At 46.9% G+C, this 144,179-nt stretch overlaps 2 protein-coding genes and 1 long non-coding RNA gene across 4 annotated transcripts; all 3 read left to right on the top strand.

Moving 5' to 3' along the window:
- Window positions 1-27,412: 27,412 nt before the first annotated feature.
- LOC135901088 (cocaine esterase-like) lies at window positions 27,413-78,510 on the top strand. Its single transcript, XM_065430766.2, has 10 exons — window positions 27,413-28,153; window positions 58,513-58,653; window positions 58,994-59,138; window positions 60,243-60,428; window positions 64,719-64,912; window positions 65,842-66,007; window positions 66,757-66,950; window positions 72,124-72,280; window positions 73,456-73,585; window positions 74,700-78,510. Exons 1-10 carry the CDS (start codon window positions 27,785-27,787, stop codon window positions 75,091-75,093), a joined length of 2,076 nt encoding a protein of 691 aa, XP_065286838.1. The 5' UTR covers window positions 27,413-27,784; the 3' UTR covers window positions 75,094-78,510.
- A 20,952-nt stretch (window positions 78,511-99,462) lies between these two features.
- On the top strand, window positions 99,463-104,525 carry LOC135901087 (uncharacterized). Of its 2 annotated transcripts, none has more exons than XR_010564019.1 (3): window positions 99,463-99,822; window positions 100,584-100,697; window positions 103,070-104,525. It is a non-coding gene; the product is annotated as an uncharacterized lncRNA (long non-coding RNA). The 2 variants fall into 2 exon arrangements; XR_010564018.1 differs by having other exon boundaries at window positions 100,584-100,710.
- A 1,478-nt stretch (window positions 104,526-106,003) lies between these two features.
- LOC135901129 (neprilysin-1-like) lies at window positions 106,004-140,968 on the top strand. The gene is made up of 5 exons (XM_065430800.1): window positions 106,004-106,119; window positions 118,138-118,252; window positions 124,227-124,561; window positions 133,014-134,220; window positions 140,352-140,968. Exons 2-5 carry the CDS (start codon window positions 118,183-118,185, stop codon window positions 140,915-140,917), a joined length of 2,178 nt encoding a protein of 725 aa, XP_065286872.1. The 5' UTR covers window positions 106,004-106,119; window positions 118,138-118,182; the 3' UTR covers window positions 140,918-140,968.
- Window positions 140,969-144,179: the final 3,211 nt, after the last annotated feature.

The raw sequence follows: 144,179 nt of genomic DNA, 5'->3' as shown, positions 1-144,179 counted from the left end.
AGAAATGTGCGCATCCCATCCGAGGTTTGTAGCAATCGTGACACCTAAATATATTTTTGTTCGTTCACTTTTTGAAGCCTAGTGTCTTTAATGCTGTAATCATATTTGATAGCTTCTTTCTTTCGCGTTATCGTCACACATACTATTTTTGGGGGGTTAATCGACATTTGGTACATGTCGCACCAGTTTGAGAAATGGTTTAAGGAATCAGTTAGTACAAGGTGATCTGAATGACCGTTCATTTCTTTGTAAATAATGCAGTCATCGGCGAAGAGCCTAATGTTGCAAGAGATAGTGTCTGTGATATCCTTAATAAAAATAAGAAATAACAAAGGCACCAGAACAGAGCCTTGTGGTACTCCGGCGTTACAATGGAGTTACGATGGCCGTTTTTAATTCCGCCGGTATTGTAGCTGCATCTAGGAATCCATCAGGTATGACAATAAGAATACCAGATAGCGCGTTGAAGTTTCGTTGAAGCAAATATAGCGATATACCGTCCATATCAGCTGGCTTATGTCGCCCAAACCCAGCAACTATTCTTGCGAGTAAGTCAAACGTTATCGTCGGTAAGAACGCGGAAGCTGATATGATTTTTTCTTTTCCACATCGGCCAGCTGGCACCGTTGAGGTTGCTCCCGAAACGCGTGCGAAATGTTGGTTGAAGATTGTTACTGTCTGCGCAAGATCACCTGGGAAAGCGTCGGCTAGCTTTGAATTGGTAGTGTCTTTATCGCGTAAGTTGTTTATCAGTGACCACGTCTTTGCCGGGTATCCAACAGTTAATTGAAGCTGTTGAAAGTAGCGCGGTTTGGCGTCGTATAAGGGCGATGACTTCATTCCTTGCGATTGTGTAGCTAGCGCGAAGCTCAGCATTACTTGGATTTCGCTTAAGCCGTTTCCACTGCAAATCTCGGTAGGCGATTGCATTCATGATATCCACGGTAAGCTAGTTGTTATTTCTTCTCTGTTTGGTTATAACAATTCCAGTACAGGCTTCTTGAAAGCTGCGTATTTGCGAACAAAATTGTTCATAAATGAACACTGGCGCCCCGGAAACAATCAGTGAAGACCAATCGAACTTGTCAATCATCTCATCCAATTTGCGTTGATCAAAAAAGGCAACGCACGTTCTTCTATCTAATCTGTTTGCTTTCCAACCGTGAGGTGTGTGAAAAAGGTGCCTCAAACTAAAACGACAGACAGTGAAGTAGTGGTCTGCTAAGCGCTGCGTGATCACGCATGAATGCAGATCGTGATTAGGCGCCCGTACGGCGTTATGGTCTAAGCAAGAATGCGTTGCTCGGCCATTCGCAACTGCTTCACGTGTGACGGTGGTGACCCTGCTTTCGAGGCCAAAAGCAGAAAGGGCAGATAAATAATCCGACCTCTGGGTTTTGCCTGGGCATAATACATCAATATTTAAATCATCGCTGAGGCAAAGCACCTCCTCATAACCTAAACTCTTCAAAACAGTCTCTAATTATAGTATGAAGCAGCTGACAATGTTTGCAGGAGGCCGGTAGAGCGCTAACAAAGTAAGAGTGGTCTGAAAAAAGCTTACATTTAAACACGAGCACTCCGCATGAGCAAGATCTACATGAATGCATGATACTGTGTATTCTTTGTTCACAAATTCCACCCCCTCGACGATGCGAACGAGTCACAAATTCTGCACTGTAACCTATTACTACTACTACTACTACTGCTACTACTACAAATAATAATAATAATAATAATAATAATAATAATAATAATAATAATAATAATAATAATAATAATAATAATAATAATAATAATAATAATAATAAACTAAGTGGAACAATAGTGCATTTTTTACTACAAGTTTGTGCGTATCTCGATAACGGTGTTGTCCTCAGAATTTATTTCAAGTGGATGTGCCTTACATACAAACTCATCGGATGAAATTTGTAAATTGCAACATGCATCGTAAACTAACTAGCTAACAGCTTGCTTAGTGAGATTTTGTCAATTAGTCGATTATGGATTTAGATTTTTTGTGCAAAATTTCTCCTTTCTTTGAGTAATCCAATTCAAGAACTAGCATTGTGCTATGTCACGAGCAATTTAAAAATAAAATTGCATAATCTAAAAAGGCACCTGGTGTATTTATATACGATGTCAATTACAATATTCCACCCCGTCGAGCGTTTTATTTTCTTCTTTTTGATCGGTCATCAAAAGGGGCCCTAAACTGGCCTGGTGGAAACATGTATATACACTACGAAAACATGCAGATCATGCAGTCCTCTACGAAGAATATCTGCTAATAACCACCCCAGGTGCATACCATCGATGGTTATCTAAGTTGGGAGCCGTAGTATAGCCTTCATTGACATCTATGACATCTTCCAATATGCACCAGAACTCTCCGAAGTTATTCATCAGCACCCTATATAATTTCCAGACGTGACAATGAAGCGATTGCGAATTTCACAAGCCACATACGAACACGTTTAAGCGCCGCGGGGAGCGTTCACTTTTAACGAACAATTATTTTCGGGGACGACGCAAGAGCTTGCCGGAACGAAAGGACGCGACTAAAGGAAAACGTCTTCGCCGGCTTTCCAATCGAAAGCTGTCACTCGTCGTTTCACGCTTCATTCGCACCTATATGGTAACCGGTGCTCGCTGGCAATAATCGCATACTTCAGATAGGAAGAAGAGAGCGATGGAATAACCTAGCACGCATGCTGGGCACCAAATGCAGCAGCAGCAGCATGCGATGCCGCGCGAAGAATCGCTCCCGTCCCCGCCCTGCAGCCACAAGGGCGTGTCGGCGTGGCGCTCGCAGTTTGCCACCGGGTGACGCAAAAGCGCGGCGGACCTAGAAACCGCGGGCGAAGCCACTTTCCTGCTCACGACGGGCGCAAAAGACAACAGCGGGATTCACACATTCCCCTGACAGGAAGCGTACAGAGAAGCCACGGGCGGGAGATCGTTTTGTGCCCCGCACGAGACGTCGGCGCGCGTCGACGGGAGTTTATAGGCGCTGCGTGGGCGCTTCTCTCTCTCTCTCTCTCTCTTTTCCCAGCCTCCCTGCGTCGGCTCCGCGGGCTCGAGAAGCGCTCGAGGTTCGCGCAATGAATTACGTTTTGCGAAGCTTCGTTCCGACTCCTGGCTGACCTTCGCAGCGTCGCGGCGAGACTGAATGTACTGCTGTAGCGACGCCAGCGGCTGCCTCGGTTTTGTGGGGTGTTGGGACTCTCGTCACGACGCTACTATGGGACGGTCGCACCTCCGGTGACAGCGAACCGCGCCGCGGCTTCTAACGTTCTGCTATAAGTAATGCTAGAAACTCCGAGTCGAGTTTTCGAACGTCTCCCAATGTTCCACCAGAGTAAGGTGTTGATCTGGGCAAGTGATGCACGTGTCCCCGAGTAAGATATATGCTGCGCTGAAAGCTACCATGTATTCCAACTAAGACTTATTCCGTCATTGAACGCTGGTCCAACAAATGTACGCACGTGAATATTTGTAATATATATTTGGGAGGGGTATTTGGGAGGGGAGCCATTTGGGAGCCATTTGGGAGGGGTATAGACGATATTCTAATTGACATCAAGAGAAAAAAATGGAGCTGGACAGGTCGTGTAATGCGTCGGTCAGATAACCGTTGGACCATTAGGGTTGCAGAATGGGTACCAAGAGAAGGGAAACGCAGTCGAGGACGACAGAAGACTACGTCGAGCGATGAAATTAGGGAATTCGCGGGCGCTGGTTGGAATCGGTTGGCGCAGGACAGAGGTAATTGGAGATCGCAGGGAGAGGTCTTCGTCCTGCAGTGGGCATAAAATAGGCTGATGACGATGGTGGTGGTGGTGATGATGATGATGTAACACACACACACACACACACACACACACACATATATATATATATATATATATATATATATATATATATATATATATATATATATATATATATATATATATATATATATATATATATATATATATATATATATATATATATTACTGCTTGTTTAATTGAGGAACGGAATCACTGCCGTAACGACAAGAACATCTGCGAAAATCTATGCGCGACAGGAACCGGTCAGATCAACAAGGCTCATGGTTGTACCTTCTTTATTGTCAAGTGATTTGCTTTCCACCTACCGGACATCAGCTGAGCAGGAGAGTCCAAGAGAGAGAGAGAGAAGAATACAGGAAGGCAGGGATGTTAACCAGTCAATAGTCTGGTTGGCTACCCTACACTGGGGGAAGGGAGAAGGGGAAGAGAAAGAAGGGAGAGAGAAGGTGTAGGTACGTGTACGGACAGCACCAGTTAAAGTCGCTCGAGCAAACCAGAAGTTCTGAGAAAACACAAAAGTGCCTTCACTGCCTTCTGAGCCGATGATCGGTCGGGACGGTGCTCTAATATTGTCTGTTCACTCAGAGGACGATCGTCTAGTTTCCTCAATGTGTCGGACAAATTCTGTCTTTGGGCTTGAAATTGAGGACAATGGCACAATATGTGGTCAATGTTCTCCTCGCATGCGCAAACATCACATGTAGGACTATCAGCCATTCCAATTAGTGCTGAGTAGGCATTCGTGAAGGCCACTCCAAGCCATAACCGACACAGAAGAGACGCTTCACGCCGGTGTACACCGGCTGGAGGTCTGAGTTGAAGTGATGGGTTTAGTCGGTGCAGTCTTGTGCGCCTTGTATGTACGGTATTCCACTCTGCTAAGGAGATCGTGCGTGCCAGAATGCCAAGTTGCCTCGCGGCGTCGGTCCTTGAGAGCGGAATGGGGACGCAGCGGTCTTCTTGGTTTGACGATCGAGCTGCCTTATCGGCGTCATCATTACCAATGATACCGCAATGACCTGGTATCCACTGAAAAGAGATATCATGGCCTTTTTCGTTTAAGTGATGGACAAGTTCTGCGATTTCGCACGTGAGCTGATCGTGAGTTCCATGTCGGAGAAATGAATGTACACATTGCAAGGCCGGCCTTGAATCGCAGAAGACTGCCCATTTTCTAGGACTTTCAGTATTTATCACTTGAAGCGCGTCGCGGAGAGCCGCGAGCTCTGCAGCTGTAGACGTAGTGACATGGGAAGTCTTGAACCGCTTGGTTATTCTCATTGCTGGTATAACTACAGCGCCGCCGGAACTGGTTGATGTAGTTGATCCATCAGTGCAGACGTGTGTGCAGTCGCTGTATTTCTCGTACAAGAGAAGTAAAGTTAGTTGCCTGAGCGCTGATGATGGCAAGTCCGACCTTTTCTGAAGTCCTGGGACTGTAAGGTTCACTTGAGTACGGCGCATACACCATGGAGGAATAGAAGGCCTTGCCGCAGGTGTGTAACCTGACCTGAAAGAGGCACGGTGCGCGAAGACAGTCGCACTGAATGTCGTGTGGGGCCTATCTACTGGGAGACTTGCTAGGTGGTGGGTAGGGTTCCGGGCGAAGTGTCTTATGTGCACACGCATTGTTTCAATGCTAATGTGCGTTCTAATAGTGAAATCTTGAGCCACTGCAATTACTTCTGTCGTTGACGCACTCCGCGGTAGACCGAGACATATCTTGAGTGCTTGGGCTTGGATGCTTTGGATTATGTTCAGGTTCGTTCTGCAGGTGTTGGACATGACAGGTAGGCTGTATCGCAGAAATCCAAGAAAGAGGACCCTGTACAGTTGCAGCATAGAGTGTATTGGCACTCCCCAGGTCTTTCCTGCAAGGAACTTAAACATATGGCAAATTCCTGTCAGGCGTTTTTTCACATAATTCACATGAGGGGTCCAGGAGAGATTTTTGTCAAGGACCACCACTAAAAATCTGTGACTCGTGCTGTACGAGATCATGTGTCTGTCGACGGATATCACGTATGGAGACATTGGTTTCCTGGTAAATGCCACCGCTGCGCACTTCTCGTATGATATATGAAGTCCTTGTTCTCGAAGGTAGGATGATGTTAAAGTAGCCGACTTTTGAAGCCGCGCGCGAAGTTGCAGTCGCGTCACAGCCGACGTCCAAATGCAAATGTCGTCGGCATAGATGGAGAGCCTAACGGTGCCTGGCAGGATGTCGGTGAGTCCAATGAGTGTTAGACTGAAGAGCGTTGGGCTGAGTACTCCGCCCTGAGGCACCCCACGGTTACTGTAATGCTGGGAGGTCGGGCCATCCTCGGGAAGTACGAAAAAAGATCTCGTATGTAGATAGCTACTTATCCAATTATATACTTTGCCGCCAAGTCCTACCGCCTCTAACGCGTTCAAAATCGCTTCGTGCGTTACGTTATCGTACGCTCCTTTAACATCCAGAAACAGGGCAGCAGATAATCTTTTGCAGCACTTCTGGTGCTCGACGTACGTCACCAAGTCGATAACGTTGTCTATGGAAGAACGGCCCCGCCTGAAACCGGCCACTGCATCTGGGTATACCTGGTAATGTTCGAGGTACCATTCTAGCCGTGCTGGAACCATCCTCTCCATTAGTTTTCCGATGCAACTGGCAAGCGCAATTGGTCGGTATGATGCAATGTCTACAGGCGACTTGCCAGGCTTGAGCAGTGGAATTATGCGACTGGTCTTCCATTCTTGGGGAACCGTACCTGTCCGCCAGGAGCTGTTGAACAGGAGCAGGAGCACTGTTCGAGCCTCATTACCCAGATTACACAGGGCACGGTAGGTTATACCGTCGGGGCCTGGTGAAGATGAACGCTTGCACAAGGCCAGTGCAGCTTCGAGCTCGTCCATGGAGAAAGGACTATCCATGCGGGAGTCGCGTGTAATCGGTGAGTGGCGGAGCGTCGATGTTCCAGCGCAACTAGTTTCGCCAGCAATCCTCCTGCAGAAAGCTTCCGCTACGTCAATCTCGCTGCATTGTTGGTGAAGGGCCAAAGACTTAAAGGGGTGGCGCTGCTGAGGGGTTCCACGGAGACCACGAACAGTTCTCCATATGTGAGACAATGGTTTTCGTGGATCCAAAGATTCGCAGAATGATTTCCATCTTTGTGATGCAAGTTTGTCCATGCGACGCTGAATTTTCTTTTGAGTTCTTCTGGCCAACCTCAAGTCATTCACAGACTTCGTGCGCCTGTATCTTCGCTCTGCACGACGACGAATTGCACGAAGCTTCTCTAGCTCAATGTCGTATTCGGTGCGTGTGGACGTTCTCAGAAGTGAATGTTTCGCAGCCTCTAGGGCACCTTTTATGATGTCCTCTAGGCTAGTGGTCAAGTCATCACGACAGCCGTCTTCGACAATTGACTTGAACATTGGCCAGTCGATGCATTGTGTGACGGCGGCTAACCTGGAGTCGGTCAACCCTTCAACCCTAAGATAAGTGGGTAGGTGGTCACTTCCCCGCGTTTCAATATCCGGAAACCACCTGACCTTTCTAGTGAAGGAGCGTGAAACAAAGGTCAGGTCCAGGCAGCTACAGTAGGCAGTTCCACGTAGAAAGGTGGGGCTTCCATCATTTAACAAGCATAGTTCTTGTTCGGAGGCAAATGACACTAATCTTCTGCCTCTCGAGTTTATCTTAGAACTTCCCCAGAGATGGTGGTGGGCATTAAAATCTCCAGTAATCACCAAAGGCTGCGGAGTCGCTGTGGTGATTCGCCGTAACCTCTCGCAGTCCAACCGACTTGAGGGCGATATGTAGGCTCCAGTTAATGTGAAAGTGAGCTTGCCTTTCCTCACTGTCAGACAGCCGTATTGGTTTTCTTGGTCAGGCGACACTGGGTGATGGACATACGTAAGATCACGTCGCATGAATACGATGATCTTGCTGCATTCTCCGTGGGTGGCGGACATGAAACATTCATACCCGGGCAGTCTGATGTTATCTGATAGGGGCTCGCAGATGACGATGACTGGGAACTTATTCGTGAACACAAACTGTCGAAAGTCCGACATGCGTGACTTCAGTCCTCTGGCGTTCCACTGAAATGCTTGTACTTGCAGCTCTTGGTTAAAATCATGGCTCTCCAGAAGCCGTCGTTTCGTGACGAAGTCCGAAACGCGTCGATATTTCAGAGGAGAGTCCAAGGCGACCTCAATAAATATAGCCTTGATCTTGAGCAGCACACTGAGGTGAACTCCCGGTGCCGGCCACAATACGAAACCGCACGACTGCACGCGGCGCAAGTTGGGCTGGCGCATGCCGAAAGAGCCGCCGAGCGTGAGAACGGCAGGCACACTGCGGTGTTCCATGTCGGAATACTCGCCGTGAGGCTGCGGATGGTTGTTGGCGGGCGCGTGACGCAGGCGAGCCATGGCGGGTCACTGGGTGTTGCCGAACATTGCCTTACTAAGCTGCAAGGCAGAAGTTTTGTTAAGCCGGGCGTGATACATATCGCTCTGTCAGCTGAAATTTTAAGCTTTTCAGCTGACGCCCGTCTACCTATCTTGGCATATATAGATGGCGCTAGTGACCCAACACAATTGCATTGACATCTGAAAGAAGGAAAGAAAGTCCTAGTCCTAGTCCAAAAAAAAAAAAAAGTTGGAGCTTTACATCGTGAATAGAAGATTGGCGGTTTAGAAAACGAGAGCATAAATTTTTGTTGTTGGCCTGCGATCACTACAGCCTGCTCATTACTTCCTAGGCGACAGGTCGAGGTATTACTGATACCTTGAACAATATCAAGCTGCTACTGGATAACGTCCCTTTTTGCCGCAATACACCGCGGGACAGCAATTCTCTTGCCGCTGTCGTTTACAACGTGGACGCTTCCATCACTGACAGGTACGACTGGGCGTGGTAAATGCTGGTTGGATTGGGAGAGCCTATAGAGAGGGGCCGACAGTTGCCTTCACGCCAGCGCAGCTCACCGTCCAGCCAAACTATCCTCTATAACGTTGGAGACTATACATTACCAAAATCAACTTCGGCTTAGGTGAGGCAACAGGCTGAGTGGGCGCGCGCACGCAAAGCTTTCGCGCACGCTTTCGTAACGCTGTGCACATCGAGATTACAGATTCTCTTGTTACGCAGGTGACTGGGACACTAACGTGAATGTTAGACTTCCACTTAAATTGCTTTCGGGCTTCAGCTTCAGCGGAGACTCGAGGTCGAGGGCTTCGCGTGAGGCTCGGCACAGAGGCCGGAGCTTCGGCGCACGAGGCGTCAGCGAACACAGGAGGCACAGCTGGCAATGGCACTGTGCTGCAGGTGCAGCCAAGGTCGGTTTTTCTTTTTGCAGCCGCAAAAGGACACCAGCAGCGGTGTGCACTATTGGGCACTATCGCTGAGCTGGCAGCGAAGGCGTGGTTGTGTTTGTGTTGGCGCATTCCCGCGGCGCGCTTCCCATCCCTGCGTGGGCGGGAGACCGAACGACGCTCGCGCATCGTGGCTTCGACAAGAAAGGCTGCTGATGCACGACTCGCCACGCAGACCCATGCTATTGGCCTCGAGCTCCACCACTGGAAAAGCTGGCGCCACCGTCGGCGTGACGTGCTAGGAGGGATCACGTGGACATAGCGGCCGCGTCGGCTGCTTCGGGCGCGCCGAAGCGAGCTGAAAACGAGCTTAAATTCCCTCGTACGATGCGGTTTTCATTTAGTGGCGAAATTTTCCCGCTTCGAGTGTCTCCTTTACAACGCTTGAAAGCACTACAATAGGTAGTGGCTGCCTTTCAAGGCGCGCGACATGGTAGACTACTGCTCGGTGCCGCAGGGCCGGACGCACGTAACGGAGGCCGGTGTCAGCCTTATTCGCACGTAGCCGCAGGACAAGAAGCTGTGTGAAGCTTGGCTCGCGAAACATAAAACCGGCAAACAGTCATCGGCTACAACTCGGGTATGCAGCAAGCACAGACGCGAGGAAGATTTCTGCTACGGCGCCCGGTCTGCGATGTCCTGAAAACGTGCACTGAGACGCTCGCCCGAGTCCGCTGCCCGACTAATGTCATGACGGTTTGGTCTATGATATTGTCGATGCTATAGATACTGGCAAGTTGAGTGGAGTGGAAAGGCAGAAAAAAAGCCTGGCATATGGTCATGTTTGTGTTATGAATTAATGCATGCACTGGATTACAAAAAAAAAAAAAGAGCAGCGGGAAATTGCACGCTGAGAACACCGATAAACATACAGTGCGACGCAACTCGAGAAATAATATTGAAAGGTCAAAGAATTTAGAAGAAAAAAAAAGATTGAATCGTCGCGACGGCACATCACAGTCCCCGTAGGCGTCGAAGTCTCTACAATGAAGTTATCTTTGAACAGTTGTGATAGCACCCACGCAACAATGGTTGCTTGTATTCTGTCAAATGCTCATATTCTGCGGCCTAAAGCTCATGGCGCGGTGCGAAAACGCGCGCGCGGTGAAAGCGAAACAGTGCGCGGACAAGCATGCAGACGCGCAGTCAGTCGCGGCGAATCTGCGCGATCGCTGCATTGAGCTTCATTCTATTACGCTCCATTTAGTTATACAAACACTATAAGAACATATTTCACATAGTTTGCTCTCAGCGTTTACCTACCTTTCACGCAAGAAGCCGGTTCGGGAGACTCCATCACGGCGACCGCGCGCAGTGACGTTCACTGTACGTATTCGGTAAAGAGATAGCGGCTGTAAACGATTGTGTGCTTTCAGTTTGCCAAAGATTATTATTTAGACAGTAAGAAACTTCTCTCGTTTCGAAAGTACTTACAGAAATGTCCGGTAGAGCTCGCGCGTGGTGTTTTCAGTGAGCGCTGACAGCAAAACCTATGAGGAGCGCGCCACGTGATCCCTCATACTACGCCAGCGAGGCGCTCCCGATAGAGGGCGACTCCGTAACTCCTCGCCGCCAATATCTGTTTTCAAGCAAGGAGGGCGCGCCATCTGGGGCTCTCTGTGGTTCGAGAAGTCGTATTCAGTCTCAGTATTACGCGCGAAAATAGACAACTTTCGCTGAGTGTTGCTTAGCTTTTATATGCGGTACGCGTTCCGTTCACTTTTTTTTTTGCTTTGTTTATTGGGCTTGACGTATTTCCTGTGGTACCTACCATGCTGCTGGTGCCTTGTTGCTACATTTCCTGAGAAACGCAAGGCTTGGAGCCCGTCAAACTCTGTTACGGTTTCTATGTCGATGCTCCTACACTCTTCCGGGTGTAAAAGAAAGGTCATTCATTCATTCCCTAATTTGCGCGCTGAGGCGCTGGGAAAAAGTCAAATTGATGTCGCTCTTTCGATAAGCGCCTCGTAGCGCATCTACCAGAGACTCATTGTTGTGGCGCTCAGCTCAGTCGGCTCTTCATGCAGCAGAGCGGGGACAGCGTTCTCCCTTCCGCTGCCGGTATGAGTGTTGTGCGCTAGCACACTATAAGGTTCCGACTCAGTGGTCAGCTGTGTACAAAATGTGAGGATACACCAATCTGAGGGGAGCGGACTCAACGTCCAACTCTCTCATTTTTGACGAACAAAAGTATTATTATTATTATTATTATTATTATTATTATTATTATTATTATTATTTGTTTTGAAAACGTATACATTTAACAGGAAAGGGAAACAGAGGAGCAGGCTGGCAACTGCAAAGGAGGCAGGGGGCAGAATCGCAGGTTTTATTAAAAGCCGCGCCAGAGAACATTCGGCAAGCAGAAGGCAGCAAAAAGACCGCAACGCACATTAGCAACTGTAAGTTAGTTTCTTTTTTTTTCTTTTTCTTTTTTTAGTGAGGAATAAATAGTGCGTGTAGAAGAGAATCCGACGCATCCGGAGCCACATGTTAACGGATTCCATGTAGTTAATCTTATTCCATAACTGTCCCCTTATCGGCGTCTTGAGAGTCATAGCCCACTGTGGGAAGTTAAACCGCGCATAATTTGATGCCACTTTAACGAATATGTATATTCATCAACGACGGGACAATAGCTGTCTCACATTAGTAAGTAAATGGAAATCTATGACACATCTACAAGTATAACTAAAGTATAACTCAACCTCCATGACTTACCCCCTCCAAACTCGGCTGTCATGCACCTTCGACAATTTTAAATGTCTTGACGGAGACGATGCGATTTTGCGACGTCGAGTACCAGGCATGCAGCGACGGCTCTCTACGTGAAATCTTAGGTGCAAAAAAAAAGGTGAGTTCATCACGAAGAGAAGCCAAAACGTGTTATTTTCTGTCCTTTACATACGCGACTAATGACTAGGTCTTAGGAAACAGTATCGAACAGTAAAGTATCTCTTTTTGCATTGATAAAATCTCGCACGAAAATTTTCATTAAGATAAAGAATTATAAATTCGAATTGATAGGAACAGCTGCGAAAAGCCAAGAGGAGCGAAGCGGTGGAGAGGTACTTTGTGTACACGTTATGTGACCATGCACGTCTTAGTAGCGGCCTAATGGACGCTGCTTTCACCAAGAATACGCAATTCGTTTCTAGAACTGGTAGAGCCACTGACCGATAACGTCGGCGCAAATTCCGTCTGTACTGCGCCATGGATTGGGCGTCCAATAGCGATGGTCAACGGTGCCTTTCAATGCAGGATCCACGCAAACGGCACCTCGCCTCCCATAAGCTTCCCTCGCGCGCAAATGCCGATAAGTCTGAACAGTATGCATATCGGTTCTTCGAGGTTGTTTGTTCATGTCCGCTTGAGATCACTGGCAGGGTACACCATACGTATAGATGATTATTTCATTCGTTTCAAGTTTTGAATGCACCCTCTCATTCGTGCACTGCGTAATTAACGCAAATTTACTGTGCCCCACAGAGGCCGACTTAATGGAAGTTTACTCGGCGCGTATCATCTGCCTAAATCTCTCGTGCTTTTGTTAGCGTTCGCCCGCAGTCATGCTCTCGGGACGCTGTGCGGGTGATTCCGCAGAGCAAGACAGACATGAAGATGGGGGCAGAGCGTTCTCCGGACGAGGATGTCTGGGCGTTTACCATACACATATATATATATATGCGACTTTATGTGACAACATTTCAAGCATTATATAGTCGACAAGGTACCCTGCGGTGCCTCTTAACCACAGTTTCTTGTTTACAATTACTTTTTTCCCCCTCCTCTCGTCACTGCAAGCGCGTATGATCGAACTCGACGCCGAATTCGCAACGGCCACGATACTCCTTGCTGCGAGTCTTGCGTAACAGGTAGCACATTTTCTATACAGCCTTTTGCCGATTTAAGTACCTCGGAACGTTCCCTGTTTTGCCTTTCGGAAGCATCTGGCAGTGGTGTCGCTGTTGTTGTGCTGTAATGAAGTCGTGCGTGGAATATAGAAAGGAGTAATGATGCCGGGACTCCGTGAGGGACTCCGTAAATTATTACGGAATCCCTCACTACGGCGTGCCTCGTAATCAGATCGTGGTATTGGCACGTAAAAACCCATAATTTAATTGCTTTTAAGATCCTAATGTAATGCGATGGTATTACCCAGTGAGACCAGTAGGTAACGTACACCTTCAAAAAGCGCTTAGACTTAAAGTGGATGGAAGCTTTAACAGATCAGCAGTCAAAACGTTTAGAGCATTGGGGAGAAAGAAAGCAGGGAAGGCATCGGTAGAATCGGATCCGTTTCAGGTATAGGTAACGGTATAAGGTAGATATATTAATCAAGAGGGGAACTTAAGGGGCGATAGGCGAAAATCCTAGACGTAAAAGCATGCGCAGATTAGCTGATTAGCTCAAGCAGGCTTTAGTGTCTATTTGTAACCACCCCTTTACGAAGGGAATGCCAATAACTCACCATCATCATCATAGTGCTGGCGGCTCAACAGCACGAACACGCAGCAGCCAGCCCAAGTATTCACATCCTTATTACTGCTCTCAAGAAGAGCAGCGGCAGCGGCAGATAAAAAAAAAATTCCGGGGTTTTACAAGCGAAAACCACGATCTGATTATGGGCACGCCATAGTGAGGGACTACGGATCAATTTGACCACATGGGGTTATTTAACATGTACCTAAATCTAAGCACACGGATGTTTTCGTATTTCGCCCCGATCGAGATGCGGCCGCCGTGGCCAGGATTTCATCCCGCGCCCTCATGTTGAGCAGCGCAACGCCATAGCCACTACAATCTAGCGCGGCCGGTTGGCATGGGCGGTGGCTTCCAAAAAGAGATGTCGTCTCTAACGAGAGGCATCTCCGCTAGGTGGCATAAACGTACTCGTGGGCATATAGCCAGTGGCGTATCAACAGGGGGGGCCGGGGGGCCGTGGGCCCCGGGTGCAAGGGGCCAGTGGAGGGGGGGGGGGTGTCATATACGTCTGAAGGCACCCCTCTTTGCACCGGCTACACCCTGAAGGGGGGGGGGGGGAAGGGGTGACAAAAGACCTATGGGCCCCGGGTGCTAGACGACCTAGCTACGCCACTGCATATAACCCCTTTTCACGGCGATCCTATATGGACATCGCCGTGTTTGATAACGTGGTGACGTAGCCTTTGCTTGCCTCAGCTACCGCCGTTGCCTCCGTGTTTACAATGGATGTGCATGACGCCGGTGCGGCTCAGAAAAACTCTCGGCAGATATCGGTGACTCGATGGACGACACGAAGCTTTGGCCACGTCTTCAAAGGAGATGTAAGCGCTTTCGGAGCTCACTACGCCTTGTCCAAACGGCGCGAGCAACGTATACAGCGCTTGTACTAAAAGCGGGGCTAAAGATGTATTGCAAGCTTTCCAAACTTTCCGCTTATGAATAGAATTAAGATTAGTTTGTTTTGCTCTTCGTTCTTTATGTGGCTAACACTTTGAAGCAGCGGCTTGTCATGTTTCTGACTCAGTAACGTGCGTAATCGCTTGCGGCTGTGCTCAGTTGCGATAGATTAGATTTGTTATTTCAGAGAGAGAGAGAGAGAGGCACACACACACACACACACACACACACACACACACACACACACACACACACACACACACACACACACACACACACACACACACACACACACACACACACACACACACACACACACACACACACACACACACACACACACACACACGTATATATAAATATAGACAGGGATGTTAACCTGTCAGCAGTCCCGTTGGCTACCCTGCGCTGGGGCAAGGGGGTATAGGGGAATAGAAATAAGGAAGAGAAAGAGAGATGGGGGTAGAGAGACGTCCGCGAACAGCACCACAGAGTCAAAGGCCCTCGCACCAATTAAGCCAAAAGTTCTCAGAAAGCACAGAAGTACCTTTAGTGCCTTCTGAGCCGATGATCGGTTGGGACGGTGTTCTAGTATTGTCTGTTCACTCAGCAGACGATCATCTAATTTACTGAATGCGTTGGTCATAGATTGTATTTGTGCTTCAAACTGTGGACAGTGGCACAGTAGGTGGTAAGTGCTCTCCTCGCAGCCGCCGACACCGCATGCAGGACTATCAGCCATTCCAAGTAGTGCTGAATAAGCTTTCGCGAAGGCAACTCCCAGCCACAACCGACACAGAAAGGGCGATTCACGTAGGTGCAGTCCGGTCGGAGGTCTGAGTTGCAGTGAAGGGTTACGTCTGTGCAATCTGGTGCGCCTTGTATGTGCGGTATTCTATTCTGCTAAGGAGAGCGTGCGTGCATCGAAGTTGTCTCGTAGCGTCGGTCTTTGAGAGAGGAATGGAGACGCAGTGGCCTTCTTTGTTTGACGTCAGAGCTGCCTCCCAGCTCCCATCATTGGAGCAAAATATGTGCGATTTTTGACATACTCGGGAGCGTGGACGTTTACGACTTCGCAACTATATCCAACAAGATTCCAGACGAAATTTCAATTTCATTGCAGCCGGCGAAGGTGTATCGTCAACCTGCGCACGTAGTGGCGTCCCCGCAGCATGCGAGAGTGCAGCCGCCGACGAAAGCTTCAGCCGGATGAGATTACGGTTCGCGTCGCGAGCGGATTCCGAGTAAAGGACGCGCGGCACGCAGTCGCCGGGCTGATGGATACGTCTTTCTGCCAGCGGCGCTCGCCGAGACGAGCTCCGTGGTTGTTTCTCGACGCGGCGCAGGCCCCGGTGCGATCGGGGCAACGCATGCGGAACGGCGTGGCCAAGGGCGGCCGTGCGGACTCATCTGCAGGAGCGGCCGCCGCAGACCGCCCGCTGTCTCCGGGGGCCGCGCATTAAGAGTGACAACAGGCTCGAGGACGCCGTCGACTCAGCAGCGCGGGGTTACTTAACGCCCGCGACGTTTTGAGGTTGGGCGAAAGCACCGCCGAGCGATTGTCGCCCGCGCGCGTGCTATACCAGCGGCGTCGCGACAGCGCGCCTTCGTTAGTATTCACGCCCATAATTCACTCGAGGGGTGGCTTCTGTTTCGAAATTTTTAATGCGCCCCGGAGACAGTCGTCGCGAAGACGGGCCTCTTGTTCGCGCGAGTCTGGTTCCGCGCCCCGGTAGTCGGCGCGCGTCGCACGCGGTGTCCCGAGCATATACGCGGATGGAACCTCTGATGGTTCTGGCATCGGTGCGCTACGATTCTGAGAAGAGTAAAGGGCAGCCAAGGCCTGGCCACATCTTTAATCTGTTTGTTGCACAAATCGCTGAGAAGAGAGAGGGAAAGGTAGGATAGGCCCAGCGTACTCAACGCAGCTGACCGTGATGTCAGAAGCTTGCGCTACGGTTAACGTCACACAATTGAGCGAGAAGCTCGTGCTGCGGTCAATTGGTAAGCGGCGTCAGACAATATGCAGCTCCCTCTCTGATAGTATCTTTACGGGAACGGCGCCACAGAAAAAAAAATGATAGCAACCTGCCTTTATTTTCAGGAAATAGTGACGGGCATTTGCAAAGATTTGTCGTGAGGGGTTGCCTGACGATTTTCGGTGGAGATAGATAATTCTAATATTTGTTTGTTTAGCAGTACTGCCAATCTCACAATATATCATAGCAAGGAGAGCACACACAGAGTGCAAGAACAAAACACAGAGCGCAACATTTACAAGGTAAACGGTAAGAAAATCAAGGTGGATGCAACATAATGCGTGATGGTTGCAACTGTAGGAACGGAATTCACAAAGCTTTCGGTCATAACTGCTGTTCGCCCATTGCCCAGCTGCCTCCGATAGCATGTCCAAAATCACATTCCCCTGTAATCTGATCCAGCATGAACAATTTAGAAACTATTTTTGCGAACACGGTAAGTGATTATTATGACACCAGATGTGACTGAAAAGACAGAGAACGCTGAAAATTGCTAAGTGAGAAAAAAAAATGCGTGATCGCCGGAAATGCAATGCATGTTAACTGTCCTCGACCGACGCTAAGTTCTAAGAGAAAGTGTTGGCATAAATTAAGAGTCCAGAACGTTGCAGCCTTTGATACAAGAGGTAAATATGATTATTCTGTATTGCAGTAGTACTGATGATTGAGCTAGTTGGTACATAGTTAATTTTAATGCAATGGCACGAAGGAGCCGAAAACATGTGAAATGTACACTACATTTGTGGTGCACATTTGTGGTGTGGTGTACAAGATCTCATGTGTCTTCATGCACTGGTCTTTACTGCGCCATTGTATCAAGATTAATGATTATATAAAGCGAGTTGAGTTCTATGTGTACTGAAGAATATCCATGACGCGTTAGTCTGTTTTGCGTACAAAAGAGATAACTCTGAATGTGTCAATGTTCACCGTGAATTAAAAGGAACACGAATTTTAGTCATGCTGTAAAGTTAAGATGACTTTGTAATATGACTTTGTAGTTAGCACGATAGCTTTCTTCGGTAATTCAGTTCGTGAATCAGGCAGCTTCCGTTTCTTCAATATAATTCTTTATTGCCTTTCTATGCACCACCTGCAGTCTGGTTGTAAGTTGTTCAATGAAAGGAAACCAAACAGTATTGGCTTACTCCAACAATGGTGGAACAAAACATGTTTTAAGCTCGTATATTGTCCGGCAGCGCAAGACGAAGACGTCTTCTCAAGACAAGAGTTGCTTCAGGGCAGTTGAAGTATTGTTGTAAACACGATTTCGCCATCTGAGATCATGTGATAAGGTCAGGCCAAGATATTTATGCTTAAGTCAAAGTAAGTGTCTTCAATCATTGACAGTGTAAGGGAAGTCATAAGTGGTGGTCATGGGGGGTCTTGTGTATCACGAGTGATCATAAGCATTGTATGGCGCAAGGTGGGCCAAATATTAAAATAAGGTATGTAACCTGCGTGGTTATAAAACTATTACAGTCACTTTGTACAAATCAAAGCATTTTTCTATGTTGATAAATTATCCAATTACTCAAAGTCAGGCAACCTTGTAAACGTTCCCCTTTCGGCATATACACTCGTCATTGAAAAAATAGCATTCACTTGTTTTTTTTCTTTCTCCGCGCCACTTTTCGAGTACTAGCTCTTCTTCTGCGTTGTATAGAAAAAACCCGGAAGCGGATTTCCAACCCGTGGTTGTCGGCTCATGCATCGCCACCGCACCAGCCTAAAATGCGCTGCAAATGATCTCGCAAAAACTTTCGTTTGTACGAGCTTTTTGTTATTGGCTGCGCGCCTTCGCTGATACTTCTGATATCATGATTGGCTAGAGAAATGACCACTCTAGCGTACGCACTGTGATTGTGCTTTTTTTTTTATTAACCTTTGTCCGGTCCGGCATTGCAATACAAATTATACAGGGCGTTGGTTTACTGACGGCCGCTGCATTCCTGTTAGCCAGTGAGTGCTCCATATACGGTTGTCAACCATCGCGAATCTAGCGGGACAGTCCCGACTTTTCAGTAAATGTCCCGAGTCCTGATGTGACCCAGGCGGGACGGCCAAACGTCCCGAATTTTCCATTTTCTATCGAATAACAATAAACAAACCAGATTTCTTATTTATAATGCCCGACAGGTCGGTTACACTTACTTCTTTTTACAGCGAAGCTGTATACGCCTAGGCGAAACGCTCGTGGTCCGACCACAGAAACCCTTCTTTGGGGGTATGAGCCATTTCATTCGTCTTACGTGACGAACGGAAAAATTTCTCGTTGGGTAGGCATAAAAATGCTCACGCATTCAAAACCTATACATTTATCTACGTATTATTGCAGGGGAGGGACACAGCGGGGTTCAAAAATGTGTCCCCGTCTTTAATTAAATGAAATGTGCAGTCCCGGCGTGTCACTTAGTAACTAAAGTGCACAACCAAGTCCTAAACTCTGTGATTAACGGATTATGAAACCCAAATGCCTAACATAATTCTGAAAAGCTTCGATGAACCCGCTGGATTATATAATGCAGTGACCCGTACATTGCACCCCTCCATGATCGTGATTGCGCAAAGTTCAATGTGCGGCGCTCGAAATAAACACTGTGACAGACCCAAGCCAAACGTGTGCGTAACCTCATTAAAAACAGAAAGACGTAGCCAATAATTGAGAAAGAGTTTAATGAACCGTCAGAAATAACACAGCGATAAATTAACACCGGGACCGCACATTTCAACTTCGCTGGTTTACCATCTGTACGGGGTACATGGGTGTTGTTTTTTCATTTGTATTCTGTTGCATTGTCATAAGCATACAGACGGTTTCGTCTTTTGTCGTGGTTATAGGGCCTTACCCACTCACAGTAACTATTTCTGTATTGGTAGCCGTGTCACCCAGGCAACTAACTACCTGCTCCTTTCTTGGTGCATACCGCGACAAATTATGCAATAAAAAAAAAGTGCGCACGGAGAGACTGATGATTTCTGGCCCTCACAGGGTGTGGGGTCATCGCCAGCAACAACTACAACTGGCTAACTGCGGAAGAGCAGAAGCCCTTCCGTTGGCACCAACTGCGAGTCTTTATAGAGACCGTGAGGTGGCGAGCTGGATAATGGCTGCATATAGAGACATCGAGGCTGAACTTATTTCGCTACATCTTCAACTATGTTGCATTTAGAACGTGTTATATAGGTGTATTTAAGTACGTTGTATTTTAGGTGGAAGAAAACTACGAGGGATGCCATCTGTAGTTGAATACAAATAATAACAGATTGTTCTTACCATGCTTTCAAAGGCGTTATATGAGTTTATGTTTGAGAGAGGGATGGAAGACCAGCAGGTCATACAGGCTTGAAGTTCTCCGCGGTAGTATACGAGACCGCAAATCATTAAGTATAAAGGAGACGTCGCAGTGTGCATTACCCGGAACGCGGGCGGAATCCGTGTGCATATCACTCTGGATATCTTGTAAGCTTTTAAATCGCCTCCTAAACGCATCTTACAATGCCCCTCCCATGAATGAGTATCAGCGGAAAAGGATGGAAGAGTAGGCCACTGTTCTTCGCCGCTGCAGCCTAATAAATGTTTTTTTTTCTGATGGCTACATACAGCGTAGCGTTTAATAAAAACTAACGTTATTCCTTCAATAATCACTACGATTCAACCTTCTATGTTAAATATTACAAATTTACTCAAATCAGCTTAACGGCTGTGTAATGAGAGCATCCCTTCGTTCACGAGGTATTTCAGTAAGGAAATTTAAATTGGTCCCGAAAGCTTCCTATCAAGGCCTATTCACACTGGACAACAAGTTCGCCGACACTGACCAGAACCGTACGAGAGAGACGTGCAGCCAGCGGTCCTGCTGGGTTGGGTGACCAACAACTGATGGCAAACATGTCACCGACAACTTGTTGTGCTGCAATTGGACAACACTATGTCACAGCGAAAAAAAAAGAAAAAAAGAAAGAAAGAAAACTTATTGGGAACATGTTGGCGCTATTCGGAGACCGGAAGCCGGGATACCATTGTCCTCGCCAAGGCCTTTTTCACTCGCAAAGCATGAATGTCACAAGGGAGCTTCCTTCGTCTAGTCGAGCGTCCACCAATAATTTTCTCTGCCAAACTTCCTCATTAAAATATGAGGGCATCGCGGCCTTTAATGTACCTAAGCCTCACTGTCCGCGCCAATGGAACGCGTCGCCGTGTATTATTTGTGACGGTGAAGTTGGGGTTGGTGAAGCCAGAATGTAAAGTGTAAAATAAGGGCGCGGCAAAGCCGTCTATACGGGAGATGTAGGCGCAGGAAGCGCTCGTGGTATAGCAACGTGCTGCACAATCGATTAAAGCATGGAAGAACCACGCCGCGTCGTGTCTGTAGTTTCGGTTCATGGGTGCCGCCATTTCGGCCTGATGTACGATACACAAGCAATTTCTCAATTTCTGGCACTTGCGTTAACAGTCCTCGCAAATAAAATGAACTAAGATAAACCACTGAATGGTTTCATAGTATGAGCCAAGAGGTGCGCATGTAAAAATGGGACAAAAAAGTGAGGCTACACTTCCTGTTGGCAATATTTGACCAAACACGTGGAATACCATGTTGGTAAGTTGTTAACAGAAATGCTCCGCAGTGCAAGTAGACGCTCGAAAAAAAAAAACACACATCTTTTGGGGCTGAACGAAGGCAGTGATAGTAACAAATACAGCAAGGAAGGCTAATGTGCCAGTAGAGATTGCTTTCGTGGTTCACTTTCGCGTCCTTTTAAACATTCCTAATCGCTGAGAACACGTATACCACGTACAGTCTACTCAAAAGTTCGCGGAGCGAGCGATCTGAGAGAAAGCTGAATATTTCCTAGGTCGGGGCACCCATCCTGGCTTTCAGATTCACTACCTCTACAGTGTATGCACAACCAACATATAGCCTCGCGCTGTTTCACTGGCTGCAAGCTAAAGCTAGGCTGACGTTCGACTTTTGCGCCTGTTTCGTACACTGCAAACATTGTGCGTTAAGTGTACGTAATATGTACCCTCACACACGCTGATTCCGCTTGACAAGTGGTGACGGATATGGTATTCAAAGGTTAACTAAGGCAGCTAGCTGCAGGCGCGGTGCCTCGAGGTTTACGCAAGGACCTTTGGTACAACAATAGAACTTTCACTCGCCCGTATTTACTTGGCACGGATCGCAAAAGAGCTAACGATACACTCAAGTAGCATACGTGGGTGAAGAAACAGTTGGGTTTTCCTCCCGTTCGCACCTGCGCACGCACGGGTCCTTTCCGTCACCGTTTGCACCCCGTTAGAGAGAAACATGCTTACCTGAGCGCCGCAAACCGTTTGACTGCCAAGAAAAACTACAGATTTACGGCCGTGACGATCGGACCGAGAAAGACGACCTTCAGCAGCCTTCGCTGCTGAGGACAGCATGACCCCGAAGCAAGTGGAAAGGGCACTTCACAGCAAGCATAATCATTATTGTTCAGGAGAAAGTTAACAAATAAACGACATTAGGCGAACTGTTTTTACAAGCTTTAGGGCGAAATAAATATATTGCCCATCTATGATACTCTTGGGGCTTGCTGGTGGCTACGACATGGAACCACGCCCTGTTCAGAGCCACTGCCGATACCGAGAAGACAACAAAAAAAAAGAAAGAAAGAAGGAAAGCGATGCACTCGTGACTTTCAAACGGATTTCGCAGCTCTCCAAGGACTCTTCTCTCGCACGTAGAGAGCGGCGGTCGAGTGATCCCGTCCATTGAGTGATGACTACTACAGCTTTCTCTTTTTATTGTTAAAGTAATTCAAGTTCGAGGAACTAAAGCTGGTAATTATGGCAGCCTTTGCGGTCTGGGCGCTTTTACGGGCCACTCTGCATAATCAGCCTTTGGCACCCTCGCTTTGGGACGAGCTCCCGAGAAAGAAATACAATGTGCCCTGCAGCGAAGACAACGCCCGTAAGGAATAAGTGTATGCGAGCTCACTTCTCGGCGCAGTCGCGCCAAGCTAGGGGGAGTGTGCGGACGCATTTCCGACGCTCATCTGCAACCGTGGGGCTAACAACTCGCGCTAGACCTAGATACCGTCATCGGGAGAGAGGCATTAAAAGTTGCGAAGGCTTGGTGCTCGCTATATAATTGAAAAAAAAAAAAATCTAGGTGTATCTTCAGCTGCCTGAATAGGTGAACGGACAAGAGCTAATGTTAATGAAAATGTGTTATCAAAGCAAACAAAAGTAGAAATATGTTAATATGGAAATGTGTAAGCAGGTACACAAAATTTTAATTCCATAAAGCCACGCGGCAACAAATCTGACGGAATTGAAGCCGCTGGTAAAAATAAGAATTCTTGCTTACTCCGCGGGTCCCTTGCTCATTTGTCTCTGATTAGGCGCATATAAGCGCACATCGAATAGTGACATCATTTAATTACTTTTGTGTCACCGTACAAATGTCCATCACTCGTCTAACTTCGATGTTGTTACAGAAAGTAATATCTTCTCCTTCTCCTGCTTCCGTGGAAAGTCCGTGAAAAGTTTGTGCTGCTTACAGGCGCCATCTTCTCTTGTACCGAGAAATACATATGGCATTTGAGCGCAGTCCGTCGCTAGCCATAAAAGCCAAATATGTTAAAGTGAGGCGTTCTTTGTGAACACTCCCGGACTTACCAGACGATGGCTACCAGGTGCTGCCGCTGTCTTGCCGAACAGCTCGCACTTTAAAGAACCAAAGTTGGATTACATTAAAATTGGCCACAGTCGCGCGTATATACCTCTGTCATGCCTACGCCAACTGGATCTTTATGAGACTATCACCACACGTGTCCTATTGCGCAGCGCGAGTGCGTGAGAGCACATGTGCGCTCGCACTAGTTTCCTTAACGCCAAAGACGTGGGAATGAAATGGGCAAATTTACAGCATTTGATTAACCACTTCACGAAAGCGTCGCTTCGCATAGGTTCCAAGATGAGCGTTGGATGTACACGCCCGCACGCGTGTGTGTGCGTGTGTGTGTGCGTCATGACAGAAGCAAGGAACCGACGATGGCAACGGCGATAGCATGACGACTAACATCTTGTACATCGGCGAGGAAACCTTACAACTTGTTTCGTTACGAGTTGGGCCGATCCACTAGACGGTGTAGTCCAACACGGCGTCTCAATGAGGCTAGCAGCCGCGAAGAAAGAATGATATGCGGCGTGACGCACGCGAAAGACAGTGGTAAGATTGACCTGTCACTCGCGTGTTTCATTTCCCAGTCTGTAGCCGAATGAAAACTGGCGCGTGCGCGCGTGCTTTCGCTCGTGCTATGCGACACGCTGCATGCGCCAGGCGTGTGAAAGAGCCAGCTTGCGTCGGCACGAGAGAAGTGTGAGTACGATCGTGGAATAATATGGTTAGACCGTCGAGCTGTTCTGCTGGGCTGCCGTGATTCGATTCCACCATCCGACATTTGAATTTTTCTTTATTGAAGAGGCTAGAAACACTGCGACCCAGGAACATACCTATTTATCGCAAAGTGCCTGGAATGAGCGATATAATGTTTCGTATTAGTAATCAAACTTTCTTTATTGCTCTGCTTAGTTCGAGACACTACCGACAGTGTACGGACTGCCCTTTGCAAACGTCTTTGATTTCTTTACGGTTGGCGTGCGTTTCTCTCTCTCCCTGTCTCGTCTTTTATTTCGCCCTCGCAGTGGTGGGCGCCGTTCTCATTAACGTCCCTACTTCCCTTTTTTATATCCCTTCCTGCCATACATTTTCTTTATTCTCTCTCCCTAAAAAAGAAAAGAAAACAACAATAACAAAAACAAAAACAAAGAGCAGTCGGATAACGAAGCGCATGGTTGCGATGTGAAACGCAAGGAAGTTCGCGAAGCATCCAGGCGCTAATGTTTACAGCGCCTTCAGAATGCTGGAAAGTGGACGTAGCACGCGCACTGAGGAAATCTATGAAGTCTGCTGGCTTAGGTGATCTTTTATAGACTTGATGTGCTTTCCTGCGAGTAGTTAGCGCGCTCTCTCTCTCCCTTCTTTCTTTCCATCTGCCTTATTCCTATGTGTATAGTATAGGGTATCAAACCGGACGTGCATATGGGGACGTCCCCTGCCTTTCCTTTCACCCCCCTCCCTGTATTCGCATTACGCGTGCGATTCTCTAGCAATTGAGCTATCACGGCGCCGTTTTCCCATCCACTTTCTTACGCATTTATGTTTCCTACTGGAACCCTGGGAGTGTTAGCCAGCGCCACCACTCACAAACCTTGGCGGCAGATGTCCTTGACACCAATATGTCCTTGGTGTCAATGTGTGTTGGCTTCTTATGATATGCTTAATAAAAATCGGGCCCATCGGCCAACCCCTTTTCTTTTCGTTTATTACATAACGAGGGTCTCGAATCCGGCAACATTGATGTCTTTAGGTTAAGTTATCATTAAAGCTTGTATCTCCCGCTCTCTCCACTGCGTTTTGCCTAGCTTCTGAAGTTCACGGTGCATCTTAGAGTATGTTCTTTCAACGTCAAGGTACGCGTCGAGAAGACCCTTCCACCGGTGTTTTTGCTCCGTTATCCATCGAATAGCTCTGAGTAGTTCAAGGGCTTAATCTACAGCTGCATAACCGCTTGGAATAGGAATCATCTTGCATGTGAGGTCTTCGTTATTTTGAATAAATTAAACAATGTTTTCTACATCGCTTATCGTGTCTGATTGCGGAGTTATATGGAAACTGAGTAGCTTACCGGTTTGTTATTTTAGTACTTCACCAGGACGGTGAACTGTGTAAGCGACGATGTCGGGTAGGTATTGGGAAGTGGTCGCTTCCTTTTGTCTCCACATCTGCTCTCCACTCTGTGCCACTTGCGAGACCTCCCAAACATAACGTAATGTCCAAACAGCTGGAGTAATTGTGCCCATGCAAGAATGTTACGGAACCATCATTCAACAGACATAGACCACTCGTCTCGATAACCTGGCGCAGTATATTTCCACGGCGATCGCAGTGATTGCTTCCCCGCATAACTTTAGGAGCATTAAGATCGCTACATATGATAACAGTGGCCTTACATATGCGTAAAATCCGCATACGGGCAGGAAAGGAAACAATCGCGGATGGCTGCAAATATACACTTAGTACTGATCTGCTGGTGCTTCCGATTTTGATTTCAACTGTCACATATTCTGGAATATCTGGAGTAGACGCTCCCGACTTAACTGACGGCAGGCTCTTTACGCACACAAATAATCGCTCTTCAGAACAGCAGATCTAGATGATGCCTTAGCAACACAGTTCGGTAAGCGTGAGACTCCACCCACCCTCGCTTCCGCTAGGCACGTCACAGGGGGGAATGCATGCCGTGCCAACAGTTTCCGGAAATCTCGTTAGCATTACATTAAAGTGTGGCTGCATTTTGAAAGAAATTGTTCATTACGAGCTTTTGGCGACCCACAGACAGCGCTTTTAATCGCCAAATCGTCCATCGACAAGGTCGCTTTGATTTCAGGAAGAACATTCGCTTGCGGAAGTGCGGTAATTATAGAACTTAGGGCGGTGAAAAGCGTGGGAACAGGGGGTTTCTCAATGGAAAAAGCCGAACTCGCCTCGGCTCTTGCGGGTCTCGGACCTAGGGCAGTTGCTTGTCGAAAAATAGAGAGCGCGCTCACTACCATCCTAGTCTTGTACACATCGAGCAACACACTGAATTTCCTACTAAAATTTCCATAGGGAACTCTGCGGAGTAGCATTCAAGGCCTGAATCAAGGCAACTCTGAAAGTTTCTGTTAAATTGCCCGAGTCGTGTCATTTTCTGAAACAGACGACACCATGACATCGTCTGATGCACTTACGAGCGTTTCAATGTGGGAAGTAGTTGAAAGTTGACGAAGAGAAGATGCGCGACATACTGAACTTTATTCCTGGGTTGCTACTTTTTTTCACTTTTTCCCTTTTGTTTCCGGAATGCTTCAGATTATTTTATAGAGGATGAATTTAGCAAAAAAAGAAAAGGCATCCTAGACTGTGTGAAAAAATGTACCAAAAAGAAAAAAAGAAGAAGAAACGCTGCCAATCTTGCACAAGGCTTTTAATCAGGATTATATCGCATGACTAACGAAATGAAAAGCTAATTTAAGCCTTAATTATTGTCGCCCCTCAGATGTTTATTCACTCATGGACCACTGGGAGGACTAACGGTCGATTGTTTTCGCTCATTGCAGGAAGCCCAACAGCTTCTTAGAAAATCGTCGAGCTCAATGTGATGAGGTTTTTCCCGCGTAAACAGCTATAATCCAAATTTGTCGCAAATGTGAATTCCATGTTCGACGTTATTCGTGCCTCGTAGCAAATAATCTCGGTTGGTCACGCATTACGGCCTTTACTTGTATTTACACTCAGAGAGATTCTCGCCTGCTACGATTGGTAGCCCTGCGGGAAAGTATGCTTCAGCCGATGCGAATGTGCGCTTCTGCGTCGCATTTTGCATATTCATTATAACAGTTTTCGAATGCGGAAATAGCATTCCTCGAAGAGATCTCGACAACGCAGTGCGCACCGCCGCCGCAAATTTCACGCAACACCAACCGTCGCTGCAATCGTCGCTTGGCAGGCCTTGGCCTTCGACCGGTCTCAAGAACGGTCTTCTGAAGAGTACCCGGTCGCTTTTGTTCTGACAACTAAGCGTCCTGGCCGCAAAGACCGCGAGCATTAAAGCCCTTGACAAGAAAAAAGAAAACACTCGAGCAGATCACGCAAGAATGGCTTTGCCTCGTGAAGAGCGAGCGCCTTGGAGAGAAAAGAAAGGCGCTTGCTCGGCCGATCGAGCCCCCTCGCCCCGGTCGTGCAGTGGACTTCTGCGAAAGCGCAGCTTCGGCCGGCGGCTGTGACGCTCGCCGGCGGCGCGTCAGCGGCGTGTGTGCGAGCGTGGCAGCGGCGCACCACGAGGACGCGCTGGCGAAGGGTGTGGAGCCAGGCCAGCGTGACGCGAGGGGCGCGTCACGTGGCCCGGTTCCCCTTTCACCTTCCGCGGTGTATTCCCGGCTTCCCATCCGGCCCCATAACCAGAGAGCGAACAACGGCGGCCCCAAACGCGGCATCCCCGAGCCGACGCGCTTGCATGGACCGCACGACAGGCCGCCGCTGCCGGGCCAGCCGCCGATCGACGACCGCATGATGCTCGCGCCGGCTCTGCTGCCGCCGCTGCTGCTGCTGGCGCTGGCCGGCCGCGCGCAGCAGCAGCAGCAGCACTTCCCCAGGACCCGGTTCCAGCCCGTGCACCGGTACCCGCCGCTGCCCAACGGCATCAAGCTCAGCCCCGAGCTCATCAACCAGGCGCTCCAGCTGCCCCCCAATGGCCACCCCCAGGGTCCCGCTCAGCAGCAGCAACAGCAGAGCTTCAGGCCCCAGCGCATGGTGCAGCTGACGATACCGCAGGGCGTGCTGCGAGGCCGCGTCCTGCGCACGCCCTCCGGCCGGGGCCTGGTCGCCTTCCTCGGCGTCCCGTACGCTGCCGCGCCCCTGGGGCCGCTGCGCTTCAAGGTGAGCACCGCACCGTACAGCGCATGGCCGTACATGCTACCCGTACTGGAGCGCACAACGCGTGCTGTACGGGAAGCATTTACGGGGGCTTCGCACTGCACCCGCGGCGGGCTCACTTGAGCGCGTCCTCAGCATATAGCGCTGCGGCGACCAGTGACCTCGGGAGAGCGAGCGATCCAGCTGCACAACTGATAAACGGGGTGAGGCGAAATGGTATCGCCAGAAGTATGTGGCGACGCTCAAATGGCACGATTATCTAAATAATTTGTTCGCCTTTTTCATTTAACGATGCAACACTCGTATCACGAGAGCATATATCTAAGGATTAGACCGGCGCCCTGCACAATATTCTTTCCCCCGCAATTCTATACGAGATCTTCCTCTGAAGCAAGTGTAGAGAATATATTTATAAAGCACCAGCGTGCTGAGCCTATACAAATGAATACGGTATATAAACAGGGTTAAGGTGTAGTTGTGGTTTCTAATCTTGCAAAGATTCTCCTGTTTAGCGAAAGAGATGTCGCATCTCAGTGCGTCTGTCTAGATCGTTTTACCTCTGACAAGTTGATCTTTTAATCGAAATATTTATATGAAAGCGAATGCAACAACTTAACATTTGTCATCTGGGTTGTACGCTCTTCTAATTAAAAAAAAAAGGAATCTTCTTCAAGTGACTGGTTCCTACTGCCAGTGACAAACGCCTCGTGAATTACACGGAAGCATGCGTTTCATGCGTGACTTGCGCGTCTGCGGGTCCTATACAGACACGGCTGCAATCTTGAGGACAACTATGTGCCACTGTTTCATCTTGCGTATGTTTTGGTCTTTCCTTTTTTTTATTGCATGATGGTATAGAAGAGGGTGACACCGGCTACTCCCATGGTCGCATGGCAAGCAAAATGAAATCGACCGCATAAATGTACCGAAAAGCACTGAATACAGTCAAAGAGCATGAACAAAGGTTACGCACACCCAAGTTTAGGAAGCCACGGAAGATAGTACGAGAAAATGCACGAATATGCGCAGACATGTATAAAGATGCACAGTTTGAGAAATAAATAAAGATACCTGAAATTTTTTCGAGGACACGTACGCACAGACGTTAACAGTTTTGAAGACGAATGGACCAATGCAAGTACACGTAATAATAATATATGGGGTTTTACGTGCCAAAACCACTTTCTGATTATGAGGCACGCCTTAGTGGGGGACTCCGGAAATTTTGACCACCTGGTGTTCTTTAACGTGCACCTAAATCTAAGCACACGGGTGTTTTCGCATTTCGCCCCCATCGAAATGCGGCCGCCGTGGCCGGGATTCGATCCCGCGACCTCGTGATCAGCAGCCTAACACCATGGCCACTGAGCAACCACGGCGGGTGCAAGTACATGTAGTTACATAGCGTATCACGTTACTACATAGCAACAAATAACAAACTTAAACTACCACGATGCATATGCCATCGGTAATATTGAGGCTATTGTACTAGAGAACACAAAGATGTAATATGAGCCTAATATATCTGTATTTTCCCTCATATGTTGTGAAAAGGCCACATGATAATATAGCATGCTTTATTATTTTCTTTGTCGTCTCGATCGCATTGGAAGACACAAAGTTGTGTTGTTAGAAATGGTTGTTTGGTTTTGCATTAACGCGCGTCAATCAAGATCAATCAAAGAAGACTACATGTGCCAACGAAGGGCGTGGGGGAAGGCGTACTTTGTTCCCCTTTAAATACACGATAAATACAAGACGCTGGCGCCTGGAAGTGGAGCCGACTACTGCATCGTAGATAATATTAACACATACACGCATCCGCCTCGGTGGCTTATGTCAGGCTATGGTGTTGCGCTGCTGAGCACGAGGTCGCGGAATCAAATACCGGCCACGGCGGCCGCATTTCGATGAGGGCTAAACGCTAAAACGCCCGCGGTCCTGTGCATTGGAGGCACGTTAAAAATCCCCGGGTGGTCAAAATTAATCCTGAGTCCCCTACTACGGCGTGCCTCATAATTAAATCGTGGTTTTGGCACGTAAAACTCCATAATTCAATACATACAAGCAACAGAGGAACATGAATAGATTTTTATTATTAGAAGGCATATATTGCTTGTAAACGCAGCGTTCATTGGAGTTGAGTATACGAGTGATCCATAGCGTAAAACGTGCCCCAGATAAAAAAATATTAATAAATAAAAGGTCGCAGGAATAAGAAGAAGAAAAAAAATATTGACACAAGGTCAGGTTAAATAAATCACCCCATCGGCTCATGTAGAGAACGGTTCGAGTAAAAGAGGAGCAGGTGCACTTATCACCCAAATCGTATTCACGGCACTTGAAGAGTTAATGACTCATAGAAATATAGACAAGCAAGCAGTGCAGGATAAATACAGAATATACGCGTAGCTGAGTTTGTTATTTCGCGTCATTATACTCAGACTTCATTAGTGGAGGAGAAAAGTACAGGTACAAATACGTTACCGACAGTACAGTGGACGAACGCGACGTTCCATGCATGGCAGCAAATACGTTCTTAGGAAGATTGGCGGTGTCCGCTGTGGGAGCGAGCCAGCTACTGTCGCTGTGAATGAGTTCAAAGCCCGAAGTCTTCAAAGCTGCAAGCAGTGGCGTAGCTAGGTCGTCTGGCACCCGGGGCCCAGAGGTCTTCTGTCACCCCCCCCCCCCCCAGATGTAGCCGGCGGAAAGGGCGTCTTCAGGCGTATATGACACCCCCCCCCCCCACTGGCCTCTTGCACCCGGGGCCCACGGCCCCCCAGCCCCCCCTGTTGCTACGCCACTGGCTGCAAGTCTTCTTTGTTTCGCCCTCGTCAGAATGCCGCGGCGGGGAATCAAACCCGGGACCTTATGCCCAGTAGCACAACGCCAAAGCGGATATTAGCCCTTGTCACGTGCCAGTATGGCGCTCAGCGAACCCACGTGTTGAAACAAGTGGGCATGCCTTGCCGCACTCCAGACCTTATACATTAGCTTTCTTACATCTTTTGACACCTCGCGCATTGCAGACGCGCACTCGGTTTCGACAGGAGCGCTGCGAAACTGAGGCGAACTTGGAAGGAAAAATTGTGCTTACTTATAACCCTGAAGCAAGTCTGCCGTCAAGTTGTAGGCTGCGCAGCAAGCGAGCGCGAACCCGTCAAAGGAAAGCGAGCGGAAACACGGGCCAGACAGTGAGCCCTGCGAGTGAGGCAGTGAGCTCAACCAAGTGAGCCCTGCGTATCCGTCCGAATCACCCGTCGAGAAGGCATCTCTTCGAAGGTTGTCGCGCGGGCTTCGGAAACTAAGCTAAAACGACAGAAAGTTGCGCAACTCGTCACAGTGAACTTGGCTAAGCGATCCCGCGAGTGATGCGTTGCCGCGCGCATGGCTGCGCGGCTCGGCACCTGTGGCTGTGAATCAGGCTTACGGCGTTGCGCAAGCGCAGTCAACGGAGACGGTCGCTCTGCGGCGACTGCCACCTTCGCTGCCTTCACCGCGGCTGCCGAAAGGAGGCGCGACCTAGACCTTCGCGTACAGTTGGCCGGACACACCCCTGCTCGTATGAATAAGCGCTGACGCTTACAGAACCCACAGCCTTGTTACTCATGCAGGTTCGGGCTCTACGCGTATGTACACGCCAGAAGGTTTTTCGCATGTCTGAGTAGCGACGAACGCACCTCCTTTGTTTCCTGCGCTGCCCCTCGGCTTCTGTGCACACATTGAAGCACGCGCACCTGGCATGGCTGAGATGCACCACAGCGTATTCAGAAGTCAGCGGCCACGACGCAGAGAGCTTTAGTCACCATCATCGAGATGGTGACTAAAGGCAGTAATGTTTGCGGACGAGGAGGTGGCCTGACGACGATGACGATGGCGAAGCGGAAAGGGTGGACGGACGGATAACAGCAAACCCGGTTGCGCGCTTTTAATCTTTGTCGCAGTTAATGCTCGCGTACCCAGCTTTGAATGCTCGAAACGAACCCAGAGCCATGTACACTATACGGCGTCTCTCATAGCCTCTGTGATGCTTTCAGACACGCTAAACCCCATCAATCAATCGCTCAATCAATCAGCACTATTCCAATGCCTCTATGAGACGTTGAACCCGTTCACTTCATTCTTCCTCTCTTACATGTACGGTGCCACAGTATAATGAGCCACAAGAATAACGCGAACCGTGAGGCTCCGTTATACATACATGTAGTGCATGAATACCCAAGAACGTGAACGGAACGACCGCCGTCGCAGACGTTCACTTGTTGAACCAGCGAAGGTGGCGTGTGAAGAAATTGTAGGTGTCGCGGCTGTAGTTACGTTGTCTCATTTCACATTTAACCCTCATATTAATTTGTCAGCCAAATAAAACACACACACACACACACACACACACACACACACACACACACACACATACACATATATATATATATATATATATATATATATATATATATATATATATATATATATATATATATGTATATTTATATACATATATATATATATATATATATATATATATATATATATATATATATATATATATATATATATATATATATATATGGGTGTGTGTGTTTGTTTATTTACTTACTTATTTAGTAGTTTGGTTAGTCCTAATGTCAACCTTTTGGCAGGGTTAATACAGGATGGGTGTTTTGAAAATAGCATACACATAAACAACTTCCCATGTTGGAGAATAAATACTGCGGTGAGCACAAATACAAGAACGTGAAGCGCGTCATTAGGGAAAATATATCATATACAAGAATAGGAAAAACATAAATACGATACGCTTGCAAACTCATCGGTATACGTACAAACTAAAGTGTTCTTTACTAGTTCTAGAAAGTCATCTATTATATGCTGTTTTTCTATGAGCCGCTCAAGACCATTCAGTTCTCTAATGTATCTAGGGAAAAAAATAATAATAATATGTGTTGTTGTTGCATGAATATTCTTGAAGTGTGATATCATGCGTGTGACGTGTTTGTCTTGTTTTCTTAGTTTCAACGTATCCTGTGTGGGGTATCGTAAAACAGTTGCCCAGCAAAAACATTAATCTGTAAAAAAACTTTAGCCGATGATGTCTTGCTCGTTTTTGGAGTGTAGGTAATCCTGCACGAGATAATGATTCTACCGGGGAATGCAGACGTCGATAACGGTTAAGAAATAAATCCAACCGTTTTCCGCTGCAGGTTTTCAAGCGTGTCCATAGCACTGTTTCTGAATGGGAACCAGATTATATTAGCATATTCTAGAAGCGGTCTGCTCCGGAGCACCGCGAGTTGCACTTCGCTCCTCGAAGAGGCAGGACGTGTGTCGACTGAGCTCCTGAAAAACACTTTGCACTGTGGGGGGCGCGATTTAAATCGTGCATCCGGGACCTCAAAGTGGTGCGACGTAATGCTATACAGCGCATTTCTCTCGCATTTACCACCAAATCGCGACTAGATTTTTTTATACAAGGGTACTCAGTCATCGTTATCCAGGATCTAAAAAAAAAAAAATAAGGAAAAAAAAAACAAAACAAGCTAAAGAAACCGAATCGACGGGGAGAAAGCTTACGTGATGACGTTCGCAGTCACCACACAGAAGTCTGGATATCTTCTATATGCCGTCTAAGTGTCTAAGTGCATAATAAATTATTTAGCTACAATTAATTAACGATTTTGTTAAATGTTGGCTTTTGTAGCTGTTTAAGTGGGAAGGCTTTAGACCGCCGTCGAAAATACCCAATTAAGTTGTTTCCTGCGCAACATTCCCTTTACCACGGGCGTTTTTTCTTTTCTCTTTTTTTTCGCTTTTTCGCTGAAAGGAAACCGCGTGAGAGTGAGAAGTTTTCCCTATACGCTAAAGCGTCACGGCCGGCTGCCTTCAAGCGCGATGTGAGCAAATGAACTGGATCGCGTGCACGACCCGGTAAACCTTTCAATGCGGCAACGCATCGACGACGTTCGCGGCAGCGGCACTCTGGTCAACCACTTATCGATGAAGACGTTGTAAGTCGGAACAGTGCGCGCTCTTACGCGATACCACGCGCGATACCGACAAACGACCTCTGAGAGCGCAGCTATCACGCTTTTACGGTGAATATAGGAATGCGTCCGGTGTCGAAGACGGGTTCATTTACTTGAGCGCGATTCAGGGCATTGTCGTCGTGGTGCACGTGTCACGGCCTGCGTGTTGTTTGGAATCCAGTTGAGATACCACTTCGTTTTTAGTGCGTAACACCCAATTAGTTAATTAGCTAACATATTAATTGTTGTGTTAAACGTTAATACGCCTATAAGGAGCTGTAGGGAATGGTAAGAGACGTCAAAATTTGATGTTGCCAGCAAGGTATACACATGCCGTGTTTACTTTTTTTTCCGGCACAGAGAAAACCGGCGAAATATACGAGAAAAAAAGAAACACGGATGTGAGCATATATGCATCTATGCGCACTGCGCACGGAGTCGAAGCGCCACCAGAAACGGGAAAGCGCGCTGTTCATCTATTACTGGGTCGAGCGGCGAAGATAACAGCACGGACACGCTTTGCCTTGAGCGGCGACCTTTTAGAGCCAGAGATTAACGGCTTGGTCTCTTTTTTCTTTTTTTTTCTTACCCAGGGAACGAAATATTTACTTACATCGTGCTAATCGTACACACGTCTCTCTCTACGACCGGTTCGTCAATGACGGAGCAAAATTAACAACCGTACGGTATATCCCAGTAACACGTAGTGAATCAAAACGGCAAGTTGGGCCGTGCTCTCTGGTGCAACACGTAGTGAACTTTGTGATAGAGAACCATTTTATTGAGTGACATATTAAAATATATCTGTTGTAAATATATCATACCTTTTTCATATGACACATGTATCGCGGGTGCGCGGTCGCTGTAATCGAGTGGCCGGTCGGACGTATATGGTTGCAATTTAATCGTTATAGCCGTAGAGTCGGCTACTTCGATCGAGCGCATACGGAGCCTGTTCATCCACTGCAGGACGAAAGCCTCTCCCACCGATCCTAAATTACTCCGGCCGTCTTGCGCCAACTGACACCATTTTATGCCTCCAAATTTTCCAATTTCATCAGACCACCTATATATAGTTCTCCGAAGTCCTCGACTGCGCTTCCCTTCTCTTGGCACCCATTTTGTAACGCTATCATATACCATCGGTCATCAGCCATACTACGCATTACATGACCTGTTCAAATCCATTTATTCCTCTTAATCTCAACTATAGAATACCGACTAGCCCGGTCTGATCTCTAATGCACCCCGCTGTACGTATTCCTGTTTCTTTACGTTATGCCCATCATTTTTCGTTCAATCGCTCGTTGCGTGGTCCCCGACCACTTCTCAAACTTGTTCGTTAACCTAAAAGTTTCTGTCACATATGTTAGCATATACACGGGTAGAATTCAATGATTGAACACTTTTCCTTTCAAGGATAGCAATGAGCTGCCAGTCACAACTTGGTAATGTCTGCCGTATGTGATCCAACCTCCAGCGTATAGAGATATATCATTACCGACGACTTCCTCGCCCTATAGGATCTCAAGCGTTCTAAATAATTTCGGAGCCCAGCGTTCCAGACTCTCCTCCTGCGTTGTAAATAGGCACCTTATTTGCCGCAAGCATTGTGGTAGCTCTCGAGTTTCTTACCCACAAGAGTTCGCGCAGCAAAACTATACCTGGCCGCCATTGCAGGCATGCTTAATAGACAACTCGGCCATACCGGCGCTGTTTACCGCTATAGACAGACACTCTGGCCTTGATCAAAACAGAGAAAGAAAAAGAAGAAAAAAAAGTGATGGTGTTGCTCACTATGTCGAACTTCCGAGAAAAAATATCTTTCTTTCGTAAAGTTATCCTCGCCTAAAGAGCCCGAACGTCAGCAATCGTATATTTGATCAGATAACGGCCAGCACGACTCCATCAACGGTGCAACCGAGACGTTGGTCTCCCGTCAAGGCCGGAAATAATCGCTCACGGCGCTCGAGCGCATTTCTATGAATGAAAGGCGCGGTTCGCGTAAGCAACTCGAAAATACATAGCCACGAGGAAAGTATATATTTGGCGAGTGGCGTGCCAATCTGTCGGAGAAATCGATCGCAGGCCGGCGTTGTTGTTTTTTCAGTGAACGATGCGTATCTGGGGTTTTCCCACCTTTAGATTGTGGTATTCTGTTAAGCCTGTTGACCTTCGGTAGCGGCACTTAGATGGCTCAGAAATGCGTCAAGATCTTCCGCGTTCATTATAGAAAGGGCGCTTCTTATAGAACATCGTAATTAGGTGAATATATCCCTATCATTAAGTACACATTTGGTCTAATGCCTCGCGATTTTCCAGACCGTCTTTTTTTTTTCTTTTTGCTTGGGCGTTTCCACGCTGTTGTTTTCGAAGTCGACCCACGTTAAACATATAATAGTTGTTCCTTAATCAGGTGAAATTGGAGCGGCCGGAAGTAACAACAGTAGCTGTCTCTGGAGGGCGCAAACAATCAAATACTTCAGGAAGGGATACTCTACAGTAGATCACATCCATGCCATCAATCAGGTAATTGAAAAATCCGTAGAGTATAATCAGCCTCTATATATGGCTTTCACGGATTACAAAAATGCATTTGATTTAGTAGAGATACCAGTAGTTATAGAGGCATTACGTAATCAAGGAGTGCAGGACGCTTACGTAAATATCTTGGTAAATTCCTACAGAGTTTCCAAATTTACCTTAATTCTCCACAAGAAAAGTAGGAAGATACCTGTAAGGAAAGGGTTCAGATAAGGAGAGATCCAATGCTATTCACAACTTGCTTGGAAGAAGTATTACGCTATTAAACTGGGAAGCCTTAGGAGTGAAGATCCACGGCGAATATCTCAGCAACCTTCGATTTCAGATGAGATTGTCCTGTTCAGCAACACTGGGGACTAGTTACACCAAATGATTGTGGGACCTTAACAGCGAGCGTGTAAGAGTGGGGTTGAAGATTAATATACAGAACACAAAGAGAATGATCAATAGCCTGGCAAGACAACAAGAGTTCAGGATCGCCAATCAGCCTCTAGAGTCTGTGAAGGAGTACGTTCACCTAGGCCAAGTTCTCACAGGGAACCCTGATCATGAGAAGGAAATTTACAGAGGAACAGAAATAGGTTGAAGCGCACATGGCAGACACTGTCAGCTCCTGACTGGAAGCTTACCATTATCACTGAAAAGAAAGGTGTACAATCAGTGCATTTTACCGGTGCTGACATATGGGGCAGAGACTTGGAGCCTGACAAAGAAGCTTCAGAACAAGTTAAGGACCGCGAAAAGAGCGATGGAACGAAGAATGTTAGGCGTAACATTAAGAGACAGAAAGAGCGGTGCGGATCGGAGAGCAAACGGGGATAGCCGATATTCTAATTGACAGTAAGCTAGGTAGGTCATGTAATGCGTAAGTCAGATAACCGTTGGACCATTAGGGCTACAGAATGGGTGCCAAGAGAAGGGAAGCGCAGTTGAGGACGGCAGAAGACTATGCGGGGCGATGAAATTAGGGAATTGGCGAGCACTAGTTGTAATCGGTTGCCGCAGGACAGGGGTAATTGGAGATCGCAGGGAGAGGTCTTCGCCCTGCAGTGGGCATAAAATAGGCTGCTGCTGCTGCTGCGAAGATGATTATGATGATGATGATGATGATGAAAAGAAGCAACTGAAAATTTGTCTATGCAGAGACACGGACACATGTGTATCGTGGAGAGCATAGGATTCATTCTTATCGAAATGTCGGTACTTCGGCAGTTGTCATTAAGAATCCTCCAGGCTACGTCATCACATACTCTGAAATCAATTCTAAGCAAACGTATATATTGCAACGCTTTGTGTGGACGGGATGCTCTCGTTCAATTGATCAATTGATGTAGCAACTTTGTCGTGTTAAAGATTACGCCTAAGTGTTACAATACTAATACTAATATTAAAAAGAACTTTGGAACCTCCAAGAGATTTACTGTTGAGTGTACGCAGTCAAGTCGTTAATTAAGTTAGGATCGGACGTTTCCTATCCGGAAGCTAGATTATTCCTCGTTCCCGAAACTCCTGGTGCGTTGCGTTGAACAAGATGTTCACGGAGGTGAGCTGATCCGCAGACGAGCCGACAGTGGCGCGCGAACAAAACTGAATCTGGAAGATGGCAGAAGCTGGCGCGATAGGAGCGTCGGAAAGTGATTACACGTGGAGGAAAGTAATGACTTCCTAGCGGAGCGTGAGAGCTCGTCGTTCAAAAACGGCGTGAAACTGGCAGGCGGGAAAAGAAAAGGGGAAAACAAAAAAGAAAGAAAGTCGTGTATTGCGTGCGCCACGCGGAGCGAGCGGTTTGAAAGTCGGCCAGAAAAATGGAGAGTCGCATGCACCGTCGCCAAAGTCTCGCGGCGGGCGCTGGCACAGAACGGAGGGAAAGGGGGACGCGCGCCGCCGCGACAGCAGGCACGCGCGTATGGCGAGGCGGTCCGCCGCATGCGGAAACTGAACCCCGTTTCGGGCTTTTATTATTACCATTACTTTCTTTTTTCCGCGCCGCGTTTTTCTGTCGCTTCTCTAAAACAAACGGGCACCACTGCCGGGCGCGCATCCTCTCCTTAGAGCATCGGTTCCGCTTGGCGAGGTGACGATTTGACACCGTTTTCGCGCTGCATATGGCTCGGAACGACACGGCGAACACGCGCCCCAATGTTTGTGTGTCTCTGTGCGCGCCTGTATGTCGTCGGGGAGGACGTCGCCGATCCGAGCGCACACAAAGATGCGCGTTGTCCCCCGCCACACCTCTTGCACCCGGAGAGCCGAACGACCGAGGTCGTCCGCCTGCAGAGCCCTTTGGCCCCGATTGCGACGGCGGTTCGTCTGTCCCTGCGTATATACTGCTATACTATTTGTACGAACTGGGCGCGCGAATACGGACCTATATGTGTGCGTGTGTGTGCGCATATGCGCGCGCGGGAGGGCGCTTTGCAACACCAAGGCAAACATCCTTTTGTGCCGAGACCGCAAGCCGGTGCGCACGTTTTGCGGTCGTGCGTGCCTGTGCTGTACACTCGGGGAGAACGTCGCATGTCGCCAGCCGTCCAACTTTGCGGTGTCGTTCATCTGGGCGCGTCGAGTATCCGCCTCCAGTTGGCTTGCTTTTAGAACGGGACGCCCGAGAGGAGTGCCTGTAAACAAATAGACTTACCCACCTATAGCCTTCTTCTTTTTTTTTTGAAATCTCAATTAAAGAAAGAAAAACATTGTACTACTCTCTTGTGTGAATATATGGACCTTTTGTTGCGGTCATCAACCCGTAGAACGCTGCGCGGGCATGGTCACACTGCCACAGTACGCGTCCTTATCACACGGGTAGTACAACTATGATGGGTAATACCACAGCGCACTTCGATCAAGTACATAGCCTCGCGGAAGCCTCTCGCAACGACGAAGGCACGTTTAGCCTTGCTTAAAGACACTGGTCCCAATGAGACAATTTAGTTTGTTTGCTGTGTCTTGTGATGTGCTTTATATGCGTTGTGTATCTGGTGACGTGAATTGCGCATATAATTTCATTTTTCATCGTACCTATCTGAAGTAGTATGCTATAGGAGTGCCTCCAGGCAAGCCCCTCCATGATTCATCAAAGAGCTCTCTCTCTCTCTCTCTCTTTCATCTTATGAAGGCATGTATACCTGGCGTTGATTGTGGCTTGTGTAGCAGAGTGTCCAAATTGCGTGGTTATAACTCAAGGCAGAACAAACTGCATACTGTACAATGCTCTCGTACTCCTTCTCCTTACATGCTCGTTCGCACTGTCTTCTTTTCATCGTCATTCACTCTTCTACCGCAACGGTTTAAGTGTGACCATTGAGTGATCATATAAAGCCAACAGGCAATAAAGCCGAGGAAAGCATTAGAGTGTATAAGTGTGGTTTAAATTAAAATGTAGAAAATAATTAGGGGGGGGGGGGCAAAGCGACATAAAAATGGACGGCAAGATAACTTGTCGCCGTTGGGGACCGAACCCTCAACCTTCACATTACGCGGGTTTGGTCACCGCTATACGGGCTGGTCACCGCTACATTATAGTGTTTTTTGCTATGAAATTGGCATTCAGTGCTTCTTTGATAATTTTTAATGACTTGAAAAAGAAAAGAGAGGGCGAAAGATGTAGGCGAGTGAACTATGCGCCGGGTATCCCTTGTTTTATGAACGGAAATGTTATAGGCATTATACTTCTACACATCCCTTATGTCTATAGTTTGTGTAGATAAAAGAGTTTGGTGCAGTGAATGCATGCACAAGGACATTGCAGCGGAAGAGTCGAAATCCAGACAAAACACACCGAGGTCAATCTCAATCAAATCAACATTGTGAACAAAAACATTAAAACAATGTGTAATGACACTGCTACATGACATACGAAACGTCAGTAGAAGAAAAAAAAACTAATATGAACAAAATACTTTACTTACTTTTGTTGAAGAGGAACATACAGTGTATGTGGGCCAAGTAATGCCACTCTACAGTGCCAGCTGCTCTAAGGAAATTCTTAAACGCTAATAATGGCTCACTGTTGCATGACGCCTGTTAGCTGTGGGCTCACGAGCTTCCTCTAATTAACAGCCAATACCAACAATACCCAGCTACGCTTGCAGAGCCTCATCATTCGCCAAGATACAAAGCAATGACGCCTACCTTATTGCTTCGCGTAACTTGTCGCTCAGTACAGAGGCTGCCTTCGCGGCACAGAGGGTTGCAGGATTCGCGGTGGCCTGCCAATGCCGCTTTTGCTGAAGAGGAATTTGTCTCGACCCAAAGGGCATCCAGACGCAAGATGTCGCACATTACTCCCGCACTCTGAACAATTGCAATGAAGGCTGCATAATTCTACTGAAGATAACTGTATCGAGGGCAGTAGAGAAAGTGTGCTACTCGCAACCAAAGTCATCACACGCAGCTTTATTGACCACTCCGAAACAGAATTGGCAACATATTTCGTAAGAACATCGATCTTGCCATATAGTCGAGAAACAGGGTTGTCTCGAGTTTGGAGAATCCAGAAGGAATTCGAAGGCGCAGCGATGAGTCCAAGCGGAACAGCTGTGTTGAAAATTTGACGTGTCTCACACAGATAACGCGATGCCTTGTGCGAGCACGCGAAGTAATATATATCTGCATCTGACCTTCACAACGCGATCAATTCATGCGTGCTGTCTTCACGAGCGAACAAGACAGCGTCATCGGTGTGCTCGTCACCTGTGACGCCTCAGTGGCTTTGAAGTCACCTTAAAGTGACATGACATCCTTTCTTGGCCAAGATGTTAACAAAAACTCTCTGACCTCTAACACCAGTTGTTCGTGTGGTCCACGCCGCAGGGCTGATATTAAAGACTGCAACGCAGCCTTCGAATCGCATAAATAGGACCATTTTTGAGGTTGCTCTTGGCTGATAAGACGAAGTGCAGTACGAAGTTCCGCTGCCACCAATGTAGTCGCGGGGGCTCAGGAAACTGACGGTGATGGCTATTGCTGGGAAGTTGATGGCCCCCGCCGAATAGCTGAGAGTGGCTGGAACATCAGCATTAATATGAACATAGTCGTATATCTCTCGTACAAAATGATAAGAGATAACTGTTTAAGAGCAGATGACAGGTTAGACTTTTCTTATTCCTGGTATGACGAGGTGCATTTCTGGTTGAACCAGACGGAGTAATCGATGGTTTAGTTGTGCAGTGAAAGGCTGGTACAATAAGAAGATTTCATACTGAAAAAAGCTGTCAGTTTTTTTTCTGAAGCGAAGCGAGTTGTTAAGAACGGGCTGGGCAAGGTGTCCAATGTGCACTCTTAGCGCTTACACGGCAATTCGCCTTTGTATTGGATGGTCCCGAGCGATTGCGGTAGTTGCCGCAGTTGATACGCATTATGGCCGGCAAACCAAGACCAACTCTGAGAGCCCGGTATGTGTAATGCTCTAAGATTGGGCCTGGAAGTGTTGGCCAGTACGGGCAAAAAGCATCTCAGAAAGATCAGAGAATGTGCACTGCACAATTCCAATATATACTAAACTTCCGTAAGTTTTTCCGTCTAGAAACAGCAGGGAAATTGCCGTCGAGCGCGTTTTCATGTATTGTTATATGAGGTCTCTAGAAGACAGCTATATTAATGATAATTCCTAGACATCTGTAGTTCCTAGCATAAGAAATGACGTCTCTGTTTACAGAAAAAGCGTATAAGGTACCACTGGTTTGAAGGAACGCCACTAGTGCACATTGGTTTGATTGCTTTTTTACACTTTCACTGCCAAGGCAACCGATGTCGAAGTAGCATCCTTTTCAAGTATTGCACATATTTGAGGACATGTCTAGCGCGAAGTTAAAGTACCTATGTCGTCTGCGTACATTGATAGCTTGATTGCAGTTGATAGGCGTTCAGCAAAGCCACTGAATGTGAGGCTGAACAGGGTAAGGCTTAGTACTCTGCCCTGCGGAACGCCACGGCAGGTGTACAGCGTCGGGTGGGTGGGTCGTCGGTGCACGCCAAGAAGGAGATCAAAAAGAACTAGACATCCATCGATTGAATTGACCCTCAAGACCAGCCATTTCGAGAGCACCGATATTGCCCTCGTAAAATACGTTTTCATATGCCCCTTTGGCAGCTAGTAATACAACAACAGATAGACGATGACGTGATTTTGGATGCTGTACGCATGTATCGAGATCGACGTCATTGTCTATCGATGATAGGTCCCACCAAAGATCACGCATGGGGCTGCATACGGTCTAGGTAAACATTGTGATTTTCGACGTACCGCTCCATGTGGGCGAGGATCACCCTTCTTATTGCTTTTCCCACAACGCTAGCCAGCGCTGTTGGGCGGCACAAGGCGAGTTCGAATGGACACTTGCCAGGCTTCAGCAGCATGACCAGGGGACTCGACTTCCATTCTTCGGAACGACGAACGCTTGCAAAGAGCGACAGCCACCTCAATCTCCTTCAAATATAAGGAAGATTCATGCGGCAGTCATGAGCGACGATAATGTAACTATAGGCTGATAAGCCTGGAGAGTTTCCTAAGCCGGCGATCTTCGCACAGATGTGTGCAACATCAATATGCCATCGGCTCTAAGAAGTGCCAGTACTTTGAACGGGAAGGGCTATTCGGGAATGGCGCAGACCATGGCACGGTTTTCCATATGTGGGACCGTGGCTTTTGGGACTCTACTAACTGGCAAAACGATTTCCAACTTGAGATGTCACTCCAGTGATGCTACGTTGGATCTTCTTTCGCATTTGACCGGCTCTTCTAAGGCAAACGGTCGACTTTCTGCGCCCGCATACAGTCGTTCCACATGGCAGCGAAGCGCTCCAAGTCGCTCCAACTCAGTTTGGGGTGTCCAAGATGAACCCGTGAGCGCTCGCGCTACGTTTTATTGTTTCCCATAAACGGGAGGACGTGCCTTTTCGGGGAGCATCTTTCATGGTGAATTTAAAAGCAGTCTAGTCATTCCGTCGAAGCGAATTACTTGGACTTTGGCAAGAACCCAATACGCTATACGGGAATGTGATCACTCCCGTGAGTATTGATATCAGAAAACTAGCACATCTGGAGAATGAACGGGGGAAAAAAAGTTAAATTAAGCCGGATTCGTAAGTAAGTCACGTTACGTAGGAATGTCGGGCTACCGCCACTAATGAGCGAAACTGAGGCTGTGGTCACAGGCAAAGGATGTCAATTTTCGTCCTCTCGTATTTGTCCATACGCCTCCTCATGTTGAATGACGCGCATAAGATCATCGATGATGTCCCATGGAGCAGGACACACCGCCAATATGTTTGCTAATCTTTCTCAATAAAAGATGCTTGAAGCTTGTGATCATACTACAACCTACGAGTGTAAAATTAGCTTTTCGTTTTCTTTATTCATAACAGATAAGCAAACACACTTATTGACATTGTGAGGTGTAACTGCCCTGCGAAAATAAGTGAGTTCGCGATGAACCAGCACTGACTCTGCTGCAGGTACCTTTTGTTGTGGACACGACAGCTTCGTATACGCATAGCCAGAGTAGTTTCAATATGTTCTTCTAACAGATTACAATAAATAAGAATGCATGTGTAATTACTAATGGCGTAAGTCATAAAGGAGTGATCTTAATCCCCTTGCATTCCACTGCAAGATTGAGGCTGGTTTGACCTTTTCCCGAAAGGATGGGTTGTCGCTTGCTATGTCTTTATAGGAATTCTACGACTAAACCTTACTTTCAGTGCACTTCGATCAGGTGAGGTTTCCAGGTATGATATAAGCACTCGAACGATACCCATGAGGGAGCGTAGCATTGAACTAAATTGACGATCTGGTTTGGGCATTTCACTAGCGGTAAGATCAGACAGACTCCGGAGGGGAGATTATGTGGTCAGGTAATTTAGACAAGCTATCAGCTCGGAAACGCAGGTCAGTCATTTGTAGAAAGGATCCTGCCAGCTGTTTTCCTTGCAGGGTTAGGTCTTTTCTTCTTTTTTTCTTTTTCTTTTTTTTATATTAAAGATATAGTCACCACAGAGGGGACACACTTTGTTCGAGCAGCCGTATTTCAGGAGGACGCTGGATGTCAGCAACGCCAGCGCCGGTTAGTTTAGGCAAATTCTCTGTGGGAAAATTGGCCGTAACCGTTTGCCCGAGAAAGGCGGGCTCCTTCTTGATTCACGTGCAGATTTATAGGCGGCATCACGGCAACCGTTACAGTTGGAGCACTTTACAGCTGCAGCGTCGCAAGAGTCTGCCATGGGAGGCTCGGCGCATTTGAGACGTAGTGCCGAGTTGGAACAGATGGCCTTGACATCGACCACTTTCAGGCACAAACTGCACTGAAGCGGTTTTGGCACGAACGGCCGAACATTGTGTCAGAAGTGGCCCACTTACGTGACACATGCGTGATGACAGCACCCTCATTTGCTGGCTCGGTGAGGACAGGCAAGTTAAGGTTAGAATTGGCAACATTAATGTCGTAAATTACACCCGCTGTGGACCGGGAGGAAGGAGTGGACTCTGAGCTGAGGGGAAGTAGGTATATACTGGTTAAGTTACGGCGGCTGATAACTGCTGGCCACGAGGAGCATTTATGGAGCATGCTGGCCGCAAGTCATTCAAATTCACTGTGCTGATTGACGTACAGTTTATTTATGACCTTGTCATATTAATCTCAGAGTAAAAGCTTTAGGCATACGCGATGATAACGCATCGGAACGGAAGACGCCAACGAGTTCGTCAAGTTCGCCAAGTTCATCAGCACAAGAAACCTGACATGGAAAAATATCGCTCTTGCAGAGCTATATCTTTGCTTAGCTTTGCCTTTGACGGCTAAGTAGGCTCTAGCGCGCTTCTTAGCAGACATATTTCTCATGTTTCAATAAGTCAGTAAACAATAACAGCAACAGCTCTGCATCCACGTACCTGAATTGTCTTACGCGTTTAGAGGTTCTCGCCATTGTTCTTTTTTTTTTGGCACTGGACTATTCGTACATGGTGAGGCAAAGCGAGCGTTGAAGAATCTATCTCAGTCTGTGATTGCACAAGAAAAAATGCGAACGTAAAGCAAAGCGTTCCCCGATCTCGCTTTTAAAATGAGATCCCACATACACTCAATAGTTTCGGTACGTATGTATATACGATGCAATAACTACCGACAGTGCGCGGTGACGTAAGATTATGGTATTTGTACGTCATGGTAAAAATTGGCAGTAATGCCGAATGTATTTTTACGTTATTTGATGTTGCAGTTCAAGAAAGTTATTCGCGTGCTTTCACAAATAGCAATGGACACTCGCATTCAAAACGTGGTCCCAAGGTACTGCGCTCTAAGCGGACCTCCTCTGAGAAAATCTCGGGAGGAGTACGGTTGAATGGAAAAGGATGATGCAGCGAAGTTACGGCGGGGCAGATACTGCCTGCGAGCAGAGACATTATATTTGGCGTTTTACACAACTAAGGAGCAGAAACGCAGAAACACAAAGAGCAGAATGGGCAGAAACGCAGGACGAATGTCAAGTATCACTAAATTAAAGCAACAATTAATACATTAAAAACGAGAGTAACTATTTCCCAAATATGCAAATGGTAGGTGATAATTTTATGTGAGTGGCAACGGAACCGCGGAACGTCAAGGAAGCAAAAAAAAGGGGGGGGGGGGGAAGAAAAGAAAAGCTATAGTTTTGAAGGGTAATTCTGCTTTAGAAAATAAAGTCAGTCAGTCAGTCAGTCAAGAACCTTATTGAAGGAAAATATTTTCTTATGTAAACCCAGTTGAATTGTTATTAACGAGTGTTTCTCTAAAAAAGCTGAAGGCTTACGAATATAAACAGATTTGTATGCTGCGACCATGCTTGATTTATGTATTTTAGGAATGGATACAATCTGATTGTATGTGTACTCCAGTGCAATGAGCTTAAAGTAAGAATGCGGCTGGTGTGCTTTTGAATGCGCTGTAGCGGAACTATATAAATGAGCAGGGTATGTGTTACCTAAGAACGCAGTGCAGTATAGATACAGTGACTGTCAACAATGCAAGTAAATAAATATATATTACTCTCATCACAAGGACCCTCTCCATTGCTCTCTGCATCCCCCAAACCCGCCTCCCCCCTTTTTTTCCCCTCGTAAAATATGTTGCAGAAGCTGCCCTTTGCCTTAATGCCAACGCATTGCAGCTTTGTCGAGAGCGACGGGACAACTGCAGACAGAACTCGGAGGCACATTTCCCCCTCGAAACAATGCGCGCTGTGCGCCACGGCCACTACGCCGAACCCGAGGCGTATAAATGATGTCGCCATTGGAATCCGTCGGTGCGCGCATGTGTGCGATCTATGCGTGTTTTCACACACAAGGGTGCATGCGCGTGCAAGTGAGGGACGCCGGCTGTCCTTCGGCTCCCTGCGCAAGGTCTTCGCGCTGTTCACCTTTTCTGTTTGTAATATTTCTCCTGTATATCAGCAGTGGACTCTGCCGCCGAGCAGCCACGCGCACGCACGCACGAACAGCCGCGATGCATGAACAGCATGGAGGGGAAGAGTTCGGGGGGGGGGGGGGGGGGAGGGGAAAGCCGCCAGCCACGGACGGCCCGGCCGCATTTGAGGCAAAAGCTCGCGTTTTGGGGCCCACAAAGGCTTCCGGAAGACGAGCCAAGTCGAGGATGCCCGGCGCACACAACGGGGCGGATGCGCGGGGCCGACCGGCAGCGGGCGACAAAAGGGGACGCCGCTGATACCGCATGGGCGCGCCTGCAACCAGCGGCGAAACTTCGCTACACGCAGTGGCGCTGTGAGCACTGCGCCCGCGTGCATCACTGCTTCACCCGGGCTCGGTGCGGCAGCGGTACTCGATCGCGCCAACCGTGATCGTGCCTATATGACACAGACGGTCGTGTTGTATAGTACGCGGTCTCTCATTACAACCCTTCATGCCAGGTACCAACGACGAGCGCGCCTGTATATAGGCAGCATATTTTTTTTTTGTCCCAATAATGTTAGAATAACGTTTACTTATGTAGACACCTCGCAACGGCCAGAGGGAGCCATATACTATACGCTACAATTTGTCACCCCAGCGTCGCCGACTTCTGCCGCTAGGGATGCGAGGAAAATGAGACATTAAAAATGACGAACACCCACTTTCAATAGCTCGTTTGAATCTTACGCACCGAGCTTTGCCGACCTGAATCACAGTCACATTCGCGCTTGTAAACTTCAACGCAAGCATGACCAGTCCTGAAGGGGCATACACACTTGGATATTTTCAGATACCTCACACTCTTGCCTTGTGATGAGCGATCAGAGATGCCAAGGCGAATGTCTATCGCGTCCCTCCCATTTTGCGTCAACTGCTCGTTAGGCTGCGTGACGTGGCGCTGTAGTCAAATGAGGAACGCTTCAGCGCAAAGTGCCTATATCGCATATATGGCTTTAATCGAAAAGCGAATTACAGGAGAAAGCAGTGGCGAAATGTTACCCGGCCGCTCTTGTGTGTCTTCCTTCTTTTTTTTTTTAGATCTTGCACGTATGGCGATTTCAGTGCGTGGGTGTGAAGACAAGGCTTGATCAACGGGTTTTGCACTTTGGCTTATCTTGAGGTGTTGTCTGTACGCTAAGCGCTCATATGTTCGCGAAAGGCCTGCGGTGCGGCTTAAATGACAACTGATATGGTTGGGTAATGTAAAAGAACGATAAATAATACACCCTGCCGGTTTAGTCGACAACGACATCATTGACACTTTTGTTTAGCTGCTTGTTGCATTGTATAGAGGTTCAATGGGGTGCCATTGAGAACTCGAGTGCTCTGATCGGATCGTTGTCCTGAAGCCATCAAGCGCGAGGAACTTTCTTTCGGCATTGCAATCATAACTCACGCCTGCTATGTTTCAACACTATTAATCGTTCACAAAAGAAAAATGAACTACTTACGGTTAGCATAATGGCAGTTATAACAATAAAAAAACCCGCTCAGTTAATGTTTATCCCCCTACATGTCTCACTTGAACTTTCCCTATTGCGCAAATAGGCAGTTATGCGTGAATACAAGTTCGGGACTGGCAGTACCGCGTAGTTCCGCCTGTGAACGCAACTGTACGCATTACGCAAGCAACTAGCCAATTCCTTTTGTTCCTGCTGGCACTTCGAGCGACACAGTTGCGGTTACGGAAACACTTGAAAAATTGCGCTGCTACATGCGCACTTAGGCGTGACGCGTTGTTTGTCCTCCCCGGCGATCTCTCCGCACATGTGGCGCAACATGGGAGAGACCGCTCTCGCCACTGTCGCCCTCGCTATGCTATGCGTATTTCGGCCCACGCGCAAAGGATCATCTCCGAAGCAATTCCTGCCTGAGATGTCTCGAGAAGGAAAGAAGAGCAAGAAAGCGAAAGCGATATGCTAATTGCTTTTCTGTCAGCGCGGACGTCGTCGATCATTTGCAGAAGCCGTGTTTTCCGAACACGCGAGCCTATAGAGCGATTCGATTCAAGCGCCAGCTGAGCACCGATGCGGAATGGGTTGCACACTGTATACAGATGCGACTTGACTCGCAGTAACCACTGGCCAGGCAGCGCACGACGGGCGTCGAACATTCATGGTCGCGTTATTTGGGTAACGGCGAGGCGATTTTCATCGCTATAGCGATCAAGCCTGTGGGCATAGCTGTGATGTCTTTATCGATAGGATGCTCCATCATTTAGTGCAGATAAGGATTCGATTAACATTCGTCTTTTCAGGTAGCATGATGGTAAAGTTGTGGTTGCTGGCCAAGTCAAGGCGAAAAAACGGAGACGTTTCGGAGCCAGGTACGGGTTCCTTGGTAAAGCCAATACCACACCAAGGAACCGGTACAGGCTCCGAAACGTCTCAGTGTTTTTGCACCTTCACTTAGTCAGTGACCGCAGCTTATTGATCATTTAGTGTATGCGGTGAGCTCCATCGAAGAGGTGACCGTTAGTGAACTATGCGGTTGTCCTGAGACCATCGAACATTCCATCTGTGACTGTCCGCAGCTTTTCGAACAGAGACGCGCGCTCTCCGCCGTCCTCGATAAGTTACAAAGCCTTCCGCTCTTGGCCTCGACCGTCCCTACGCTGCACGGTCTTGCAGCCACCCTCTGTTAAATTTTTCCGTTTATTTTTTTAAGGGCGGCAGGCTTATGTAAAAGACCAAGACCACATGCCAGTGAAACTCCACTCTTTCCTTCTGTCATTACAATTTCATTACTGCGTTTCCTTTCCGTCTGTACAGCGTAGCAAACGAGATGAGTAATTCTCCCTACATTCCCGTTTGCTCCTTTCTCTCTGTCTCTCTTTCTGGGGTTTAGTTCTGGACAGAGCAATTCCACCTGCCGACACGGCTCTCGTGCTCTACCGACTTAGACGTTTCACAGCCCACATGTGCACTCATGTTCCTTTAAGAACACTTAGCATACAGTACCATTCCCTGTAGGGTCCATTCCAGGGATCGACTGTTCCAAAGCAGTTTGTAACAAACTGCTCTAAAAAGTACAACTTGCTTTAGCAAACCGGCTAGGCGTGTTCCTATTCAAAACTTCACCGTCACTATCTGTTTATACTTTCCTGTCTCTTATCCCGGAGGCCTGGTTCGTTGAGAATGTCCGTTTCTTTTAAATACAATAGACACTTTCTTTTTCTCCGTATGCACTTCCCTTTCCTGTGCGTGGGGCAGCCAACCGGGCGCGACCTTCGCTATCCTGGCTATACTTTTTCTTCTCTTTCTCTCTCTCTCCCTAACAGAAGTATTGAACAACGATAGCCCACATTTTGACGAAAACCTAGTGACAGTCCGCTGGGGCCCATGGGCTCACTATATCGTGCCTTACCTATCTGAAGTAAATGGCGTGTACGGCGCTGTTTCTTACGGCTTTCTTTTTTTTTCCTGCTGCGGGCGCGTGCGTCACGGACGACTTTGCACACCCTCATTTCTCAAAGTGACGTTTCTATAACTCGTATCTCTCACGAACTTGCGAGCGCACTGTGACGCGCTCGCGTACGCTGAATACGCCACGAGTTTTCTGTTAGATATTATACAAGGTGGACAGAGTAGGGCTACGCTAACATGAAATGCGTGGCCGATGGTAGGATCGAAGCCTCTTTTTTTGCCGTACAGCAGCCCAATGTTCAAATCATTAAGCCAAGATCACACGCAAGCGTCTTTCGTGCCAATGACGCTCTTTGAAACGTATGCTGCGTGCGCTGCACGTGCAAGTTTCTCACGATCTTCCCTCGTGACGGCTATAGTGCGCTGAGACGCTGTGTTAGACGGCGCTGCCTTCCGTATCGGCCCATATTTTTCATCAGAAAGATGCCTGCAAAGCGGGTGAAGTCCGTCTATATTTCTATCGCGTTAAAAAAAAATCGCACGCCACGTAACTGCAGGTCAAACCCTGATCTAATGGCAGGCTTCACCGCGCACGATTGGCTTATAACGCAAAAGTGCTACAACAATCAGTGAAGAGGCAGGCGGTTGCTGGAACTTTTCGAAAGACTGTGGCCATCATGAGCCAGCAGGTGGAATACAAGTCACTGTGTGCCGTGGTGGGTGCCTCAGCAACACCGCGCTTTGTGGTATACTGCGAAAGAGAGTCACCGCCTCAAGAACTGCCTCTACACTATATAAACACTATAAACCGACGGCGTCGCCCGGTTTCCGATTTGAAGCATGACCAAAAGGTGTTCGGTGGGCGAATGGGACTGACAGACACATGTGTTTCATCATTATTATCACCCTCATCATCATAAATTGACGAAAAAATGTGCCGCTGCTGCGGTGAATGCGAGTTTCGCCTTCCGTGTCACAAGAACTGTATTGTCGTAGTCAATGAAATTGGCTTTACCACTGCATATTTCATGTCACCATGTCATAATGGTTCGAGGAAAAAATAATAAACTAGCTCACACGCGCTGCGTGCAGTAGTTATCATCTTTCTTTTTCTTTTCTTGCATTGCAAAAATAAAAAAAAAATAATACACGCTTCAGCGTTCACTGGGGCAATCGTTAAATGCGTAGCTGGAGCACAAGTCAGTGCCACTCCTTTTCGCATACGCGGTGAATGGCAGAAGTCTGGAAGCAAATGACGGGCGGCCCCCTTACGTTGACGGCCGTGAATTACCTCCGCATGCAATTTCACTCGGACAGCAAGCGTTTTCTTGGTATTTATTTTCTATGTCTTTGCTGGGAAACAGCGGTGGTGCGTCAGCTGCTAAAGATTCTTGGATGCGGGCCAGGTTAGCGCAGATGGGATGAGTATTGGTGTTCAGTTCAGCTGTCGTTCAGATTACCTATCTGATTCGTAGGAAACACGCCAAGAACACGCAATTTGCAGTGTGACATGAGTGGATCTATCTGTGCAGCATAGCGGCGACGCAGTGGTCAGCAACTGCGTATACAACCCGCTGCGGTAGATTGGCATTCTCTATCTTTCGAAGACCCCTCGTACATTATATCGCCGCTCGCCTTCAACCCCGGTCGAAATGAAGTCGGAAGCGATCGCGTACAATACTCATATGAAGTAACGTGCATGCCAAACTGCATGGACTATTGTATTTATAATTGTATCCTCGCCGTCAGCTTACGATAGAATTGACACTAATTTCATCGAGACCATGGTGTCGTCGCAGACGATGAAAAAGCAACCGTGGATTGCGTTTCGAATACTGTGAGATCACGTGATGATCAAAGATGCGGCATCAACATGGTAACTCACGAGTCAATGTTGCACCCTAACTTCTTTGTCTCGGCAAAGAAAAGTAGTTTTTATCCGAAAAAAAAAACAACAACATGAAAAGATGGTTACTTTACTCTTGTACATGGAGATGCCCTCGTTGCTATCTAACCGGTGTAAATAAAAAAAAAATTCGTTTCTTAACGTACTAGCCGAACTGAAAAACCTTTATGTATCTGCTGCGGAGCACAACGCGGCGTGTTCAACGACCGCGTTTTATTGCAAAAGCGCTGGTGCGCCATGATTTTCACGTCCGATAACAGAGAGAGAAAGAGAGAGAGAGAGAGAGAGAGAGAGAGAGAGAGAGAGAGAGAGAGAGAGAGAGAGAGGCATTTATTCTGATAAGGAAGCTGAGAGGTCCGCCTGAATCAATGTTCTGACCTGATACTAAAACGTAAAAAGAGCGAGAGAGAATGCCATATGGCCAATATATTGTGCCTCTCTTATTTTTATTGACACGATAGAAGGAGGTGTTAGCGTAATAATACGGCGCCGGCTACTCCTTGGCTCTTGATCAGGTGTTACAATTACATGTATAACTTTGGGTATATTTGCACGTAGTTTTGCAAGTAGAGCTGAAGAACAGTCAATGGTACACAAAACGACGTTATCACATAGCAGCCAAAACAACACCACGACATTACAAAGAGACTCTCAAAGCAACCTTGCGAACAACAATATCACATAACACGGCGACATTAGAAAGAAACACTCAAAGCAATGGGACTGTGCCGATACTTCCAGTGGATTGCGAACTGGGCCTTTTTGATAACCTTAAGTTTTCTGGGAGCAAGAAAAGTGCTAAGACAATGAGACAAGAAGCTAAATGACAATGAAGCCAAGCAAAGCATTCGGAAAATGTCGCCGTAGCACAGTTGGTAGTGCAATGCACGCGCATTGAGGAGAGCATGGGTTCGGCTCCCACCGGTGGCACGCTATCTTTTCGTCCCTTTTCTTTATTATTTTCTACATTTCAATATCAACCACACCTAATTTCCCCGATGCTTTACTTGGCTTCAGTGTCTGTAAGCTTTATGTAGTCATGATGAAAATTCCAGCCCCTCGGTTGCCCTTCTTGACTCTCGTTTGAATATATTAAAATTAAATTATGGGCTTTTACGAGCCAAAATCGCTTTCTGATTACCAGGCACGCCGTAGTGGAGGACTCCGGAAATTTCGACCACCTGGCGTTCTTTAATGTGCACCTAAATCTAAGCACCATGGGTGTTTTCGCATTTCGCCCCCATCGAAATGTGGTCGCCGTGGCCGGGATTCGATCCCGCGACCTCGTGCTCAGCAGCCCGTGTAACACCATAGCCACTGAGCAACCACGGCGGGTGTTTGAAGGTGTGTGTGTGTGTGTTTGTGTGTTTGTGCGTGCGTGTGTGTGTGTGTGTGCGTGCGTGCGTGTGTGTGTGTGTGGTTGCGTGCGTGCGTGCGTGCGTGCGTGTGTGTGTCAACGAGAAAAAATGAAACCGAAGGTCCCACAGGTTGAATACGAACCCACGTCTTCGCATTACGTATATACAGGAAGAAAAACGTCAACAGAATAGGCAAGCAGCTACACACCAGACATACAACCTGGCGACCGCGTTCTAGTGCGAAAAGGAACTGGGACTTCCAATGACAAGCTTTATGGACGATTTCATGTAATCATGACTGCCTCGCAGCGTGGTATGCTGAAGGTCATCCGGTACTTGGGACTCTCCGGGTTAAACACAGTGCACTTCCATCAGCAACGTCTTCAAATATTACACCACGAGGCCTGAAGAGTTAAGTGGGAAAGTGAAGCAGTCTGCTAGAGCGGCGACAGAGAAGACAACGAAGAGAGGTCAGGGGAGGACACATGTCCGGGAATTTTCAACATTGATCCTTTGGCAATCTGTTGAACTTCACCGCATCACACCAGTGTAACGCAATGTGCAGCATTTTCAAAAGCTTACATTTGAAAACAGCGGCAGAGTTTCAACAAGTTTCAAATAACGTCGAGAGGGTACTATCTTTCAATAACATACGCATTTACGGCACTTCCTGCTGCTTTATATGTTTTGTCCTGACTAAAAGACTGCTTCCGAGAGTGCCTTGTGATCGTCCCCGTCTCCTTTTCTTGTCCGTCGCGTTCTCTACGCCGGTTGCGTCTGCCATTGAGTTACGCTGGCGTGTTGCGGTCAAGTTCAACACATTTCCGAAGGGGCAATGTCCAGAATTCCTGGGTATGAGAGGAAGATGACGGACGGGCTCTCTTAAGCTTGTGATTAAATGGGACCACACCCGTCTCGCTATAGATATGATATTTCAGTGAATCACTTTAGTAACGCTACAGTCATCATCGTCGTCGTCGTCGTCGTCGTCGTCGTCGTCGTCGTCGTCGTCGTCGTCATCATCATCATCATCATCATCATCATCATTCGTCCCTCGAAAAAAAAAAGAGAAAAATTGAAGGATAGAAAAGGTGGAGAGGTCGGCCTGAGCAGCTTGTCTCTGGCCTACTCTTCCAAAACGGGGTAAATTGTTTGGGAGAGACAAGAAAAGGAAGAGGGAGAAATGAGGTGGCCATGCAAAACGACAGCGACTGTTAGAAATCAGGGAACCTATAACGAAAAAAATATTCCAATATGTGTTTATTCCAATCTCCTGACGTCAAATTTGCGTAACCGCCGACGCAAGCATCGAGCGGTGACCCGCAGGGTTGTCTGAACAGACCAACCTAACGCTGTCCTCGTTCATAGGAGGTAACTTTTGCTTGGTTGAAAAACGAATAACATTGCCTACACTGAGCGGCTTGTATTTCTTTCTCTCTCTCTCTCTCTCTCCTGTATTATCTAATTGGCTGAAAACGGCGAGGAGCACGCTCAAGTGGAGAGGGATTCGATGGGGCCGAGCCAGTGCATTTATTATCGATAACGGGATGAAGAGCGTGGTGCCGGTGTCTGAGATTGGTCCGCTTTCCCTTACTTGGCTTGCGGTGGCTGGTCGAAAATCGCGGCGGCATGCAACGGAAGGTTAAGAATGACGTTAAAATTGATCCTCAGCAAAGAAGAGTTGGCAGAACGAAGTCGTAAACATGCCGAAAGTGTTCGAAAACGTTATACGGCCAGGCGAAAGGTTTTATTACACGCAAATAAACCCATACTCTCCGGCAGGTGCGAGTAGCCAGCGCCTGAGCGATCGGCGGCAGCCATCTTTCATTCCTTTCGGAACTGAGCAGCCTGCGGCTATTCAGAAAAAAAATTCAGTTTTGCTTGGCATATTAATGCATCTTTAACTCGTAGGCGTCACTTTGACGTGGTAAGCTTTTGCGGTTTTGTGACGTCGCGTGAAAGGCAAGTGAAGTGGGTGCAGCCCGAAAACTTTTGACCAACAGCCGAGGGCTTATGGCAAAAAGGCGTCGAATCAGAAATAACTATTTTTGTTTTGCTCGGTCAAATTATGCTTAATCATTGTGTGCACGTCGTATCAAATGGGGAGCTATCGCGGTCTTCGTGACGTCGCGTGACAGACAGGCGGAGTGGGGGTGGTCCAAAAAGGTATTCGACCAATCGCGGAGGGCTGATTGCAGAATTGGAATAGCAAAGTACGGAATAGTTTCACGTTATAGCGCGCCAGATCAATCTTCAGTATATACAAATCGTGTACAGTTCCTAAAGAATACGACGTGCGCTGTCTTCGGCTTACTGCAGACAAATAGAGGAGTTATAGGGCGTTCGTATGTCCATACACGAACGTGTCCTACGTACAAGGCACACTGAGCAGTCATAAAAGCACACTATACACATACTTGGCACCGGGTTGACGTACACATGGCTCAATATAAACTTGTGGCGCTCAAATATGCGGATCCCGCACATGGCGCATGACGACGATGCGAAGACGACGATGGCATTACGACAATGGGATGTCGATACTGGAACGACGACCATGGAACGACGAAGATGACATGGCGACGACTGTACAGCGACGAAGAAACGACGACGACGACATCGCCCACAATGGGATGAGGATAGTGTGACGATGACTGTGTGACGGCATGAAGGCAAAGGAAGGAAGACACTGGAATAGCGACGACGGCGCGATGACGAAGGCATTGCGCCGCCTCGGGGAGCTTCTTCTCGCCGCATGCCGCAGCGAAGCCCGAACTTGAGCTGTTCTTCAAGCAACAAAACCGACGGTGTGCACTTTCTGAGTGGATAAAACCTTGGGGCTATAGAGTGTGCTCAGTGCACGTGGTTGTCGACACTGGTCCTGCATCTTCCGTGCTTGTTCTCTTCTATAGCATATAATGGCGCTTACCCAATGTGGGGGGAATGTCGGTATGGATAGAGGTTGGAGCGGGTGGGTGATAAATGGTTGAAGAAAAGGGAGTAAACAGATTAAAAGTAAGACTGGAACAAATATTGATAAGGTGTACTAATTTTTTAATGCAACTCATAACAGTAAAGAAAACGTACAGTGTCGTACATGTCTCGCATGTCTCGCTGCGTGTACACCTCCGCTCACCATTCTTCCCTCGACAAACACCAAAGCCTTCCTGACTTCGCTGCGTCGCTATCTCGCGGTGCGTTTCCACACGGACTGCTGCTCGCACCTCGGAATAGCTTGTGAACGATGAAGTACATAAACATCGCCTGACAATGAAGTTGTGACCTGTGCGGTGCGCAAATATGAACATTGTTCCATATATATATATATATATATATATATATATATATATATATATTAGTGTTTGAGACAGTCGTCGCAGTTACACGTGGCGTACTTGATTCATGTAAAACTGCACGGAGAAAGCCTACATGCATCTCGGTGCGAATTCTTAACAAAATGCAAAATGTTATGGCAATGGCAATCTACACTCCACCGGCTGTCGCTACGTTGTTACAGCTGCTATGCCTGTACAAAATCTACAGCTCCCAAAGCGAAAGTCTTCATTGTCATCCCAGATTCACAAATGCATGATATCGCGCAAAAAAGAATTACTTTTTAAGCTCCAAGGTTCGAATTGTTAACTCCTTTGTTTTTATACACCCAATTTAACGCCCCGATTCGTGGCCAATCCCCGACTGTGGGCATGCGCCCTGGCCGCTCTTGAGAACAACAACATACCGAAAATAGCTGAGTGGTGCCCCAGATGCATAAGCTACGTGACGAACGAGATAACCAAAAGTAAGATGTCTTCGTACAAGTAGAATATAGCGCGTGTGAGAAATCTTTAACAATCTGCGAGTTTGTATCGTGAAAGTGCACATACAAGTGTTCACTAATGTATCTCCAAAGGTATGAGCCTATGCAAGGACCAAAGAGATTTGAGCTACGACGCTCTTGTCTGTGTACAAAAGAAATGCTTACCAATAGAGATGACAAGAGTGTGGCACATAGTATTGCTAAATATAACAAGAAAATCGTGTGCAGTCAAGTTTCCTGACGTCACACACACACACCGGCGTAAAAATTTTACTGTAAAGAGTAATTGTGGTTCTCTAATTGCTCCAAAAATCTAATAGATCCGTTGGGACGACGCACCATTGAACGTCATGATGCGGATGGGTTTCACATTGAAGATGTGCTGCAGATGTTCAGAGCATGCGTCTCGGTAAAGGTTTGCCTATGGGAATGATTAATATTTACTGTTGCTTTCAAATCATCCACCATCGCCGTATAACTGAGAAAAACTGCAGCGACGCTGTGGCGGCAAGAAAAGCAGCAATTCACGAACAAGCGCGTGTGCTTTTTGCAATACCACGCACATCGCCGTCTCTGCCATCGACGCAAGTGTAATCACGGAGCCCCGTCACTGACATCCTTGGGCCAGTGAACCTGCTTGCTACTTTTACGCTGTGAATGGCCCCGCCAAGCGAATCTGATGAAGGGGCAGATTCCCGGTTGAGCTAGCTAATACGAAGGTTCTCGTGATCTCGATTAACGTCAAACACCTTGCATGTTTCATATATTTCGTTATTACCTATTTATTATTCCTCAAAGGCTCATTACAAAGGCACATTACAATTGCCTCATTATATGCATGAACGCTGGGGTCAGGGCCAGTGTAACATGTCCGGTTTTGATTCGAGCATGTCGATCTCTCTACTTTGTAGCCCCCCGTGATACACCCTGGCTGGAGCTCAGTGCTGGACGCGACTGCCTTCCGATCGGCGTGTCCGCAGTTTGACTACCGCGGGAGGATCGTCGGCAACGAAGATTGCCTCTTCCTCAACATCTACACGCCAGGATACAGGGTGAGCGACAGATAAACACGCACCGGCTATGTATGCCAACTCTTTCAACATGACTGCACGATCACTACACGATCTGTGCTACTGTGATCTGTGCTACTTCCATCGACATAAAGGATATGTCACGCAATGCGTTTCGGCAAATTCCGACAGTTTCTGATTACGTATATAAGGAAAAGGAGAGAGATGGACTTTGTTTAATGGGAGCTAAAGGAATAAGCTGTACTGCTTTAAGAGTTCAGCGACCAGCTTTTCACAGGTCTCTTGCATTTGCCATATATTTAGTCCTTCGCTATATCGGTTTGCGGACTTATTTTATAACGAAAATCCTGCTTAATCGCAGAACGGCCAGACCCCTTCCTACCCCGTGATGGTGTTTCTGCACGGTGGCAATTTCGAGACTGGAGCCGCAAGCCAGTACGGACCACAGAAGCTCGTCGACAAGGACGTCGTCGTGGTCACCATAAACTACAGGCTCGGCATTCTTGGTACGTTGCTTTGCTAATTTCATGATGACATTGTGTGAAGCAGCGAAGAAAAAGAAGACAAGAGAGGAGGGAGGTAACAAACACAGTACTATATAGCTGCTCAGATGTTCCCGAAAAAACCGTAATCTGTGCCGGTGATTTAAGAAAACTAACTGTCTTAGTGTGTGCTTGATCGTCGCCGTTTCTGCCAGTCGCTGCCTATTTTGGAAGTTTGTCCGTCCACATGGCCTCATATGTGTTACCATTGTTTTTCATGGAAAAGTAAAGACGACGATTATACGCCGACGAAGAATAAAGAAACTGAACAGGGCGTAAAATTGCCGCTTCCGTTTTGAAACAATTACACTTCGACGCCTGAGACAAAAGTGATCTCAGTAGTAGATTCGAAACGTTCCTACTTCTTTTTAAATTTTTGTAGATATTTTGCGCCTTTAAGTGCATACGTAAACAGTTGTTATTATGTCGTAAAGGCAGGCTCCACTGCTGCTTTTAACACAACCACCTCTTAAAGTCCTGAGGCCACATACCTTGAAGGTTTTGTAGTGGAAAGCACATCATTCAAGACGCTCCTCTGAAAACAAGATACGTTGATAAATGACCAAATATAACAGCGGGTTCATTTCGGCTGATTGGTATACATCCTGTCAAATAGCAGAATTTTTAACAGCGCGGAGGACAAAGAGCCAATTACGGAGAGCAGTCCAGCGCTCTGTTCTGTGCCTCTTTCTTTTTCTTTTTTTTTTTGTCCTGTGTAGCGCTGTCCAAAAGTCTGTTGTTCGGCCAAATATAAGCGATACAGAACGCGGTTGTGCTTAAAGTTCATCTTACGAGACGCCAACCGACATGAAACACCACTCATCGTTCGTGTTGACTCTGCGGGGCAAGTTCCTTAGGCAAATGGGAGCGCTGCTCCTATACGGTGAAGTCGCATTAGTGCCACGTTGGAAAGCGCACTCATACTACGCATGGTCGTACAGGCCTGTTTCCGCATTTTTTTTTTTTCGAGAACTACGAGCTGTGCGCCGGAACACATCGTTACCCAGGATGACCCAATTCTTCAGAGATAGAAAATCATTCGACCCATCCACACTTGTGTGCTCATAGGGTTCCTGAGCACGGGCGACAGCGTCTGCCCTGGCAATCTGGGCCTGCTGGACCAGAACCTGGCGCTCAAGTGGGTGCGCGACAACGTGGCCCACTTTGGCGGTGACCCTTCGCAGGTGACGCTCTTCGGCCAGGGCTCAGGCGCCGTCAGTGTCTTCCTGCATATCCTGTCACCACTCAGCCAAGGTGAGCGGCAAGTGCAAATCCAGAATCGTCGTCAGTCGTAGCACGTTGCAGAGATTTTTTGTTTTTACTATGGAATCGAAGCGGTTCCGCAAGTTAATCACACCGCAATACGTGTAAATTGTTCGTGCCGTATGGTGCAGTCTAGCGCCGACCATGCATGATGGTGTGTACCGTCAGTACTATTGAAGAATGTGCCTTTACGCACGACTTAAGGGTAACTAACATTTAATCACCCCAAGATGATCATAGTGTGTGCTTAAGGGTTATGTTACACACTTCTCTAGTGACACACATGATTTGCAACGCGTGGGCAAAGCGACCGTAAGCTTCGGCGGGAGGCCCACCCACATGAATTATATCCCTTCGCTTCGAAAAACGTATTTGCCGCATACGTGTCTCGCATAACTTAAGCACAACTCCTGAAGCATGTGCCCTGATGAGCACTCAGGGTCCACACGTACAGGATTCTGCAGTTATGGCCGTCTGTGTTCCGTGAGTTACGCGCACAACTCCGGTTTCTGTCGTTCCCCTTTCATTAAAGGGACGCTAAAGCGAAACGATGGAGGAAAGAAAAAAGAAGAAGGCAGGGAGGTTAACCAGAATAACGTCCGGTTGGCTACCATACACCGGGGGAATGGGAAAGGGGAAAGCAAAGATCACAGGGAAAGAGAGGAGGGAAGGAAAGAAGGAAATTGCGGCAAGTTCGCTGACGCGTGTGGTTTTACAAAAATTGCCTTAATAGGTGGTCGCACAAACCCGTCGTCCTTAAGAAACACAAAAGTGCCTTCACCAAAGCGAAACAATAAATCAGTTTAGACTAATGAAGAATTGTTTGAGAACCCTGCAGGCAGTCATTTCAAAAAAATATTTTGATTATTGGATGAGAAAATGAAGGCCCAAGTATCAGTACTTGAATTTCGCGCCGAAAGCCCAGCGCCAGTACGTCAGCGTGACGTCAGGGATTCCAAAGTATGTTTTCGCATTTGGGCCGCGTTGGCTGAATAAGGGCTCCGGAAACTTGTCATATTTAATAGTTGGTTCCTTTAGAACACAATGTAGTCAATCTGTACTGCTATATATAATTAGCAGGCCCCAGAAGATGCCATCAAAATCCGAGACGTCACAGCCCCTAGGTGCGGAAACTCAAGTAGGCGTCGCCACCCGTATTTCGTTCTGGCGCATTTTCTGGCTTACCAAACGTCGTATCGCTGTAAGAGTGGTGTTTTTGGTGTTGTAGAATGGTAATTTACTGATGTAGAAGAAATCATTTTTCACTTTAGTGTCCCTTTAAAAACTCGCAAATTCCTTTTTTAAAGAAGTTTTCAAGAAGTTCTAAGGCTTCTCTAAAAAAAAAACCTTGATAAGGCTTTGCTATTTAAGACATTCAAGATAAAGAAACACCGCAGAGCGAAAACTTGAATTAGAAAGCATCGCATTATTATAAAAAAAGTATTTGGTCAAGATGAGTTGGTTGACCAGGAACAGTGCCTAGCGTGCAGAAGCACACGGGACGAAAAGACACATAAAGTGCCGGTGTTGTGTTTACGTGCTGTGCCATTTTGTGTCATCACTTTCTGTCTATAGCCAATTTGCTTTAGTGAGCGTCATTCATTCCTCGAGAACATGGACTCCCTGCATAAAAGAACAACAAGAAATGTCATACGTCCGTTAGTCATCTCCGCCACTCTTTTTTTGACACAGTGGCGCTAGAATATGCTCGCACGCCGGAAAGAGGCGTAGCTCGTTGGCTCAGCGCCAGGCTTCAGAGCCGGAACGAAATTGGCTGGCTTCCATCCAGCGGGAACTGCACCACTCATTCACGAAGAATTGTAGAGCTCCGGAAGACAAAAGATACACCTCCAAGAAAAAAGGCAGTCATCGCTGACTTCATCATGTCGTAAAAAAGGTAATTGTTTGTTTGCGTGAGCGGTAGTTTCCGACAGCCTGTTCTCGATCATATATTCCAAAGACAAAGGCGGGCATTGTCATGGCTGCCAAGCGGCGTTCGAGCGAACATTTTAAGCCGGAACGGCGATTTGGGCTCGGCGTAATTAGATTTTCCGTTCGTGTCTATACTGTTCGTCACCGATTTTTGCTTGCGTAACTGCACTTCCTCTGGGCACAACGTCCGAGGGTCGTTGTCCCCAAGTGGTCCCTTGCTTGACTGCAGAGCATCTTTGGTTGCTTTTAATGCGCGAAACAGTCTTGTGTTTGTCAGAAAACGTTACGATAACAAGCTCGCCACGGCATAAAAAAGCTGCCAGCCTCTAGTTGGTCGGGTTTTTTGTTGAACTCGTGCTCATCCTAAAACAGTACCACCACCGGCCGCGGCCACTCAGACAGACCTTAAACGGCAACTGGAAAACGGCTTTGTCTTTGAGTTTCCCCGTAACGCAATAACATTTTCTCGTATATTTGAATTACAATTCGAAGCTATCATATCTGCAGCTTGTGTGTAAGTCGTACTTTAGGAATTCTGTGACGCAATTAGAAAAATACTATTATTTTAATAAGGCATTCGCGCTTGGCGGAAGGCCTGGAAGAATGAGGATGCATGTTGCACTTCCGCAAACCTACATGCGCGCGTGTCGTACGTCTCTTGTGGCGGTGGTGCTTGTCTAACGTCGGTTGTGCTTGCATAACGTCGGCAGCAGCTTCGCTGTACATCCGCTTTCACAGGATGGAATAGAGGCGCTTTTTTTTTAAATCTCGCCTGTGGCAGATAGCCTAATTCTATTCCTTGAGCTGGTTTACTCGAAAAGGCGAACATCAATTCCTTGAGCAATAAATTGAAATTGACGATTGAATATATAACTGATTTTTCACTAATTAGCGTTTTAAGCAATCACTTTCGGGCACAGATCGCACATCGCGAGGCATATCTCCTTATAGGAGGAATTCTCAGGGTGCCACTATTTTGATATGCGCGTTCCCTAATTTTACGACGAAATACATTGGTGGCCCAGTTAAATATCACCTGCATTGACTAAAAATGTGTTTTCTTGAAGAAAAAAGGAGGTGGAAAACAGTGCATTTTTCCGCAAGCTTGAGAGCACTTATCTCAAGGCTGGTGCTAGTTCCAAAATTTGTTGCAAATGAATGTAGCTTGCGAACTCGCTGCCTTCAATTCGTTAATTGCAACACGTACCCTAAAGTGATTAGTTACAAAGCCAAACAATAATTTTAATTAACAATGTATTTACTGTGCTTTCCAGTGCAATTAATGTCCTCCTACTTATTCGTGTAATCTTCCGCAGGTAGTAGAATCTCTTATTTTCTTCTGTTTTTCTGGCATCTTCTGTTTTTATGGCATCTTCATATTGAAACAATTTGCGCTAGGGCACTTAGGAAACTGGGATATTTAAAGCGAACCCTCAAATTCTCAACTAAGGACTGCAAATTAACAGCTTATAAATGCCTCGTCAGACCATTACTAGAGTACGCCTCAGTGGTTTGGGCACCATACACTGCACTTGACATTAGTAAGATTGAAGCTATACAAAAGAAAGCAATACGGTTCATTTTTAGCCGATATGACCGCAACTTTTCTCCCTCATCTCACGCATGCGCATTATCAATAGAACCCTTGGCTCATCGACGCACACTTGAACGTATCACTTTGCTACACAAGATTGTACACGGCCAAAGTTGCATTGATGCCCCGATTTCCTTCAGTCATCCCACTGGGCGTGCCACGCGCCGTTCACACCCACTTAATATTGTTCCTTTCCAGTCTTTTGTAAATTGTTTTAAGTATTCGTTTTTTCCAAGCACTGTTGAAATTTGGAACAACCTAGCTGGTTCCTTGCGGGAAAAACCTAATGAAGAATTTGTTAAGAGTTTGGGAGTTTGTGAACAATTGTCTAACCAGATTTTGTAATTACGTTTCAAGTTCATTGTATGTTGTGTTGATGTAATCTCTGGTGTATCCACTCCTGCTATGTCTCATGTATTGAGACAGCAGTATCTGTAAATAAATATTGCAGTTAAATCGCCAAGCGTTCTAGTTCTTTGTAGTAATTGTTTGGTCGAATTTCATGTAACGCGGCCTTTTGCTTACTTTTTCGTTCGTGTCTCGCTGCATATCGCTTGCCCAGAGTTCTCCGATTTCAGGTCGATCTATTGCAGTGGCGTACGCTATACTGCTTCATGGCTAGAGCTGCTTTATTTCTCGTCATGCCACCTGTGCTTTTCCTTTCGGAAGTGCCTATGCGGGAATGCCGGCAACGAGCGTCGCTAGCCTTTTCGAATGCCTGCCAAGTAAATGACAAAAAAAAAAAACGTTCCCAGGGCTGTTCGTGCGTGCCATCGCCGAGAGCGGCAGCCCGCTGAGCGACTGGGCCGTGGAGCCCGAACCGGCGCAGTTCAAGCGCATCGTGGCCCAGGGCGCGGGGTGCCCCACCGACGGCCCGTCGTTCGCGCTCATCGACTGCCTCATGCAGACGCCCAGCAGCGAGTTGCTGCGCATCCAGCAGGAGAGCAAGGTGCGTTCCACGGCCCGCCGCGGTCGTCTCGCGAGCTGCCCGCGGAGCTAGCTGCTCCCGAGGCTCACCGCTATAGACGAGCGAAGGCTGGAGACGGCCTGCGGTATCGCTGATAGACTGTACCCTCGCGCTGCTAGAGCGTGCGCCTTTGGAGAGACGATGAGCACGAGTTGCGGGGAAGTGCGTTAGCCGAAATGACGAATCCAGTGTTATAAAGCTTCCATTTCCTAAAATGAAAAATAAAAACTAAAATAATAGCGCAAACATAGCTAGCTGGTAATAATGCACAAGGAAAATATTCTGTGCGCAACTAAAGACCCAGCAACAATGCGTGTGCGTTTGTGACAAGTTCCGCGCGTATTACAAATAGATTTGTGCTTGCTTCATTTCGTCTTAGTCCATTGTCAATCTCTTTAATCTCTGCCCGCTGTTTTGCGTCTTATCGGCGTTTTGACGTTTTCTGATAGTCGAAAATGGTAATTTCAATTTCATGCTCGCATTCCTGAGTTGGTAAGCGCGGACGAATTCTAAGACGACCTCGAGTGCAGCTCTTGCCCGAAGCGGCAACAGCTAAAAAATAAAATAAAATAAAATAAAGCGATCGCCGCGTTTGCCTGATTCAAGGTACAGCGTTGTATGACGACCGATTCTCGACCGTATTTAACGCACGCCAGTCACCACCCAAGAGGGTATGAAGTGTAACTTCCGAAGCAAAATTTTCTTTAAAAGGCGTGAAATTATCAAATACATTCTTAGGGTGAAATATACAGCTCGTTCTTTTAATCTCAATCGGGGCAGGCGGGATCTAGTAGGGCAGTAAAAAAAAAAGAAATGTCTAAAACACGTACAACGTTACGCGACTGGCATGCCAGGCAGAGAGGGTGCGCGTACTCTCCAAGCCGTCCTGACTTGTGCGCGCGCGGCACCAGGTGTTCGGCGACTTCCCTGTGCGGACGGCGCCTGTGGTGGAGAAGTTCAACCCGCAGGGGGCGTTCCTGCCGGACGAGCCAGCCGCCCTGCTTGAGCGCGGAGAGTTCCGACGAGTGCCGCTGATCGCCGGCGTCAACAAGGACGAGACCGCCTTCTTTTTTCCCGGTAAGCGCAGTAGGACTCGACAACATTATACCAGCTCTGATCGGCGCCCGCCGCGCATCTGTTGGTGTCACTTGTACATTGAAAGTCGGCCGAAGGTTGGTTGAAGAAGACAGAATTGAAAGATCTAAAAGATTACAAGCCAGGGAGAGGGCAACCTCAGTCAAATACCAGTGTATCTGCGAGGTGATTCTCCGTCAAATAGGCACACGTGAAGACAAGTCCTCTTGTCGAAGCGTTGGTACCACGGGTTTCCCTTTCCTCCGTTCTCCTTTAGTTCCTTTCAGTACTGAAGCAATCCTCTGAAGGCATAGTTCTCAGTTCTCGAACGCGAGTACTGGGCCACTTATTATATGCTTTATACGAAACTATAGCTCGTGGCAGTCGAGATACGTAGGCTGCGTACTCACGAGCTCCTCTACCTTGGTGAGAACTGCTTGTCCTAGGCGCGCGCCCGTTCTGGACCACATTCACAAAACCGCGCATACGTGAACGACTTCGTAAATTCAGGCCCCGTTTAATCGCATGGCACTCGCTTTACTCGTACGTATTGCCTATAGCGAACGTGCCGAAAACGGACGTCTGGAAGGTGCCCACGGAAAGAAGGCGTTTTCCTTCGGTTAACTGTTGAGTGCCCTAGTCAACACCGAAGAGAATTGAGCGGAATGTTTCGTACTCCAGACATGCGTTCAGCGCTTCCACCGACGACCTGACGCCTCATTTGTCTTCCTTCCTTTTCTGTCTGTGCCCAGTGCTGTCCGGGTACCTTCGGGACCGGTCGGCGCGCAGTGCCACGTACGTGCGCGACCAGTTGCTGCCGCGCTTCCTGAGCAGCGCGCTGCGCTACAACCGGCCGCCGACGGATGTCGTGGACTCCGTGGACGAGACGTACTTCCGCGACGTCAACCCGCTCGACACGAACGCTGTCATCAGGGCCTTCATCAACGTACGTATAGAGCGCAAACCTTTTTTTTTATGGGCTTTTTTGGGGGGTTCAGCTAAAGCAAGAAATGCATGGTTATCTATTTTTTCAGAATTGAATTAAATCAAGTTCTCGGGTTTTATGAGCCAAATCAGTCACCTTGTTTAGGGGCACGCCGTAGTGGGGGATTCCAAATTAATTTTGAGCTCCTGGGGTTCTGAAACGCGTGCACCTAATGCATGGTACACGAGCATTTCTGCATTCTTCCTCCATCGGATTGCGGCCGCCACGGCCTGCATCGAACCCGCGACCTCATGCTCAGTAGCGCGACGCCATAGCCAGTGAGCTAGCATGGCGGGTGGATAGTTCTTTTTTTTTCAGTATCAGAATCACTTTATTCCTGTGAGTAATGAAGCAGTATTTACAAGAGGCGTATATACAAAAGGAGGTCCCGTAGAAACTCAGTTCAGACCTCCTTGCACCATGGGGTTTCGGTGCTGGGGCTAGCAGTAGGCTAAATTTTCCTATTATGAAGGTTCGCGCTTTTGTTAAACTGCAAATTGGCTGCGAACGGGACACAGTATCCTAACATGAATGAATTTTTAAGTGACATTTCTGAATTTTGAAGTGGCGATGCGCCCTATATTTGAATCCGCGTTTTTGATACGATCGGGTAGGAAAACACAATGCCTTCTAAAATAGTGGCAACAATAAATAGGGCCGGTGTCATCTGTTAATTCACGACAGTCACCTGCAAATGGAGTGGTTAGTGGAAGATGGTGCATCACCAGCAAAACTTTGACCGTCGAAAGCTAAATTACGACACATCTCGCTTTGCGAGCATGACTGTTGGCTCCTGTATATATATAAGACGGCACTGTTGTTTCAATCACCACTGTCGGCTCCTTTAAGACGGCAGAGATGGCATTTGCTTGGATCTCCACAGGAAGAGATACTGAATATTTGATGTCCAAGCTTACGTTTGCATTAAACAGGCATGAATATATATATATATATATATATATATATATATATATATATATATATATATATATATATATATATATATATATATATATATATATATATATATATATATATATATATATATAAACAACTGACTTACGGCCAGCTGTGTTTTCGTCTACTTTCATTTCCATTAATTTATAATTTCTTTAATTCAATTACTGAACACAAGTAATTTCCCCTACGTTGTCCTTGGTGCCACTTGCGGCGGAAGATCCGGCGTGCGCCGTGCATCAAAATAACGCCGTCACGGACCGCGCGCACGCTGCCACCGTCAATGCACCTCGTGTGCGCAGATGCACACGACAACTCGTAAACAGCGAACGCCCTTCCGCAGCCCTTCGATGAGACGGCGTGCTCAAGGCTTTGCGCGCTGTGGCACGCGCCCGCAAACGCCGTGTGAGCTTGAACGAAGCGCGAAAGCGGCAGTGGACTATAGCGCGACGCGCGCTGCTGTTCAACGTCGACGGCGCGAAGATCCCGGATACCGTGCACTTGGCGAGAAAAGCTGGGCAAGACAGCCGCGGGAAATGTGCATATCTCGAACGACACTTGGAAGAGCCGCGCAGACTACCGGAAGACGGCGCAATTAGAGAACGGGATGCAGCCACAAAGCGCCCACGTCGGTTGGAGCAACGTGAGCGCGGTTGAACGTGCCCGCGCTCCTCAGCCCAGTTTACCGCAGCCGACGCCGGTTTTGGTTGTGGCAAGTCTGCGGACAGTGCCGCGGGTGTTGTGTGCAGTGCGCACGATACTGCCTGTGACTTATGTCATAGTCACTTCCAGTATTGCATAAAATATTCACCAAGACGATTTACAATACAATAAGGGCAACACATGACTTCAGGCAACCAAGAGGCTTCAGGAAGGGATACTCTACAATGGATCGCATCCATGTCATCAATCAGGTAATCGAGAGATCTGCAGAGTACAATCAGCCTCTCTATATGGCTTTCATAGAATACGAAAATGCATTTGATTCAGTAGAGATACCAGCAGTCATAGGGGCATTACGTATTCAAGGAGTACAGGTAGCATACGTAAATATCTTGAAAAAGATCTACAGAGGTTCCACAGTCACCTTGATTCTCCTCAAGAAATGTAGAAAGGTACCTATAAAGAAGGGGGTCAGGCAAGGAGATACAATCTCTCCAATGCTATTCATTGCATGCTTGTAAGAAGTATTCAAGCTATTAAATTGGGATGGCTTAGGAGTGAGGATCAACGGCGAATATCTCAGCAACCTTCGATTTGCAGATGACATTCTCCTATTCAGCAACACTGGGGACAAATTGCAACAAATGATCGAAGACCTTAACAAAGAAAATGAAAGAGTGGGGATGAACATTATTATGCAGAACACAATAGCCGGGCAAGAGAACAAGCGTTCAGGATCGCCAGTTAGCTTCTGAAGTCTACAGGAGTACATTTACCGAGGCCAATTACTCAAAGGGGACCCTGATCATGAGAAGGAAATTTGCAGAAGAATAAATTAACGGGTCGGTGTGCATACGGCAGACATCGCTAGATCCTGACTAGAAGCTTACCACTATCATTTAAAAGAAAGGTGTACAATCAATGCATTCTACCGGTGTTGAGATATCGGGCAGAAATTTGGAGACTGACAGAGAAGCTCGAAAATAAGTTAAGGCCTGCACAAAGAGCGATGGAGCGAATAATGTCCGGCGTAACGTTAAGAGACAGGAAGAGAGCGGTGTGGAACAGAGAGCAAACGGAAATAGCAGATATTCTAATTGACATTAAGAGAAAAAAAAATGGAGCTGGGCAGGCCATGTATTCTTTAAAACTGATGGTAGCGCTAAAAAGGACGAACACATGGTGAAAAGACGACACGACGACGAGGAAATGCTCAGTCTTTAAAACCATCAGTTTTAAAGAATGCATCACCAACTTGCCCAGCACCAAGTTTTATTGAGGCCATGTAATGCGCAGGATACATAACCGGTGGACCATTATAGTTACAGAATGCGTTCCAAGAGAAGGGGAAAGCAGTCTAGCACGGCAGGAAATTAGGTGGGGTGAAGAAATTAGGAAATTCGCAGGCGCAAGTTGCAATCGGTTGGCGCAGGACAACAGTAATTGGAGATCGCAGGAATAGACCTTCGTCCTACAGTGGACATAAGATAGGCTGCTACTGCTGCTGCTGATGATGCATGAAGAAAACCAAATTGAAAACAAGAGCAGGCATAGCTATGCTTAGTTTCCGCGGAAAAAGCGCACGATGGATTTTCTTTTTCTGCGCTCTCAAAGAAATAGAGTAGTAGCGGGGTAACTTTTGCGGAAGTTTGTTGGTTGCTACTTCGTGTGCCTTCCTATAGCAGCTTCGTCAGCGAGGTCGTTGCCGGAGATACCGCAATGACCAGGCAGCCACTGAAACACGACGTCGTGTCCTTTCGCGATCATGTGATGGTGCATTTCTCGTATCTCCGACACGAGTTGTTCACAGGACCCACGACGAAGAGATGACCGAAGACATTGTAAGGCCGCCTTCGAAGCGCAGAATATTGCTCACTGATTAGCCAGTTGGTTGCTAATATAATCGACGGCACCTCGGAGGGCAACAAGCTCCGAACCGGTCGATTTTGTCAAGTGAGAAATCTTGTATCGGATGCTTAGTGATCGTGATGGTATAACCTCTGCGCCGGTGGAGCTGGTCTGACTGGAAGAGCCATCCGTATATATGTGGACTCGGTCACAATAGAAAGTGTGCAAACAATCCAGAGCTGCTTGCTTCAAGGCCAAGGTAGGCAGGTCGGTCTTCTTTCTTATCCCTGGAACCGTAAGACGCACTTGAGGTTGTTTTAAACCCCACAAATTTGAGCTTGAACGTGCTGAGGGTGTGAAGCCCGATGGTAGTGAGGCACGATGGATGCTGACCTCGTTGGAGAAGGACGCCTGTGGTCGTCGTTCTGGCAGGTAGGCAAGAGAGCTTGACTGCATCCGTGAAACATGACGAACATGGGCCCTAAGCGTGTTGGTGCTAATGTAAGTCGTGATCGGATGGTCTTGGGCCATTATAATGGTTCCTGCTGTTGAGGTGCTCCGCGGAAAGCATAGGCAAACACGTGGTGCCTGTGCTTGCACGCTCTGAAGTTCTCGAAGATTTGACTTGCATGTTTTAGCAAGCACGGAAAGTGTCAGCGCAACGCACGGTGTGGCGTCTGACAACAATCAAGTTTTAATGAACAATCACAGTCTGCCGCACAGTGCAAAGGCTTTCGATAAACACAGTAGTGACTTCAAAGTCATTCGGGCGGACGTCGGTATAGGGACCATGGCCCGACAGAAATATAGAGATATAAATGATATATAGAAAGGCAAGGTTAACTAGAGACAGTTCTAGTTGGAAAAGCTGCGCTGGGGGAAGAGAGTCAGGGGATATAAAGAAAAGAAGAGCGTAAGTGGATAGAAAGAAAGAGGAGCACAAACAAAGTAAATCACGTGCTCTATTCAGCGGTAGTAGGCAGCGTTCTTTAAGCCTACTGTGTTGAGTTCTTTAAGCGCGCTGGAGAGCGCTGTTCTTCGTGCATAGACGCGGGAACACTCGCAGATAAGATGCGCAATTTGTGCCCACAAGCGCCACATTCAGGAGTATCGATCATTCAGTTGAGAAAGGAGTAGGCGTTTGTGAATGCTACTCCAAACAATAGACGACATTGCAGTGTTAAGCCATACGAGCAACTATACGTGGAAGGCGGTGTTGTAGGCGGCGTGTGGTTGCAGGGAACAAGGGCGCTTGTTTGCGAAGTCATCCGAATCCCATTGGGCCAATGTAAGCGCGCCAGGGAAGCGCGCCGAGTTTACCCGGCGCTCCAGGTTTGCACGCGTGACAGCGTCAGCTGCGTTGTCGGCGTTCCGAAGCTGCACAGTGGGCTACGAATTAAACCTTAAGTGTAGGGCTCCGGATTAATTTTGGCTAGCAGGGTTATTGAAGTGTATTGGTGTCATTTGGTGGCATCTGGTCCACCTGCATCGCGGATAAGTACGCATGATTTCGTGTCAAGAACAGCGTCACTCGTCGTTTCGGTTTGACGCGGAAACGGTTGAAGCAACACAAACGAGTAGAGCAACCCTACAATCACGCATTCAGTGCGCAGTGGATTCTGTTCGCAGTTGCAGTTGCAATAGTGTTCGCGTGCTTTCTGCGCAGATGTCGACGGATGCAATGTTCGTGGCGCCCAACCAGCTGACGCTGGCCAAGTACTCGCGCTTCGAAGCGCCCACCTACATGTACGTGTTCGAGTACCGGGGAGATACCAGCCTGCTGGATGCCCGGCTCGGCTTCCAGAGGCAGTCCTACGACCTCGGTTGGTATATGCTCCCCAAAGGCACAAACGACAATGGCATTTTCGTGCGCGGCACAGGCACCTGACATTGACGCGACGAATTAGTAGTGTTTCTGTGTTCGCGTGTGTTGTGCTGTTTCCGTCTTCAGGTTGGCTTTAGTTTAGTCTGATCTCGTGCAACTCTCTATTTTTCCCGTGGGCAGACGACCTAGAAAACATGCTTGTGCGCAGACAAGGGAGCGTCAACACGCTCACACGTTGATATACGGTATTTCGCGCCTTTAAGCAATGTTTGGGAAGTGAGCTACCGACATCTCATAACAAAGTTGAGTGGTGTGATGTGATTAGGAAATTTGGGGGCATAAGACAGAGTCGGCTTCCACAAAGTGGGAGTAAATGGAGATCGCTGGGAGAGACCTTCGTCCCGCAGCGGACACTGGTTCAGCGCTCATCTGTGTCTTTTCGTGTTCCTATAGTCCTTCGTCTCGTTTTCTTCGCGCTTGTAAAAGTTTGCTTCAAGATCATGAACCAACTAACTTGCACCAGAGTCCTACTAAGACATAAATCAGTCTGCTGCTGATTTTTCCCTTTGCCTAACTCACGAATGTCAATGCCGCGTACGAGATCCGCGGGCATAGATAGAAAGGGGGCTTAGCCATTTTGTAGCTGAATTCCGCGTCTGGAAAATGTATCATACATGTACGGTTGCAAACTACCGATACAGCTTTTTGTTGCTCAATACGCGTGCTACGTAAAAGTGTTTTTCCAAACATGAGAGAAACGAATACACGCAAAGTGCCTCGAGCGGCCATTCGCATGGCAATTTTTGGTGTATTCGAGGGCTTCTTTCACGCTTGGAAGAACACTCTTATGTAGCACGTATTGAGCGACAGAAAGCTGCACCGGGAGTTTTTCATGTTGCTCTAGAATGTGATACTTTTCATCTAATTAAAATATTTGAGAAGTGTATAATTAACTAAGGCTAATTATGTAGTTAGGCAGAATGCAAAACATATTCTGAGTATCTCCAAGCGACGGCAAACAACAATTATCTTGGATTTGCCCAGCTACGTGGCATTTACACATTCTTAAAGTGTGGCTCAAGTCCCTGTATGAAAAATGAGCACCCCTCCAATAATACGCATTAGAAATAGAGGAACAAACAATGGCCCTAATTTATAATTTTTTTTACACAGGTGTGTCCAACGGCGACGAGCTCATCTATCTATTCGACGTGACGGCCGATGGACTGCGGCCACTGTCCAACCTCGACTCGCTCGTGAGCAGCAGGATCATCAACCTCTGGACAGACTTCGCCAAGAGCGGGTACACATTGCATGCAAATTTTTCACCATTCGCAGAGGTCATCCGGATACAGGCACAAGGTGTCATAGAAAGTCGCTTATACTTATGTTTGTCTGTTAAAAACGAGAAGGCTTTTCAAAAAAATGAAACGGGGCTAGTTCTAGGTTTTTCTGGTTTCCGCATAGTAACGAAGATGTTTCTTGTCGGAAGTGCGATAGGCAAAGACAGCCCTGCAGCTATCGCGTTCACAGGCCGGCATATGAACTGTGAGTGGCACTCGGGCGCATGACAACACCTGTGAGCCAGAATAGGGCGACACGCAACGGCATAACCATTGCAAGTTTGTTTCGGGGCCGCTCATTCGTTCTACGCGTGACAAAACTAACGGTGAACCTGATGCAGAGAAACCGCTGTCCGTTTGCTTTCTACAAATTATCTAGGGGCAAGCTCTAAACTTGCGCCGATATCTCTACAGCCAATTCATTATCTTCCTGTTTTAAACTAGCGCGGTGGCTATATCACCTAAAAAAGCCTCCAAGGAAACTGTACCTATACGGCACACAACATGATCTATATTTCACTCGTTCTGGAACCATTTGGCCTCACTCATATTCAAGGAAAGAACTAACTTCAGCAGAAAAGGGGGGCGGGAGAGAAAGAAAAAAGAAAATAGAGCTAGTAAAGGGTTTCGCAGCTAAGGAAAACATGACGGAGGCCTACCTTGCTCGAAATCACAAGTGGTTTCTTATACTCGTTCACGAGCTGGCAGTTCCGGTATCGGTTTTGTTCACTTTTTTTCCGTAACCAGAGCTGTAAAATAGCAGTGTCGCGTGTGACATTGTCGTACCATGACGACGAATCAGTTAGAACTCGCACAGCACGTATGTTTCACTTTGACCCAACTCTGTAATTACAGCAACAATAGCTTCGTTTGGATGGGTTGGTTGATCTTGACAGGGTTCATAAAGCAGCGCTAAGGACGTGGACGAAAAGAACACATACGACGCATACATCAGCACCCGTCCTGTCGCATGCGTACTTTTCGTCTTCGTCTTTAGCGCTGTTTCACGAACACCGTCTCTAATTTATGTGCCGACCATCTGCCGCGTCCCTCTGACGCTGATTTCCCGCGCAGGACGGCACCGCAGTACCCGAACTTCGAGTACCCCGCGTGGCCGCGCACCACGCCCAGCAACGTGTCGTCATACCGCATCGGCCGCTCGCTCCAGCCCGGCCCCGAATACCGGGTGGAGGCGACGCGCTTCTGGTCGGGAATCTCGCCCGCGCTGCTCGGCCAGCGGGGCGACGACGACGGCTCGCACTCGGGCGCCCTGGTCACCCCGCCCGGCTACGTGGAGCCCCTGTACCGGACGCTGGCCTGGAGCATGGTGGCCGTGGCCATCGCGCTCGCGCTAGCCCTCGTCGTGCTCCTCGTGGTGCTCTACAACCAGAAGAAGAGCCAGAGCTTCCGCGCCAGCTCGGACCTGGACAACTCCCGGGTGTCCGCCGGCGGATCGACACTCTACTGACGATGGCACGGGACGTCGCCCCTGTTTAAATCTCACGCTCACCGGTACAGACTCGAAGGCCACAAGAACTCTGCTGCGACATCGCCGCATGCTTTCGCTCCGATGCTTTGTGGTCCGGAGCCCAACTGGGAAGCGTCCGCGCACTTGTAACCAACACGCGGCAAGAAAGGCGAGCGGTACACGGCAAACGCGCAGAACTGAGCGTGGACCGTGCTGATATAGGCTTGCCCGGGCATTATATTTTTGCGCTTAGAGCGGCGAATGGGCCATCCGTTTGTTGCGACCACTCTTTGGAGGCAAACTTACAGGCTCTATAGGTCAGTGTTTCTGGAAAATGCAAGTGAGTGAAGAAGCTTGTGAAAGGCATAATTGATGCTGCCTGAGCAGAGCAAAGAGACTGCCTAAAGCATGCCGTTTCGCGTAAAAGTAGCTCTGCTGCGCTGGCACGATCGTCGGGCGAGGCCAGAAGGTGACGATTTAGAATGGCAGATAGTCTCTTCCGCTTCGATGTCTATGTGCTTCAGCTTCAGCTCAGGCCAAGTGAACCGTGAATTCTGTAGATCGGCGGTCACCGCCTCTTTTCTTATTGCGGCATATCGCTGATTTTCATCGGTGCGTAAAATCATTGCAAGCGTAATATAACTTTACTGTAATTGAAATTGTAAAAAAAAAAAATTATCGGGTTTTACGTGCCAAAACCACGATCTGATTATGAGGCACGCCGTAGTGGGGGCTCTGCACCTGGGGTTCTTTAACGTGCACCAATATCTAAGTATACGGTTGCTTTAGCATTTAACTCCCATTGAAATGCGGCCGCCTAGGCCGGGATTCGATCTCGCGACCTCGTGCTTAGGAACCCAACACCATAGCCACTAAGCAACCACGGCGGGTAATTGAAATTGTAGTTAGAAGGCATGGACCTAAAAAAGGCGTGGATTTCATTTCAAGGGTGCATGTGACACGTAGTTTTTGCGGGTTCGCTCCGAGAGAAGTGGTAGGGTTAGCGCGAACGGCCTAAGGTGTTGCTATACCGCGGTTGTCCTCGCAGCGTGTAATTTGGCCAGCTTCGAGAAAAAAAATCTACTGTTTGTGTGAGGGGGCGAACGTTCCGAAACAAAGCTAGTGTGCATTTTTATTGCTGACTCGCAGTGAACAGATGATGGGAACTTTCATTTGGTTTCCAACGTTCTCAGCTCTTCCTTGTTCTTTTTTTTCCTCTTGTTCTTTTTTTTGTCGAAGTGAGTAATTTTGTGCAGCTTTCTCACTTCCGTTCAAGCTAGACATAGTTTTGTTTTGTATGTAAGTGCCTTATATACAAAGTGCGTGCAGACAAAATGTGGCATTTTACGACAGAGTATGCGTTTTTAGTCATAATAGGCTATCGCCGAATGTAAGGCGCCGGAGTGTTGGATAGAGCTCGCGCTGTCACATATAGAAAAAAAAAAGACAGTGGAGACACGTTTGTATTTATCGTGTATAGTCTTGTATATTTCGCGCACGGCTGCATAACAATTTATAGTAGTGTCTACAGTAAATATCAATTCTAGTATGTTCTGTTACCGCAAGCTAAAAAAGCTTGTGTCATATGTGTTTCGTTCATACGCCATCCTCATTATATTCGCATCTGCAGCATTGTCAAACCGTACATTTAAAATCACAGTGAGCACCTCAAGTGAGATAGCGCACAGAATTTAAGTGCGTTAGTACGCGCAATGAGTGTTCATGGGAATTAGCGCGAACTATGCACAGCAAGATTTTAAACATTCGCTGCATACGAACGTATCCTAACAAGTCTCATGAAGGGACCCGCCGCAACTGTTCTTGGTATAGCTTTACAATGAATTACGATCAATTCTATAGTATACGTTCACTGGGATATGCTGTTGTGGAAGGAAGTTCAGAGCTGAGAAGCTAAAGGGGCACTGCAAAAGCACAGATGTCAGAACTAAACGTGCTCCGAGGCGGGAAGAAGGTGGCGTACTAATGAAAGTGGTCAACGAGGCACTGACGCCGCTGAGAGTATCGTTGTTAAATGTATAGGAGGTCCTGTATATCCCCTGGGTATCTTGAATCTTGAACCTGGCACGATGCAAGAGCAACCTAAACATATCCTTGAAACAATATCACATTGTTATTGTGCGTTAGTTTCATTTCATAACGGATCCTCTTAGAGGTTCTATCCTCGCGCTTAAATGAGAGATGAAGCTGGGATTGTGTCGAGGGGATGAAATCAAATGTAAACATCCGTAGAAAAACCCGTGAGCAGCAGTATCGCAGGAGTAGGGTTTCGTATCACCCGTCGCCCCAATGCCCAACCCACAAGTTACGCACCATCCGGACAGGTACTATGCATGGTGACTGTAGCAAACTTCCATGTCGCTACAAGTAGGCAAATGCAACTCCACGCTTTGTTTCTGCAACCGGGCGCCGCGTAGTAAACAAAAAGCTGAAGCGCTACTTGACGTCTGCCCTTTCTCATGATTCAACCTACGTAAATGGATGTGTATTCGTATACACTCCAACAAGCTACACGTCCTCAATGTTCTGTTGGATTTCTCCAGGTGACTGTTTGTCGGTCAGCTAGATCTCGAACTAATGTGGCGTGATGCCTGCGAGAGGGCGCGCCATCCTTTCAAGATGAAAGCGAAATGCTTGACGAGCTGTAATTCAGCACAAATGCGATTGTGGATTTTGCGTACGTGCTTTTCAGCCCTGATCAGTTCGCCGAGACGGCCTTTGTCGACAAAGTTTTGTTGCGTTCTTCCATCTTCCTCGGTTAGTACTTTGTATAGTAGGAAATGCTAACTGCCGGCAACGGCGAGCGGAGACCCGCGCCGAGTAACGGCAACTTCGAGGATGACGTAGGCCCTCGTCGGAGCGCGCCCAACTGCAGGCATAAATAAAGTTTCTCCAATCCAATCCAATCCAATGCCACTTAAGAGAAGCCTGAGCGATGTGCAAGCGTATTACCATGCTAGCTGTGTAACATTCTACACGGTACGAATGCAGTTTTTATAAAAAAGAAGTGACGGTCTCAGAAGTGGTTACATTAGAAAACTACAGCTTTGTTGTTCATGAGTGTACTTAGATTGCAGCACCCAGAGCACGTGTTGCGCATATCCATCTCAAGTTATTATTGTTGTTACTATTTTCACTAAACGCGGCGTCACTGGCCCTGTGTCATGCACATCAAGATTGCACTACATACGACTCAGCCGCAGAGAATGCTCTAACACTGACAACGAACCCTTTAGCCACTGTTTCTCTATGCATACGCATGTTTGTACATAGGACATATATCCTTAACATATGATTCATACTGCCACTCCACGAATCATTGTTGCGCCACATGTTCTTGCGCGTTTTTCTCCTGTAAAAACAAAGAAAAATAAAATTTAGCGACATTGTTACTTCCAAGTACGTCTCTTCGAATTACTGAAGCGCATTTAGCAATTTCTGCCAACAAGAAGTGTCGGCAAAGATGAACTGAGCATGAAATGTCCGGAGCACCCACTAACATCCATGCTTCTAGATATTCGCTCCAGATACGTAGCAAACTGCGCTTTTGTGTCGCGCGTTTATCACGGCTCACATGCTGGAAATTGCCGCCAACGATGACAACCTCAACGCGTCGCAAGAGTCGCCATGTGCTGCGCGAAGCCATACGCCGCAATAAAGGAAAGGGGCGACAGCAGTTAGGCTGTGCCTAACTCAGGACAGCATCAAAGGTTCCAGTACCACCCCCTGCAAGCAGCGATACCCTTTGCAATTTTCAACACGAATGTCTTACACGCCTGACTCCAACTAAAGCTGTGGCCCGTTTATGTACTACGTCCCAGGAAATCTTTAGCGACATGATTCGATGACAGTCGTCCGTCATAAAATCCTTTCGGTGGCGTGCCTCGACTGCAGCTAGCTGGCAGCAGTTCGGGTCAAATCGAAGGCAATAACAGTACGGGCCACGCTACAATTTTTGAACGGTGCAGGGCTGGCCTCAAGGTTTTCAGAATGCCACTGTGTTGACGTCCAGTATCATGCTGCTCTTTCGTTACAGCTTTCCACTTTCACGCTGCGGAGCTGCACGTTATCACGCTAATGAACATATTTCGGTCTGCGTCCTTTCTTTTTTCTTGTGACATGAGTTACAGGTTATAGCGCATAAGTTCGGGTTGATAGCTCTGCCTTAATACAAATGAATTTTGCTACAACTATAAACGAAGGATCATTTCTATCGCGACTCAGGCGTTGGAACTGCTACGCCACGAACGTGGTGTGAGAGGAAAGAGAAAGACGTGTTGTTGCATTTTCTTGCAACAAAAATTAACCCGACAGCAACATACATCTTCACAAACCTATTATTGTTTTACGGATACGTGGTTTTTCGATGGGAATAGAGGCTTGAACGGATTCGCGAAAAATGCAGAGGGAGCATGAACGAGGAACGAATACTGGGGGTCGAATGGTTAGCAAAATGCGGCAAAGTGGCCACCGGGAAAACAGCGACGGCGAAGCGCCAAGTTGAAGAAACTGCCTCCAGTCGACCAATCAGAAACGTTCCAGCGCGACACCTGCGGACGATTCTTCTCGTAAGCCAGAAGCAACGGATATCGACATAGTGATTCTTTGTGTGTCATAAAACAGTTGAAACGATTCACCGAATCCCTATTAATATGTCCGAAAATACATAGGCTTCATAACGACTTGCCTTAAAGTGTTCATTTACTCTGGGTCGAGGTTCTTAATCTTTCATTGGAATGGCGGATCAAAGAGCATACAACAACACGAAAAGAACGCCCGTGTGTGTCTCCTTCCCCTGTGTGACCGCTTCCTACCCAGAACTTCGCAAGGGTGCAGGAAGTTTCCCGAAAGAGGATTCGAGACGGATTTCCTATTGACTTACACGCCATTCCTTTCTAGTCAAGGGAAATAACATGGCGTGCGAATGCAACAGGGAGAAGAGGAAGCACCTGAAACAGGCATGTACTGTATAATGTGACGTGGTAGACCAGCGTTGCGGCCATGCTGGCGCTAGGCTCTTTATGTTGGCGTGTCTGCTGACTCAAGTTACGAGAGCTTTTCTTGTATACTAAATAAATTCATGAATTTAGTACAAGTCGTATTGCTTTATTTTGCTGCAACCAAACAGTGAACCCCATGCACTTATCAACACAATTCTCGTAACAATTTAAATACCGTAACTGAGGCAGCACTTAAACACAATAGCCTGATTTCTGGAAATTCAAACATTAGAAGTCGCTAAATACCGTGTAAACACGTTTCAATATGCCGTTTAAAACCATTGCAGCATTGTTTTAGGCGTCAAAAAAAATGCATCTACGTCTTTACTGCAATGGGCTGGAGCGCCACCTTTATGCCAATAAATGTGACCAATCGCCAAACTAGAAAATTGACTTCTACATTTCGTCTTTTCTGACTAGATGACAGTAACAAGTTCCCCTTTGCTTGCACTGTTTAGAACGGTATTATAACGCGTGCCTCAAAGCTAAAATCAGAGGCAGCGATGCCATCAAACACGCTGCTCGTCTACACAGCGCTGCCGTCGCTGCGCGCAGCTGAACCGTTATACTGCCCGCAGCGCCACTTCTGCGTCACGATGCGCAGAAGTGACGAACGACGCTCGGTCGGCACACCTACCTATGTAGCCACCGTAGCGTGGGTGACGCGTGGGCGCAATTCACAGCTGCCGCCGCAGACAGACCTCCGCTCATGCAATGCTTTGTTTCCATATATGATATCCGTGGACGCGCTCGCCGCATGTCATCGGTGAGCAGACGGCGCGCTACGCTCTTAAACAAAATTACACCCTTTGGATCGTATCTTGCCACACAATAATAATCGGCATCTGCTGCCTTGTCCGCATTTCCTTTCTTCAACGCCGCGAGCCCGGTACTTCCAAGTCACGAACAGCACGCGCATTATCACCATGACGGAGCATTCTCGGTAGGAAAGTAGCGAGCGCAGTGTTTTCAAGAAAGGAAACGCAAGCAAGGCAGATGACGATTATTGTTGTGTGGCAGATATCCATCCCAAAGGGAGTACATTTGTCTAAGAGCGCACTGTGGCTCCGTCTCGTAGCGGTCGTCGCCCGTAGCCCGGCGCGTTACCCTGGCGCCATCTCGTAGCAGTCGTCGCTGCATAGCCCATCTTGCGCGGCCCTACGCTTTTCTGCTGACGCTTTTGCCATACCCACTTCCTCCGATTTCCTCCTTGCGCTCTCTTCGCTATCGCCGTCTTTCATCGCCCGCTGCGCTCCGCGTTTGCTCTCATCCTTCGTGGCGCTCGTTCACTCGGTTACGCCGAGGAACGCCGACGCTAAATGCAGGAACGGGCGCCTAAGTGATGCGCTCTTAAACCCTACCGTCTTCTAGTTTGCCTGCTTCAACGCTGACCATGATTTCCCTGGCCCTTTTGCTGCAGAACAAGGAACAGCTTTTGCACCTCTGGCAGGCCAACAAGGCCTATATAGGTACTTCACACACTTAAAGAGTCCCTGAACCTGTTCGGGGTAATTTTGTAGACGCGTAGGCCAGAGTAAATCATACATACCACCATTTGTGTGGGCGATTACAAGTTACCCTCCTCCATAGCCACGCATTTTCCTTTCAACTCGTTCGCCGAGTGATCGCGGCTAAGCTCCGCTTTCCCTGGCTCTACGTCATGATGAGACGTCCTGTCTAGTTCCGGTTGCCAGGGGGCCAGCGCGCGAAGCCTCTCTAAGCTCTCCGCTAGCCGCGCCTGGCAGTCGATGCCAAGCGAGAACTATCGAAGTGCGTTGCAAGCATTCTGTCGCAGCGCCGAGCGGATCCGGTATTACGGTAACCACAGGCGAGCTGGGCGTTTCGGATGATGGGTGTAGGCGTAAACCAAAGCCCCTCCATACTACTTGGACTGTGATGAAGGGGCTTTTGCGTAGACGTACGTGAGCTTAACGTGAGCCGCACGGTCCAGCCACCTGGTGGCGCAGAGCTTAACCAGCCAAACAAAGAGCTAACATTCCTCTAACCAAACACACTTTAAACATTTAGAAAAAGAATGTATTCATGCTTAAGATTCTGTGAAGAAAGTTACACCAGCAGCAAAGCAGAATACACTTCGTTACTGCTTTATTAGTTCTGTGTTCGCTTGAGCTTTGTGCCACCAGTTGGCTGCACCGTATAGACCGTTCGTTTGCGCTTCCGTTCATACCGTCAAACGCCCAGGCACAGTCCGCTCGCGCTTACTTTTACCCGAATACCGCACACGCGAAACACCCAGTCGCTAGGTTTGCAGCCCACAACGTAACAAGGGCGAACCATGGTGCTCGCAAAAAGAAAGATCGAGACCAACACTGATCGCGGAGCTCTCTCAACACGAGCACGTTGTAAAACAAGCAGACGGCACTTGCTGTGTGCCGGAAGTCTTGAGCATAGTGGTAAATTGTTCTTGTGCGTTCTCTTTTTGTTACTTTCTTTTTATAGAAACAAATTAACTCACATTCCAACTATTACGAACAACAGTTGTTCACGATAAAGGTAGAAAAATTATCCATGACGCGCCCTGAGCAGCTCATCGGATAGCTCGCCCTACTGGTGTCAAATGGTCAGGGGCGGCTGAAAATTCAGCCGAGTGACGTACATGCGCTCGGTAGCGATGTACGTTTCTAAAACCTCATAACAAGTGAGAGGCAACATTTGTTTCCCATAACATTCACCATAACAATTGTTCGTCATAAAGTTGGAAAAATTGTTGATGACGCGCCCTGGGCAGTCAATCGGATAGCTCGCCCTACTGGCGTCGTATCGTCTCGTACCTCGCGTCTCCTGGTCAGGCGTGGCTGAAAACTCAGCCGAGTGGCGTGCTGCGATCGGTAGCGATGTACATTCTTAAAGGCTTATAATAAATTACATGCTTTACGCGGAGCACTCGTTTCAGGGTCCCTTTAACGCCAAGCACTCTACAAAACTGTAGGCACAGAATGTGTTAATACAAATTACACCAACGCGATGCACCATGCACACGAGTTGTAAGGAGATTACGCTGGCATAGCCACCGAAACAACTGAGGGAGAGAGAGCGTAAGGAAAGTCGCCGCCCAATCGACGAGGCAAGCAGAAAGAGAGGTAAGGCGAGGAGAAAAGTTGCTGCCAATTGTTCATGCCTCAAAACTTTCGTCAAGCGTCCCTACAAACCTGATAATACGGCAAACATGTGTTGCCCGGCCGATTGAATGTGGATTATTTTGTCATCAAAAAAGCACAATATTTTGTTAAGCTTTGGATGTTGCCATAAAGAGGCAAGATAAAAAACACACGTCAATTATGTACTCAATTATGTACGCATAATGTGTTCCCTTTGTGTAATTTGAGTGCTTATCAAATGCTTTATCCAGAGATACGCAAATCACAAGAAAAACAACACAGGCTGCGACAACCCTGGCAGTTGGCCGCCGAGTTGCCGTGGCGAGGCATTCGCAAGCATTTTGCATGTTTTGTGGCTAGCCTCCTTGTTGAAGAACTCTATTTTTGTTTTGCTTTATGTTAGGGATTGATTTTAAGGGTACTGAAGGTGCAAACGTGTACGAACGGAGTTTTTTCCTTCGTTGACGGGGTACGAAGCTCAGGCATGGGTAAGCTTATTCATGGGTGTTATTCTCGGTGCTCGTTCAGATTTTTTTCTCTGATTTCGCTATCATCAACAATTAAGTATAGGAAGCTATGCAGTGCGTAGGCTGTGTGCTGTCATATATGGTGCTAGAAACGTAACACGCGTTATCGTTATGCTATTGAGAGCTTTGTAAGTCCATGCTTTTGTTAGGTGCTGCATATATACTTCGCGAGAGGATAAGCTGTTCATTACCAAGTGTAAATGGGTTTGGCTATTGTGAGTAGGCTTTCTCCCCTTCGCTGTCTCGGCAGAATAATGTATTGCACGAGTTCGTTGGCTCATGTTGACTTGGAAACTACGCAAAGGGGGAAAGTGCTCATTGATGGAAACCATTTCTATGTTTCACTTTCGTCCTTGCGCACGCTTTGTTTACCAGTTTGTCATAAATGCGCAGGACCAGTTTCACTGCGTACAGATATGCCAGCGTCATGATGAAACGACGAGAATAGTTGAGATGCTCCGCGTCAAACCCCAAAGGGTGTAAATTTTTCTATAGAAAAATTTACACCCTTTGGGGTTTATCTTGTCCCACAACAATAATCGTCATCTGTCTTGCCCGCGTTTCCTTTCTTTAACGCTGCAAGCCCGGTACTTCCCAGTCACGAACGGCATGCGTGTTATCAGTGCGACGCAGCGTTCTTGACAGGAAAGTAGCGAGCGCCGAGTTTTCAGGAAAGGAAACGCAAGCAAGCCAGATGACGATTATTGTTGTGGGACAAATATACACCCCAAAGGGTGCAACCGTTTTAAGATTGTAGATATGCATACACAAAGCGTATCACCGTATTTACCGCCGCTGCGTTCTTTAGTGGAAAGTGTCAAAACGGGTGATGGGTGACACCTTTAGTTTTCGCGGCGCTCGCTTTATAGCTGAGGCGTACCCTCTCCACTCACCACCAGGGCATCGCGGGCGAGTGGGCGGCAATGCCATTTACGCAAGGACCGGCTGCGACTTTGTCACGCCGTATGTCTTGCCCACTGCGGACGAGGTCGTTGCCGCGGGGTGTGCCGACATGTGTACCGTGCAGACTCAGAACGGAATCGTCGCTACAGTCTACGTTTCTCTTGGCACGTCCAAGGGGAGACCTGTAGAACTCTCTGATTGACACTTTGGTTGGATCACCCCTACGGACTCCACGACCATCGTAATTGGGGGTGATTTCAACGTGGACGTGTCTCGGCCGACCGGAAAATGGTTCCTGGCGTTTATGTTGGAAAGGTTCGGCACTCAGTGCCATGCAAACTTCGGTGTGCCTACCACGCGTCATCACTCCTGTATTGTCTTGACGTTGGCGAAGAACCTTTCCAGTGTCGTCGTAGAGCCCATATCCGTCTACCATAGCGACCACAAAGCCGTAGTCACCTCAGTGGCAAAAATAAAAAGGGTGGAGAAACAAAAAACACATCAATTCACAGTGGTATGTGTCTTTATTTAAAACAATATAGTTTATCAACATATGTACAGCTCCGCTGGTGAACCACCTTCCCGGAGTGGAATGGCTCTGAATTTTCATAGAGCTTCGATAATACGAGCAACATGGGTTGCCTGGCCGATTGAATGCGGACTCCAATTTGTCATCATAAAAGCACAACATATGTTAAGTTTTGAATGCTGCCATAGAGAGGCAAGATAAAAGATGCACGTAGTAAATCAATTATTTACGCGTAATTTGCTTTCTGTTGCAATTACTTTGAGTGTTTATCAAATATTTTGTCCAGAGATACGCAAATCACGAGAACAACAACGCAGGCTGCGTGAGATGAGATCCTAGCAGCTGCATCCCATGCATTTGTTCGACCTATCTCTCGTCTTAACAAACAATATTACTTGTATAAAATTCTCCAGAGGTTTCTACCATATCTCGATGCATCTTCTCTGAGCTACTGTCGTTTCTGTCAGAGGAGTTTTTCGACAATGGTAATGCCGTTCCCTGTCGGTGGCTGATGGACGCGAATGGCATAGTTTTCGACCAGCCTGGCAGTGGCGTAGCCAGAAATTTCGTGGCCATTCATTAATGCGTAAAAAAATAGTTAGGCGCGCATTTCTTATGAAAAAGTTTGCTGCTACTTTCAGCGCCGTGTCTATCGGTAAATTTTGACTAAAAAAAAGAATATCTGCAAATTCAACGCGCGAAGTTGTGTATGATGCTTCGCTAAACATTTAACATTCCTTTAGTATTTAGCTATGAGAGGCATTGCATTTTACGTGGAAGAAAAATTTGGTAATTGGCGTCAACATGTTATCTGATTTTAGAAAGACACTGCCCAGCGAAGCTCTCATCATGATTCCTATTACTCTGGTGTGTTGTTCTATTCAAATATGGCCATTCATTAATGCGTAAAAAAATAGTTAGGCGCGCATTTCTTATGAAAAAGTTTGCTGCTACTTTCATCCCCCTCTGAAACAGGCCTCCAAAAAAACGAATTGCTCATGGCTGCTAACACGACGGCGCGTCATGTAGAGTATTTACATAGTTAATTCACAAACACCATAGTAGCAATCACCTGAGAGAAAAGTTTCGTTGTTAAGATCGAGAGCCACTCAATTGAAAGTGATGAAATGTTTCATAGTGGCCCTCAGTAGCCTTTATCGACAATATGGCACACCCCTGATAACGTAACGGTAGCAATCGGCTGTCCGTATGGCGAGGCACGCTATGTTCGCGAAACCCATCAGTTCACTACAACTTCGTATTAAAACCATAAAGCATTTTTTTTACAGCGCCAACTGGAATGGCTAAAGTATTCTCGAGCTACTACACCACAGCTTAGATTTCCTGTATACAAAAGGAAAATTCAAGCACCTTCTGTCTCACCATGTCTCGATCCAGCGTTATTCAATTATACAAACGGATAACTATTCGCTTCGTCGGTACTTAAAAGAGAACCTTGCAGGCAAATTAAGTTTGCTCCAATCCAATCGCAAACATTCATAAAGAAAGCACCACAAGCCTTGCATATACTTTCACTTGATTTCTGACCCTCCACCGGGGGAATTTCGATATCTTCGATATGTCCCATACTACTAATCATTGACGCTTCGACTTCTTTCTGGCTGCAGCTATGCGGTCCAGCAGGCATACTTCACTAAAAAAATTGGGCCGAGCAGCCTGTGTCAGTTCGCCAAACAGATTCGTCATGTATATTCCTCAAGCAGCAAGCACCAGTAAATTTCTCAAGTGAGTTTGACTTGATTTATTAATTTCCATTTACACACACACATGTACAGAGGAGCGGTAAGTGGAGGTGGATGAGGGAAAAAAGTCGCACAGACGCGGCTTGAGGTAACCTCACCCCCTTAGGTACAATATGGCTGCACGGGGTAACACATCAAGCGCCATATAAATTACATTTATATAGTGGCCATAAAACATTGCAGTTATACAATATATGAAAGAACAGTGAAATATTTCCACAATAACAATGCAAAACACACTGCGGCATTGAAATAAATAAATGATATACACTTGGTAGTATAGACAAAAAAAGAGGAACTTAACTTACATTATTAATCATTAACAAACGCGCCCTAAAGAGGTGAGTTGAACGAGTAGCACGGAAAAGGAAATATATATTGGTACATTCCTATTTGTACTCTGTAAATAGCTGTAAGCCTTCATTAACTTTACTTCAAATTTCCGCCGCTTAAAAAAAATAAACACGTGAAGAACCGCCTAATGTTGACAAGCAGTTAAAGAAGCAAGTGAGGCGTGTAGAATCTAAGCTCCAGTATTAGTTAAGTCCCCGTGCTACTGCCGAGCGTTTCTGTGAGGAAATGCAAAAATTCGATATTATACCATGAACTACTCGTCGTGAGCAAACCTATTTTAGCGGAATAAAATCAACGTAACTGCTGTAGAAGTCATATATAGCCAGCTTTGTGACATACTTGTTGCACCGCGGCAGGTATGGTATCATAACTGGATTCCTATAGGCTATGCTTTTGCGATTGTCTATCCACGCATGAAAAACCCGCAATGGGCTGGTCTGCGTCGCTTCGGCTGGCACTGTAGCGTTGCCTTCGAGAGCTGCATTGTTGTCTAAGAAATTAGCTCTTTGAATAAATGTTCGCAAAGGAAGACGTCGTAAAAATGTATTTGAGACGACCACCATAAGTATACAAGCAGAGAGAACGAGGGCGAACAAACGAAAACACCGCAGAAAGCGCCCGGACAACGCCCGAACTGTAGCAGACGACAGGCGCGAGTCCGTGCCCTGACGTCACGCGAGCGGCGCTCGCAGCGCCGCCCGTGTTCGTTCTCGGGGCTAATAGAGGTGTCGTTTCCGCCGACGTGACGTAGCGTGCGCGCGCGCGCGCGTGCGTTACGTCGGACTATAAACGGCCCAATAGAGCATGCGGCGTGCGGTCACGATGTTATCGCCCTTGGCCTTTATTTATACGGAACATGAGGGCAACGACAGACATGCGCCTGGAGTCTTCATAGAGCTGCTATCGCAATAATAAAATAGTATCCGGCAACTGAAGCGTCCCGTCGCCCATTACTTTCCGCAAAAGAAGTAACAAAATCGAACTTTCACCATGCGAAAATTCGCTGCGCCGCAATAATGTCTTCTTTTTTTTTTTGTGGGCGGGGGGCGGCGAAATAGTATAACGCAAAGGAAAGCATGTTGGCTACAATCGAATGCCTACTTTGGGCACCTAGTGTGGTTACCGAACGATTATCGAAGAAAACGTGTAAAGCTTGGTCCACAGCAAACCATACGCGTACTGCTCGGTATCCTATACACCGGCGAGACAAAATTTTCCGGAGAGGTTGCGCTCAAGCGAACGCGTTGCAATCCATCGAGTCCCCGCAGTGCTGGCGGCGAGCGACTATGCATTGTTTCTTTTTCTCGTCTGCTAGCCAGAAAGCGTCCAAAACTCTGCCAGGCGAAAATGCAGTCGGCCAGAGAAAAACAAACGCGCATCCAAGTGCGCCGCGCGGTTATCGATGCAGCACGAGAAAAACGCATGCGCTCTGGCTGGATCGGCAGCCCGCGGGTTGCGAGAACAAAAAAAAAAAAGAATGAAAAAGAAAGGAGAAAGAGGCTCAATATATCCTCGCGAATAAAAGTCTAGGTAGAAAAATAAATAAGAACTTAGTTACAATGGTGGCTTTAGTGTCTTGACATGGATGCTTTGGCGCAGGTGCAAAAAAAAAAAAAATGTTTACATTCTTTTCTGTGACCTGATGGCACAAATGAACCACCAGAACGCTTTGGCTCATCGGACCTCGCTGCGTGCTTTGTCAACTTGTGTGATAGTATGTTGATTTGGCTTGTCTAGTTGTATGGCCCGATGTACGACTTTAGAAAAGTCGATGCACCTTTGGCGTCAAATGTTTACACAGCATTAAACCCAAAGAGTTCCGGAATCGAAAATCTAAAGCACGACTTTGAAAATGTCAATGGACCTTTCGCATCAAAATGTTATGAGAACTTTACACCCACAACGTTTCAGAATTGAAATCCAAGCGCTCCGTAGATTCCGCGGCCTCCGCGAGATGCCGAGACGACCCCGCTCGCCTTCGAAACGCCCTTGGAATTTTGTGCCCGGTGGGGGCTCCTTGCGTTACGATATGTGACTTCCTATGTATGGGCGTTGCCCCGAAATCCAGCCCGATTTATCAATGTTCTCGCTAAAATGTCTTTTCGAGCGTGAATTAAGGACATTCTAGACAAAATCGAGCATGATTTCTGGCGCCGGGAGTTGTTTTGGCCGGCGGCACATGACAGCACGAAAAAATTTCGGGGGGGGCTGAAGCCCCATAAGCCCCCCCCCCTGGCTACGCCCCTGCAGCCTGGTTATTGTAGCAAGGCCATCAAAGGTATTCATTGAATGTGCATAGAATGTAGGTGCCTCTGATTTCTGTGTGTGCGTGCTGTCGTATACACGATCATTTTTGTGTATACACATCTCAGAGCATCACTACAAAATTATGTAAAGTGTCTCTGTGACATCATCATCGTACATAACCATTGCGTACACTGTATATACTGAACATCATTTTGTCTAATGCGACAATTAGATTATGTGTGACTGTGCGTTTCTGCGAGTCTATGCAGTTACGTGTTAGTAAGTGAGGACTCGGACCAGGCACGTACCCAGGGGGGGGGCCCGGGGGGGCCCGGGCCCCCCCCGAAATCAAGTGGCATACCCCCCCCCCCCCCTCCCCACCCACGCCACCACTCCTCACATATTCCTAAAGCGCCGCCAGATTAATGTTGAGACTTGGCAGCTGTTCATCGGTCAGCCTTATGCTGCCTTTTTCACTCCTTTTAGATGCCGGTAGTTATCGGCACCTCTTGTAATGTGAAGGACAGTTTTCTCATAGATTCCGCACCCGCGCGATTAACTCGAGATGCGTTCAGTTGTCACCATCTATTCAACCATCACGCGCATAGCTGTTGCTTTTGTTAGTTCAACCTTCTTTGTTTAGGCTGATCCTGGGACCAGGAGAGGGATGCGGCTGTTACTTAGCTGGTCTGTATACTCTCATAGAACGAGTTGCGGCCGGAGAAAACGCCAATTGCGCTTAACTTCTCCCTTTGCTTCATTATTTCCTTGAGTTACGGCTCGCCGCGACGCTGGCAGATGCCCGGAACCATATACACGTGATATGAGTTAGATAAGGTGGGAAATAAAATAATGTGAAAGAGCGTCCATCATGAAACCCTGCAATAACCCTTAAACCCGTAAGCAAGATGACTGTCTCCCGCTACCTCGTCTGTTTTTCCCTAATTGTATAGCACTTTTCGTGCAAAATTGGCAACTGGAAACAAAAATCGCAAGGAGTTGAGAAATTAAGCGATCTACTAAGGGAGAGAGCCAACGCAACAACCAAAAATGTTGACCGTTGTTTATGAGAATATTTATGGATCAACATCTTCTTATATTAGAAAGGAAGTAGAGGAAACGCCGCCGGAAGTGGAGAATAATTACTTGCTTTGAATGACGCTTCTACAGTTATCGGTCGAACCACCTCACGTAGCCACTTCTCTGCTGTGCTTATGTGGGTGTTTTTCTAACCTTTCTCAGGGAGCGCAGTACGTCTAGAATCGCAGAGTCCTGCGCTCTACGCGGTTGTATGGGACTGGCGGCAGCACAGCGTTACGCTATTCGCGGAACTGTCAAAACTGATCCACAAGACGAAAATAACTGATATTCGAAACTATAACATGAGAAAGACTGAAGAAGCCGTAAAAAAATGAACGCAGCCTGAAATCAGTAAAAAAGAAACCTGGCGTAGGACAAACCATGATGTATGCACTAAAAAATGCACTAAGATAAGAAGGATAATATCATAAGCAATCTCGAAGATACAGCAAAAGCAGCGGAAAAATTCTAAGCTTACCTGTATACAGTACCCAGAGGAGTCACGATACCTCATTTAGAAACAGTAATGAACAGGATACAGAAACTCCCCTATAACTAGCGATGAGGTCAGAAGGGCCCTGCAAGACATGAAACGATGCAGAGCGGGAGGATAAGGTGGAATAACAGTCCATTTAATCGAAGATGGAGGAGACATAATGCTTGGAAAACTGGCGGCTCTTTATACGAAGTGTATATCGACTGCAAGGGTCACTGAAAACTGGAAGAATGCAGACATTATACTAATCCACAAAAAAGGAGACGTTAAAGAATTGAAAAATTATAGGACCATTAGCTTGCTCCCAGTATTATATAAGGTATTTGCCAAAATAATCGCCAATAGAATAAGGGCAACGCTGGATTTTGTCAACCAAGGGAACAGGCTGGCTTCAGGAAGAGATACCTTACAATGGATCCCATCCATGTCATCAATCAGGTTATCGCGAAATCTGCAGAGTACAATAAGCCTCTCTATGTGGCTTATATAGTTTACGAAAATGCATTTGATTCAGTAGAGATACCAGCAGTCTAGAGGCACTATGTAATCAAGGACTACAGAACGCTCACGTAAAAGGCTTGAAAAATATTGCTACATGCGTGTGGTATTTGTTTGTTTGAACGAGGTGCGTGGGCGCCATCACTCCAGAAAAGAGGAGGAAGAACGAACTGGGCTCGCGCTGTGAATCTACACGGTCAGCGCTGCAACCATTGTTGTAAATACAATCTGTAAATAGTTTCTCGTCTTACTGACTCGTCCTTCGCGTAAGAATATATACAGAGGTTCTACAGCTACCTTAATTCTACACAAGAAAAGCAGGGAGATACCTATAGAGAAATGGGTCAAACAGGGAGACACAATTTCTCCAAAGCTATTCACTGCGTGCTTAGAAGAATTCAAGCTATTAAACTGGGAAGGCTTAGGAATAAAGATCGACGGCAAATATCTCAGCAACCTTCGGTTTGCCTATGACATTGTTCTATTTAACAACAATGCAGACGAGTTACAACAAATGATTGGAGACCTTAACAGAGAGAGTGTAAGAGTGGGGTTGAATATTAATATGCAGAAGATGACGATCATGATAAATTGCCGGGCAAAGGAACAAGAGATCAGGATCGCCAGTCGGCCACTAGAGACTGTGAAGGAGTACGTTTACCTAGGTCAATTAATCACAGGGAACCCTGATCATGAGAAGGAAATTCACAGAAGAATAAAAATAGGTTGGATCGCATACGGCAGACATTGCCAGCTCCTGACTGGAAGCTTACCATTATTATTGAAAAGTAAGGTGCGCAATCAGTGCATTTTCCCAGTGCTGACATATGGGGCAGAGACTTGAGAATGAGTTAAGGACCGCGCAAAGAGCGATCGAACGAAGATTGCTAGGCATAACGTTAAGAGAGAGAAAGAGAGCCGTTTGGATCAGAGAGCGAACGGGTATAGACGATATTCTAATTGACATCAAGAGGAAAAAATGTAGCTGGGCAGGTCATATAATGCGCCGGTTAGATAACCGTTGGACCATTAGGGTTACAGAATGGGTACCAAGAGAAGGAAAACGCAATCGAGGACGACAAAACACTAAGTGGAGCGATGAAATTAGGAAATTCGCGGGCGCTAGTTGGAATCGGTTGGCGCAGGTCAGGGTTAAATGGAGATCGCAGGGAGAGGCCTTCGTCCTGCAGTGGACATAAAACAGAATGATGATGATGATGATGATGATGATGATGATGATGATGATGATGATGATGATGATGATGATGGAGGTGGTGGCCCCCCCCCCCCGAAAAAAAATCCTGGGTACGTGCCTGACTCGGACGCTTCTCTGAAAACGTGCCGTGTATACAATGCTCCGTACTTTGTGTGCGTTATCGTCCTGGTGAAGTTTTGCCGTCATTGTGCAGAAGTGTTCGTATCGTCTTTTGTTAAAATAAACTTTTTCTAAACACACTTATATAGACTATGCGTAGAGTAACACAGTAAACGATAAGAGTGGCCAGTCGAGCCGTTTCGCGGCCGAGCTCGAGGTTCGCCGATCCCAGCAGGTGGCCATACATCTTTGCCGTCGACATGGCTGCGGCCATTGCTAGCGACTTGAGAGGCGGTACGACCCAGCACGAGCGAAGCCCAGTCAGACCCCGTCGCCGGGCTCGCAACGTCGGTACTCAGTGAAATGCACCCGAGCATTTCATGGTAAGGCCGTAGGAAGTTATTTTGCACGTTGTTAAAAACTTACTCGCTTCAATAGCGTGCTAACTTGGTCTGGGTGGTGCTTGTCTGGCGAAAGCGAGTAACAGCGCTGAACAACCGGACTCACGTCCCGTTGTTCAGCGCTGTTACTCGTTTTATTCTCTTTGTATTTTGTTGTGTCACTGTTAGCCGCATCAAGGAGTGACGGAGGGTGGTATGGTCACCTTGAAGCTATAGATATCTGCTGCCCATATCTGACGTTGAATTTCATTTTGTATTCTTGTTTTCTGAATTTTTTTTTATCACACGCAGCAATGAGTGGTCATGCCAGGGATAAAACAGCGCCGCGGCAGCGTCCGAGCTGCGAGGCACGTTCCAAACAATGACTAAGTTCGAAAAGAAAGTGAAATAGTTCGTTAATGATGATGATGAAAAACTTTATTTATCCCTCTTTAAAGGGAAGGGGAAATTGAATAAAGGGTGGGGGGAACTACTTGAAGTGGGCCTCCTTTAAGAAATGTGGCTTATGAACATATGCCGTTCGTTGCAGATGGCTTTATGTTTATCAAGAAGGTTGCGCGCAACGGCTTCTGAAAAAAAGTATGGTGTGCCAGTTTTGCAAAAATCAATATTGCTATTTCTCAAGCCGTAAAGCCGTACACGTGCAATATATGCAGTATGGCGGAAATGCCCACTCTCTCAACTTCTCTGCCATGCTGTGTGTGCTTGAGCGTTGTTGGCCGTTTTGCATTGTGGTGAAGGTACGTATTTTCATATTTTAATTGTGTATGGAGTCCTTACCCCCGAAAGCTTCTTTTCCTTAGCAGTGTAAGAGTTTAGGTCGGGCATGTAAAAAGCGGCAGCTGGCCCATGCCGTCGTCCCACTCATCCACGCTAAGTACGTTGTTGAAGGGAAGAACGTGTTCTCTTCCAGAACGAGGAGTACTGGGTTTATTAACAATATCTACATGAAGAGTGGAGAACGTTACATCTCATCACTCTAGCATGACTGAATTGAAGCACACCGAGGAGCCGAAAAAGTCTGCTTAAACACCCTCTGTCATCCCTAGATCCCAAGTTAAGAGAAATCTCTGCTGCCCCACCTTCGTCCAGTCGGAGCGTCCAAAGTCGTCAAAGTCGTCATTGCATTGACGGCGAGGGTTCGCACACTCACTCCCATACCTTTGTTCACTGAACACACAGAAATGGGGAGTTTCGTAGACAGGGATTGTCGCACTTGACTCAAGCTGGCGCCTCTTGGTTCCTTGGATGATCCAGCAGTTAGCTGGGGCGCCCGTCAAACGACCGTGGCGGTTAACAGAGTCCGTGAGGGAACTCCATAGAACACCCTTTTTCAGGAGTTTCTTTCTCCCATTGTTCCATGACCGCGACAATAAAACAACAAATCACACTCAATCCACCAAACGTGTCTCGCCTTGCTGGCGCCGCACGACGGTCCGAGGGGGACACATGGTCAGTTTCACGAAGGAGGAGGAGGCAAAACATCTATTAAAAAAAAAGAAAGTAAAAGCAGGTGTCTTTCTGCTTGTGCGGGAGGTGCCCTTAGTCCAGGGCTCCTGCGGCTCATGCTGGCTCCCGGGCCCGCCGCACCAGTTGTTGCTGGTTACGAGGGTCCGAACTAGTCAGCACGGCCTCCCATTGCTCGGGTGTATATTTGGGTATTTGCGGGGCTGCCTTGACGTTGGGGCATGCCCATGTGGTGTGATATAGGGAGGCGTAGTCGTTAACAAGGGGACATTTGTATGAATATAGTGTAGGGTGTATTGCGTGTAGCCTGCTTAAATGGGGGTATGTATTGGTTTGTAATTGTCGCCATGTTACGGCGTCTTCACGTGATAGGGTCTTGTGTGGAGGTGGGTATTGTTGTCTGTTCAATCTGTGGTGTTGTAGTGTGGTGTTGTATTGTAAAGGTACGGGCTCCATAGATGCGGCTGTATCCCTCTCTTGTGAAGCGATTCGTTGCAGAGGAAGAGAGGCTAGAAGGTCACTACCCCTGCTGGCCTATCGTAACAGCAGTTATAACGCTGCTTCCTTGACAGCCATTCTTTTTGATGAAATAAATTATTACCAGAAGCAGTCACTGTGTTATATTGTTACGCGAACAAAGGATTAAGACTGGAGACTATTTACAAAGTGTATTTACTAAGGATAATGCAGCACCAGCCCGTTCAGCCGACAGCTCGAGAGCCAGAGAGCGTTCGTCGTCTTCGTCGGGGCGCCCGCGTGCATCGGCCACAAGAAACACGCAATATGCATGTACCATTACCCCCGGCGGCAGAAGCACCATCCCGGGGCGCCTAAATATCGGTGATAACAGGAGAGTAATGTGGCTTGAGGCGTGCGACATGCACAACGTCAGTGGAATTTGTGGCAGATGAGGCACTGGAACTGACTGGGACGATTTCGTAAGTAACTGGTGTCACGGCCCGCAAGCACTCGATGAAAATGTATTTAGAGTTCCTTTAGAACTCCTAATGAGTTCCTATGGAGTCAAAAGGGACTCTATAGGAACTCGCGATCTATAGAGTCGTCTGCATAGAATCTCTATAAGAAGTCTATAGAAACCTTTCTATAGAAACAAGTCATTTCACACACAATAGATGTTCTATAGAGGGTGTATTGACGTCCTATGTACTGAATTCTATAAAGTAATTTTTATAGAATGTCTTTAAAACTTCTAACGCGACCTGTCTATAGAATGGCTCTCCATTCGTTCTCTATAAATGTTCTATAGAGATTGTATTGATATCATATGTACTAAATTCTATAAAATACTGTCTATAGAAAGTTTTTAACACTTCTAATGCGGCTTGTCTATAGACTGACTCTCCATTCACGCTCTATAAGCAGTCTAAAGAGGGTTTATTGTCATATGTACAATATTCTATAAAATAATGTCTATAGAAAGTTTTTAACACTTCTAATGCGACTTGTCTATAGACTGACTCTCCATTCACCCTCCATAAATGTTCTATAGAGGTCGTATTGACATTTTATGTACCAAATTCTATAGAAAAAATTTTGTAGAACGTTTTCGGAAACGTTCTATAGAGGTCGTATTAACATCTTATGTGCCAAATCCTACAGAAAAATGTTAATAGAACCTTTTCAGAACTTCTAATGCGGCCTGTCTCCAGAATGGCTCTACATCCTCCATAAAAGTTCTATAGAGGCCGTGTTGACATCTTATGTACCAAATTCTATAGAAAAATTTATAGAACGTTTTCAGAACTTCTAATGCGGCCTGTCTCTAGACTGGCTCTCCATTCCCGTTCTAAAAGTGTGCCATCATATGGCATACGTACTGAGTTCTGTAAAGGAACGTTTATAGGAAATTAAACAAGCTAAAGTGCGGCCTGTCTAAGAACGGCTCTATATTTTCACTCTATAAACAGTACCCAGTATCCAGTGCATCGCCGGATTATGGGTCCAGTGCCGCGCGCTGGATGCATGGGGCGGTGGGCAAGCGCGGCGTACTGGGAGGCGCTGGTTACTGGTGCGAAAAACAGCTCTAGCGCGTTAAATACGTGGTGCCTGGACACCGTATGTATTTTTTGTAATACAGAAAGCAACAGATAGCGTTTTAGTACAATATAAATCGAAAAAATGAACATGTAAAAACAGAAGTGCTCTGACCAGGATTCGATCGTCGTACCTGCAGATCCCCAGCCCGGCTCATTACCGCTACGCCACGTCAGCATAGGGACATGGGCGGATAATTTAGCTTATGAAAATCGAGAAGCAGTTTTAGTTTCACAGAGAGAAGTCTTGCACAGACATGGTAGATGCGCTATCGGCCAGCAACTAAAACTCACGCCTGTACCACAAAGAAAAATTTGCTCTCCGTATTCAATAGTGTGCTCGGAAGTGCCATAACATCGACTGCGATTGGTATTTTAGCTTCGAAAAAAGTCCTAAATGAACCACCGACCCGGGACGCTGCATGAATGGGCTGCTACTGCCGATTTCGATAGCCGTTTCTTGTTCTTCACGCGAGGGGTATGCAATGTTTTCTTAGTTCAGTGATGCCTTTCAGTCTACACGTCTGTCTAGCCATATATATTCGACAGAGAAACGCAGGCTAGTGCTGGGAGCCTTCGGCGACAGCACATATACCTGCGTTTATGATGCGTCACATCGGCGCTCCTCACTTCTTGTGCTGGCACTGTAGACATGAAAAAATTGTTTATTTAAAAGCACCGATGCGAAATCTGAAATATAAAGTAATTTATCCTTTTTAGACTTCTTGATTCTTGAGGTTAGACGCGCCGATAGCGTGCAGACGGACTCGGCGGATACGCTATGCCTAAGCTTCGATGGGGACTGATCTCGGCGCGGGTAGCTGGCGAAAGCTAAAATGTGTGTATTTGAGCCTCAGAACTCTTTTTAGTACAATAGGGAAAGTGGAAGCGCACGAATCGCCTCAGCCTTGTTATCGGTGCGATAATATCAAGCAGCGGTAGGCTTCGAACTCGGGGTCCGTTCGAGAGCGTCTGAACGACTTCTGGATTTCATGTCCACTCCACAACACTGCGACAATGGCGATAACTCCCAGTCATACGTTACGTGCGAACTAATAAAAAAGCGGCGTCCTCTGCGTTTGCGTGGTTTCGTTAAAGAATTTAGCTGTCCGCCCTGTCAAAAGGCGAAAAACGAAAGTGATTTTCAGTGTCACATGTGCAGGAATAAACAAGGCAGCTCACGCACCTTTATTCCATGCTGCGACACGAAATAGTTCTATGACCCTAAGATATAGCGTTATTTAGGACAAGAGACTAGTATCAAACCATGAAATTGTATAAAGCATTTAATATTCAGCAGCGCTCGTCCTTGCGTGCTGGAGCCAGCGCGGCACAAACACAACCAGCGCCGTTTCCAATGCGAGCGTCTCTTCCAGTGTGACCCAGCTCTTATCTGCAGCGTTCTCACTGGTCTCGAGTGAGTCCCAGTGAGCGCCAGCGTACCCAATGCGATCCAGTGCTTAAAAAAAAAGAAAGAAAAAGAAAAAAGAAAAACGCGCTGGTTTCACACTGGAAGGAACTGGAAGACGCTGGTTCTTGCAATCGGCATTTCAGAGGTTTTTTACTATCAAGTAAGAGCATCGTTAAAAAGACACTCATTGACCAAGGCAAACATCACACTAATCGAAATTAGGAAAACCAAAGAAATATAACGGAAGCGCGCATTGTGGTTTATATCGCATATGGAGGTAAATAACAAAGATGTATACCAAGAAGCACTAAGCAAAACTGAGCCTTAGCAATCGCGTCATATCTATTTGCTGGCATGCAGTGACTGCAGCACTTGGGGCGGAAACAGATCGAACGCCGCCGCACATTTCTGGCACATACCACTCAAATGCGACAAATGCACGCTGCCGAAACGATTTTTTTTTTCAAGGAATCTTGAACAGTCACAGACCACATGAGCGCGATCCGCGCATGATAAGCGCATCGCCACGAAAGCAAGATAGAGAACACATAAGCGTAACCTATGCCTCACGGGTAAAATTAAACATCAACGTATATACGTTGCTGTGCGACGGACACAAGCGCACGGAAACATCACACACTGCACACGTGTACCTCCGAGGTTGTGTCGACAATTTCTGGGCTACATTTAAACGACAGCAGGAAGTTACTTCAATGAGAAACGAAGTGAGGGCGCAGGCACTGCAGGTAACGGCTGCGCATAAAGTCAGTTAGGGTTTTAAGGCCAGTGACCGAGGTTGAAATCGTTAAAATCACACCGCAGCGATAGCTTACACAGGGTAAATTGTCGAGATCTTGAAGGCCATGCTTTTTGCTGACTACGTGTGGCATAAGCGATTCAAAAGCAAGAATACTGCATGTAATTTATTTCTGCCCTAAACTATAGCACACAATATGAGCATGTCAATGTTTCTTCTTGTCTAGCGACATATGTATGCAGTTCGGCTCAAAGGCCGGCTCAAAACGGCACAAAACCTGCTGTAGTGGGTATTATTGTAGGAATCACGGAGGCCGCAGCAGCCGCACTATTATACAGACGGCGCTGGCGGCGCCGGTATTTTCGTATTCAACGCGACAGGTAGAATACGATGCTACGGCGTGTTGTTATTGCTCCGTCTTCGACGGTTGTCGTGCGAGCTGCGTCGATGTGTTTGTTTGATCGTGTGTTATTAGGTTTGCTGTAATGAAATGAGACGTAGTTCGCGAGCACGAAAGTGCCAGAAGATGGCTTGAGTCTCGCTGTAAGCACGCCGTATGCGTGGCGCGCCAGCTAAATGTGGACCAACGATTTTCATGCCATGGAGTGCGTTCCCTTTGTCTCCGCTTGTGTTCGTGGAAAGTTTGGTGGACGGCGCAAAGAAGTAATGCGTATTATTAGCGCGCCTCAGCTCGTCCACTACCCAGTGGCTTGTTTGCTGCAAGTAACATCGCAGACGCATCACTGGAAACTTGGAGAGTTCCTTTCGACCTCGTCGTACTGTTGAAACGGTAAGCAATCGTGCTCGCCAACTATACGTGCGTTCATCCGTGTTGTGTGTGCTTCCCGTGTGTGTAAAGAGTGCCTTGCGAACGTAGTAAGTGGAACACCCACGACAACAGTGAACCCTGTGCTGATACTTGCTACGCGCTGGTTGTAAGAATTGTGTACGCAACTCTATTGCCACAGTGCGGAATTGATAATCCTGATAAGCGTTTGCTTCCCCTGAGAAAAGTTTCGGAAATCGTGTTCGCCTTGTGCAGTTGTGCGTGAGCTCCCGCTTGTCTGCTAAAGTTGCATAGTAACGACCCGTCTACCTCTTCATCGATTCTTTCTTCAATGACGTTTCCTCACTCATAAATGCTTCGACGTTGTGCACAATCTCTGCTTACGGGGTTTTTGGCTAACGAACAGTTCTAAGTAAAAAATGTAAGCCAATCACAGCTTGCTACTAGTACAGCTTTATTTCCAAGGCAAGATGTGTTGACATAACTGACTTAACTAAGCATGACAGGGGAACGTTGCCTATACTAAGTAATGGAAAAAAAAACATTAAGTTTAGATTGTAATCTGCTGCTGCGGTGCGTCCAAAACTTTATTTGATGTAGAGGTCCGCATTGTCATGACATTCGATGATTTCAAGCATTTGCTCTCTTTCCACATTAGTGCAGACATTGTTTTCGTGACTCTTTTAGGTGCTGATTGCATGTTTTCACGATATCACAGCTTTATTGTGCCACTGCTATAAGCTAACATAGAATTGATTTTGTAGTGGCGAGGCCGTGACCCACAACATAAACTACAAGATCGAGGAGCCCCAAGAAATGCAGACCCTGTGGATATATGGCTGCAGCAGCATGGCGTGTGATCTGGATGGTCATGACAGGTGTGTATGAAATGTACGTGTTCCAAAAAGGGGGCTTGGTGTCATTCATGGTGAAGTTTGTCAACACATTACTTAATGCAGCATACTAAAGAGACTAAATATTTATGCAACCTTATTGAACTTGCTACCTATTAGTGTGCATAGCCATTATGCCCACATGATTGTGTTCTGTATAAAACTATACCCAACCATTCCTGATGTTTAGTATTTCTTTTGCGTAAGTTGCTTACCTGCAAGTTACATATATTTTTTGCTTTGTACATAGTGTATTTATGACTTTTTATTGGGGTTTTATTCTTTGAAAACTATTTCCTATGCTGTACCCCTATTTGCATAATTTTTTTCTGTTTGTGCTACAATCTCGTGCAGTTTTCTGTGCATGTAGGAATTCGAAGGGTAGTGGACTAAATATGTCACAGGTCTAAGCACGTAGTGTGCACATCTTTGTTTATCATTGATATCTTTACAGTTACTTCTCTGTTCCCATAGTAACAGCCACTGCAACATACACATTTGGTGAGCTTTAATTTCTTGAAAATTAATATGAAGGTCAGTATTTACTAAGCTGCATTTACTTCTGTAGTACATAGGCACAGACTGATATGGATACCTTGTGACCTACACAGGATGCCTTTTTTGTTTGTTGCATTAAATATGGGGGCTCACCCACATCTCTTACTATATATGTCGTATGCCTCATCGATTTCACTTGTCAGTTTTTACAGTGGATGAAAACAGATGAACGATTGTAATCCAACATGAAGCCCCGTTGTGGAAATGTACGGCCAAGTTGGATGACCATACTGGTCTTTTAAATGAAATATGTTGATCTCTTATACACATGAGAAGATACCGGCCAGTTTGCCCTATGTACGCTTGACCACATGTGAAAGGGATACAGTGCACTCACTGCATGTGACACGACAAATTTGGTGGTATCTTTCACCGAGCAAGCCTCCCTTGCCTGCTTGCCTTTCTCAATTCTCTTGCACACTGCTGTGCATATGGCACCCTGACAAGAAAGGCTTGCTTAGATACCACTAAATTTGTCTTGTCTGTCAGGGGTAGTGTAGTCTATTCTTGTGATCATGTGTATATTTGGTCAAATGTACATGCAACAGATTGGCCGGTGCCTCAACACGTACCTAAGACAGCACCATAATTCACTCCCCGGATCAGTATGTTCGTCCCACTTGACCATGCACCGATGGGACTGGGGCTGCGCGCCAGATTTAGACTGTTCATCTGTTTTGTTCAGCTGCGGCAACCAATTGACCAACAACATCGCTGAGGAATGCCGCATAAAAAGACTGGGTCACAATCTGTTTACTGAGTTGTCCGCAACCTTCGTAGTAACAAATTTGTTTGTTGCAACTAGTTTTAGGCACGTTATTTCTTGTTAAATTTTCTGCTTGACCTATAGAGCAGTTATGCAATCAGTTTTCAAAGTTACTTGATTAGTATAATTTTTGTTTTCTGTTTTTCACATGCCAGGTTGCAAGAAGGACCCTTTTTAATTAAAACTGAATTAACATTTCAATTGCAATTGGGCAGTCTTATCATTGCGTTTAGGATACATATCAGTGTACATACCCCTACTAGATTAGAAACTAATTGTTTCAATAACTCAAAAAGCATGAATATACTGTGTCCATTGTATCTGACAGTGACACCACGACTGTGTTCCAAATACCACAAATTGGCAGTTATCCATCATAGTTTGCGAAAACAACTTAGAACATTATTGTTCCCCATACAATGCATACTTAGATGCATCGTCATGATTGCCCAAGCTCCATGTGAGAAATTTATTATTCGCATATTAAGCATAGTACATACCAACTATGGCTAATAGCGGATGGAATATTAATTTTGTCTACCGCTCAGCAATAGAAGCCAGTAGGTCATTCCCTTATTTTCAAAAAAAACTTTTTCTATGCATAGTGTGGCATCTGTATAGGACTCTTAGCTCATGGGTGTTCCTGCTTGCTTATGTTAAAATGGGAATGTGTTGTCATTGCAAGATGAGATTAATGTGTGACTAGGCTGTTGTCGTTCGGAGATGCTTTTTGTCATCAGCAATGATATTCTACTGCCAGGCACATTGGCCCAGTGCTGATGTCACCGAATCTTGGGAAAGTAAAAATATTCTCAAAAGTGATTCTCAAAAGAACTGCCACTGTTTGGCAGAGTGGTGGGGAAGTGGGGCGTTCTGCCACCTTTCTGTTATAATATTTTTCTGAAATACTGAAATGAAACTTCGCATAATGCTACAACTATATAGATATTTGTGGCATGTTTGTGCCTGCTAATACATTATGACTGAATGTTCATTACACCTTTTGAAAATTAATTTCAATTTTATTTTCCAGGCTCCACCGTCGCCGTTACTAGACGCACCAAATGAGGCCAAAAACTAGCCTTTCCTCGCTCCATTCCTGGGAAGTGAAATAGCAGGTGATCATGTAAGAATGGACTTGCAACCATGTGGGCAGTAGCCAAAGCTCCCTACAGTTCATGCTGGTGGTGGAATGATAAGACAAACCGCAATATTTATTTGTTTACTTATTCACTTAATATTTATTTATTCATATCTCATGAATACTGTGCAGTTTTTTTAGCAAGGAGTCAGGTAAAATAAAGAAATATTGTTGCATCAAAGTAAACGTTATTTGAAAAAGCATAATTCATGTAGCACGAATTCATGTAAGCTGTAAATTCATATATACAGTTTGTTGACTTTAAACATAGCAGATGGAGTCTGCAGAACTATGATATCTCTTTCTGGCACAGAGACGGGGATTAGTAAGCTTCGTGGTGTTATTTTTCTCAAACCTGCCAAATAGTTCTTCCTGCAACAGGTAGAATTCTCAAATGCCGCAAACTTAATTCAAATTAGTGCTGTGGTTGTCTCAAAAGTATTTCTGTATTTTGGATGTATTTGAGTAGGAAAATTTACAGAATTAACGAACTTGTGCTAGCTCTTTTCTTTATTTACAGTTGCAAACTAAGTCCTTTTCCTTCAAGTTTTGCTATTTTCAGCAAATTTTAATAAAAATTGATGGTGTTAATGTAAAAACTATAATTTAAACATTTTTAAATGTATCAAACCTCATCAAATTTGGTTGCATAGTTGCCGAGAAAAACGATTTTACTGTTCATGTGCATTACATAGGAGCTCCTGAGCTAAATCTCTTTTTTAGTCATTGCGTGTGTCGGTCTGGTTTGTATTTCTCACCCTAATTAGAATATTGGCTCTGATCTCAAAATTGTTTCCCTTACAACGAAATACAAGCTTTTAAACTTTTTACGATATATGCTGTACTGCTCTATGATAACCCCTGTTTGCCACATTTTCGCAGGGCCCAGCAGTGCTAATTTTACACATAAACATAGACTAAAATGCTGTGTGGTTTCGGTATATGGTGTACTTATCTGTGAAAGCCATTATTTGCCACATTTTTGCAGCGACTGCCAGTGTTATTTTTGCTCAGACTAAAATGCTGTGTCGTTTCGTCAGGCTGACACAACATTGCAGTGCACATTTATGTCAGTCTATTTTCAGGCTTTAGTATCCAAACATTTAATGTGCACTGCTGGAACAGGCACTCCTTTTGCAGTTTTAATTGTATAGTTTCTTGTCCTAGTCAAGCCTGTTATTGCGAGGTGTCAACTGTAATCAAGTCTGCCACTGATTCTTTTACCTCATGTTTCGTGTGTTTGCACCACCAGCTTGACCTGAGAAGCATGTTGGCAGCTACAGTTTGTGCGTTGCAAGTTCTAGTCTGAACTGTGTATGTCACATATATGAAGCATGTATCTAGTCTGAAGTGCAATAAACATTTCAAACTGAATACTTTGTGGTTGTAGCACCAATTATTTTGCCACTGCATTTACTGTAGTCCTTATTGCCTACAGTAGAACTTTGGTAAATTGCAAGTACTTTACTCGAAAGCAACTGCATAGAAATATTCTATAGAATTTTTGTCTTTAGCATCTCTAAAGCAACGCGATAGAAATATTCTATAGAAATTTGCCTTTAGCATCTCTAAAGCAACTCGATAGAAATATTCTATAGAAATTTGCCTTTAGCATCTCTAAAGAAACTCTATAGAAATATTCTATAGAAATTTGTCTTTAGCATCTCTAAAGAAACTCGATAGAAATATTCTATAGACATTTGTCTTTAGCATCTCTAAAGCAACTCGATAGAAATATTCTATAGAAATTTGTCTTTAGCATCTCTAAAGAAACTCAATAGAAATATTCTATAGAAATTTGTCTTTAGCATCTCTAAAGAAGCTCGATAGAAATATTCTATAGAAATTTGTCTTTAGCATCTCTAAAGCAACTCGATAGAAATGTTCTATAGAAATGTGTCTTTAGAGTTCCTATAAGAATGCGGTGGCCAAATAACTTTTGAAACTCTATAGGAAAATTCTATAGGCAATCAAAATAAACACAATAGAGTTCTATAGAGAAAGTTCAAAAGACTTTCTAAAAAAACACATTAAAAATTTTTGTAAGGGATATGGGCCTGTGTACCGAGACAGGAGTTTTTCTGACCGGCCAACGTGACGAGTCGGGGCCACAATAGTACCAGAGATCCAAGCGAAAAGTGGACGTCTCTGTGTTCGCGATCGTACAAGCGGCGTTGCTTGTCTTGAGAGGTCAGGAGGCGCGCGCGGGCGATTTCGCATGTTTGGGCTGCCCTGGTGATGGCGTCAAGTGCATGCTCGCTGGTCTCTGCTGCGCTGGATGGAAGGGATGCGTCCAGTGGCAATGTGGGTTCTCGGCCGAACAGGAGAAAGAACGGGGAATAACCGGCACTGTCGTGACGCGAAGAATTATATGCAAAAGTGACATAGGGTAGGGCAAGGTCCCAATCAGTATGGGCGGACGAAACGTACTTTGCAAGCATGTCTGTTAGGGTGCGATTCAGGCGCTCAGTGAATCCATTAGCCTGTGGATGGTAAGACGTAGTCAGCTTGTACTTGGTGGAGCAGGACTGCAGAATGTCGGCGATGACTTGAGAAAGAAATGTCCGACCACGGTCTGTGAGCAGTTGGTGTGGAGCACCATGCTGCGGAATCACGTCGCGTGAAAGAAAATCGGCGACATCTGTGGCGCAGCTCATTGGAAGCGCTCTGATGATGGCGTAGCATGTGGCATAATCTGTCGCCATAGCGACCCACTTGTTGCTAGACGTGGATAGCGGGAAAGGGCCAAGTAAATCCAAGCCAACACGAAAGAACGTCTTCGAAGGAATGTCGAGCGGTTGAAGACACCCGGCAGGGAGCGTCGATGGTGCTTTTCGGCGCTGGCATTTTTCGCAAGCCGCAATGTACTTCCGGACGGAGCGGGCAAGGCCTGGCCAAAAGAAGCGTCGGCGGATCCGGTCGTAGGTGCGGGAGACGCCAAGGTGACCTGCCGTTGGTAAATCGTGAAGTTCTTAGAGAACAGCTGACCGGAGGTGCTTAGGAATGACGAGGAGTAGGGCAGGACCGTCGGGGCGTACATTGTGGCGGTATAATACACCATCCCGGAGAACAAACATGTGAAGGGACGAATCAGAAAGCGAAGATTTCAAGCATCAATGATGGCGCGCAAAGTGGCATTACGGCGTTGCTCGTCGGCAAAGTGTAGCAGCTGAGAAACGGAGAAAACGCAAAAACGCAAGCGTCGGTATCGGGGTCAGGGTCGGCGAGTGGTTCGTCCACTGGATAGCGTGATAAACAGTCTGCGTCTTGGTGTAATCGGCCCAACTTTTACACTATTGCATAGGAATATTCTTGCAGCCGCAGAACCCAGCGACCAAGCCAGCCGGTAAGATCCTTGACTGAGGAAAACAAGCAGAGCGCGTGGCGGTCATTGATTACAGAGAAGTACGTGTCATACAAGTACGGGCGGATTAATTTCAATCATTCTGCAAGCACAGCTTCCATCATTATCTAAAGAAGCAGAGCAGTATCACTTCACCTGAGTGCATAAGAAGTCTTAAGCGGTACGGCGCCTTGTCACCTACTAGTAATTGCTCAAAGAAACAAGGCTCGTCTCACGTAGCCCGCACAGTCATTCTTTGGTTTCGCTGGCCACGAACGAAAACGGTGGCCGAGAACGAAAAGTAATCACCGTCGCCTGTCACCCCGCATTCTTGTCAGACGGAGCGTCATACGCAGCAGCTGCGTCACACTAGGGTGGGGCCTCATAGCGGGTGCCGCCGTCTCGCATGCGTAATTAAACGGCTTGGGCTGAAATTTCAGACGTGCATAACTCGGCACACAGGCGCGTTACTAAAGTTCTAAAAAATGGAATAATCACCAAATCCCTTCAGTTTTCAATATAAACATACGTGCTAACTCCAGTAAATAAAAAGTTAATTATCGAATTGAATTAAATACTGACATTACGACGACAACTTTCCTCACAGTTTGCGACCGCCTGGCCGCATAACATAGGTAGACAAATGGCTTCTGTGCACTCCATTTAGAATTTTTTTTTAAAACTCGGAAAGTCTAATTTGAATACCCTGTATGTGCTAATGTTTGGCCCGTAAGCCGCGTTAAATGTTTTGTTCAGCGCGGTAGTCTAATTAGTGGCTACGTAGCGCGGATATGGCGTCGCGCTGCTAAACTTGAGCTCGCGGGTTCCAACAAGGTTGTGGAATTCGATTGGAACGAAATGCAAAAACACTCGTGTACTTCTGTTTAGGTGCATGTTAAAGACACCCACTATACATGTGAGAACTGAACAGGGTGCCTCACAATCACATTGCCAAACGTAAAACGCCATAATTTGTTTATTTATAAAAAAAAGAAAAGCAAAAGGTAGCTGCGTCCTTCGGCTTCTTTCTAGAGGTGTAAACAAAAGAAATTATTATTGAGACTGATTTCCGAGAAAAACATGTTACGCTTATCTCATATTTCATACCGAAACGTAATGCCGTTCCCACTGTACGTCCGCTCAACTAAGCGGCTTCTATATTATAAACGGCGGCTTTCAGTTATCCGCTGCACTATCATAAGGACAATAATGATGCAATCAAAGGAACCGTATGCCTCACATACAGGTAGAGATATTTCTAGATCTGCGTGTTCGTTGACGATGATAAGCGTGGTACCACATTGGGCACCCAGTTTTAACGGATTGCTGACATGCTGAGACTGTCAAAAAAAAGAAAGAAATGTTTTCCTTGCCTGAATCAAGTTAGCAGATTTACAAACTGCCACAAAACTGGGCGCTTATATTGAATGACTGTTAGGAATTTGTTCAGCAGAAGCGATTAGCACCCGTGCGTGAATTCTCTCAGGAACTGGTGTGCCTCTGTGCAACAGCCACGACTCTCCAGTGGCACAATCATTCGGAATAAGAGTCCTCACTTGCATCGGCCCCTCACCTTCGAGGCTTCAAAAGTGCTTTTATGCGGTACATTCGAACGGAAACGGCTACTCGATAATTTTCAACAGTGAATTCTCAAGGCGAATACGATCTGAATAGCAAATACAATTCGATTAGACTATATGTTTGTACTGCATTTCTCCTGCTGGCACGTTGAAGGAGATCACCAAACAAGCCGCAGAGATTACATTGGTAAGGACTTACCCGTCTCCCCGATTCAGTCTGATTACATAGGCAAAATCTTTTCCCTCACATTGTTGTTTATATTAACGTCCAATAATTGCCTTGATTACTTTTCTCGGAAATTTAATCGGTTCATCTGGGTCTGGCGCAGCTTTCAAAAAATTCACGTGATGTACAACGCACGCCTATTCCGGTCGGAAGCTTTCACTTCTTAAATCAGTGGATTTAGAATATTTGATAATTTTTGTCTTACGTATATGTCGTGGATATATATGTCTATGTACCCTTAGGTTTACATAGAAGCGCATTGTTCATCTGCATCTCTTCAAGCCACGCAGTTAAGGAACCTGGTTTATTTCGCTATACTATTGTTTTCTTTTATCATTGTCCCTGATCAATATTCCACCAACAAGAAGTGCACGTAAAATGACACGATATCAATACAATTTTCTTACGTAGCTTCATGTTGCAGATAGGCGGCTTCTGTGGCAAAAATTACGTGTTACATTTAGAAAATAGTGTTAAAAGCAGCACTCCACCTGGCTGAAACCACAACTGGTGCCAGCCGATGAGAATCGCGGGCGCACAAAAGGAAGTAAGACCATGAAAAATTTCACTGCACAGTATGATAAAAAACAGCGAGTCCACCAGCGTCCGCGCTCTCGCTAGCAGAGGACGCACTTGACAACGACAGCAAAATTGAAGACGTCATGCCCCAAATATGTACATGTAGCAAAAAGGTGCCAATATAAATTTTCAGTTGAAATAAAGCACCAAGAGCGTACGCGCGCAATCGGTCTCAGCGCCCGCAGAGAAATTACGTTGAAGCTGCGGCGAAGTGCGTCTCCGCCCCAATCCAGTTCATCATCATCATCATCATCATAATCATCATCATCATAATCATCATCAGCCTGGTTACGCCCACTGCAGGGCAAAGGCCTCTCCCATACTTCTCCAACAACCCCGGTCATGTACTAATTGTGGCCATGCCGTCCCTGCAAACTTCTTAATCTCATCCGCCCACCTAACTTTCTGCCGCCCCCTGCTACGCTTTCCTTCCCTTGGGATCCAGTCCATAACCCTTAATGACCATCGGTTATCCTCCCTCCTCATTACATGTCCTGCCCATGCCCATTTCTTTTTCTTGATTTCAACGAAGATGTCATTAACTCGCGTTTGTTCCCTCACCCAATCTGCTCTTTTCTTATCCCTTAACGTTACACCTATCATTCTTCTTTCCATAGCTCGTTGCGTCGTCCTCATTTTGAGTAGAACCCTTTTCGTAAGCTTCCAGGTTTCTGCCCCGTAGGTGAGTACTGGTAAGACGCAGCTATTATACACTTTCCTCTTGAGGGATAGTGGCAACCTGCTGCCAAACGCATGCAGGTTGCATGCTGCCAAACGCACCCCAGCCCATTCTTATTCTTCTGATTATTTCTGTCTCATGATCCGGATCTGCCGTCACTACCTGCCCTAAGTAGATGTATTCCCTTACGACTTCCAGTGCCTGGCTGCCTATTGTAAATTGCTGTTCTCTTCCGAGACTGTTAAACATTACTTTAGTTTTCTGCAGATTAATTTTTAGACCCACTCTTCTGCTTTGCCTCTCCAGGTCAGTCAGCATGCATTGCAGTTGGCCCCCTGAGTTACTAAGCAAGGCAATATCATCAGCGAATCGCAAGTTACTAAGGTATTCACCATTAATTTTTATCGCCAATTCTTCCCAATCCAGGTCTCTGAATACCTCCTGCAAACACGCTGTGAATAGCATTGGAGAGATCGTATCTCCCTGTCTGACGCCTTTCTTTATTGGGATTTTGTTGCTTTCTTTGTGGAGGACTACGGTTAATCCAGTTAATCCAGTTAAAGCCCCTCAATTTTCCAAAAGTAGCGCCATTCTTAGATCTTTCCGCCACCCCGCTCACCCTGGCGCTCCCTCCTCCACACCTCCTGTCTCCCCAGCCTCCTCCGCTCCGCCATTGGCCAATCCGTGTCACGTGGAAGCAGGCGCCACGCTTCTGTATATTTTTTTCGTTCCAGAGCGTAGCAGGCGCCGCGTTTGCTATATTTTTTCTTTCCATTGCGCTCCGACCTCCATTGTTGGGCCTGCGCGACGAAAGTACGGAAGACGGACTGACGAAATCCGTTAGCGTAATAGAATTTGATAGGGCCGAGAACTTAATTGCGATGCCATGCTGTTGCACCTTCGGTTGCCGCAACAGGCACAGCGAGGGCAAAAAGCTTTTTGCTTTGCCATCCGGCGGGCGCAACGCAAAAAGAAAAGTGTGGATTCACAGGATCAGGCGGGTTGACTTCGAGGAAGTGGCAAAGAACGCACGGCTTCGTGAAGTAAGTGCCACAGCTCCACACAACCTCTTCTTTTGAGCCTAGTTGACACCTTCCGCTTCGAAAAAGTGTATGTGTTCATGCTCTGCATGGTTTTTAGCGCGTTAAAGTTGACTTTTTTTTCGAATGTGCTCTCTTTGTTTCATGTAGTTTCGTCTTGTGCTGGCCTGTGACATAGAAGCGACATTATACTGGGTATGTTTTGAGCTCCACCAGAAGTTTGCACATTCTCGATGCTTTTGCAAGGCTCACTATGACTTATGGATGCAGTCTTTTAGCTTCGAATGTACGCACGCATGTATTGATTTGGTTTATGGTGATTAAAGTTTTTAACGTCCCGAAGCGACTAAAGCTGTGATGGAGGTCGTAGTGCATGGCTCCGGATAACTTTATCTAGGTCGCCAGGGGATGTTTAACGTGCACTTTGATCGTAGAGTCGTACATGGGCCGGTAAATTGGCTCGTTGGCGCTTCATAATTCTCGCGCGGGCGCGCTAGCGCTGCTTTAGAAGTTGGCGCCTCAGCGCGATTGTATTTCTTCAGTATATTTTATTAACTATTTGTAACAACGTGTCATTATTTCGTACTATTGACGGCGCCTCCAGGGCACCAAAGCTGCAACGGGAGCACCAAAGCTAGAACCAGAGCTGGATGGGGCTCGCCGAAGCCTGTGCATGCCAAGGGAGTATAAGATACGCTGTCCGCTATAGCGGACAGCCGATTTTGCATGCGAACACTCTCTGCGCAACCTGCTTTATTGTAATGTCATGTGCTCTTCAGAAGCCTCCGTTAGCCCTTACATGGGCCCTCCTGGAGCAGTACTTGTAAAAAAAAAAACAATCTGTCGTCACGATTACGAAAGCACCCCGCAATGAAGAAAGCGGCCCTGTTGCCAGGCATCGCTGACTGCAGACAGTCGGAATCTCTCATGCGCCGGCCGAACAAAAGTATCCTGCAGGTACGTAAATGAACCTGCGAAACCACGTACACATACTTTCAGGCTGTCAAAACTTGAAACTTACTACGGTAATTACGCGCGTGTTCGAGCACACCGCGTGCTTTCGTCGTGTTTCAGCAACACGAACTCTCAACGTGCGCGCACTTTACGCCTTAAATACGGCTTGAATAATAGTCCTTTTGCCTATTTCTTCCACGATCCCAACACGACATCTTTAAGGCCAGTTACCGACTGACGAAGCAACATCTGTATTGAAAAAACTGCTCCGCAGGGCTCGAACAAGCTTTTCCGCGGATTTCTTCCCGTAGCGTGTTAGCCGCCGTCTGCTACGGCAGGCCCACCACCTGCGGCGCCACCATCGAGACCGCGCCGAGCGGAGGAGGAGGGAAGTGAATGGCGCTACTATGGGAGATTAAGGGGTTTTAAATCCAGTTGACTCGCAGTGCCCTCGCACAATTTTTAACGCGATAGCGTTAACGTACTCATGTCGCAGGAAATACGGTGTCTGGCGTAGGGCGTCGCCTCAGCAAAAAATAACGTTGAACCATAATCTGAACCACGCATACCCAGCCACTTCTCTACCACCCAAGTTGCTCGTATACCTGTCTTTCATTCTTGCAAAGTTATTCATCGGAATTTTGAGAACGGCAGCCGACAAACAAATGTAATAGGAAAAAAACGCCTACAGCGTATGTCCTTTATGTTAGCTCTTCTCAGAGTGAAATATCAAAAAGTGCGTAACAATAACCGGAGATCGACCCACGCAAGAAGCCGCGTTTCTACCAGAAAGCTCGCCTTCGTGCATAGCGTTCGCAGCTAGCGTTTCCCTGTAAACGTTATGGTTACATAAGCTGCAGTTGCCGGGAAGCATGAAAATAAGTAAGGTATCTTTGAACGCTATCGCGTCACACTTTTAAAGGCGAAGCTTAAGCGTCCATTTTTTTTTTTACCACACGAGGCGCCTCAGTCCCTCAGCGGGAGAGCACTGTTTGGCCCACTCGGCCATTGTCTAGTACACTCTGGTGCGTGCCCAATTGTTTATGCAGCCATTTTATTTTGGCCCACAACCGTTCACACAATTTTTTCTACTTCATTTCGCCATCCTTCGCAGAAATGCTTAAAACAGCGTCACATGTATTCCTTCTAAAAACAATTCAATTTTGAGTAAATTAATTGCCGGCTTGCTTGTGTATCAGTGTAGATATTTGGACTTGTTGGTGTAACATTTTTGCAGTTTTTTTCCTGCAGCGAAAATAGCACAGGGACGTAGAAGAGAAAACAGAGAGACACAGACAGGCGCTAACTTCATACAATTTATTTCCGGGATGGACGCCACTTTTATACCCTCACCTTTTCTCTCGCTTTTTTTTTTCACAAGCACGTGTCTACTGACAAGGTAACAGAGCAAATGATAGTACTATTCACTTGCAGACAAGGCAAAAAACTATTATGCTTAACGCATGCGCAAAAAATTGCAACTCCTTCTTTGATAGTGACATGGACGATTGGCTAACAGAAGCATCACCAAACTATTCAATGCGAGCACTTTCAATTATGAGACGAGTTAATTCACATTTGCTTCTCCACATAATAACTGTATCTTCATATTCTTGAACTCGTTTTGAACTCGTTTCATTCAAATCGGTTCAGCAGACTACCCATAAAAGCATTCCTGTGTTTTACGTTTACTTGAGTAGCTGGCATCGAAGATCGGCCCGAACTGAAGATTGCTCTAAAACGACGGATTATGCCGGTTCTATAGGAAATCCAATGCGTACTACATATACCTCGGGAAGTCCACGAAACAGAACCCTCACGTATACGGAAGCCCGTGGCCACAGTGATGCACAAATAGAAAAAAATCACTAAAGAAAAAAAAGATATTGAACGGAAGCTTTGCAGGAGCCATTATGTCAACCAGACATCTCTCCGGAATGTCGACGAGCGGCCTGGCCAGGTGTCTAGCAAAAATCGCCGATTCATTGCCAGTAGACCAAGTAGCTGGCAGTCTTTGAGATAACGCTGATAGATAAGCGCGCTCGTTTCCAAGTGCCGCGGCGAAGCGACAATCTCAGTGTGTGTGTGTGTGTGTGTGTGTGTGTGTGTGTGTGTGTGTGTGTGTGTGTGTGTGTGTGTGTGGGTGTGTGGGTGTTTCTTTTTATTGTGTTTTCTTTAGTTCTGCGTCATTGTATTCGTCACAGTGGGAATTACGAATGATTTAATGTCAATACGCCACGTGGTGACGAAAAAAGGAAACTGAACGAAATGTCGCTAATTCCTTGGTATGACAATCATGTTTCCTACACATACAAACGGAACCTTGTACAGAGACGCAAAAGAAAAAAAGCACAAGGTCTACATTAATACATGAGTACAAATATTTTTCTGCTGGATGGAGAGCAAGGGCGAAATATCGTAGCTTTTGTTTGTATTTATCCTAAAACTATTTTGCCAAGCTCATTCGCCTATTTCTGTCGGGTGGAACTGGCTTCATCAATTCATTCATCGACCGAACTTTCTATTAGAAAGATGCTGGTATCAGCGTAAATTGTACATTTTGCCACGTAGTTTATATTTATAATGTCATTAATGTAAAGATAGAAAAGAAATGGGTCCAAGAAGCTACCTTCTGGCACATCGCACGATACAGCAAGCGGACTAGAGAGATCCTGATTTATATCCGCTGCTTGGACAGGGTACTGTAGATAGGATTTACTGGGGTGCGCAGCTTTGCCACGGCAGCCATAGCGTAATAGTTTCTCAACTAAAAGAGAATCATTTATATGGTTGAAGGCCTTGCTAAAGTCCACAGAAATTCCCAGGGCCAACTTTCATTCGTCCACTGCAGTTAATTCTGTCTGAGCTGATAACGCAAGCTCAGGGCTAAGACTCTTACGGAAACCGAACTGGAACGGAGTTATAAGGTTATGTTTTTGTTCGAACTCAATAAAGTGATATAAAATGTTTTTTTTTTATTTTCGAAAGTTCAAGAAAGATTGATATGGGGCGATAATTGCCCACGCCTGTTTTGTTACCTTGTTAGTGCAACGCTTTTGCACTAGCGACTTGCATTTCACGAGGCAAAACAGCCTGGTTAAGACAGAGGTGAAATATACAAGAAACACAGGGGGCTAAAATAGCAGCAACATACTTAATATGTTTAATCCGGAATCTATCGATGTATCTTGCGCTACTCCTAATAAAGTTATTATATCATCAATAGAAGCACAAAGATCAGCGCAAATTATTAGATTATCATACTCCAACGCAGGCAGAAGACTGCTTTGGACTATCAAACCTGTCGGTTTCGTCATATTTTCGTTTATGAAGACCTCGTCAGCTATATCCACGTAGCTTTTTTCCTGCTTTGCCACCAATGAACCCCTACCCATATATCAACGTGTTCAGCAAAGCGACAGATAAAGCCTGGGATTTTACAGCGAAGCTGTTAAGGGCTACTTTCCTCACTATCCTGTCGGCGTGTAGTGAGTGAGTGAAAACATTATTACTACGCTCCAGTAATTGTGTTCTTCAGCGGCTGGGGGCGCATTCTTCAGGGGAGTCTTCCTCCTTGTGTCTTCCCTGGAGGTCTTTACCCACTGCTCCATCCGTCCTCTCTCACAATGGTAGGCTGCCTTCAGTCCAGGGGTGGTTTGCACGACCATTTGATAACGAAAATAATAACAAATTCAAGAACGCGTTCTTAAATGTTCCGTAGACAACACCCAGTTCGCACTAGAACGCGTCCCCAAATTCGTTATTATTTTCGTTATTAAATGTTCGTGCAAGCCGTCCCAGAGCTCCACTGGCTTCTGCTGTCCGTCGTGCACGCCGCACTAGACCTGAGTGGTCCTCGCAGCGGTCGCTGGACAGCAGTTCCTCCCATTGCTCCGCACTTGGTTGTGATATGATTGGGACTACATCAGTTTGTCGGCTTGCCCATGTTATTAAATTATGGGGTTTTACGTACCAAAACCACTTTCTGATTATGAGGCACGCCGTAGAGGAGTACTCCGGAAATTTCGACCACCTGGGGTTCCTCTCGCGTGCACCTAACGTGCACTTAAGTACACGGGTGTTTTCACATTCCGCCCCCATTGAAATGCGGCCTCCGTGGCCGGAATTCGATACTGCGACCTCATGCTCAGCAGCCCAACACTATAGCCACTGAGCAACCACGGCCGGTGCCCATGTTATGTGGTATAATGTGGGTTTTTCATTGCACCATAGACATGTGTCTATATATAGTAGTTGTCTCCATGCGACAGCTTCTTCCCTGCTAAGAGACTTGTGCAGCGAGAGGTATCACTTCCTGATGCCTCTATAACTGTCTAAAACGTCAAAATGTCCATGTGTAGAAAAAAATCGCGAAGATAGTGCAATGCCGGGCCGAACCGCGGTGGATGTGATGCAGGCATTAAGCGCACCCCATACGTGGGCCGATTCCGAAGATAGCACAATACCAAAAGAGTACGCATTTGGGCTGGTTGGTTCATGATTACGAGCAATAAAAACAGCGCTAAACGACGGGACGAGTGACATATGTGTTGTCTGTGCCCCTTCACTCGTCCCGTCGTTTAGCGCTGTTTTTATTGCTCGCACAATACCAGGCCGACCCGCGGCGGAAGTGCAGCCGGCGTTAAACACTCCCAACACGTGAGCCGACCCCAAAGATAGTGCAATGCCGGGCCGACCCGCGGCGGAGGAGAATCAGACATTAAGCACTCCCCATACGTGGGCCGATCCCGAAGGAGGTGCAATATGAGGTCGACCGCCGGAGGAGGCGAGACAGGCGTTAAGCACTCCCCATACATGCGCCGATCCCGGAGATAGTGCAATACCGGGCGGACCCGTGGCGGAGGTGCAGTAACCATTAAGGGGCCCACATACACAGCTTCGCTGGTCATCCTTTTTCAAAGGGTCGAAGGGCACTGAGTTCTTTTTTTCTTTGACGACAGACGGTGAACTGCGACAACGTCATTAGCCATTAGCTGTGGAAGCTCAAGCTGCGCAGCTGGCACATTGAGCTTATCAGTCAGATTTTCTTCTTCCGCGTGCTTGACGGCGTGTAATTTAATATTAAGGTGGCGACTCCTCCATTCAAGGGCGTAAATTTCGGCTTGAAGCTGACGGACGTCGCTCTCGTTTTCTTCGAGTTTTTCGGTTTGGCGCTTTCGTTCCTTAATTTCCTGTTCATTTCTGTCTGTACGTTGTCGCAGTTCATCGCACTGCTCCGACCACGATCGCAAGGAGTCCTAAGTGCCTTCAACTACTTCCTTCAGCGGCAACAGCTGGTCTAGCTTACAACTTATATTCTTTAACATGATGTACAAAGCACAGAAAGGGACCAGGAGAATACAGAAAACTGGACGAACGCTCACTCTAGCTAAAGTTTATAATGGGAATATCGCGATATATACGTGTCCGAACAGCACCCGGCAGATAACAACACCCGCACACGCACGCGCATAAAACTGCTTGCTTCTCGACCAGTTCCTCGTAGTGTTCAAGAGCCATTGTTCTGAAAAAAAAAAATTTTTTTTAATCTTACATTTGACTAGGTGCAGAAATTTTCACCCTCTCAACAATTGAGAGATCGGGCTGGTTGGTCACTCTCTAAACATTCGGGAAAATTTACCGTTTCATGATCTTCAATCGTCCGTGTTCCTTGAATAATAATTGGTGTCCTTCAATGCAACTTGAAGTTTCACCTAGAATAATTGCCCTCCCGTATTCCTCTGTGAAATTTTTATTTAGTACTGACTAGTCTGGCGATATGTCCTCTGCGTAATATTTGCAACGAACCTGAGTGTGTTGAGCATTTTTTTATTATTCAAATAGGGATTTTCAATAAATCCATACAAAGTTGTTTCGCCACCGCGGGCTTCCAAGTTCGCCGGTCATCTTCTCTGATTAGGCGTCTTCTCTGTGCGAGAAGCCCCAGAAGCTCTTAAACTGCCAATTATAATTTTATCCGTGACGCAAGAATACTCCTATGTTAAATTTTCCTTCGTTAATTCATTCAATATTTTTCAGAGAGAAAAATAATCAGGGCGCAAATATTCTCGCGGAACAGCTTGACGTGGCCCGGACCGAGTACTCGTAAACTTAACATCGGCGTAGAGCAAAAAGCTAACACAGCAGTTTCTCAGAAAATAAGGAAATCACGATAAAATTTACTTACAGATTGACATGTACTACATCAGTGGCAAATAACAGCAAGTCGCAAACAATGGCAAACACAGTAATGCACCGTATACAGTATAATAGTATAAGACGATACAGAACTTCTGCAAGAAAAAATACACTAATTCGCTTCATTCTGATTCGACAGGGTTCCTCTCCTTTCGTTTTGAAAATAATGTAACTTTAAAATAATTTAGAGATTGTCAGAAATAAATTAATTCTAGTACCCACAAGTTATACTTTTTAAACTCTGCCTACTGTACTCATTCCTTCCTTAATATTCTAAGATTTAATTTGATTGAGGTACGTTTCATTAAAAAACAAGCAAAATAATTTTCTAACTACCTGCTTATTCGCCAATCTCTCGTAGTGGGTAGCGCCGTTGCTTGGGGACAAGAACAAGAATCAGCTCACTATGGACAGCGTGAAAACATCTAGTGTTGAGGTCACAGCAACGACAGCGAGAGCATCACCTTCACGTAACGGTAAGTCGCTAATTTGTCTCCTAAGTGGACGACAAAGAATGCTCACGAATTGCAGCCGACAATTCTTGTAACAAACTACGTAACAATAATGGAATACCAGTGGGAGAACACCCTTGCACTTAAGTTCCCTGCTGAAGTTATGCGTAAGGAAGAGGTCTTCCACTCTGCTTGACATACAGGCGTGTATCGAGCTGTACAGAGAGAAGGGGGAAAGGGTGAGGCGTTAAATAAGGGGAAATGAAAAACAGGGAAGCTAACCATGGACTGAGCCTGGTTGGATATCCTGCACTGGGGCAAGGGGAATGTGGTAGAAAAATATTAGGAGGAGAGAACGCCAAAAGTTGATGTGCTTTGGAGTAGCCGCCACGACGAAAATTCTCAACGCTGTGTCACAGATGGTCGATCGGACCGGTTGCCTTTAGGAATAGCAGCAGCGCTCTTGCGGCCTTTTCCAGCTGATATGCGAGACCATGGTTCGAAGACTTTGTCCAACGAGAAGGGTCTTCCATCTAGCTGGTTTACAGAGCTGCGGAGGGCAACCCTTCATTTTCAAAGGACGGGCAGAAGGTGTTCTACAGTTTCTTCACCACCATGGGCATCGAACTCAGCGCTATCTGTCATTCCTATAGAGAATGAGTAGGCGTTTGTGAATGCGACGCCCAGGCGTAAACTACAAAGTAGTCTTTCTTCCCTTCGGGGAAGACAATGTAACAAGTGCAGTTGACCTTGACCGAGCGTAGGTACACGTTGTACAGCGTGCCCCAGCTAACGATAGCCAAGCTCTTAAAAATGAAATACAGAATATACGAGGACGGAACCAATTGTATTCTGTCAGCAGTGACGTACCGCATTAGGAGGATTTTTTTTTTCAGAATTGAACTATAGATAATGTGGTTAGATTAATTAACAATATTTTAATTACTGAATTCAGGGTGCAAATTTTTATAGAAAAGTCGTAATTGTGTTGCCTTTGGTGCGCTATGTCCCGCGTAATTATTTTATTCCTCGTTAGAAGGAAAACACGTTAAATATGAAATAGGCCATGGTGTAAAATTCCTGCAGCGCGAAGCACTGAAATAGGCAAAAAAGAACAAAAACGGACGAAGGAAGAAGGATTGCACGAGGACAACAGAAATGTTACACCATGGACCTAAATGAACTCGCCCACATCGCTATTCTTATCCAGCGAAAATAACCGTATGATTACGCGCCCGCGCGCCGCGACACCAGCGGTCCCTGGCGTTACTCGGAAGAATTAACTGTGCTGCTCCTCTTTGTCCTGCACCTCAATGCCGCTGTGCACAGCATCGGATTCGTGCTCAATACGGCAAAGGTGATCAACGCCAGTACCGACGTATTTTCAATTACCAACGCCTTTCCCGTGTCACGCACGAAACCAATGCAGTGCGTAGTAGCACTGAGGAGGAGGACATAAAAAAACAATTTTAGTTTCCTTGCAGAAAAAAAAAGAAAGAAAAGTTAGCGAAAGTCAGTTCGTGAAAAATGTGGGGGAGGGGGAGCGTAGCTATCAAATTGTTGCCGAAAGCTTCTTTTTTTTATGCATATTATGAATATTATCACAATGCGTATCCAAAAAGGTCTCTTTCAGCCGCCACACAGCTTTGAAATCTTGTTTTTAGAGTCTGTTAATTGCGTTCTTGGTCATGACTCCCAAAATTCTGTTGCACGCCTGCATTTTCTTTGAAGCCTTCCGATGTATTCGATGGCGTCTCGTAAACACGGTTCTTGAGGTAACCCCGCAAGAAAAAGATCCAGAGGCGTCAGGTCTGGCGATCTTGCTTGCCAGGAAACTATGTGCGCTCGATCCACTTTAGCGGATGTGCCTCATCAAGCCATCTCCTAGCCTGGCTGCTACTATGGGCTGGTGCACCATCTTGTTGATACCACACATAGAGTTACTATACCAAGGAGGACAAGCTACCCATAGGACCCATGTATTGAAATCGGGAAACGCAAAAGCGCTGCCATGTTGCTACGCTGAGGTTGCCAGCTACTGAGACACTTGCTAGAATTGGCGACAGTAGTCAGTTTTGATCTGGCAATCGATAGCTTCTACAGCAGTGTTAGCAGCTTCTCGCTTGTATTGGTGTGATGTGCTGCGCTTGCAGCACCGTGTGTGGAGTGTGTGGGCTTTATTCTATGGTGTTGGTGTGGCCATTGGTGTGGAGGATGTTGACCGTGCAGTTGGCAATTATGCAACCGAATGATGATCCTGTAATGTTTCCGGTGATGTGCGGTTTTCAACGGTCATGCACTGTTTGCTGTTCCAAATGTCACTCAACGAGGTTATGAGTTAGGAGCTCGAAGCTGTGGTCGACAGATTCCTCGTTGGCGTTCCGTAATTCTCCTCGCACGGGCGCGGTATGCTGCAGAAGCCGCGGAGCGCTCTTTCTTTTGTTGGGGACGCTTTTCTCGTCGCGACGATATATTGTTTTTTACCAGTACTGATCCAGCTGGAGTGCACATGTAACCGACAAATGGAGGTCTCAGGAGAGCACCTGAGGTTATAATAAAGCAGGTGGCGCAGGATCTCCATGGCACCCAAGGTGCAGTGGAGGGATCAAAGCTCGAAGTAGGGTGGTCCATAGGTTGGGGCCCCCGAATCCGGTGCGTGCCAGGGAGTGTTCGCGCGGACAGCTCCCCTGGGATGCGCAGCGGTGTCTCGCAACGTCGAGATACTTTAAAGGCACCTGTGCCCATGATCTTTCTTTTGCCTCGGTGCAATGGGCATGGACCCTTTACTGCACAATTTTTTGTTTCCTCTAAATATTATTCATGGAGTTGTAGGGAAGCATAAACGTAACTCTACTCCCATAGAAACTAATTTTAGCGAATTTCTGTTGTTTGAATTTGCAGAAAAGGGGTATGTTGCGTATTTGCAACAACGTGTACGTAAAGAAATAGTTGTAAGGGAAACATAGACTTAGTGCGATTCATATTCAGATGCTTATTTGCACGTGGCAATCATTGGTGCACCTATGATTTAGTGTGGAGCGAAAATAAGCAATTTTACTTACTTATGTAGCACATGTGGTTCCCACACTTCGTGCAAAACGTCGTGCATATTCCCGTGCAGCCAGGAAACAATGCAGCGTTTTCGCGTTATTGTCAAAATTGTCAACGTTATTGTCAAAATTGTCAATGTCAACGTAAGGCTGTGCCCGTGTTGACACGACACGGCAGCGTGCGGATGCACCGCATCCTTTCGAAAAAAAAAAAGGAAATTAGGCCAGAAAACATCCTGCACACATATTGAACGTGTATTGGACTTACACTCGTGGTTTTCATCACTCCTGGAAAGGTCGCTGCCTTCATTATCAGGAGGAATTGCTCGGCCATAAAAGCATTTGGGAGTGATTTCACTTTTCCGAAGAAAAACCATGTACACGTTGTTGCATTTGCGCAACATAGCAACGTTCCGTCGCCAGGAACAAACTATTCCGAGATAACGATGTTTTTTCTTAATCTAAAGAGTCAGGAGGATGTGGAGCTTAGTGTAAGAATTTTTTTTGCACTTTGCCTTATGGAGAAATATATTTACGATTGGCAAAACTTGCCTGTATCACTGCTTGCGGGCGCGCGCAGCCACTGGCATGTTTGTTTTGGTAGAAGATCCGAAGGATGAGCACACATGGCGGCACTATAGGCGGCGCGTTTTTTAGACGAATGTTCCGGAAATGCAACAACTTGTACAGACAGCTCCCAACGGACTTTGCTTCTGTGTTTAACGCCGTTCATCGGAATGTTGCGTACACGCAACAAGGAGGGCATATGGTGCAGTCGCGAATGCGAGTGATGGAACACATAGCTCTCGTCGCCGGGAGTATAAAGTAATACTAGTTCTGGTTGTATGAACTGTATGCTTAATACGCTTTGTTGCGATATCTTAAAGGTATTGGTCTAGAAGACGTTGTAGATATTGCATGCGTTTGGTAAGTTTGTCCATGCCGCATCTAATCCTATCCCGCCCACACACACGCAGACCCACCCACTCTTTTTTATTGCGAAAGTAATTACATGGACACTCCAGGCGCATTTCTGCCGTCGCCGTCGCCGTGAGGTTCCGTATGAGTGGAAGCGTGTGAGGGTGAGCCGGCGAACGCGGTTCATTCGCGTGCGCGTGCGAGGAACGCGGCCACATGCGTGCCCTCTCCTGTGGCACGCGAGGCAGGGGGTGAGGCGAGGGAGGAGGGGCGTTCTTCTCCAGCGGCTGCTACGGTGCCTCGATGTCCTCCTCGCCCGCCGCTCCGTACATAGTGGAGACAAAAGCGGCGTCTACTACGTCGTTGGCCACGCGAATCGCGGGCGCCGTAGTAGACGCATTAAAGCACCGCGACGTCAAAACGACAAACGCAAGTGGTGGTCCAGCATACTCAACACTACAGCCACGATGTTCTTACCCTCCAACACTGCGAAGCAGTGCTGCGTGACGGTAACCCGGGTGGCCAGCGGGCGCTGGTCAGTCGGGCACGGGACGGGGCAGCAGCCATTCCTCCTAAGGCTTCAATAAAAGGATTTATCCATGTCCCCCGCCATGCGATGCACCGTGCAAGGGAATGACAGCGTTAACGTTCTCGCAGGCTACGGACAATGGCTCACAGCAACGCCTCGAGCAAACACGTCTCGCTGTGCGCTCCGTGTACTACTTAGACAAATTTACGCAAGGGGTGCGCGCAAGGTAATATTTAACACCACATCGTCACTGTCGTATTCCGCTGAAATCACCGCCAAATACCGTCAATCGACACAAAAAGCACAGAAAGCTTCGCTTAGATAGATTCCGTGGGATCTGCATATTATTTTCTTTCCGATTCATCTGTATGAAAAGATAAAATGTCAAATAAGGTGAATTGTGGAAGTTGAAGAAGTTGAAGTATGAACGTCGGTAAAGCTCGCCTACTGCAAGGGATTTAGCTCTGCACACACGCACGCACGCACGCACGCACGCACGCACGCACGAAAGCGATCCTCACCGATCGCCTTCGCTGTGGCCGCTGCGAGCTGGACGACAGTACGAACGTGCGACAGTGGCGGGACCCTGGACCAGCTGGACCCCTGCGACAGCGGCGCGGAGAAGTGGAGTGGAGAGGGAAAAATATAAAGTTATGAGACCTGTGACGTTAGGGAGGAGGGGTTTGGAGAGGAAACACTTGCGTAGTGGCGCTGGGTGTTCGTATAGTGTAATGCAAGCCGAAAAGATGTTTACGAATGTCTGCATTGGTATGCTCGAATATGCTCGAATGGGAAACTGGGACGATGATTCGTCTCATCCAAGGAGTAAAGAAACAACTTAAATATCGTGTTTTCTTTTCAACACAAGCAATGTCGTCACGTTACACACGCATGACATTAACATAGCGCTATGAAACGTACACGTATAGCATCTACAAACATAACGTAACATCATATCTTCATTAATGTAATATCACATAACGTCAATATATTTAGTGTTAACACAAGTATCTACATCAATGAAGGTTCGCGTCGACCGATTCCCACATTGTGTGGGATGTGCATAATTAAGAGCTTTGTAAATGCCACTTCCCAGGGGACACACACTTGAGTGGGGACGGAGAGGGCGAGTGGGGCTGGGCAGGCAAATGCTAACACAAAAATTTGGGGGGGGGGGGGTAGGCAGGTGTTCGGTGTGCTACCCCGTGGCCACGTCCCTGCTATTCTTCACCGACAGATTGTATACTACGAGTGTAGGTTACTAAAGCAGCGGCTCCAGTCGCTCAGAAATGAAAATAAGTCACGATTAGAAGTGGTACTCTAACGGATGCGGTGCGTAATAACACAAGAATGGACGAATACAGACTTTTCCGAAGCACACGCATTCGACACATCGACATCACGAAAGAGAAGTTCCAGGGGCAACAAAAGGTGATCTATACGTAGCGTTACGCAGCACAGTTCGCTCCATTATCGCCCCATTTCTGTCACATTTTCGCAGCGCAGTACCCCATACATGTGGAACCAATGGGACTGACTCTGCCAGAACCCAGAGGCATGCTTCCGCCACCTGCGCTGGCAACGACGGCAGCTTCGTCCACCAGGCTGCAGATGCGGTCCGTCGCCTTCGCTGTGGCCGCTGCGAGTTCCTCGGTCGTGGCGGTGGTCGGCCTAGTCGTGCTGCTCGCTCACGAACTCGAGGATCAGCAGTGCAGCAGCGACCAGTGCCTCGAGTTCGCCGCCCAGCTGGAAGACAGCATGAACCTGTCCGCGGACCCCTGCGACAGCTTCTACGATTTCGTCTGCGGTGGCTGGAACAGCAGCGACACTTCCGGGGTAAAGCGGTCCGCTCAGCTATAGGTGCCGATGAAGCAAGGAGCGCGGAACGCCGAAAACGCATCTTCGATCATTGCGCGTGAAGTATTAATGCGGAAGCATCATATGCCCCATTACGCGAAAATCCGGCGTTGTAGTCGGCGGCGCGTGTCCGAATGTTGGTCCCAAAAATGGCCGACGGCAAAAAGTAAAGCCACATGAAAAAATACTCGAATTGACGTCATATTTCTGAGGAAGGTTCCTGTAAACAAAATAAATTAATGCTTTGGAAGGAATGTTGGATAACTTTCGGTCTTGGCGGGAACCGAAGCCGCACCTGCGAGGTGCGAGGCCAGCACGCTTCCCCGGAGCCACGGCGGCTCCACAATTCTGGTTGACTAAATGTGTGACTAGTGCGTGCGTCATTGCGCACGTGATGTCGCAGCCATCTGGCGCAGCGCCATCTAGAATTTTAGGTGGCTTTGTCTGGCGTGCGTCGTAGGGCACGTGACGGCGCAGCCGATGGGTAGGAGGTGGCGCCACGTCACGAGTCTATAAAATAAAAAAGCATTCATGTCCAATCGTACGCCGCTAAGCGGTCCTTCGAGTTATGAACTCCTCGCGGGCAACCGAGCACGGTGGGACGCTTGGCGCGTTTTTATTTGTACAGGGAACGCGCAGAAAAAAAAACACATTTCACCGACGACCTGGCGCGAACTTACCTACCCGTCAAGGAAGGAGATTCGCAAGGCGTAAGCGTGAGAGCGGCTTACACGGGGCTAGACAGGCCAGAATTAGACGAACCTTTCACGATTTCAGAAATCAGAGACGTACTCTTCAACCTAAATGGAAGATCGGCCTCGGGGCCAGACGGGGTCACCAACAAGCTCCTCCGGAACCTGGACGACAAGGCCATCGAAATCCTAACGGCAGAGATAAACGAGGTGTGGAGCTCGGGGCAGGTACCGTCGGAATGGCGCACCGCCAAGGTGGTGCTCATCCCCAAACCGGGGAAACCTCCGCACATAAGTAACCTGCGTCCCATCTCTCTAACATCGTGCATTTGCAAAGTGGCAGAACATGCAGTGCACAATCGAATCGTCGAACACGTAGAAAACCAAGAACTATTTAGGCATAATCTAATAGGTTTTAGAAAGGGACTCTCCACACAGGACGCAATGCTCCTCCTGAAAAGATCTATATTCGATAACGAAACGCGGGACGTACGAGCTATCATTGCACTCGACCTCACTAAGGCCTTTGATAGGGTGGCTCATGAACACATCTTGACCGAAATTTCCAATCTCATCCTAGGGCGGAAATTCTTTAATTTCACTCTCTCGTTCCTATCGGAAAGGACAGCGTTCCTTCGACTGGGCACGATCTCGGGCGGTCCTTACGAACTGGGCAACTGCGGAACCCCTCAGGGCTCGGTCCTATCCCCACTGCTATTTAATATCGCCATGCATAAACTGTCCGAGAGGCTGGCCGCACTCCCAAAAATAGGCCACGCAATCTATGCAGACGATATTACAATCTGGTCCCCGGGGGGATCTCTGGCCGATCTAGAGCAATCTCTCCAGGCGGCCATAGATGTAACGGAAGAATTTCTTACAAGCACGGGTCTCAAGCTGTCACCGACCAAATCCGAACTCCTCCTCTACAGACAGTCGAGGCAGGGCGTTAGGAACCTCGAGCCTCTGGAAACGCTGCCAGTCAAAATTACAACACGAGAAGGGCACCCCATTCCGAGGGTGAACTCCATCAAAATTTTAGGACTTCTAATCAACGCCAAAGGCTGTAATGCAGAAGCTCTAAACAAGCTGGGTGCGCAGGCGAAAAACATATTAAGACTCATAACTAGAATCGCAAACAAAAGGGGGGGACTCAAGGAGGACAACCTACTCAGGGTCTTCCAAGCTTTCTTCATCAGTCACATTACTTACACGGCACCGTACCTCAAATGGAGCAAAATTGAAAGGAACAAACTCGACACGCTCATCAGGTCCGGCATCAAAAGAATACTCGGTATCCCACAATCCGCTAGCACAGTAAAACTACTTCAACTCGGAATTCACAATACCACAGACGAATTAATTGAAGCGCAGTTTATTGCACAGATCTCCAGGCTTTCGTCAACTAAGCCGGGAATCAAAATTCTCGATGAAGCTGGTCAGCTCCCTATACAGGCACCGCTCGACAGACACCCCCTGTCTAAATTAGCCCGTGAAGGTATAAAGGTTGAGCCCGTGCCGAGAAACATCCACCCAATATATAACGAAGGTCGCAGAAGAGCGCGGGCTAGAACCATCCTTCGACGAATCGATCCTAACGGGGCAGACGCATTCTTCGTCGACGCCGCCAAATATGGCAGTGGAGACAGGTTTGCAATCACGGTCGTTGACGCGCGCGGTACACTTATCAGCGCCGCATCAATTTACGCTAAACACGCGAATGAGGCGGAGGAAACCGCGATAGCCTTGGCTCTTCAAGCCGCAAAAGGCCCAGCGACGATTTTCTCCGACTCGCGCACGGCGGTTAGGGCTTTCTCGTCCGCTCTAGTCTGTAAATACGCAGCCGACATCGTCAACAGATCCTTTCGTATTACTACGCGAGAACACATTGGAGGTCATACATTAGCGTGGTTCCCGGCGCACATGAACGATGTAACTAACCAAGCGGGTTGCAACCCTAACGAGCGGGCCAACTGCCTGGCGCGTGAATTCACGAACCGCGCCCGAGATAACGGTCCGGCTCTCCCGCAGGATTGCTCCTTCAAAGATAATCTTACGACCTTTCATGAAATTACATCACATTATAGACTAAACAGAAGAAAATTCCCTCCCCCCAGCCCGAAACTCAACAGGGCTCAGGCTGTTACTTTCAGACTTTTACAGACGAGATCCTACCTCACCCCTAGAGCGCTGAGTTGGATAGACCCGAACTTCCCGCAATCGTGCTCCAAATGCGGTCACGCGTGCTGCTCCTTCGACCACATGCTCTGGCTGTGCCCGTACAACGCGGGCTCCGACTTTCATAACAAGTCCAAGTGGGACGCCTTGCTGAAGAGCTCGGATTTCACAAACCAACTACAGGCTGTCCAGAGGGCCCGCGACGTCGCGGAGAGTCACCACCTCCCTGTCCCGTCGTGGGCGGAGCCACCAACTTGATCGGGGAGCCTTCGGTCCCCCCAATCGAGTTCCTCAGGACACTCTAAATAAAGTTCTTGTCACTGTCACATTTCACCAAAGCGACTATAATGCTTTCGCATTCCCACACGTAAGCAGTCTTAAATGTCTCTGCCGAATTTTTTCCGTTCTTCTATATGCCCCAAGCCATGCAAGTTTACTTTTAAAAAAATTATGCATGCATCCCGCACACTGTGGGAATCGTTGTACTTGAAGCCTTCATGAGCCACCAAGGTAAACTCGCGCCTTTCATACGACCAGAGACGCGCTGCCGATTTCAAGGACGAACGCGTCCCTCAGCTACCATGGTAGGCCTTGCAGAGAAAGCGAAACATTTATTCTGCATTAAAGCGTATCGAATCACAAGATTCGGCGTGCTCGACCTTGCAGAAGCGCACCACAGCCACACAGTAATTCGCTGGGACTGAGACAGTCCCAGCGAATTTCGGCGACTAACGCGTCCCATAACTTCTATCTTCATCGTCAGCCACAGAAGATGAGCGCGCTCACTTTGTATAATTGTCGCTATGCGACGCGATGAACGCGCCAAGCGTCTCAAAGCGCTGGTTCTCTCGAGGAAAAATTCGTAAAGGTGTTTTATTCCACCCTCTTACGCATGCGTCCATGGCTATAATGGTTAGAGCATCGGGCTTCCGTGCGGCGGGGACCGGGTGGTGGTGGTGGTGGTGGTGACGATGTGCGGTGTTAAATTGCGCAAGGGCCTGAAATGTTGAAAGAGCACCATGACTTTTATAAAACACCATGAAGCGCCTTATAACAACACCATCAAGCCCAATTTATTTCCACCGAACATAAAACGTATATAGGGTGTCCCAGCTAACGTTAGCCAAGCTGTTATATATAAGAAAAAAGAGGAAGAAAGAAATAGGTGCAAGACACGGTTATAAGACCTACTGTGTTCGGTCGTCAGAACTACGTTGCGGTCGTCAGGCGAGCGAACACCGTAAGTTTTATCATTCTATCTTGCACGGTGTTTCTTTCTTCATTTGTTTTCTTATAACAGGGCTGCTATTTTGTAGCGCTGCCTTATGCCTTATTCTATGCTATTCTTATCATCCACCACACACGGCCGCCTGATCCCCTTGATAATGTGGGCAGACCGTCGCTCTGACCACTGGCGAAGCGCGAAAAGCCTGAAAAAGCATAGCATCGGAAAAGGCATCGCTACAAAATACCGGCCCAGCTTGGCTAGCGTTAGCTGGGACACACACTACACTACTCTAAGTGCAATAACCTTCATATTTTATGCATTTATAAAAAGCTGCCGTGTGCTTAAGTGTGGGTTTTAAGTCGGGTCTAAAGAAACCAGGCTTCATGGTGTTTAATGTAAACATAGAGCGGTACAAGAGAACAAGTATGAGTAGTGCGATGTTTGTGGAAAGGAGTCCTGGTTCGCGGGCTAACATGTGGAAACTCGGTATTGTGTTTAAAATCCGAAGGGTAATCTGGACTTGAGATTAGTCAAAAGTGCGTTGGAAAACTATCTTTATAGGTGGCGCAGAAAAAGCTATAATTAATACAGTGCAGGGAGACACGGGCTTTACATCGTTTGAGATATAAGAGTCCGAGAGCTAAATCTGCTTCCGAAAACGACTGTGGGCTATGAACGAAAATAAATGGGCAACAAGGATGACTCACAGTGGAGAAAAAAGAACCAGAAAACTAACCAGTACACATTACGTTAACGGCATGGACAGCGGCAAAAAAAGGAAAGGTGTTAAATGTCTTCAGAGAACCAGAAAGAGCCTACGGGATAGGCGCAGAGGGGAAGAAGCCGGCTAGCTGGGCTTCGATCAAGCAGCAAAGAATGAAACTAAATCAAGCAGCAAAGAATGAAATCAGAGCTGCAAAGTGCTATGATAGTTAAAAGGGCACAGTGCTATACTGCTCGATCCTGCCCTTTCACTGTTAAAAAGTTGATTACCTAAGAGAGTTCCGGCTGTGTCTGTGTCTAATGTCTATTCCAGACAACAAACCACTAACATTGGCGTCCCTCAAGGATCCATCTTAGGACCACTACTGTTTTTGATTTATATTAATGATCTACCTAACTGTTTGTCGTCTATTAAGTGCATTATGTACGGTGAAGATACTACCATATTTGCCTCTGATAAAAACACGTCACTTCTTATTAACAAGCGAAATACTGATCTACAAAACGTTTTAAGTTGGCGTAATGCTAACCTATTATCTATTAATGCCACCAAGAATAAATTTGTTGTATTTTCCTCACATCAACAACATTCGGAATCCTTCCCTTCTTTAACTTTTGGCTCACACTCTATCTCTACCAGTCCATGCTCATCTTTCCTTTGGATTTCTCTTGACTGCAACTTGAAATATAAAGATCACATTTACCACATAAGAAAGAAAATAGCGTAGGGTCGTAGAACGTGGTGATATAGGAGACCAATTTGTCGATGACGACTACTCATGCTTAGAGCGTGGAAATAGCACGGAAACCGTTGAACATGTTTTGTTAGCATGTCGCACTATACCTCCAGAGGCAAAAAAAAAAAGAAATTAGGTTCCAAAATTTTACGTGCCAAAACCTTGACCTGGTTATGACGGACGCAGTAGTGGGGGATTAACTCTGGCTATCTGGGGTTCTTTAACGTGCGCCCAGTCGTGGAGCTTTGAATTTCACCACCATAGGAATGCGACCGCCGCAATCGAACCCACGACCTCGCACTCGGCAGCGCAGCGCCACATAGCCACGGAGCTACCGCGGCGGGTCCAGAGGTAAACGATGACGCACAGGACCCTGCCCAAAGCCTGTATGGTTTGAGGTCTTAGGGTCACGACATGAGTGTTCATTCTTGTTGGAGCTACAAGGTGGCGGTGTGGGACATCATTTCATTGTTCTTGCTTAACTTCCAGAATCCTGTCTCAACAGGCAGGAGGTATTGCCTGGCCGCGAATATCATGTTATCGGGAGTTAAAATGCCCCTCGAGGGAAATGAACAGCGCACTTCAGAACGCGACGAATACAAACAAAATACAAACGTGGCCTTGCTGAGGATACACGATTCTTGCTTTGAACAGGTATTCATTCCTGACCCCTTCCATGACTGTTGTATAAAAGTGGCGCCAAACTGCAAAAGCCCAAATTTTACTACTTCGCTTGCACCGCCATAATGTTCTTTTTTTTCAGTTCTTGGTGTTTACAGCATGCTTTCTGCAATAAAACGTGCTTAGTATAATGTGAACAGGTATTTTATGTTGTGTGGGCACAACCCCCACTTTCAGTTCAAGTGCAAGCATAATCTGCATTGTGTCTTGCAGTAAAGAAAAACTATTTTAATAATGTTCACTCCCTGTCTGGGGTTTCACATCAGTGAATCTGGAACTTCTAGATCTTGATTTAGGCTCTGTTGTGTTAGTCCTTCCTTATCGGGTCCTTAGTGAGAGTCAATTCGAGCATAGTGAGAGTTACAGTGTAGAGAACTGTGGGCTTTGAGTAATGGCCAGGCTTAGCAGATATGAAGATCCAGCTCGTAGTGCGTGAAGCATAATAATCGGAATTCGGCTGTCCCTGTTCGATCCTCTTCAGCCCCTCTTCACAGTTGGAGATGTCGCCCTACTGAAACGTTCCGTATGCACAAAAATAATTCCTTATGTTTTTCGTACCATTCTTATGGAAGTTAACTACACGAAATTTATATGAATTTATACGAAGTCCATGTAGATTCCGCAAGAATTATACGAAAAACATGTTGAATTACTGGAATTACACACGGAACGTTTCAGTAGGTCACGGTGCTACTGTCGGCGTGACGTCCTGCATGCGTTTGATCACGTGAAAACGGCTTAATTGCAGCGTATCAATCGCAGTATAGGAGTAGGCAGGAAACTAATCCGTCACGAAACTGGCTTTTGCGGCGTTTATTAACGACGCTAATTACTAACTAACGGTCTGCTTCTATTACGACCACATTGAAAAGATAAATTCGTCTACGAACGCGTCCACGCCGTGGTGGTTAACCGCTCTTTGCTGCGATGTCGGACATATCTCACCAAAGCCAGTCACACGGGCGTGCTCAAAACACAAGTTGCCACCAAAAATTCGGCGACCCGAGCAGCTAAATAATTACCGTTTGAGCGAGCACTTCCACGAAGACTAGTTTGAGTACAAATTACGCTAACGTGCTCTCTACTTATTGCATTAGCCTTACCGCGCCTAACCACGTCAACCTTACCAATTGCCTTCGGGTATTACGCAGTTATAACCGTAATTAAGTCGCGAAGTCTGCGAAATATTAATGAAGGTAATTCAAAGTATAGGCAAAGGCTCTTGTTTACTCGTAGTATACGAGGCAAATCCTTTCAGCGCGGCCTCTCGGTTGTCAAGAGCCCATTGGGAATCACCTCCTTCAAGCGGCAGCAAAGCTGTGCATGACTGTTTCTGCTCGTGAGTGCAAGGCACGTGAACACCATCCCGTCTCTAAAAAAAAAAAAAGGAATAACGAGTTAAAGAAAACAGATACACTAACTCACCGTAGTAAGGGGGGTTGAATTCTGGTGCTGCAACCTGCAATACGCTGACAACGAATCGAAATTATCGCGCACTTGAAAACTATGCGCACGCTAACCGTTCGCTGCGGCTCTCCACTGCACCACAATGCAAATACTTTTATTTGATTGCGCGGGCGATGCAAAGAACTATCAACTGTTTTTCAATGAAGCTAGAGACACACTCCACTATGCAATGCTACGAATTAAAGCAACTGTTGTGAACGTCTGAGTCTAGCGAAAAAAAAAAAAAAGTCGCATACGGTTTGCAAACTGTTTTTGTACGGAACCATGTAAATGGGTAAACGTGCAGAAACTCGCATACGTCTCAACTGCACCCGCGGGTAAGCATATCGAGCGCACGCGGCTCTAACGCAGCATTCTATTTATTCACTGCTTCCTACTTCGTTTTCCTGTTCTCGTAGCAGCGGCGTCACTTCCAAGAGGCGGCGCGACAGTATAGGCCAATGAGGTTAGCATGAATGAAACAGACTGACCGATATAGGTATGCTGCACTTTACACCCGCGCAAATGTGTTAACGTCTACCGAAAAAACGTTCACGTTATTCGTTTATATGGATCCCTTAACTTCGAAGCCACGTACACCTTCTCCCCGTATGCTATAGGATATATGTATGCCTCTTTTTCTCGAAAGCTCACAGCACTTTCCATTCTATTTTTACTCTATTCCTGCCATACTAACATCACTACAGAATATTTTCTTTTTTTTTTCTATGCACCCGCGTGCGCAGGCAACGCTCCATCAGCGGTGGCAACAAAAGTTTATGAATGACGTCGTCGAGACAAGCAGGAAGGCACACATTCCGACCGAGGGCCAAAGCGCACAGCAGAAGGCTGCCATGTTCTTTCAGTCGTGCGAAAATGTGCTTGCCTACAACTCCAGTGAAGCGCACGGACTTCAGATGGCGCTTGCGGAAGCGGGCCTCTTCGTGCCAGTCTGGAAGCAGGAATCGGACTTTGTGAATGCCACGCTTTTTCTGAACGCTCGGATGCAGCTGGAGACGGCGGTTCGAGTTTCTCTTTCGAAACAGCAACGCGGTGTCGACGGCTTCGGCGGCGGATTCGTCCTTACAGTGCGCCCAAGTCGCGCGTTTCTCGATTATGCGTCGCACCGGAAAAGCGATACGCGCACGAGGTTCGACGAGCAGTACCATTCCCTGCGCAAGTACCTGGAGAACGACGAAGCAGTCACAATGCCCGTTGATGAGCTGTACGTAATGCAGCAGAAAGTGCGCGGCCTTCTGCTCAAGTCCCTAAGGCAAACAGATGGAGGTGTGGAAAACAACAGCTCCCGGATACTGCCGTTTATGCCGGAGTCGTCGTGGATAGACTTCCTTCAGTCCTGCTACATCATCGCGAGCCGTCGCATAACATATCAGTTTAAAAGTCCCGGTTTTCTCAGGGCATACTTCGCTCTTCCTTCTCAGCTTGGAGCCATAGTCTCGCAGCAGTACCTGCGATGGTTTGTGATGTCTACATATATAGGCGCCTTCGACGGGCCTTCCTTCGCCCGCCGTTACGCAGACCAAACACAAGCTCTGAAAGAAAGATCACGCTTCTGCTTTCGCGTTGTTCGCAGTAGCATGGGTGCAGCGTTCACTTCCCAGCGTGTTCTGCAGTCATTCGCCGAGGAAGTCATCGACAGCATGAAGGACTTGTTGCCGCGAGTGTACGCAGGCTTCCTGTCAGTGTTCGCACAAAACGCCTGGTTCAAGCCAACGTTCCACGCGCCGGACTACCGAAACGACTTCGGTCTTGTGCTGGGCATGCTGGAAGCCTCCAAGCCGGCGAGACTTGAGGAAACGTACGCAGAATATAGCGACATGTCCCACAGCTTCCTTGAGAACTGGAGACACGTGGCCGAGGCGAGGATTCGTCGCCTGTGGAAGAGCTACGGCGACTTTGTGGCCGAAGAGGACGAAGAAATTCACATTCATGGTGCGTCTTCTCTTCTCTTAGTGCGCTGCCAATGGAGTGCTTTGTAGCATCGTTATGCGAGCAGCTATTTCGCTTAGGGAAATATGCCGAGTCGAAGATACGTCGAGAAATGACACGGCATACAAACATAAGAAAGATCGAAAGCGGGGCGAGTTGGTACGAATTCGTGTTATTACTGCGTGAACAAAAACGTGGACAAAGGAGAAAGGCACGCAAGCGCACGCCGCGTTTGTGTGCTTTCTCCTTTGTCCACCTTTTTTTCATGTAATTTAATATGTATACAAGAATAGGCACCGTTTCTCTCAACCTTTGAAAGCAGACATCGCTAAGAACGGGACTAAACAGAAAGACTTAAACCGGAGCACCGAACCTTAGGAAAGGAAGGAAGGAGCGAGAACAAACAACATATAATCAAGAAACAAACTAAAAACCATGAAACCAAACTAGAAACTGATACCAAGTTGGCAAAGTTCGACGTACAACGCGTGTCTTAATTGCACAGGTGAGCGATTTCTCGCAAAGAAATATGGCATGCTCACGCAGTCGGTCAAATCAAATCAAATCTTTATTTCGACAATCAAATGTCAGGGACACAGTCAAAAAGCCACAATCGGCTTAACAGAGGACTGTGCCCCACACAACGCCCCGTTTGTTCTATGTCCACAAGACTGATGGCGCTCCGTCTTGTGTCTCTCTTTAGCCTCGTTCTTGCGCTGCTTGCTTTCGAAGTATGCGCCAACCAACTCCCCAACACGCGTTATCGCGCCCTTCCGCTTTCCTTCAGCCATCAGGCACAGGCTAGCGCTTCCAGCGATCTCACGCAAAGTGGACCGCCCTTCACCTGTTTAGCTGAAGCTGTTTAAGCCGCAAGGTGAGCGGAAGGCACGTTTTCTCACGCTTTCCGTACAACATGTAATCACCGAATTTCGGGTCCCGCATCTACAACGAGCGATTGGGACCACATCAAAGTGGACTTCGATGAATTTTCGTGCAGGTTACACTTTCCCCACCTGCATCACATTGAATAGGCAGGAATACAGTGTGCACACAGGGGCGTAGCCAGGGGGGGGGCTTATGGGGCTTCAGCCCCCCCCGAAATTTTTTCGTGCTGTCCATGCACCGCTGACCAAAGCGACCCGCGGCGCCGGAAATCACTCTGGATTTTGTCTAGAATGTCTTTTTGACGCCCGAAAAGACATTTAACCGCGAAGATTGCGAACTCGGGCTGGATTTCGTGGCAACGCCCATACACCGGCTGTCACATAACGCCAAGCAGTCCCATCCGAGCACAAAGTTTCAAGGGCGCTTTGATGGTGAGCAGGCTCGCCGCGGCATCTCACTGAGGCCACGGAATCTATGGAGCGCATGGATATCAATTGCGGAACTTTATGGGTATAAATCTCCTAAGCTCTTGATGTGAAACGTGCATTGACATTTCCAAAGTTGTGCTTTAAATTTTCAATTGCGGAACTTTGTTGGTTTAATGTTGTTATAAACATTTGACGCCAAAGGTCCATTGACTTTTCTAAAGTCTTACATCGGAACATACAACGGGACAAGCCAAATCAACACACTAGCAGACGAGTTGACAAAGCACGCAGCGAGGTCCAATGAGACGATGTGTTGGGGTGGTTCATTTGTGCCGTCATGTCACATAAAAAAATATCAACACTTTTTTAACCTACGCCAGAACAACCATGTCAAGACACTAAAGCCAGCCAAAGTAACTACGTTCTTATTTATTTTTCTACTTTGACTTTTATTCGCCGAGAACACATTGAGCCTCTTCAACTTTTTTTGTTCTCGCTACCCTACCCGCGGGCTGCCAGAGCGAGCCAGAGCGCATATGTTTTTCTCGTACGGCCTCGACCACCGCGCGGTGCACTTCGGTGGGCATTCGGTTTGCTCTGGCCGAGCGGATTTTCACCTGCAGAGTTTTGGGAACTTTCTGGCTAGCAGACGAGAAAAAAAAAACAGTGGTCGCTCGCCGCCATCACTGTGGGGACTCGAAGGATTGCACCACGTTCCTTGAGCGGAACCTTTCCGGAAAGTCTTGTTTCGCCGGTGTAGGATACTGAGCAATATGCGTATGGTTCTCAGTGGGCCAATCGTCTCATGTTTTCTTCGGTATTAATTCTGTAGCCCCATTAGGTGCCCGGTGTAGGCATTCGATTCTGGCCAACATACTTTCCTATGCGTTTTTTTTTTTTTCATTTCGGTGCCTCCGCCTCACAGAAAAAAAAATACATTGTTGCGGCGCAGCGAATTGTCGCATGGTGAAAGTTCGATTTTGATACTTCTTTTGCGGAAAGTAATGGGCGACGGGACGCTTCAGTTGCCGGATACGTTTATTGTATTATTGCGAAAGCAATTACATGGACACTCCAGGTGCATTCCTGCCGTCGCCGTCGCCCTCATGTTTCGTATAAAGTCCAAGGGTGATAAAATCGTGACCACGCGCTCCATGCTGTATGTGCGAATGAAAGCGTAGGGGGGAGGTGGAATGGGTGAGCCTACGATGGTGGCTCAGTCTTGTGTGCGCAAAGGAGAAAAGCGGGGAGCAAGCGCGCCGCCTTCCGTCGCACGCAATACATCGGGGGGAGTGGATGGAATGGGGGTGGAATCTAGGATTCTGTGAATCTATGATTGTGCAACATGTTTATTTGCCTTGTTTGACGCATTACATACAGTTACTTTTTCTCACATACATAGACTCATTGGAGACTTATACGTATACTTAAATATCTTGTTGCGATGTTTTGTGTATACATGCAGTGAACTATGTTTCCAGTGACACTTTTTTGTCCTTTATCAAGCCGTATTTTCACATTTGTATATCCCATTGTATCTTTGCATTTCTAATGTACGAGGGCGAGTCAAATGAAAGTGCGCCTACCCTAACCACGCAATAATAGTTCGGTTCATTATCTGCGAGGCATGCGCGTAGGCGAACGGCATGTCTCATTTACAAAAGTGACACGCAGGTGTGAAGATAAATGTTCTTTAATGCTCTCATACACTGGGTTGAATATGGTTGCGTCACATAATGGACACTTCAAAAGTTGAACAGCTCGGTGTCGCGAAGTTTTTGACAGCTAAAGGTGTTTCCGAAACAGAAATTAATCGCCGTATGGCTGCCGTTTACGTTGAACACGGTATCTCATCGACCACTGTGAAGCGTTGGAGCAAACGGTTTAAAGGACGTTGTAAAGACATTCCAAGACCGGGCCAAAACCATCGTGCAATCACCCCCCACACAATTTCAAAGGTTCATGCGCTGATGAAACAAGAACGGAGGATAAGCATCGATGAACTGGCAGACCGTCTGAACATCAGTCACGGTTCGGTTCACGCCTTAATTCATGAGCTTCTCGGTTATCGGCTCTTTGGTGCGTAATGGATCCCCAAGATTTTGATCCATAGCGAGAAGACGGAGTAGTTTCGCGCTGCCTTGACTCATCTGATCGGGTATCACAATGAGGATGACGACTTCATGTTTGCAATTATGATCGGGGACGAACCTTGGTGCCACTACTACGAGCCTGAAACACGACGGCAAAGCTTACAGTGGAAACATTCGAATTTACCACGCCCAAAGAACGCAAAGGCCATCATTTCCGCTGGAAAGGTGTTGTTGACTTTTCTTTCGGTCGTCAGGGTCCATTACTGATCGAATTTGCTAAATCTTGAGAGGCTATCAATTGTTTCCGATATTGTGAAACGCCAGAACGGCAGTGCATGTATCGCAATCAAGAACGAACAACGTGCAAAATTGACGAATGGGGTCATCTTGTTCCACGACAATGCCTGTCCCCACGTCGCTTATGTGGTTAATACAAAACTGGCAAAATTCAAGTGGGAAACGCTGCAGCATCCGCCATACAGCTCAGACCTGTCACCTTACGACTTCTACATTTTGGGGCTACCGAAAAAACAGCTCAAGGGAACCAGATACAGACTTTTTGAAGAAGCAACCCAAGGAGTTTTATAAGACGGGAATCACGCGACTCGTTAGTCGATGGGACAAATGTCTAAATTCTCATGAAGACTACTTTTAAAAGAGTACCCCGTTGTTGGCTCACATTTATTTGACTTGCCCTAGCTCGTATATTTTGCAGAACTCCTGCTTTTTATACGTGCTCTCTGTCGCGACTATAACTTCTGTGCAATTACTCACGATACACGACAGGGGACAGCTACTCCTGCGTAATACATAGGAACAAACGACAGCGTCAGTGAGATTTTTCACTGGCCATTGCATATATACAAGAATGTAAGCACGGTTCTTCAATGACAAAGTTTCATTTATATATTTGTCCTCAACTTGTTCAGTTCATTGCCTTTTAATTTTTCATATCAGCGGCATTCACTGCTTTCCTGGTTTCGAACTTATATAGGTCTCAAGTTCGTGTGATATTTTCTTTACTTAAATAGACAAAAATATGGAAGCATTGATATCAGTTATTTTGGGCAATATTTTTGGCACATACGAGTATATTCTTTTATGAAAAAATAGATATTTTATTGTTTTGACTGTGCGTAGCGTTCAAGAATTCGTTTGTAGCATCTTTCGCAATGACAATGCAGTTATTCATGGATTTGATCCCTTGACAAATTGTTTAAGAGGAAGCTTTAGCTCGGGCCCAATCCGACGCGGCCTATTCAAATACTTGTAAAGAGCAGAAACCCTTTTCTTAGATAATCCTGCTAATCGCTTTTATTGAAATTCGTTGCATTTGAGAGAGAAAGTTAAATACTAGTTCTGTTGGAAACACAACTTCGATTTAGGGCCTGAATGTTGTTTAAAATATTTTGAAAAATTCGAAAGTTTGAAAATATAGAAGCACGACGTTTACAAACTAATAGCTATGCATGAATAACAGACATTGTGGTTCTGTAAATGGCATCTATTATAACAGTCAAAGCGGGCAAGTTTGCTATGTCAATTTGTATCTTACGTGAATTGGTTACGTTGTGTACAAGGGTTCTGCACAAGCCGTATTTCCACAATACTAAATTTTTTTGAGATTCATGTGTAACATATCCATTTTGTCCGCTGTAGATGTACTATTAGATGCAATTCACAGAATCGTGATATCATTTTTCATTGTTGAGTCACGGAGTTTTAAACTTGATAGCTTCGTTTTCTGAAAATTTTCGATTTGGCCAATTTTTAATAAATAATTGACCACCTAAATAAAAAATTTGAAAGCAGTAGTCACTAGAATTAAACTCTTTCTTTTAAATGCAACAACAAAATTTCTGGCTACGCCACTGATATATATATATATATATATATATATATATATATATATATATATATATATATATATATATATATATATATATATATATATATACACATGGGGCCAGTGGCGTAGCCCCCCCCGAACAAAATTTCTGGCTACGCCACTGTGTGCACATGTAGCAGCTGGTGACATGCGGAGGTTGCGTGGTGCGGCGAAAGCAAGAGAAAACAGACTTAGAACATACTGTGTGTGAAGCATGGTGTCAGCCATAGACGTAACTGTCTGTTGTTTAGGGCAATCCCAAGATATCACCTCGAGGCACCGGAGGTAGTTAGTCAAAGAATGTTTGTAACCAAGCCTTGGAAAGAGCGGTAAGCTTTTTCTTATGACGACGTCGCCAGGTCAAGGAATGCTAGCGCACTCTCAGGTATGATTCAGCACAATAGCTCCGTCTTATGGCACCTTGATCTTATATTCAGGCGTCAGCTAAATTTACTCCTGTATTCCCAGCCTCGTCTACTTCCAACATGACTGAACATCAAGGAACGCTATCTGTCAGAGAGAAAGTATGAAACTCTGTGGCAACGACCCAACGTATCAAATTGAGTTCCCACTCTTATTATCGCTCCGTCAATCGCGAACACGGATAATTAGTTGGCAGGCTGACATCTATTTGCAAGCTCTTATGTGCCTGGCGACCGACGAGTTTCAATGTGCAGCCAAGTGCGGCAGTTCGCGCGCGCCATTTTCCGTTTACCTTGGTGGTCGTTATGCCCAGTTATGCCTCGACGGTCTCGCCTGTGTTCGATATCGCGGCTTAGCTGTGCACTTTCCGCGATTTGATATGCTTTCACGTACTCTCCCTCTCTCTCTCCCTTTCAGACGAAGCCACTGCACCCAGAGCCGAATCCGTGTACTATAGGACGCGCCCCCAGAGCGCTGACTTCGAGCTGCTCCCCGAAGCGTCCGCGTTGCCCTTCTTGAGCAAAGACGCACCGCTGGAGCTCCGCCTGGCCGTCGCCGGTTCCGTGGCTGCCGACGCCCTGGCCACGCTGCTCTTCCAAGGGTACGAAGAGTGGGACGACGAGTCGCGCCGCGAATTCGCCCTCCAGGTTCGCTGTCACCTGGGCCGCCGGGTACCACTGCCCGAACTTCGGCCCGCACAGCGACGCTCCATGCTTCGCTTCCTGTCGCTCACGGCTCTGGCGGCGGCGTTGCACGATCCTGACGCAGTCGAATTGCCGCGCGGCGTGCAGGGACTTCCTGCGGGTGTGCGAGGCGCGCGCCTACTGTTCGCGGCGTGGTGTCTTCAGCACTGCGGCCGGCCGGGCGGCAGGAACATGTGCGATCGGCCGCTCGCCGAGATGATGTACTTCCACGGCGCCTTCTTCTGCTGCCCGCCGGCCGCCATGTGGAAAGAAGACGCCTGCGCCGTTCTGTTCGATTGACGTTACGATTAGTATTCTTCGTTCTTGCGTGGGTGAAACAATGACACAATGTTATTGGCCAGACTGGGGGCGTAATTCATTTGAAATACGTGACAGTGTATCGTCTGCGCTTTAGATATTGCGGGTCCCGCAAGTGACTCGGCTCCAATTGGCTGCAACCTAGTTATATGCAACAGTGCCAGTAATGGTCATTTGTGTGAGCGCATAAGTAATCACCCATAGCCACGGCGGCCGCATTTCGATGGGGGCGAAATGCAGAAAACACCCGTGTACTTAGATTTAGGTGCACGTTAAAGAACCCAAGTGGTCCAAGTTTCCGGAGTCCCACACTACGGCGTGCCTCATAATCAGACAGTGGTTTTGGCACGTAAAATCCCGTAATTTAATTTCTTTCCCAGACCCACTAAAAAGACGCCGGATTCGAATCTTATCGATTTGAAAATAAAGTTTACGCTCTTAATCATCCATAGCACAAATGATCGAACTCATCCTGAAGAACAAAAAAGCAGCTAACGTGTTCGTAGCTAACGTTTACAGCTCTCCGGCACATAGGAAAAGGGATTTTAAGACCCTCTTGGGCCGCATTTCCAATAAGGTAGATACAGCCCCACTCGTAGTGGCTGGGGACATCAACACTCCCAACAAACAATGGGGCTATGGTCATCAGAGCGTCAAGGGTACTAATTTAGCAACTTCGGCCAGTGAGTTAAGATTTGCTCTTATTACAGATGCTAACTTCCCCACGAGAACTGGTACCTCCACTACGAGCGATACTACCCCGGATCTAACATTCCCTCGGGAAATTGAAGGCTCGTGATACAATCTGCAGGAGAATTTCGGAAGGGATCATTACATAATTGAGGTCATCTTACAGACGCAACCACCACCGCTAAGGAAATATGAGTACGTGGACTGGGATCTCTTTCATAAGTTGCGTAAGGAAACCACCATAGATGGCGAATCTTCTGAGGAGCTTTTAGATCAACTAAAGACAGTGATTAAGAAAGCTACTAAAACAGTCTCAACTGAAATCGAAGTCCAAAAAATGGACTCCAAGCCAGCTCACATGCTGGAGGCGAAGAATTCCCTTCTGACCAGATGGAAGAGCCACAGACTGAATAGAAGACTTAGAGCCAAGATTACCGAAGTTAATCGTGATATTGAAACCTACGCGGCTCATCTCTCACGTCAACAATGGGGCGAAGCTTGCTCAGAAACAAACGGCAGGTTGCGCAGAGCAGGCAAATGAAATCTATTGAAGAGCCTCCTTAATGACAAGCTCCCCAGAGGTACTACAAACCTCGCCATAAACAGACTAGTCAATTAGCAGGTAGCTATAGGGCGGACAGCAAGAGAGGTCGCAAACGACCTCGCACACATGTACCTGCCATTTAAAAATGAATATGAGAACGAAGGAGAAATAGTTGTTGAACCACTGTTTAGCCTGGTGAACTGCTGTTGCTTGGCTATATTTGGTTCGGCTAGACGAAGAAACAACTCATGCGTTACTCTGCTTCGCCTTCAAGAGTGGAACGCGACAGCGTTCCCGTCGACCCGCCAAGGGGTGTAAGACAATGGGCTACGGCGCAGCGACTACGCGCCCCGCATTGGACGCGGTGAGCGTCGAGCAACGCAGCGTTCGGCGCGGCAACGAAATGTGCGCCTGAGCAAGCGACGCACGCCTGAGCCTTAGAAACAGCTCGTTTCTAAGGCAACACCGCATTCACTAGAGGCGCTTTTGTACCGCTTTGAAGCATCGTACTCGTGGCTCAGTGGTAGCGTCTCCGTCTCACACTCCGGAGACCCTGGTTCGATTCCCACCCAGCCCATCTTGCAAGAGTTGAGCCAAAGCCACCTAGAAACAAGTGCAGCTGCTTATATACCGCCGCGACGCCGCGAGCGACGGCGCGCGTTGGAGCCCCGTTACTCCTCTGTCGTGACGTCACGGTGTCACGTGGTATGGCATGGGGTCAAAGGTAATTGAAGGCGACACCGCCGCGCCTGAGGAGCTGGGTTGAGCTCTCGTAATATGCTTCGCATAATAAGCGAACCTTATATACTCCGGAATATCGCAACCGGACTTGGACAGTGACTTCACTGCAGCTGAGATAAGGCACGTACTCTTTAATTTAAATGGCAGATCTGCCCCGGGTCCGGATGGCATCATAAATAAGATTTTACGAAACCTGGACGATGATGCCATAGATATGATCGCGGTCAAAATTAACAGTCCTAGAGATCCGGCACGATCCCACCGGAATGGAGGGAGGCGAAGGTGACGTTTATACCGAAAACCCGGCAAACCACTAACAAAGGAGAACCTCAGGCCCATATCACTTATGTCCTGTATTGGCAAGGTAGCCGAACATGCTATTCATAACAGGATAGCAGAACACACAGAAAACCAGGAGCTTTTCAGGCACAATCTCATAGGTTTTCGGAAGGCATTCTCCACGCAGGACGCCATGCTCATGATCAAACGTGCTATTATTGACGACCCTAGCACGGACGTAAAGGGCCTCCTGGTTCTGTATCTTATCAAAGCGTTTGATACGGTGGCACATAAACATATTCTACATGAAATCTCAACCTTGTACCTGAGAAGCGATTTTTACAATTATGTGAGGTCCTTTTCTAGACAGCTCGGCTCAAACTCGGTATAGCCACAGGCGGTCCATACAATTTAGGCAACAGCGGCACACCACAAGGTTCGGTATGGTCCCCACTCCTGTTTAACATTGCCGTGCACAGGCTCTCGGAGGAATTGTCAAAAAAAAAAAATCCCGAGCTTGGGGCACGTCAAATAAGCTGACGATATCACAGTGTGGGTACTCAGGGGGTCACTCGCGGCACTAGAGCAGACACTACAGGCAGCCGTAGGCACTACAGAATCCTTCCTTAAGGGCACCAGACTCAGGCTATCACCTAGTAAATCTGAGCTGCTGCTCTTTGGACAATAGAGACAGGGTGTTAGGAACCTTGCGCCTTTAGAAACTCTGCCAATTAAAATCACAGACAACACAGGACGGGTCATACCCAAAATAGACGCAATTAAAATTCTGGGTCTTCTCATTGACGCAAGGAGCTGTGATGCTTAGGCCCTAAACCGTCTCACAGGACAGGTCAACAGTACTTTAAGGCTCCTGGGCAGGGTCTCAAATCGAAATGCAGGCCTCAAGGAGGACAACCACATCAGAGCATATCAGGCATTCTTTATCAGTCATGTCACGTACATTGCATCATACCTGAACTGGGGGAAAGG

The sequence above is a fragment of the Dermacentor albipictus genome, chromosome 1 (assembly GCF_038994185.2).
Source record: "Dermacentor albipictus isolate Rhodes 1998 colony chromosome 1, USDA_Dalb.pri_finalv2, whole genome shotgun sequence".
Lineage (NCBI taxonomy): Eukaryota > Metazoa > Arthropoda > Arachnida > Ixodida > Ixodidae > Dermacentor > Dermacentor albipictus.
This window is presented reverse-complemented; position numbering and strand designations above follow the sequence as displayed.

What these genes read in the sequence shown, in the direction of transcription:
- LOC135901088 (XM_065430766.2), top strand. Translation starts at nt 27,785, where the DNA reads ATGATGCTCGCGCCGGCTCTGCTGCCGCCGCTGCTGCTGCTGGCGCTG. An exon ending in TCATCAGGGCCTTCATCAAC is followed by an intron (nt 66,951 to 72,123) that starts GTACGTATAGAG and finishes CTTTCTGCGCAG; the next exon opens with ATGTCGACGGATGCAATGTT. An exon ending in ACAGACTTCGCCAAGAGCGG is followed by an intron (nt 73,586 to 74,699) that starts GTACACATTGCA and finishes TTTCCCGCGCAG; the next exon opens with GACGGCACCGCAGTACCCGA.
- LOC135901129 (XM_065430800.1), top strand. Translation starts at nt 118,183, where the DNA reads ATGGACAGCGTGAAAACATCTAGTGTTGAGGTCACAGCAACGACAGCG. An exon ending in AGCATCACCTTCACGTAACG is followed by an intron (nt 118,253 to 124,226) that starts GTAAGTCGCTAA and finishes ACATTTTCGCAG; the next exon opens with CGCAGTACCCCATACATGTG. An exon ending in ACAGCAGCGACACTTCCGGG is followed by an intron (nt 124,562 to 133,013) that starts GTAAAGCGGTCC and finishes CCGCGTGCGCAG; the next exon opens with GCAACGCTCCATCAGCGGTG.